At 41.4% G+C, this 141278-nt stretch overlaps 5 protein-coding genes across 6 annotated transcripts; 3 read left to right on the top strand and 2 right to left on the bottom strand.

Moving 5' to 3' along the window:
• Positions 1–32025: 32025 nt before the first annotated feature.
• GAN (gigaxonin) lies at positions 32026–59951 on the bottom strand. Of its 2 annotated transcripts, XM_082769911.1 has the most exons (11): positions 59734–59951; positions 47434–47548; positions 46232–46582; positions 45171–45388; positions 44152–44273; positions 43556–43668; positions 42369–42518; positions 41929–42065; positions 41121–41249; positions 35142–35251; positions 32026–34388 (listed from the first exon to the last, which is right to left on the bottom strand). In XM_082769911.1, the coding sequence occupies exons 1-11, from the start codon at positions 59898–59900 to the stop codon at positions 34207–34209; spliced, it is 1794 nt and encodes a 597-aa protein (XP_082626037.1). In that variant the 5' UTR covers positions 59901–59951; the 3' UTR covers positions 32026–34206. The 2 variants fall into 2 exon arrangements, with proteins under 2 accessions (XP_082626037.1, XP_082626038.1); XM_082769912.1 differs by lacking the exons at positions 32026–34388; positions 35142–35251 and adding an exon at positions 36364–36475.
• A 3895-nt stretch (positions 59952–63846) lies between these two features.
• Positions 63847–124520, bottom strand: BCO1 (beta-carotene oxygenase 1). Its single transcript, XM_082769913.1, has 15 exons — positions 124441–124520; positions 108008–108186; positions 106663–106750; positions 105120–105231; positions 78630–78786; positions 74896–75024; positions 74478–74607; positions 72849–72996; positions 71843–71990; positions 70557–70777; positions 69450–69707; positions 68192–68294; positions 67445–67539; positions 65232–65343; positions 63847–64537 (listed from the first exon to the last, which is right to left on the bottom strand). Exons 5-15 carry the CDS (start codon positions 78691–78693, stop codon positions 64365–64367), a joined length of 1581 nt encoding a protein of 526 aa, XP_082626039.1. The 5' UTR covers positions 78694–78786; positions 105120–105231; positions 106663–106750; positions 108008–108186; positions 124441–124520; the 3' UTR covers positions 63847–64364.
• Positions 87191–125781, top strand: LOC309882801 (polycystin-1-like protein 2; the record flags this gene model as incomplete). The annotated part of the gene is made up of 40 exons (XM_082770210.1): positions 87191–87578; positions 88132–88296; positions 91233–91418; positions 91784–91894; positions 92332–92479; positions 93968–94188; positions 94845–95249; positions 96349–96447; positions 99119–99326; positions 100035–100155; positions 100410–100551; positions 101051–101242; positions 101462–101607; positions 102415–102609; positions 103467–103592; positions 105018–105200; positions 106268–106392; positions 107167–107293; positions 108438–108572; positions 109186–109411; positions 109790–109983; positions 110309–110539; positions 110720–110821; positions 111006–111184; positions 111448–111594; positions 112098–112297; positions 112448–112665; positions 115196–115200; positions 115513–115744; positions 116185–116281; positions 116913–117053; positions 117749–117934; positions 118808–119135; positions 120115–120248; positions 121054–121181; positions 121508–121668; positions 122255–122465; positions 123235–123336; positions 124457–124588; positions 125425–125781. 40 exons carry the CDS (start codon positions 87191–87193, stop codon positions 125533–125535), a joined length of 6888 nt encoding a protein of 2295 aa, XP_082626336.1. The 3' UTR covers positions 125536–125781.
• On the top strand, positions 112656–115076 carry LOC309882643 (polycystin-1-like protein 2). Its single transcript, XM_082769916.1, has 3 exons — positions 112656–112674; positions 113274–113490; positions 114529–115076. Exons 1-3 carry the CDS (start codon positions 112669–112671, stop codon positions 114759–114761), a joined length of 456 nt encoding a protein of 151 aa, XP_082626042.1. The 5' UTR covers positions 112656–112668; the 3' UTR covers positions 114762–115076.
• Positions 125782–126034: 253 nt separating the features above from the next.
• GCSH (glycine cleavage system protein H) lies at positions 126035–133198 on the top strand. Its single transcript, XM_082769748.1, has 5 exons — positions 126035–126191; positions 129411–129490; positions 130735–130798; positions 132361–132492; positions 133069–133198. Exons 1-5 carry the CDS (start codon positions 126077–126079, stop codon positions 133164–133166), a joined length of 489 nt encoding a protein of 162 aa, XP_082625874.1. The 5' UTR covers positions 126035–126076; the 3' UTR covers positions 133167–133198.
• The last annotated feature ends 8080 nt before the right edge of the window (positions 133199–141278 follow it).

The raw sequence follows: 141278 nt of genomic DNA, 5'->3' as shown, positions 1-141278 counted from the left end.
GCGCGCGGGGAGGTCTCTGCCTGTGCGTCTGTGTGTGTGTGAGAGAGGGGTGTGGATGTGTGTGTGTGTGTGTGTGTGTGTGTGTGTGCGGTGTGTGTGTGTCTGTGTGTGCTGGCCCCGCGCGCCGCCGCCGCCGCGGGAGGAGGAGGAGGAGGAGGAGGAGGCGGCGGGAGGCTGCCGGCAGCGCTCGCCCCGCTCGCCGGAGCGGCTCCGGGCTCAGCCCATTGGCTGCGGGGGGGTCACGTGCGGCCCGCGCTGACGTCAATGGCCGCGGAGCCGCCGAGGGCAGCGGCAGCAGCAGCAGCAGCAGGAGCAGAAGCGGCGGTGGCCGCGCGAGGTGCGCGGGAAGCGGCGCGCGCTGCTGCTGCCCCCGCCCCTCCCTGCTTCGCTTCAGAGGGGCCGCGCCGTGGCCGCCGACCCCGATCGGGGACAGGGAGGAGGAGGAGGAGGAGGAGGAGGAGGAGGAGGAAGAGGCCGGGGGGAGCCGCCCGGGAAGGGCGGAGGTGCCTGGCCACACACCTGCGCGCCTCACCGCGGCCGCCCGCCCTCCGCCATGAGGGGAAGCCCCGCGCGGCGCGGGCTGTGAGGAGCGCGTTGGGGAATAAACGCGTTTTCTCTCTTTTTTTCTCTCCCGGTACTCCGTTTGCTCGCAGCCCCCGCGCTGGCAGCAGCCCAGGGACGGGGCCGTGGACCTCAGGGGGGGTCCGGTGGCTTCGCTCCGGGGCGATCACCTCAGAAAAAGGGCGGCAGAGCCCCGCAGCGCCGCTCCCCTCAGGCAGCCCGGCGGGGCCGGGGTCAACGGTGTCCGTAGCAGGCGTTGTCCTCCGGTAACCCGGCATCACAGCAGCGGCATTCCCCCAAAAATAAATAAATGGGGGGAAAAATAACTCCCTTCCTGGACTTCTGAACGGCTTAGCGGCTCGGTGATGCTGTGTGCAACATGGATGCCCTATCAAGAGATATCCTATCACTTACACTCAGTTTTTATCTCCTAGGTACTCACAGAACTCGGATCTTGTTTGCAGTTTCCCAGTTGGAACCGACACATTAGGACCAATAAAAAAACAAATTACGTTTTATGCAATCCATACACATGTTATTAAACTGCGGAACACACTGCGCTGGGTATTGCCGGGGTCACGAATTGGGGAGGAATTTACTGGGCTGTTTTACGCGATGCTAGCAAAACATTTGGAGCAAGTATAAACCTTTGTGCTGAGAGGTTTAAACTCATCCCCAGTGTAGGGAGGTTGGGAAAGGGAAGGAGTGCTGGGTGGCGAGCAGATGATCGCACGGCGTGTACCTGCCGCTGGGCTTCTGGCAGCAGCTCCCAGAGCACTCCTCAAAGGAGAGGTCACGATGCCAAGCGAGGTGCCAGCAGCGGAGCCCGGAGCCCGCCCCAAACTCTTTCATCTGAAACTCACGTTCACACTGCGAGTCACACAAATCGCTGGAGAGGCGAGCTGCAACTGGAAGGGTTTGGAAGCTTTTTGCCATAAAGCCTTTTGTACTGGCTGCTGTCAAAGACGACACCTGACTGGATGGACTGCAATTCCTGCGAGCATCGCACGTGTTGTTATAAAGCTATTGTGTTAAATAGGTTGGCATTTGACAGCAGAACTGCTGGTTAAACACTTTCAGGAGGGAAGAGGGTTGTAATCTATCAATTACTCACAAACTCTAGGGATACTTTTGTTGAACGTTACTATCAAAATTATTTATAAAAAGCTAGGAAGTCGCCAGAGTACTCTTAAGTACCAGTTTATAGAAGGATGCACAGAATTACACAATTTGGCTAAGGTTAGAAGAAAGGCACTCATTTAATGACATGAACGATACAACCAACAGGAAGACAAACATCTCTTTTATAGAGATTCACTTTGTCAGTATCTAAGAGCCCCGGTAATTACCTCCTGCACCAAACACTGCGGGCAGTTCCCACAGAGCTCTGTTTCCATATACCGGGGGGGGGGGGGTCAACGACATGCACTTTTACAATGAAATCAAATCAGACCTACTCATACATGTCAGTATGTGTGGATCTGCAATAATAATTTAAAAAATCTAAATTTTGAAAGGACAGCTTTGCTTAAGTGTAAGCTTTTTACAGCAGGCACTGTCTGTTTCTTGGAGTTCCTTGAATGCCCGGTACAAGGGAGACCTCTTCTTGTTTGACCCGAGGCACTGTTCTGGTACAAACAATAATAGTGTCAACAGCAGGACTATTCGCACACACTCACCTGCACCAACACGTCGATCAGCCAGAACTGCAACCAACGTGGCTATTTTGGTGAAAGTTCATGCAAGCTAGCCACCTGCTCAAACCACTGCTTTAAATCTACCATAGCTGTCGTCTCTGACAGCTGTGTGCCAACGGGAAGATGATATGTAAAGAGTCTGGTGTTTTAAAGTGAATTTCCTGGTAGATTAGAGCAGATGTTTTCAACTTGTGTTCCACAGAAGCTAACAAATAAAGCAAGGGTGGTCGACAGCAGCCAGCCTGGAAGGATCCAAGCCCCCACTGGAGATCCACAGTTCAGAAGTGTTGAAATCCACTGGGGTATTGCAAAAGCACGGCACCACCGCTAGCAAGTCAAGGACAGAGGTCTGAATCCTCAGCAGTGCTGCGCGTTTGCAGCTCGCACTGAATCCACGCTGTCAGGCTGCAGGTGTTCTCTCTGGAGGAAACTCAGCACAGGGCGATAAGATCAAGGTATGAAATCTCACATTGTCTGCCAGAATGGGGCAACCAAAATCCCTGTCTGGACAAGTGAAATCAAAACACGCTGCTCACTGCGCAGCTTGCTGCAACACACGTTAGCCATCCAAGCTGCAGCCAAGGGTTGCGATGAGACCCAAGGCTGAACATGTTAAAACTAACACCACTTCTCATTTCCCTTATAAACTGTATCAAGCCAAAGCTGGATGGATTGTGCTCCAGCTTTGTGCCTTTCCAAATTCCCTCTTCTGGCTCCATGCAGCCCCACAGACATCTCAGGTATACACGTACAGCAGTATTGCAAAGTGAAGTTTGGGGGTCACTGTATTTTTTGTATTTCTCCCAACAATCCATGTTTTATGAGCAAATCCAGTCCGAAGTTTACTGTGAATGTGGGACATCTTTCATTTATGTAATAAACACTGAGCACGTCATTCATAATAGTGTATCAGTAGAAGTGTACCTCTACAGGTGTTTATGGGCATGCTATCAGTTTTGAATAATTCAAAAGTTTGTGAGTTTTTCTTTGAAATACTTGATCTCGGTGCTAATCAGCCTCACTAGCTGTCACACAGTTTAAGGCAGGCAGACTTCTGGATCAGCAACAGAGGAATAGAATTGGACTCTTTTTTTTCCATTCTCAAAATTAATTCAGTTGTGATCTGTACTACTCAGAATTCATCTCCTCAGCTGTACGCTTGTAAAACCAGGAACGCCCGTTTGCAAGTTTCAGCTGTGTCTCCAGTCCTAAAAAAGAACTTTTCATGCATTTCCAGTATTTGGTCTCTTGCCTGTCTCCAGCCCATCAGGTGTTCTGCTGAGGTCCTGTGTGGGTGCCAAAACAGAAGCACTGGCCTGACTTACCTTCTTAAGCTTGGTAACACCTGTCCATACTCATGTGCTAGAACAAAAACTGTGATATTCTGAAGGAAAAGACGACGGGCAATTTGTGAGTACTGCTCAGTGCCAATAAGGCAGGTTGTGCAGCAGTGGGGGGCTTGGAAAACCCACGAGAAAACCACTTGAGGTGCCAGAACATAGGCAGGGAAAAAACTATTGCCCAAAGGGACCTTCTATGAGAGTAAATCCATGCAGTGGCATTGCATGACAAGCTAAATGAGGGGAGTAAAGGAGCAACTGTGGCAAGGGCCAGATATAAATACTGAGATGCTTTAGCAGGGGATGCACTTAAGAGGGGAGAGAGCACTCTCCCCAGAGAGGATTAGCTGGATTTGTAGTATGCTTTCAAAGGGAAAACAAGAAAAAGGAATAAAATAAGCCTGTGCTCCACCTTTGCATTATTCCTAATTTATTTCACAGATTATGGTATTAACAGATGTTTTGGCAAGCTCTTTCCCCAGTCCAACCAAAGAGGGAAGAAGAAAAAATCTGTTTTTATTGTCTCACTGAATTTTTTTGTTAGAGGCTGGAAGGGCCTGCCACATTCATAATTTCTGTTAAAAACAAAAAACACACACAATACATCAATCAAAAAAAAAAAGAAGTTGCTATTGTCTGCTCAACATGTTCCTGAGTGTTGTCTGCACAGAGATGGAAGAGTTTCTCCAAGCAGAGAAGCAAGCACCAGGAATTCCCAACTTGTGTTCAATGTCCATTTAGACTCTTACGCAGTAGCTGTCCCTCTTACATTTGAACCCTTGATGCATATTAGAGATAATGCAGCTTTCTGCCCTTAGTCACAGAGGTGCTGTGTGGATTATGGAATTCTTTAGTCAATGCTTGCAAATTGCCACTGTTGACTCAGAGCAAATTCCTGCTATCAGACTCACTAGTCAGCTCATTTTCATAACAATGCTGTATTGTTAAAAAATACTTTAAAACCATTCTTCAGTGAAACTGGGGAATACAACAAATCCAAGCAAACATATGAAACATAAAAGAGATGCTGTATCAATATCGCTAAAAGTCCTGCATTTGAAGTTTAAGTTAATCACCACAGTGGCATTAGGGAGATACGGGTGAGTCATAAAACTTTGAGAAACAGAATTGTTTCCCAAAAGGATTGATGGACATTTAAAACCTAACTAGATAAAGATTAAAGGAACCCACCCCGCAAGGAGCAGTTCTGCAGTTGCCCCTAAGGGAAGGATGGGCTTGATTAGGATGCCATTGACCACAGATGCATAAAATTAAGATTGCATTTGGAAGCATCTCTTTCTTTTTGCCAAATCTCTCACCACCCACTTCTTCTGAGCCTAACCTTAACATTGGAGGACACTTCTACAGATGAAGTCATAAGAGGACAGTCAGACTCCGGGAATGTGACATCTCTGACGTTCAGATTTTGACTCCTCTCGGGTTCACTCAGTCTCTGTGTCCTTGTTTTCCCAGCTGATAGACATCACACGGTGGGGCTAACCGCATGCCACACAGGCTGATGACAAACACGTCTTTGATTCCTCACTGACACAATGCACACTTTTGAGTGCATGATGCAGAAATCATACTTTTTTTCTGCCTGTCATCATCAGATGCTCTGGTACAAGGGTATGTAGGATGAAGCTGGTGGTATCAATTGCTAGAAGGAGCCTGCCATCTGCTGATCTGAACGGCACTCCAGTCTAGCTTTTACCTGATCTGATATTAGTAGGACAGAGCTCTGAACAAAGCAGGTAAAAAGTCTGAGCAGAACCAGCATTAACAGACTTGCTGTGGTAAAGGAATTTATTTAAGTGGAAAGAGGAAGTCTCGAGTCTATAACCTCATGTCTAAGTCTGAAGCAGACAAACAGAAACAAAGAGGCAACTAAAATAAACAGACGAGTAGATAGGAAGGAAATCAGCAGAAGGTACAAAAAGAGGAGGAAGAGCCTGAAATTTCTTCTCTGCTTTGCTGCACCCGGTCAGAAAATGAGCCAAGATGTCAGCCCTCATTCCCCTGCATTCACCTTTCTAAGTGACAGCGGCCTTACGTGGTAAACTTCTTCCTTTTGAGCTCTTACCTTCTTCCAGGGCCACCCACATGGCCAGGCACGAAAAAGCCCTGGAAAAACAAAAGCTCCCAACAAAATTCACCAGGCTGCTGCCTCTTTTTTCCTTTAAGATGCACGTAAAAAACTTTCATTTGGCATGACCATGGAGAAATCACCATTTCCATTAAACCGTCTGCATTACTGTTACCTGATCTTCCCACCCCCGGCTAATTCTATTTCATCCATAGTTCACATCCTACCAGCCACACCAAGCTGAGTGCTTGTCAGTCCAGAGTGCACTATTAGGTCTCAGCCCTCATAAAACATCACTGTAATAAAAATAAGCATTAAAAGTCAAAGGGAAAAGGGATATGATACAGAGCTGCAAGCTTGTTACAGTAAGGTGAAGTTTCCCCAAAACAGAGGAAGAACAACTAAGAAAGAAAAAGGTAGTCTACAGATTAGGGAAGTGTATCTTCAGTCACGGAACCAACACTCTGGGGAAGTGAAATTAGAAGTGGATGAAGCACTGAAAGACTTGGATGTTTTCAAAAGCCCACTGGAGAGAAGAGAGAAAAAAAAAAAAAAAGGAAAAAAGAAAAAAAAAAAGAAAAAGCAGAATGGGAAAGTGTCAAAAGTATTACCAGGATTAATATCCATAGATTCTCCAGAGAAGAGGTGTCATAAGAGGAAGAATGAGAACGTAAAATAACATCCTTAATTGTTATTTTTCTTATTAAATTCCTGTGTTATGAGTGTTTCAACACAACGTTGCACAAAAGGCAGCTGAGACTCTCCCACTTGTCCTCAGTCCTTTCCTAACATCACATGCCACGTGCAGGGTTCAGCAGCAAAGAATAAACTCCCATCCAACGACAGGGCACATCATCCAGTGCTTGTGGCTTTGAAAATATATCTAAGGCAGTCCTTGGCCTAACAAGTTTGAGAAAACAAATACAAAGGACAGAGGGAAGCAGCAATTTAACACACTCCTGTTTTTCACAGTTTAGAGATTCCCAGGTACAACTAAAGAAATCAGCTGTTTGGGTATGCTTTGGTAATTATACACCTTTTAATTCTTATCAGCAGAGTTTCTTGGAAGTATAATATCCTTGGAGTCTTTGCAGTCTAAGGGGAAAATTAGAAGTCTCAGTGATTTGTCTAGGACAGTCCCCAGCTGACATACAACAGAGCAGAGCAAGATGATGACAAATCCAGAGCATTATATGAAAAGAACAGATGGTCAGTAATGGTGGATTTCACCCACACGGACAGACTGTACTATACACCTAGAAGAAATGCAACAGACATCATGACCAGAAAAAAAAAAAATAGAGCTTAAAAAATATATGTATATAATATAATAATATAATAATGTATATAATATACATTATATAATATAATAATATAATAATGTATATAATATAATAATATAATAATATAATATATAATAATATATGTATAGTTTTGGTAGCGCCCAAGGCTGTATTGACCACAGAAAGCAGGGTTTCTGAGCAACCACACTATTGCAAAAGTGTTTTCTATGATATACCAATTTGATTTCCAGTGTATAAGGCCATTTTTTCGCGATACAGAAAAGATCAGCTACAAGGAACACGTGTTGGTTAAGGTTTTCCTTGATGCTGTGTAAAGCTGTAAGACACAGATGCGCAGCGAGACGCTCAGAAAGGATCCCCTGTCTGGCACCGGCTCCTGAAGCCGTCAGTAGGATGTTGCGAGCACTCTGGCTGGTGCAGCTGTTGGTGGAAAACAACCCGTGGATCGGTTAATTTAACTCCATCAGCAAATTGCAGCGGTGCAGGTATCAATTTACATCAATTAGCACAGCCACGCAGTGGATGGGAGGATCGGGAGGAGCTGCAGGAGTCAGGCCTGTAAGGCGTGCAGCACCGAGCCGGGTCAGCAGCACGAGTGGTACGAAGGCGCTGTGGGTATCAGGTCGTGCTCGTGAGTATGGCCAGCCTGGCTTTGGCCTCATCTGTTCTGCTGCCAGGAGCAAAGATCAGAGCAGTTCTAAGCACTACCCAATTTCTGACAGCGAAACAAGAACTAAAGAAAATGTTGGGTGAAGTCGGCAGGGCTGGTGCTCTGCGTAGAAAGGTGCAAGCAGGGATCACGGGGTTGGCTTAGCACTGAATGATTTGGAGGCATCCTGCTAGCTCACTGATAGCTCGGTGTGAGCATCCAGAGGCAGGTGAACCCTGCGGCTTGAGGATGTCTGGGGAGATTACAGTTGGTTTAGCAGCACTGCTGAATGAAAAACTGCACGTGGGCTAGGAAAGAAAGTCCAGCTAGAGGGTTCCTCCAGGCAGTGTTTCAGTTAACTTCTCCTGTTAAATGGTGGGGTTAACTGAGCACCAGCCCTTAATGAACCTCGGCATTTCCTAATGCCCTGCGCTCTGAGGGCAGCGGGCATTCAGGAGCACGGCGATTTAATGCATTTGGAGCCACGTAGCTGGGTTCTGGGAATAATTCTTCCCGTCATTGTGCACAGGGACTACAGCAACCATTTCCTAAAGCACAAAGGATGCAAGCAGCTGGGAAGGGAGCCATTTTAAGGTCAAAGAATGAGCTTTCTGCTAATGGATCTGAGCACCTGTAAATGAAAATCCAAAGGAGAGTTATGGAAATCATGGCAGGCTGATTGGTTCCCTTTTGTAGTTTTTTTTTTTTTTTTAGAAAGAAAAAAGGAAGACAGAGGCTGCCCAGAGCAATCAGAGGAGGGAATTTAGGGATGCAGTTCCTGGAATCATTCATTGCCTGGGAAGAGGGGAGGATTTCAGGAAAGGCTGCTGCCCTGTTTTCACACCGATGTGGATTACGAAACTGTGTGGGTTCACACTTGCCATGCAGCTGCAGTTGCCTGTCTTAGGCTAAGCCAATTAGTCCGAAAGAGCAAATAAAGAGAGATCACCTTTAATATGCGGCACTGCCACTGCTTCCAAAATACTTTCCTGTGGGCACTGAAGCGATGTTTTCATTCATCCACCAGTAAAAACGCAGCCTTAACCCATCTGCCTGTGCCTCTGTGTATATATCTGGGTAATTTAATAAGTGCTGCTGGGTGTTGATTTACGTCATTGTATCTCTATATAAGCATGTCTCTGTGAGCATGCTGTCGGTTGTCTGTGAGCGCTCATTGTTCCTGGTGTGTGTGTGTATGTCTGTGTGCCTCTCTCTCTGCCTGAATGTGGTTTTGTTTAAAATTTTTCCCTAGAAAAAACAAGGAGTCAGACGTTTCATGAGGTTGTTAGTGAAAACCGAGGAAAGGAAGGAGGAGACTGTAAGGGATAATTTACTGAGAAAAAGGGGTAGATTTGGATACAGTTAATCATCTGCCTCAGCATTCACCAGAGAAGATGGGGGAGTTCATTCCAGACATTAAAACGTCTCAGGGGAGGATCGTATAGATCATGCTAGAAGAGAGATAGAAACAGTAAATTACCTAAAGGCTGACAAAGCAATGGAGCCAGATGTCATCTGATCCCAAAGCAAGAATAAAAGCAGGGAGAGAGAGAAGCTTCCCAAGGTATGCCCAGGATTCCCTTGGAAATTTGGGGTAGAGATTGGGAAAATTACTTCTAACCCCACTGGTGAGGCAGATCTCTGGAATACTGCATTAATTTTGAACCCATAACCTGGTTCCAGCTCTAATTCCGGCTCGCAGAGGAAAGGCATTATTCTGAGTCAGAATGCAGAACAAAAGAACATTAGAATCGAAATAAGCACAGTTTCCCAACATGCCAGTATCCCTTGAAAAATAAGCCTCAATAATGGCCCAGGAACACTTTCATAACATAAGTCTCCTCGAACCGACAGCAGAAGGGCTCCTACAGATTTTCCAGCTCCGGTGCCCAGATCGCGTTGCACATACAGCTTGTTTTCCTGCACTTAAACAATCGTGGGCCTGACTCACCGCCCCTTCGCCGTGGTGCTGGGCCAGCTGGGCTGCAGCGTAAACAACCCACCTCGGTGGCACCTCACCAGGGTAAACACGGGGGAGCAGCCACCGCCGAGCCCTGCACACTGGCGTTCTCCGTCTCAGAGAAGAGAAAGAGGATTCCTGTTTCAGAAGGTGCTACACATCCTAAGACCACAGGAAACTTAAGGATTTTCTGGATGTTCGCTGGATGTGTCCTCATATACCAGGAAAAAAAACAGGAATTTTCAGCAGTGGTGCTCTAAGGACAGCGATCCTGCTCACACCCAACCCGTACTGGCCTCTGTTAACCAGATTTTGTGAACACACAAACGTTTGCAAAGTGCTGGGTATGTTACCCGTGTCCTCCGTGACACTTTGGCTGTGATTCAGTGTAGTACCTGAGGTACCAGGGACATTTTCTACAAATCCTCTGCAGAGGGACCGACTTGCCTGCTCGGTACAACTCTTCCCCGCCGTGCTATTAGACACGAAGAACATCAGCTCTGGCTGTTACATGCATTTCCTAGAAGAGGTAAAAGAAACAGAGGAAATTAGGTCTAATATCCCCGCATACAATTCTTCAGATGAAAGTTGCCTAACAAAAATATTTCCTGCAATAAAACACTACCCTCCTTTGTACAGAGCAAAGAATGGCTCGGATTTTGAGGCAGCTGGATACTTGCTAGCTTCCCTATAAAAATTCACACTGAATCCATAAACATTTGACGATCCTGGCCACACTTGTCCTTTTCAAGAAGTTTTCCCCACTGCCCCAGATAGGTTTTCCCAAATGAATACAAAGTGATTTCTCATTACAGCACACCGTCAGCAGCACCCCTACGTGCTCCTCCAGCCTGCTGCCCATCCCGCTGCTGGTGCTGACCCTGCAGGACGACCACCAGCGGGACCAGGAGCGGCCACGGGACCCGTCTGCCATAAAACCCAGCCGGCCATTCCCCGCTCGGTGCCTTAGGATGGGATGTGTCAGCCAGGGCTATTGTTTTTAACAGGAAGCAAGTTCGGCCGCCTCTGTAATTTAGATTGTGGGCAATAAGCAGGGGTGTGGTGTGCAAAGCAAACAGCACAGGATTAACAGCTCCTTGCGCCAGGGCTGCGGCCCCCTGCATCTTGTCCCTCGGTGGAGAGGGCTTCTCCCAGGGACCACAGCCAGGAGCTGCCACCCGAGCGGCCTCCGGGTTTCCAAGCGGATGGCAAAGATAAGAGCACAGACCCACTCTCTGACAGACCTTTAGAGGCTGCTCATCTTGAAATGAGATTACGAGAGAAAATTAAGAACAGCCTTCTCCTTTCAATAGGTCTTTAAAAACAATAACCAGGCTTTACTGTAAATTCATTTATTTACCCTCAGCATGCCAATTCCCAAGCTGATATCTCCTCTGTGTACCGGGGATATATATAGATCGAAATGTGGCAAGAACACAGAAAGATTTTATTTATTTTGCGTAAGGACAGCAACGTGGGGATTTTTTTTTTTTTCCAGGAAGAAGTCACATCAGAGCGTTTGTTAAAGAAATACTAAGAGGTAAATAAAATTATATTTAGTTCGTAGGAGGTGACAAACACTAGCCAGGTTGACTAGTGCCTGGCTGGAATTCAGTCAGAAACCACTGTCAAACAGAGTACAAAAATACAGGAAGCAGAAGAGAGAGCGTGCATTCAGGTTGGGCCTTGGCCTTGCTGCAGTGGGCAGCATTTAGCTGTTCATTGCCAGCATTTTTCCAAACTAGCTCTGGACGCAAGCAGAGGTATCCACAGTCAAACCCTGGCCTGTGTGCTGTTGATGTTGCCTGAACCACCTGATCTGGATCTCCAGAAGAACAGCCCCACAACCCCTTACTTTGGATGTTTCACACTACACAGAGGGCCGTTAGCGGCAAACACAAAAACCACGTCCCACCCTGCAGGACCACCACCTCCGGGGCTCCACACACATCCTGTACCGCACTGCAGCCAGGCACAGACATCACGCACAGGGCAGGTGGATGGAGCACAGGCTGACAGAGGAAAGGTGGAGGTGAGTTTCCTTGTAAAAAAGCCTGAGATGAAGCCGGCCTGGACATCAACACAGTGACTTCAGCCCTCAAGTCGAGGATGAGGTCGCCACGAGCATCCAGATCCCTGCATCCAGACCTTCTGGGAGATGTCACATGCAGGGCTGAGCTCTGTGCTGATGCCCTAGATCTCTCCAGCAAGCAAACCCATTTTAATTCACTCCTAAGGCAGACGCGCCTCCTCTCACCTCTCTCCCAGTCCTCCTCGCAGCTGGGTCATCCCTCCCCACAGGGCTGTGTGGGGAGCACCAGTCTTCCCTGACACAGCAGCTCATTACCCTGCCAGACTGCAAGGAGAATTGGCTGCTAGGGATGGAGCAAGTGTGTTTGGGGAGATTTTTTAACCTCTTCTTGCCTTGTTGTGTGTATTAAACCCCCCAAACTCACTTAGGCAGACAGCAAAATTGCCTCCTTTGTTCAGCAGGACATCTAACCAGAATGACCGGAACATAACTGGAGTTATTAACATTTGTAAGCATCTGCAGCCACTTCTGTGCTGTCCATCAAATGAACATATAATTACCAAGTGATTCCCCTACTTCTTGGATGTTGAGTTATTAAGTGAAAGCAAAAAATTATACTGCTCACCTGAGATAAAAGAGCCGGGGAAAGCAGCCGGCCTTACATTAGGCTTTGCTATGCTAACAGTGCTGGCTGCAGTCAGAGTTCCTTCTCTAAGCACTTGAGCACTGTAAAGTGCTTGAGGAGACGCCACCTTCGCCTAGAGAGAGATCTGGGGCAAGATTTTGGAAGAAAGGTTTGCATATGAGTAGTGTGATCACTGCTGGAATGCCAGTTTCCTGCTAGACACACTCACCAGTTTCATGATCAGGGGCTCTGTAACAAAAGAAGATTGACCTGCAGAGCCCCAGCGCTTCACACCACAAAGTGGCGGGGCGATGCCACCTCCAGAAGGAAGATGAGTCACCGGGAAAGAAGGATGGAGCTCCAGGGAGCTCCTCCTCAGCACAGGCCTGCAAACACACCAGAATAATTTGCATTCCACAGCTTGCTTTGCAGAATCCACTGATAAAAATCAGGCTTGGCATGGCTGGGATAACCGAGCAGCCGAACAATGGGCCAGCTGGGGAAGCAGGTACTGGGCCAAACACAAGCGGGCGAGTTGCTTCGGGCCAGGTGGTTACTGGGGCACTGCCCGCGGGGAGGTGAGCACCAAGTAAGCTCAGGTTTGACTGCACAGTGTGTAAACGCAAACACAGGCGGTGTCAGCAGCCCGGCTGCTCCCAGAGCCCGGCTGGGTTTGCCCTATGGTCCAGCACGTGGCTGGGCTGGCTGCAGGACAGGACAGGGGCTGTCCTCGCATCCTGCCCCTTCCCCGGGCTCTGGGCCTTCAGCAGCACCGCACGGCCTGGCTGTCTCGACCTTGCAAAGGGACAGAAGGGGAGTGTGTCCCCGCCAGCTTCACACCAAGCTGAGGGCTCTGATGAGACTTCCCTGTCCCTGCAGCCATCAGACACGTGGCCAGGCCTGCTCATACTGAAAGAGCACCGGAGGAAGTGGGATTTGGCTCCGTGTGCGAGCAGCGGGGAGCCGGATGAGCTTGGTCTGCAGTACACGACCAAGGCCGTGCGTGTCTGCAACACCCCGGCCTCCCTGCCCAGGAACCTCTGGCCCTGGCTGCCTCAGCTCTGGCGAGCAGGCTGGGGTTGGGCCAGGACCACCTGCTAACACCAGAAAGGATGGTGCATGGGGCTGCAACACGCTGCCCACCCCCTGCTTTGGGACCGAGGCCACCTCTGCCTGTGACAGTGGCCACACGGGGACTTGTTCCCCACCCAGCAGCTGCTGTGGGTTCCCCTGTGGCCGGGTGAGGCTGGCTCCTCTCTGGACACAGCCACGATGCTGATGGGGCAGAACAGCCCCGCTGCTGTGGGGCAGGGATTGCTGAGGGTTGGTGTGAGAGCTGCAAGGCTTGGGAGCCACCTGGGCTCCTCCATGGTCCCCTGGGCATGCTCCAGGACTGGCACATGGGGACATTGGGGCGCTCCGAGCCCCACAACACAACCCATCGACAAAAATGGCACTCAGGCACGACTTATCATCATGGTAAGAGGAAGTTTACATACGGTTTGCATAATACTTTGGGTGCGAAGTCTCAGAGGAGGTGCTGGTGTCATTTGTCACCAACTAGCCCTGTGAACGCAAATTGAAGTGTGTGAATCTGCTGAAGAGGCTCCTCGAAATTTGTGAGGGAATTGATGTGGCCTTCCTCTAACAGAAGCACGGGGGAATACAGCCGAGGCTCCCCTCCCTGGGGAGTGTTGCACAACATTTCTGCTGAGGAGCACAGGAGGATTAAGATGACTGGAAAAGCAAAGAGAAGGAGCAGGGAGCACTACGGTGCTGGAGCAGTTTCATCTTGTTCATACTTCCTCCTCCCAGCAGCATCACTGTGCACTGGAGCATTAAAGGCGAGATTTCTTTGCATCTTTTTGGGCCCTGTGGCAAAGGGAGATATCTGTCTGCCCCAGCAGCTAGGGGCGAGTTTCTGAGCAGGAGAAGTGCAAGAAATTATGCTTACCTCACTGAAGAAGGAGTCAGCTTCTCAGTCAGCTGGCAGCAAGCTGGTCTGTATGTGAGAAGCTCTGAACAGTCCTTCCAATCATGAGGGCATCGGCTGCCTGTGTGGGCAGCCTTTCCTCCGTTTCCCTGCTCTCCACCCCATGGTGGTGGCTCCGCTCCCCAGGTAACTTCTGGAGTCCCTGAACACGGCTAAGGAGAGCTGAAGGGCTCAACCACGACAGGTCAGCGCCCTGGGCCAGCAGGCTGTGATCCTGCAGTTCGGTTTTCTCCCGTCTAGAAGCAGGGAACAGGACAGACACATCCTCCAAGGCATGAGCTGACTCTGAAGTCAAGAGGACAGGTGATAATCTTCAGCGCCTTCCTGGCTCCTCGAAGGATCTGCCCCTCTCTAGCCTGCAAGTCACTTGGTGACAAGAGCGAGGAGCGGAGCTGAGGCCACCAGTGACATTTGTCTGGCATGGAGGAGATTGAAACTGCCACAGCTTCTAGTTTCTAGCCATTGTCTGTTTGTAGGAAAATAAATGGTCAGGGTTTGAGGCCTACAGTATAAATAGAAACAGATCGTATTTATGGGAAAGAGGATATCATATTTTTAGGTAATATTTGTGATTTTGGTGACATTCATGATTTATTACGACTGCAGTGCAGAAACACTAAATCTGCTTTGTGCTTTGGACAAATCACTTAATCATTCTGATTCATGCCATCCAGAGCTAACGAGAAAAGTCTCTTACGCTAAACTTATCGCACATGCGAGCTTTGTTTTGCCAGCCAGGACCGTGCCAGGAAAAAGCAAATACCAACAGATTATAGGCAATGGTAGCGGGTGTAGCAATAAGGATGATCTTGATAATTACGTACCTCCAAGAGAGAGGAGAAACTTGTTTTGACTTGCAAATGGAATAAACCTGTCATAGCTGTGATAGGAGTCACCCAGGCTGGCAAGAAGCAGGTTCTTTTTTTCAGGTCTCTTTAATAAACGGGTACAGTGGAGGAGTGGTGGAAGAGCCTGTGAGAAACCTTGCTGGTAAGGCACTTCCCTGGTCCTCCAAACGCTCAGACATCCCGACCTGCTGTGCTTTAACTGAGTGCCATTCCAGGTCCACACAACTCTCCCTTGGCCATCAGTCTGCTACACTCACGGGGAGCTCTGCAAGGCAGACCAGGAACTTTGCAAACCCAAAACGTGACCATAGCTCCGTGTATGTGCAGGACTGGGGACTTTGCAATCTTGCTGCCACATACAGACATCAAACCCAAGAGCAACACCTGCGTCAGCACAAGTCGGAAGCAGGATGTGGGTTAGCCAAAGAAATTTTGCAGAAGATTCCTTCCTTCCAGATTTCTCTAGAAAATCACACAATATAGATGCCACAGCTATAACGATGGCTGCTCCTTCTGTTAAACTACATTATTCTGCAGTTCCCCAACTCCAGTAACTGTTGAATTCAGTCACAGAGCTAGAAAGGACATTGCTCTATTTACTTAATCACCAGTCCACAGAACTGAACGGCCCACAGAAGTCCTGCAGGAAGATGCTCTCTGGGCACACTGCAAATAGTGGATGAGATGGAAACACCAAAAATGCCCAGTTCAAGTCACTTCTACATGTAGGAAAGCAGAAGAATATCATACCTTCCCTTTCAAACTCAGAAGGCTGATTGCCTACTCAAAAGTAGGGAGCAGCCGTGCTATGCCTAACCTATTCCCAGCAGCTAGTAAGGCAAGGAAAAGTTCATCTCTCAGACTTTTATAACAATACATTTGTACAGCAAAGCAAATCCAAAGAGTGTCCGCCATCTCAAAGGAAGGTCTGGTGCCTTTGTAGTTACAGCAGCTCCAACGAACAGGTTAGGCTAAGGAAAAAAGAGCCCAGAAAGTTGGAGCGGGCAGTTAATAGTAGGTAAAAAGAAATTGAATAATGTCCTGGAATAATGTCCTACCATGCCAATCACCAGCTCAATACCTGCAGGGTGCAAAGCGCCATCCAGCAGGGCAACAAGAGTTCGGAAATGCTGGGAACACACTGAGTGGTGGTGCGCTTGGTTCTGATACTACGTCTCTGAATGGAGACAAACTGAACGTGCCTGTGTTTAGAGCCACTCGTCTGGCTTACGAAGTTATTTCTGTGCGGGGCTGTAACGAGCACTGCACAGTTCTCTGCACAGGGATTGTTTAACCTTAGCCAACCTCCCATACCCGAAAGGTTCATTTCAGAACGTTCTTCTTCGGCCCTTTCCTTGTGTCATTTCTTAACATGGAGGTTACACAATTATTCAGCTGCAAACCAGCTTTGTTTCCATTTTAGCTTGCACAACCTTCTTGTTCTCTTTAAACAAGAACAAGGTAGTGGCTTTTCTTTTTTTTTTTTTTTTTTTTTTTTCTCTCCCAACTTTCATTGAAATATTAATAATAAGCCGGAAAATTCCAGGGAGCAGTTCTAAAAATGAGCAGGCTGGATTACTGCACATCAAAGGGAGGCAGGATTTGCTAACTCTTTCGCTTTACATGCGTGTGATTCACAGACCGCTTTATGAAAATGGAAGAATGATTTAGGAATCACTCAGGTCCTGACAAAAAATAAACTAATAGTAACAACCTAATTTCCATGAAAATGGGCTGGTCTCCAAAGCATCTGCCGAGACCAGACAGCATTGTGCTTGCAGCTTTTGTTTGCTCTTCAAAGCAGGTAGAGCCGGGAATGTTCCCATGCCTCATGGCAAGCTCTAAGATGTGGTATGAGACTTTCAGAAGAGGGAATTTCACATTTCTGCCTGAATATTTCACACTGCAACAGCAAGGAGAGCAGCACAGCACAGCTGAAATGAGGCGACGGACTGAGAGGCAGCAAATGGATTCTGCAGCATTATTGTGCGAGGTGGGGAACTGAGGGCAACCCAAAGCACTGGGAAAGAAGTTAAGTCTTAACTGCAAACGAGCAAGACTTGCACGAAGAAGAATCTCCCTGTCCAAACCTTTTGCAGAGGTGTATCAGGTCCAAGAGCATCGCCCCTGGCTCCCCGAGCAGCCGATGGACACAGCCAGGCCCACAGCCAGGAGGACAGGCGAGAGCGACCTTCTGCTCTGTGCAGGTGGGATGGGAGAAGCACGATGCACCTCGTAGGGGCTGGCCTCCTGGCTCAGGTGGCTTTTAGCACTTCAAAGCCTTCAGAGCCTTTTCTTTGTGAGTCCTACCCCAAGGGAAACAGTCAAGCAGGGAGTACAGAGAATCAGCAAAACCCCTCCTGCCCAGGCACCCTGAAAGGGATCCTTACTGCCTGCCCTGCCAGCAAATCACGCTGGGTGGCCCTTAAGGGCTTTCCTACTCCCGAGGCAGGATTAGGGAAGGCGAGAGCAGGGCGGGCTGTGGGAAATGTCAGGGCCCCGCTGCCGGGGAGCTGAGCCCTGAGCTCGGCCGCGTCCCTGGGCGCAGGTAGGAAGGGAGCCAAGCGCTGCCACCTGCGGCGAGCTGCCACTTTCCCGGGTGGCAAAGTTCAAACACGCTGGGACAGAGCCCTACAGGACAGGGTGCACCCACGGGAGCGAGGGGAACGCACCCAGCCCCTCTCCCATCAGAGCAACCCAGCCAAAAAGCAGCCGGAGATCGCAGCCGCACAGGCAGCAGGGTGGGGAAGAGGGCTGCGAGGAGGGGAGGCCGCTCTCCTCTCCGGGACAGAAAACATCAAAGATGCCCTGAAAAATTAAAAGCTTCTGGACAGACGCTCTCGGTGTGTTTAAAAAAGCACAGCGGGTCCGTTTCAGAGCTCTCTTTCCAAAGGCCTTTCCTGAACACAAAGGGGAAAACACGCGGTATATGCAATGGAAAAACACTGCACGCCTGGCATTTAATATTTTTCACCTGTGACCCAGGACTGATGTCTTTTTAACTCCCTGATTTAATCCAACAACAAGTCTCAGGAAGAAAAAACCTTTCAGAGTTTGGAAAGGAGTTGGAAAAAACTAAAGTCACGCTCAACACTTCCCCTTCCCTGGAGAGATAGGAGTACTGCTTGCCCTTTCCTGACGATAAGCATATCCTGGTGGTTAAAAATACATTTGCTCTTACCGTAAATTCTCCATTAGCCAACTCCTTCAGCCCAGCCCACGGTGTTGGGGTTCACGATTCCTCTGAGACCACATGTGACAGAGGCAGGCCCGTGTGAGTCCAAATACGCTGGAGAAAAAGCAAAAACAACCGGTCGGATCCTGCGGCCACTGCCTTCACCTGGAGCTGCCATCAAGATCTGCCGAGTGGCAACAACGTTCAGCTGAGTTACCTGCTCCTTCCCCAGGTCCCTGGGGACTTTGCAGTAGTTTTGACTCTGACTTTACAGCAACTTGCAGACAGGAGGTAAAGGGCTATTGAGTTTGGAGCAGCAATTCATTCTTCAGTTAATTCCACTGCTTCCAGTGGTCGCTGTGCCAAAGCACTGAGCTGGCGGCACAAAGAGCGGTGGACGCAGGGCTCGCTGCTCCTTTTGGGATGCTGGGGCCAGCAGCTGCTTACCTGCTCTGCAGAACGCCGTGGCAGCTTCCCCTCCTTCCACACTGCCTTTCTTCTCTTCTTCAACTGGAAACAGCACCTGGTGGAGCCTGCTCAGACCCCTGGGCTCTGCAGAGGCCACAGGTGGCACCTCCTGGCAAGGAGGAACCTCCTGGGAAGAGCCTGGCTCCGCAGGGCTGGGGATGCTCCCCCAGCAGCATCACAGCTCCTAACCCTTGCTAGGGAGAGAGCTGGGGGGACACTGCTCAGGGCAGTAGAAGTCCCTTTGTGCTGCTGTGCTCCCAGCAGTGGGTGACCGAGCTTGCCTGGGGCACAGACATCACAGGGGGCCCAGGGCAGCTTCACTCCCCGGCACTGAGCGCCTCGGCTGAACAGCCCCACTAAATAAACTGCGTCTGGATGTATTTTGAGCCACTTTAGAAAGATAAAAAATAAAATGAAGGGGATAAAGAGGAAGAAATGGAAATTTCAAGTTATACCTCCGCAGTGCGCAAAAGGTAAAGGGAGCCAAGCAGCAATCCTCTGTTAGGATTCCAGGCCGTGGAATAAAGATAAATCCAAGTTCACCCTCGTCTCTTTGTTTCCAAGAAGCAGTAAGACAGAGGAGATATGGCAGAGCCCATCTACGCAGCCATAACCATGGGAACACCAGCAACAAAGGTAAATCAACATTAGATTCCCTATCATCAGCCCGTGTTTACAGTGGAGGCCTCAGGCTCTCTGCACCACACTGGCTGGCGGTTCAGGACCTGTGCTCCGCTTTGGGATGGCTTGTGCACTGAACAGCAAACACCCACCTCTCCCTCCTATTCCCCACTGTCTTTTCTAGTGCTCACAGCACCCGTTTTTGCACTTTCGGAGCCATGGAACTGCCATCCCACCCCGCTCCCCCAGCCAAAGCCACCCCAAACCTTGGCTTTTCTTTGCATCCATCTGGCCGTGCCTCGATGTCTTTTTATTTTAAAAAATGGTACATGGAGCTTGGTGAAATCATGGCTTTTCCTGAAGACCAGAGGTACTGGAGTAGGGCTCCCTCCTCTTAAACAGCCCAAACCCCTTGCTCCAGCTCTGTTGGAGCACAAGCAGAGGCAGTGGCACACACACGCTCGAAGGGAAAAGCCCTACACGAAGGAAGCTGCTTGGCACCTTACAACGCCTGGGTCTCGTCTCTGACCTCAGGAGGTTACACGCACACGCCACAGCATATGAGGGTCGCCAAGTATCTGGCAGCCCTGGAACGAGCTCCAGGTACCTGCCCTTGGGAGCAGTTGTGCTTCAGCTCCTTTGCTCCTGGCTTTAAAGGTCACGTGAAAGCAGCAGTACTTGGGAGGAGTAACGAAGGTGACTGCAGAGGAGAAGAGAGACCTTCAAACAACTCTCCGAGCTTTTCCAGGTGAGCAGAAGCTTCTTCCCACTTGCATTTCCCCTGGCGTGGCCATCACCACGACCCGCAGCCGTGGGCATTTATTGCCTGGACAGAGCCCAGAGGAATGGCTCCCGCCCCCCTCGAGTTCCCTTGCCTTTCCTCCCCCATTGATTTCCTTTGGGTTTTCCCCTTTGATTAAACTTTTGGCATGTAGGTATGTTTAATAATAAGACAGATAACTCATGGGAGATGATATTTATAAAATCCACTGCATTTTTTTTCATTCTTCATAAGACCTTGAGAAAAAAAATCCTGAATTGCGTTTTTCCTTTCCTTTAAAAATAGAAACAACAAAAAACTGATATGAAGCAGTTAACAAGTTTTCAAACCATCAATGTTTTATTTGGTTAGTTTATTAAACACCTTTAAGACAATTAATTTTGGTCTGTACCCTTCTATAAAATAATTCAAGTTCTGAACAAACCTCCAATACATAAAGCAAAGTTACTTTACCATACGCAAATTTCAGATCAAAATACAACACTCTGTTTTCTTACATTTATAAAACCCGGTCAAATACAAACAACATTAAAAAAGATAAAACACTTTCACTGATCCTTGGTACAATATTACAGCACAATTTGCACAGTGGCAACTAAGTCCCCAAAGCACAATTCAAATACTTTAAAAAGGGAACCTCCCTTTAGTCACCCAACGTTATACTGAACACGTAAACAAAGCAAGTGCTACTTAATCCAGGAAAATTCTCACGTCCCTTTTTGTATCATGTGCGAGCCACAAAGCAATTCTGCAAGCAAGGTTACCGGGAAGGAACCCAACCGTTTCTCTGCTTTGCTGTTACAATTTTATGTGCGACTACTCCATGAAAATAAATGGATGGAGGTGGACCAGACTCTGCACTGGGCAACTCATGGCAACTAAAGTAAACCAAGAAACGTGTATTTTTCTAATAACAGATCATAAAGTTCTTAAAAAAAAAAAAAAAAAAATCGATACCAAATTATCTGTGGGTACAATTTGAGTAACTGCCTTTTTCTTCACTTTCAAGACATCTAATACAGACAGAGTGTTTTCAATTGTTGAGAGTTTGTTCCATTGCAAAACCCAGTGTTTCAACAACAGGTCAAAGTGCCATTAAAATTGCACATTTTTCTTCAGTTCTGAGGATACGTGGTAGCATGCAATGTTCATTTGTTACTAGGCCTAAAAGCTTGCACTTAACGCTAACCTATGAGCGACGTGGGGTCTCTTATCAAACTGAAACAACAGCGAAAAATAAAACGCGTACAGAAAAGGATAAAACTGAGGCATCGGTTGACAAACATTCCTTGGAAATTTCTACTCAGCAAGCCTTACGATAACACCTCGAGAACAGAAAGTAAAATCAGAGCAATAATGGAAGGGTCCGATGTATCCAACTCGGGTTATACTTTGCATAGGCAGTCAAGGCAATTGCACAAACGCTGTAGTGCAACTCAGAGGGTAGTTTTGCCCAGTTCTCTAAGCCCCTTCGTTGTCCCCAGCCCTCCCCCCCGCCTTAAAACACTAATTTTACTTACAATTCAATAGAAAGCTCTACTAATTTAGTTTCAGTTAGCGTGAAAATGTGTACACAATTAAATGCAAAAAATAGAATAATGGATCTAGCTTCTCTCTCCTCCCTCCCCCAAACTCACATCGTATCCCGTAGGACACCGTACATGTTCTGAAGCTTTCCCTATCCGTTAATGTTGGTATTAACCCAACAAACGAAGGAGAACTGCATACTGCATAAATAGCACATATTTAATAATGACTGTGTAAACAATATAGGATGGAAAAAAAAATGAAAACAACCTAGTGAGGTACAGCAAGAACTTTATTTGCTAACTTAGTCTTTTAAGTGCAATTGAAACACTGCGCACTGCCCTTCTCAAAAAAGTCTCTCCATAATTAAGCTACGCTACGAGGATTATTCCCGTAAAGCTACATACCCATGTTGTAACTCATCGTATTGACTTAATGCAAATATTTGTGGGGGAAAATTAATTTACAGGGTTAATTAAATCTTTGTAGTATTCAAAAGGAACGATAGTAAAGGGATCCGCCATGGAAAATGTGGTAATATATGTTTTAAAAATATTTCCAATAATTTAAACACAAAACAGTAAGTATATTTTGAAAAATGCATAGAAACCCTGTCAATATAAAAATCCCCACTAAAATTACACAACTAAGCAATTTTAATCTAAATATTTTATGTGCTTTTCCTATAAAGGCCACTTTGACATACAAATACAAAAAAATTTACATTTCTCCCCAAAATAAATAATTTGCTTCTCAATTAAAAATACTGAGTATGGAAGCATAACAAACTTCTTGCAGGCCAACTGCTTATCTGCAGTGGCTACTTCTGAAGAAGAAAATCTCCAAATATTGTCAATTACCAAAAGAAATAAAAAAACACCTTCAGACTTTGTTCTGCCTAGCTCTAAGAAAAGCCTGGGGTTAGGGATGGCGAAGTCTGAATCCCTCACACTGTATGTGCCAGGGAGGGAATAGACACAGACATCTGAAGAGAAATTTGCTATTTCTCTCCTGTGCATACACAGAAATCTTTTGAAATCAGGGAAATAAATAAAGGTTAACCTGAATTAAAAGAAAGACAAACTAGGACGTGGAGTTAGGAAGGAGAAGCAGTATGAGGTACATCGTGGGTTAAATTAAGTGACAAATATAAGTAAACTACTCAGAAGAAGGCATTATAAATGTGAGAAGACAAGATAAACGGGTAGAGGAGAGCAACTCACAGGACGTAGACCTGGGGGGAAAAAGTGTATTGATGTTAATAGTATCTAGTAGGGGCACGAAGAGGAACACAAGGAACAAACTTCACTGGAAAAATGACACAACGGGGGAACAATGAATCTTCAACAACTGTCCTGACCACATGGGCATTTATCCCTGAATTGCAATGGAAGCAGCAAAATCAAGCACGTGTACACACGCACAAGCAGTGGAAATGAAAACTTAGACTGAATTTGAGACATCACAGTTATGCATCCCTGTAAGCACCAGACCCACAACTGATCATGGGGACATAAGCAAGACCTAGACCTACCTGGAGGGGCACAGCCCACCCCAAATGCCTAAAGCACTCTAGAGCAAAGAGATGCAAACGCTGTGAAGTGGCCCCTGACTTACCCTAGTGGGTAAACTGCACTGGTGGATTTACAAGACAAGTTCCAACCAGCAACAACATGGCACTGACAGGGGGGATACACTTTGACACCACTTAGTTCAGACAAAACACCTAACAAGCTGGACAGAGAAGGCAGGGGAAGGAGGAGTAAAACCAGTGAACAAGAGCTGCATACAAGATTCCTGGGCAGCCATTTAGTACAAGTTCTCCTAACCTTGGATCAAGGACTGGATTAGGAAGGACACAAGAGTGGTGTACCCTCTGTACCATAAGGAATCCAGCTCTGGAGCTCTATATTGCATAGTTTGATTGAAGACAGAGTGCTTGCTTCTTAGTTTTCACTCTAAGAAAAGACATAGGACAGAGTGTTCCAAGGCCTGGCCCTCAGTGAAGAAAAAAAAAAAGCAAAGACTCAATTCCCACACAGAAAGACACACAGAAAACGTATGCATATAAAAAGCCTGGAACAGTAAGCACATCTGTAATGCAGAATTCGAAGCATGACAGCTGGATGATGGGAGTAAACCGAGCTGTCAAGCTGCATAGAGTGATGGTAAACATGACCAGGTGAGTGTTTCTACCGTATCACTGACTTATTTGTGTAGAAAAGGCGACGATATATTCTGACAATATGCTGATAATCATCAGTACCTTACATTTGACAGAAGGCTGAACCTTCATGAGAGCGGTAGCAATATGCTCAGGAAAAGCCTGACATCCCTCCTGCTGCTTGGCTCACGGAATACTGGTTTCATGACTTTGTTAATCAAGGCAGTTGTTATTTTGTTTTCCTATGCTAAAAGAGAAGATTGGTATAGTACAAATTTATACTAAGTAAGTTAGCCATCATTCACAAATGGATTTTAATTCTTTAGTCCAACCCTGCAAGATTCATGGTACTCAATAAACAAGGTTTATAGAGAGAAAACTCTGAAGGTAGAGCATCTAATTTGAATAAATTTTACTTAAATTTTGCCTTCAAAAGAAAGATCTCAAATTATCAGGCTCCAACTTCAGATTCCTAAACATTAAGTAAGGAAACTGGGAGGCAACTACACATTTCTGTTTACTACAGAAAAATAAAAGGGAGGGTGGAAAACCAGGCAGCCAGGAGCTCCCTGGATAGTTGGGCCTACACTTGTCCTATCCCGCAGAAAAGGCTCCAGAGCCTCCAACACTTCGATTTAAATCCAATGTGTTGGTCTAGTGTACTTAAGTACAATAAAACACCACATTGGGTCTCTGATAGCAGTCAGCCCACAAACTTTACGGGTAGCAGGGACATCTCCTCAGCCCTGCTGCTGCGGAGCAGCCGCAAGGCTCAGGCTGCACGCAGGCTGCGTGCAGACCTGGGAATGGTGCTCCTCGTCAGCCTTCCCTAAAATAAGGGGATCAGGGGTGTGGAGGCTCAGTAGGGCTCCCTGTGTCTCTTGTTTTCTGGCTGTTTCCCTGCGTGCTGCAGGGAACGCAGCAGCTCCTCACGAAGGCCACCAGCCTGTGGCTCCTGGACAAGGCCAGCCCGGGCAAGCTGGGGTTGCCTGGAGCACAGCACCCAACTGAGGCTGTCTCTCGACTTTTCAGGAGTTAAAAGGCTTTTAGATTAACAACTGAGGAATGTTACACCCATGGGACTGTGAAGCCTCTGCAAAGACAAGGAACTTGACGCTGAAGATAGGCCAGGTTCACAGAGATCTCCCCTGATTCTTCCTGCTGCTTCTGACCTCCACAGAACCAAAATCTTTCAGCGATGTGAAGGTATCAAATCACAAAGCTGAGCTGATGATAGGGATTCAACAAAAATACAGAGACCACTACAAGGGCAACAACAAGGTTCCTACCCAGGACTAAAATTCAGCTCTTTCCTCCACGGCTCACATCTACAAGAGCCTCCTCAGACCACCAGACTGGGGCCGCTCGATGGCCACCCCACAGCAGCATTTGGTGACTCCTCTTCTACCTCCCAACCGTGGTTGAGCCTTCTGGGGTGACGAGGACATTGCCAGCCATTTGCATGCCTCAAACGAGGGCTGAGCACATCAAATTTGAGGCAAAAATCCTACCTCAGGCCTGGCCCAACAACATCCAGATGCTCCAACAGCCGCATAGGTCAGCGTGTCCCAAAGTGGGAACAACACAGCCAGGTCCTGGGATCTAGCCCAAGAAGATTAATATTTACTGAATAGCCACCATGATGCCAATAGAAGGCTCTGGAATTAGTAGCTAATTGGTACGGCCTGCAGGGACATGAATAGCTCCTTGTTTTATCCCTACTATTTGTGCGTGGCCAGTACAATATTTGCTACATTCAATTCAAAGTTAGTATGAGCTGCTACTTAACATTTTAGAGGAAGATTTCCTTGTGAAGCATTTCTTTTTGTTGTTGTTGTTGCCTTTATAAAGGCAGAAAAAAGGCAGCATTTTTCCCAATTACATTTTTTTATTATTAAGGCTATTAGGAAGCTGTCTATGAAAAGGGATTTTTTTTTTTTGAAGGACTGAATACTCAAAACAAAAACCAGAACAAACACGAGCTGATTATCAGCTCACATTGGTACTTTAATAAGTCAAGCACAGTGTAAGGAATTCAAAAATATGTCAAAATAGCACCTTTAGAATCAGAAAAAAAAGCATATATATATATTTTTAATTCTTTAAACTGATGAAAAACCTGCATACTTGAAGGTCCCAAAGAAAATGACCAAAATATAATCTCAGGTGCAGAAAATGTGTTTATTTGGACACTTTCTCATTTATTTATACAGTAAATGGGGAATTGCATGTAAGGAAGCCCAAATTTGACCTTACAGATAAGTCAGTGAATCTCTCTATTGAGAAAATGGATCAAGTTCACAGGCAAAACAGTGCAGAGTAGAAGCAGAGAAAAAAAAACATCTAATCTGTCTTTAAAAAGTAGACCTCTACATTTTAGTTTTTTTCCTATTTAAAAATCACCAGGACAGTCTTTCAATTGCTAGCTCATTTACAAGTATAACAGTTACTTTCAAGTAATATAATTTTTTATTTACTTTTACAGCAGCTGCAGGTCAACCTTGGTCTTTTTGTACAGAAACATGCATTTAAAATGAAATTAAAGTAAACTGTCCTTGGACAATGGCATCATTCTGCCCTGCTTCTTGTCTGGTTTTATTTTTTATTGAAGGACAAAATGTAATTTAAAAAAAATGATTTGACAAAGTGCAAAAAAAATGAGGTAGCTGGGAATAGGGGCTTCCCCCCATGCATGGACCAAAAGGCAGACTTCCAGCCACAAATAACATACACGGGAGTGTGCTACACGTGTTCTACGTACAGGATTACTTACAGCTGCTCAGGTGATCTTTAACCTGCAGACACCTCAGTTTTACAAGCTTGATGAAATGTCATTTCATCATCTATTAAGCACTCTCCCCACATGCACTGAGTGGCGTTAAAGGATGCTAAGATGTACAAGAAGCCAGTGCACAGGAAGATCAAGTTTGCATGGACTTCCTCCGACCTACAGCAGTGAAAGCATTGGATTCAGAAGTAAATTTGGGGCAAGAGTGAAATCTAAGTCCTGCAGGTAAGAGCAAATGACAAAAAAAAAATGAGGCCAGAAAGCAGTATTATGCAGCAAGGTACGCCCAGCATCTTTTGGTTTAACAGGGCTTCAGGTGAGCAAATTCTCATCCTTGAGACTTTCCTGACTTGAGACTTCACCTGAAGACAGGCAACATCCCAGCCATGCTTCCGCACCCCAAAGGCAGCAAGGGGCAGCAATTATACCAGCTCTGTGCCAAAAACGGCCTCTTGCCCCATGGGATGCAAACAGCAAGGCCATGCACAGTAAAAGGAGAGTCTTGCCACTGTACAAGTAATTTTCCTCCCCAGATACACTGTGATATTAAAGACACCTCCTTGAAGTCTACCAGAACACAGCTTGTTGTTTAAGTAAGTTAAATTAAGGTATTGACATATAACCATAAATTGCAAAATATAGTCTCAGACCCCTAAATACAAAAAGCAATTACAAGAAGTAAATCATTAGGTTTGGGAAGTTAGTGAGGACAAAAACAAAAAAGCCTAGAATTGACTTAACAGCTGTTTCCCCAACTAAACAACAGCTAGAACAATCTCAGTCGCTGCAGGCGATCCAGAAGAGTCCTTTGGACTAGTTTAAGACCAGTTCTGAAAGATTATGAGAAAACATTTCTTAAGAGGCTACCCCTTGGTTTCCTATCAGCACAAAACTTTAACAAGATCTTCAGCTGCTCTGTTCAACATGAGCACCTTGCCAGATACTCCCAGTGTATTTTTTTCACTTATTCCAATAATTAAATACACTTTGCTTTTTCTGAAATAGTGAAAAACATGACAAGAACGATAATGCTTTCCTACTATTACCTGTAAATTCACAGAACAGAGCTGCCTAGCTGAAACTTTAGCACATGAGATCATTAAGTTGAGAAATTCAGTAACAGCCAGTGATGTCTGTTTAGCTAATTTCCTATCACATAAAGAAATTTATACTTTCCAAAATGGCTCTTGCTCTTTATCAAGTGCAATATTGTTCCACATTTTTGTTCCTATTCTGAAATTCATGCAGGTGACAGCAGATTTCAGAAAAACAAAAATTATACTCATAAAAGCAGCCCACTGTACAGCCTGCTTAAATGAGCCTCTTCAGGCTCTGATTGGGTTTAAAAATACAAACGACAGAAACTTGTCCTTGACAAAACCAGAGGATGTCTTCGCATTGACTGAAAAGGAAAGGAGGAAAGGCAAAGAAAAATCAAGGGCATTAGATGGTGATTCAGAAGCACCTAGCATTAAAAAATTACATGTTCAGGTTTTAATCAATAAAATAATAGATGTTACTTACATTGGGGATGCTTCTTTCTATCCTATTACTGTAATCAAATCCATCAGCTTTTACAAGGGCTCAGTACTGTCTCATTTCATTATGAAAATTCAAGGGCATAGGTAGGCAATGGCATTGAGCATGTTCATTTACTGATGTGCTCTGGCAGGTGTGTATCATTTACACAAAACCCTGCAGAAATACCGGGCAACAAGCTTTAACCTTTTACATTGAAAAGTTCCAGTCTTACAGCTCATTTTTCAAGACATTCAATAGATTATTTCAACTAACCTTCAAGTATTATTCCTAAACAATCTGACTCTGTGTTATGATTATTTTTGTAACTCGTAAGCAGCTATCCTGAACAAGCTATTTTAAAAACTATCTTTTCAGATTTTGTATTATTGACAAACTTACAACATAATCACCTGTTGGTAGCAATTTATAGTTTAATGTTCCTATTACCGTTAGTACATTTTAGCAAGTGTTTATCTGATTAGGCACTTAGAATGGTTTTAATGTATTCTTTCAGATCACTTGTTAATCAAGAATTGAGACAACTGATTACCAGAGTGTACAGCAACACGCAGGTTACCAAGAGTCACACAGGACACAGCTGATCAAAGATATTACCTTAAAGCTTCATTGCAATCCTTCCTATGGTAATAAATTTCTCGGGAAGAAAAAAAAAGGATGCTTGAGAGCAGATATTCAACCTATCAAACTTCAGAGTACAGATGTGATCTCTAAAGAAAGTGAGCAGCGCTTCACCCAAATCTTACTGTTTTTACAGTGGTATCTCCCAGTCAGCTTCTGCTAGCTCAGCTTCCCAATGTGAAGTGATGACACAGACCTCCCTACTTTTCTTTCCAAAGCAGTGTGCCACGGAAGTGCAGAACCCACCAATCCAGCTCTCGACTCCAGTAACAAACAAGGAAGGGCAATAGAAAATGGCAAATGCCTGAAGGCTACAGTACTAGTGACCGCAACGCAGGCCTTAACTCATCCCTCAGCAGTAAGAGAAAATACTCCAAGTTAACATGGAATCAGTAGCCTCTACCTGAAAAACAAGCATGTACATATTTAACACAGCCCCTGGAAAAGCTGTTTAATTACTCCAAAAATGAGAACACAACCCCCAAAACCTTAGGGGCAGGAAGGATCCATACTCTACAGCAAATAAACTCTTGGGAAGTATCACTCTGAGTGGCACAAAAACATCCCTTCAGTAAAATCTTCAGTACGCCTGCGTCCCTGGTTATATTCACATTTTCTGGGACACAACTTTCCTTCTGCAGATAAGATTAATTCAAACGAATTGTACTTTATCTAAATATGTATAATTTTATATACTAAAACCTATTGTCAGCTGCCATTCATTATATACTTGCATGGCACTAGTGCTCCAATAAAGAGCAGCGTGTCCATATGCATCACATGGAGTGATGGCACAAGGCAGCTGTGAAGAGTAACACAAATCTGCAGAACAGTATTACACAAAAATTAAAAGATTTACAGTGTTTTAAGTAACATTCGTTAAAACAAAAAAAAAAAGTAGTGATTCTTTTTTTTTTTTTTTAACACAGTGAATTTTAAGCATTCTGTGTTTTAACAGAAGAGTTGAATTACTGTTATATACAGAGGAAACCACAAGTTTGACACTTGGAACAACTTGTGTTTGTTATTGCATCCTGCACTTTGCATGGCAAATGCGCATTACCCAAAACCAAGCAGGCTGTACAGACACTGTATTTATCGAGCTGACCAGAGGAACTGCAGTCAAAGCAGGGAAAACATTCCCTAAACCCCTCAATTTTTATACTTTTGCATTTACCAAGTCATGCAGGCACAAGAAATACTGGAGGGAAAAAAAAAAAAAAAAAAGAAAGAAATTAAGCTGCCTGATGCTTTCTGGAAGGAGAGTTGATAAAAAACAAAGCCAGGCACTTTGGTAGCTTTAATGAAAACATGTATTTTTCAAACATATTTTGAGCAAGAATTCTGAATCAGAAGGCAGAGTAAGACTTGCAAGTCTTGTGCTGTCAAAATCAAAAGGGCTATGACCTGCCTGCAGTTATTAGTGAGCTGGCTCGTAAATTTGCCTTTATTTTCAGATTCACTACTGTCCTTTTGTTTAATTACATATTAATTTGGGTTCAATTCACAGATGATGTACTTCAAAGCTACTGAAAAATCAAGTGACCAGGATCAGCTGAGTCAATACAGCATTTTCAAAAATCTAAAACTCTAGGGATTGCTGACAAACTATTTAAAGACAGACAGACCGACCCTGCTGTACTACAACAGAAGATTTCAGGATGTCCCTTTCTCAGGTTAGAAGGAGAAGGAGAGTTTGGAATCCAGTGCTGACTACTTAGGAGCACGAATGGCTCGACAGAGGCCAGGTGAGGAAGAGAAAGCCTGCCTGCTGCATACCTCCCTCACCTCTGTAGGCTGAAGCCTCGTGTTTATGGCGTTCTTTCTTTTTTCCACTTGTGCAGTCCAACTGTTGTGCTTTACCCTTAGGTCAGCAGTTCTAGAGCCTTTCCAAAACCAACCTGTTGTACACGGAGAAAAGGAGGAAAAAATCTTTTGGGGGAAATTGTGGTGGGAGTTGGAGTGATGGGAAGAAAACCACTGCTATTCCCATCTTCTGCGACCTCCATCCCATAATTGAGAAACTGGGAAAAAGGGTGCCTACAAACCTGATCCCCAGAAGCCAGCCAGCAGCACAGGCTGCTGGTTAAGAAAAACATTCAAGAAGTAATCTGTGAAGGAACTGGCTGGACTGAAGAATGCTGATTTGTGAGCTGGAAGGAATTAAGTTGGAGCAGCTATTGAGGCTACCATGCCAAGCAAGGACTACCTAAGCAAGTTGCTAAGCTGCCAAAACATCTGCAACCACCTGGATTGCAAATTGAGAAAGTTCAGGAGTTGCTTCACGCATGGTTCAGCCATCACATGCAGGGTACATAGCTGCCAGGAAAGCAGAGATGGCTGAGCAGCAGTGTCAAACCCAGACCAACACCCTGCACACTCGGCACCTCTGGAATCAAATCCTCTACCAAAGCAAACCACCTTCCACCTCACACCGAGACCAGCCACCCAGCTCAGACACCACCACCTGCACAACAGAGCTCTCCTGGGGAAAAGCAGAGCCTGGGCTTTGAAGCCCAGCTCCAGACCAGGCAGGGATCTCACATCCCAAGAGAGGCACTCATCACCGAGCTCGCCGATTAGAGCTGGAAAGACCCTGAAAGATGAAGGGGTCTTGCCAAAGGGGTGGCTTCTCCTTGCTGCCCTTCTCCTTCACCCCACCCTCCTCTGCGCCGAGCCCCATGCGCCACCAGCTCTCAGCTCACCAATGCAACACAAAAATCTCGTTCATCCTGCTTGAAGCAAGGCCAAGGAAGCCAGGTCGGAGATCTGAGGAGTGCCCGAATCTTTGACTTGTGCCTGCACATGAAGCTCAAGGTGACAGCATCTCTAGAGGCTTGGTCCCTGACCTCCAACCACAGAGAAAGCAATGTGCTAAGAAATTAAGTTTGTAACTGTTTCAGGTGAGGAGACTTGAGCTTCTTGGTCAAATCTAGCTGAGTAAGGGAGAACATTTGCAACGCATTCTGGTTACCAGCAGAATTGCTTGCTTTATTTACACTAAAAAAAAAAAAAAAAAAAAAGAACAAATACCTACTGTAATCCTACTGTAAGTGTAAACATCTTGTTCATAACTTTAACCGCAAAACACTGCTAATGTATATATGATTTGGATTTATTTTGTGCATTAGTCACATGGTCTGAACTTTTGGGTAGACCTGTGCGGTGTCAAGAGTTGGACTTGATGATCCTTAAGGGTCCCTTCCAACTCAGGATATTCTATGATTCTATGATTCTATGATTTATTACTTAGGTTTTCTGGACACTAAATGCCCACTAGTGTACTAGGGAGCTAGGGACTCAAGAGATAGCAGCCAGCACTAGTCTAAATAACATTTCTGAGAGTTTTCCAAGCCACTTAGAAAAACTAAGTTCAAAAGTGAAACAGATGCTTAGAAACATTCAATCTCATCACTTCTGGATATAGGATCTCGGCACTTTGTCTAAGGAAAAATTAACGTAAAATTTTTGGAAAAGGGAAGTTTTACAGATAAGCTAACAGCACTTGATTCATTTCACAAGACAGCTGACGATGGAAATAGTGGTTCACATTTCTGTAGTAAAGCATTTATATAAATTTAAAATCTAAAGACATATATATATACACACACCAAGTTTACTGCAATGCATAAATATATAAACGTTTTAATACGCCAACTAATATAGGTCAGAAAACTGATGTATGTAATTCAAGTTTTGCAGCACTTCAGCACTGTAAAAAATAAAAAAAATAAATAATTGTCAAGGGATTGACTGCTGCCCTCTCTTGTTGATTTATTTTCACCCCTTCTCTCAGAATCAGAGTAATTCCAGCTACACATCAGCACTGTGGAAGGACTGAGCAGGAGTAAGTTTCAGAATGTCTCTTCAAGGAACATTTAGTTAAATACAGCTATTGTACTAGTCTGGGGTTGTTCTTCAGCAGACCTAAGATGATTCAGTTAAAATGACACAGGTTTACACTAACAACTGAGGGCAGAGATTGGCTTGTCTAAGGTCCACAAAATTGCAGAGTGGAAAGTATTTTATGTAGTTATAATACTGGTTATACAAAAACTCTTTTTCTGAAGGGCAGGAAGCCTCATTTCTATTTCCACCTCTCTCGCTTTATTCCTTTTAAATAAATATAGATTGCATCCCACCCATCACAAACAACAGTGACATTAAAAAGTGAGGTAAAGTGTTCTACCAGCCGATTTTTACTATGAACAAAAGTCAGTTAAGTATCACTACCGATGTGAACAAGACTTGCTAAGAAATAAAATGCAAGATACTAAATTCTTCACTATAACCACACCATAAAACCCAGCTTTCAAAGTCAAACAGCAGGAAATGAGACTCTGCACCCTAGCATGGAAATTATTAGTAAACCAACTTTTGATCCCAATTTAAAATAGCTGTACTGATTTTCCTTAACTGATAGTCCAAAAAAAAAAAAAAAAATTCCTTGTCATATTTTACCTTTGTTCCAACAGAGATAAAATGCATCTTCCTATAATCCTCAATCTTAAAAAACATTTTCCTAGTTTTCACGTGATCTGAAGTAAAAAGGAACATAACCTATTTTCTTTAATTTCTCAAGTTTTGTTGTCTTTTACCAAGAGCAGCAATTGTCATGAACTGTTCCAAACGCCACTTCCCTTTACTTCAAGAAAACAGCCTCTAAAATCCATGCAGGAACACATGCCGCCCATCTGTACACCAGTTCACCAGGCTATTCAAATGACAGCATAGAAAAAAGTTTACTTCTCTACAGTATACTGTATCCATTTTAGATTAGTCCATTTTAAATATATTAAAAATATTTTTAGGAATGAAAACATTGCAAATGAATGAAAAACGTATGTACACACCTCCACCATTTTTAGGCACAGACCTTAACTTTTGAGGAAGGACTAGAAGTAAAAGGTGCAACAACCAACGTCTCCGGCGGCATTACAGTCAAACAACAGTCCTTGCAGTATACCAGGGAGGTTGGTTTTCATATAGCTTCTGCGTATTATAGCTATCCAGTCCAAGATAGCACATTTATTCTTATCAGTTCCCCTCAGGGGAAACGCACCTTAGATCTTTTTTTTTGCTTTTCAATAACCTTTGCCAAAGGAATACCAATTCCCACCAGTTCCAGACACAGCAAACCTCCTTCAATAACACGCTTTAGAGTCCAAACGGTTACGACTGAAGGTGTTTCCTTGATTCCCGTTTTTTCCCCCCTCTTCTTTTTAATGTATACGTAAGTTATTTGTCCCCGAAACAAGAACTGAGACTCAAGCTTTTTAAGCATTTAAAACAAAAACAGTTACCATACCAAAGCACAGCATACAGTGTAAGTTTCAGTTGTAATTTCTCAGCTTTTCCTTTATATAGAGCTATATTATGGTGGACTGCGCAGAATTCTTCCAGTCTCCTCCACTGGCAGCATACAGATCACGGAGAAGGTACACGAATGCGGAATAATCCCTGCTGAAGCTGCAGTCGGAAGAGCTTGCAGTTTGCGATCCGCAAAGCTGCACAGCCAGTACGGCGAAGGTCCGATGGAAATAGTGGCTTAGTGCGCTGCCAGGTTCCCGTGCTTCTTTTAAATTCTCTAACATAGTCATAATTTGTACCTAGATCCACACACACAAAAATAAAATGCTTAAAACATACAGTACCCACCAGCACACTTCACCTCTAAGGCAAACACAAGAGCATGCACAGGACTACAAATCAGGTTCTAGATATGTGCCTCAAATTGTTCTCAAAAGCAAAAGGTGACATTTCTTATCTAATTAAACCCACCGCACCAGGAATTTTGCTGTTTCATGTTTCTGTAGAAAGCCCTGTTTTACACACAGGCATGAAAACATGCAGTCTCCCAAATGTCTTTCCCAGTATGCGGCCAGATACTGAAAGCTGTGAGGAGGAGCACTGAATATGCTCATTAACACACCTGTGTATCTATCACCTCGTGTAGCCACTATCCCATGCAGGTGAACCACAGGATGAGGTCCCAAAACACAAAACCACCTGCCTACCACCGCAAAGGGAGGATAAACAGCCCCAGGCACTAACATTTTTGCTTCTGTTTAGATGAAGTAACATACTCTTGATCTCTTCTGATCTTCAGACAGATAACCAACCAAATTATAATGCCAAATTTGTTTTTGAGGTCCAATGTACAAAACAAACCTGTGCAGTTCTGTACAACTAGCAGAACTTCCCTGAAGACAAGGATAACTTAACAGGACGTAATCTAAAATTACAGAGGACTGAAGTGAACTCCTACGTTTTCATTCTAAAAAAAATCAGTCTTATTAGCGCCAAGTATTTAAAAGACTGGAAGAAGACAAGCAACACAAGTTATGAGTTCTAGTTCTGACCTGTATCAAGATCCCCAATCACGTAAATGCTGGCTCCAATGGGCACAGCTCCATACACGAAAGAAGAACTAGTTGGGATACATAGGTTCTGGTCATTTAGATAAATCCACCTGTAAGAAAATAAAAATAAACTGGTATGTGATTTTTATCCAACACACAAAAAAAAATCCAGGTTCATTTTCCAACTGCCATCTTTGAATCAAAACCAGAGTGTACAAGTTAATTATTTTTATGTAAAAATTGATGTAAAATTGTCTAGTTCAAGACAGACCTGGTTCTTCCTAGCTAGGAAAACCAATTGGTACTACTATTTAGGTAATTTTGGATACTTTATCTTGAATTTACTGTATTTCAGAATTACTTCACTCATCTGTGTAATCTAATCCAAAATAAATTCTTCTTGCAGATGTCCAGTGTGAAAGAAAAGCAGGCATGTAAGACCCTTTTTTCCACCAACAGCTACAACAGTCAATTTTCCCTACAAAGAAAATTCTAGTTAATTTTGTCTTCAAACCAGCAAAATCATAAAAACTTGTAAATCTTAACAGTCTATAGCAGGGGAAATACCATGTTGCCACAGTGAGTCCTCGTTACAAAGGAATGCCTTCCCCCATACAATTCCCTAACTTCTTTAACTGCACTTTATCAGCAACGTGAAATTCCCTGGCCAGGAGGAAGAACATAGCACTCGACAATGCTTCATTTTAAACAAGGCATAAGAGATTGGAACTCAAACTGGTAAGGGAATTGGGGAATGAAATGTTCATTTCTTGGAAGTGAAAGAGAACTTCCCAATCACATATCAGGCTCTTTTCAAGCACTTCCTAGCTCGTTCTGTAATCCTACAGCTCCCCTGTGTTCACATTAAGAACACCCTCATTTCAACACATCAGCCTGAACTTCCTGCCACATGAAGAGCAGGTTTCTAAGTTGAAGCCTCTGGAAGCCAGGTATGTACCCCGTCACCCCTGAGAGACACGGGTTTATAAAGGTGTCCCATTTCTCTAGAGTTGTCAGCACCCTCTCCATGGTTTTGAAATCAATTTCTACAGATGCTGCTGCACTTTTGCAGACGCTGTCATAGTTATGATTGTTAGATCCTGAAGACACACAAATCAATGTTATTTTAGGTGACTGCTCCCGGATCTTTTATTAAGTAATTTACAGAAAACAGGAGAGTTTGAAAAGCCTTTGACAGCAGTACCATCCATTTGCAATGCCACACCTGGTTAATTTGAGGGAAAAGTCAGGAAATATTCTCATGGATATTGCTGGCCTTGGAAAATTCTGTCTCATCCTCACTCATGATTCAGAAGCAAGCCTCTTTCCTGGCACTGAAAGGGAAGCTGCTACATATTAATTGTCTTGGAAGGATCGATTTTAAAGGCCAAATTAAAGGATGAGCTGCCCATTATTATTTTATTGTCTATGCTATACACTGAACACTACAATGCTGCAGAAAGGAATGGAGACGTTTGTAGCTGTCACAGAGGAACACAAATGAGCAATGAAGAGAGGAAATCTTTTGCAGTGACTCAAGAACTCTGTTACACAGCAAAACGCTTTTTAGCATATTTCACTAGCTTTCTTTCTTGACTATGGGAAGAGGACATGTTCAATATTTTTATTTTTAGTAGCAAGGTACCTAGAATTATGAAAACTGAATTAAGCAGTAGAGAAATGGAAGAGGAAGATTATTATTTTTTTAGTTGCAAATAGAATACTACGTCAAGGAAGGAAAAGTACAACACTAGATGGGTTAGGCTAGCTACTCATCAAGTGTGGAAATCACGTGAACTTTGGGGATTTGGCTGCACCAGACAATCAAAGCTCTGGAGTTTAAAAAGCGCAGGACCCAACTGTTTTACTACCGCACATCAAGGAAAGAAATATTAAAGTATCTGCAGTTGCTTGTGAAAATTCCTTCTCAGCCTTTCTTAACACACACACACTTTAAAAACAGCCCCAACTTTTCAGGAATGCTTACAGCAGTTTTAGCAGTTAAAACTAGGAAGGAACAAAGACAGGAAGGGCAAGGGGTCACGTTTCATCAGAGCTTGACTACGCTCCAGCTCCATGTGGGCTGTGCCTACTGTTGGAACAGTATGGAAAAAACACCATACAAGAAATTCACAGTCTTCAGGAATTCGAAAACACTCCTCGGAACACAGCTCTTACGTACTTCTCCAGGACGGCTCTGCTCAAACGGAATCCGAGAGCGGCAGAGGCGCGTAACCATGGGCAAAAACAATTACTGCGAAACTGAAATATGCTTCCACAGAAATTAAAAAAAAAAGGGTGGGGGGAGGAATCCTGATTTCTTCCAGTCTTAAAGGGATACAACCAAAAAAATTAATTTAACTGCTGTATGTGCTAAGCGGGGTGGTAACTTATTTCCAAATGAGAAGTAAATAGAGGCACAATACAGACCCAGTGCATTCGCACACGTCACCTTCAGCTCCTAGCAGCAGTGAAAGGAAGCCTACAAATGAATGAAAACCTCTTCTGTGCTCTGCTTATCTGACAGCACTATCAGTCAGACAGTTTTCTCATGACATTTGCATAAGCATTTCCTTCTAATGAGATTCCTGCATACCATATGGACCAACCTCCCTAATACTACAGGTTTGTTTGGTTTACTATTTACATACCGCTGAAAGCATTTTCTTATTTCTATGATGTTCCAGAAGCAAAAGGAATTCATTTTTTTAGCCAACTACTGCTACAGAACAAGCATCTCACTTTTATTCCCCTAGATATCTGCAAATTTTGATAATTCTTTTGAACTAGGAGCTAGTAAGAATTAAAAATAATAATAATTTCAAAACAAAACAAACAAAACCCACTAAACTACCCCACTCACAGAGAACCAGTGGCTACACTCAAGGACAGGGCTCCACCAGCACCTCTGACATACATGTTGCTCATCTCTCACATTTTTTTAAAATCAATTCTTATCCTGAGCTGTATTTTTAAAATAAGTATGCAATGTACACAAAGCTCAGTTCATAACCCTTAAAAAAAAAAAAAGTCTACATCCTCAAAAAACCCTGCGGCCCAATTGTATATATTTCCTATCCACAGTTTACTTAAATTCACTCATGCACAAGGCTGACAAAACATTTATTAACTGAAAAACTTCAGTTACAGAAGTACTTCAAATATTATGAGAATTACTTCATTACCCACTCCACATTTCATGTATGCTAGTATTCCATCTCACTTCATTTATTTTATTGCTTGTTTATACAGTATAGTTTAACAGGATTTTTAATGTTGGTGGGTTTTTTTTTGTTTTGTTTTGTTTTTGGCTCATGTGAAGATCTCGGCATATTTCAGTCTTTAGAGAAGTGTGTGTCATGGGGAAGAATAACAATTCTGAAAGACTGCACACAATGAATTATTCTGGACTAAGTTACTGTCCAAGTAAGCAATATCAAACAAGTTAAGCCTCAGTCCTTTAATCCAATTGAAAACAGATTTATACCAGTTTATATACTGATATAAGTGCAAATGCTTACCTAAAACCCATAACTCAGATCCCCATGGACTCAGGATGCCTAGGATAACTCTGTATCCTTTCCTCTTAGGTACTGAGGGCTGTGTCACACATATGAAAAAATGATGCAAATCATGCACGTGTGCATTGCTGCACAGAACTGAACCAGCAGTACCTGATGGCTGAACTCAGTGCAAAAAGCTCTTTCCACTCAAAAAGGGACCAAACATGACAGAGTTTTGAAGTTACTTAAACACAGCTGGAAAAGCCTGTAGTTCATTAGGAAATATGCAATACCAGTATGCAGCTATTCAAAAAGCTGCTCTGAATTTGGTTTTGAGAGCTTTCTGGATATACACTGTTAGAATTCATACGCTGAGCTTTTGGCCCACTGTTACTAAATAATCTTCCAAACACATTCCTCTTTTCCACAGACTTTTGTCAATCATATACACACACAGTCTGTGGTGGTATTTCAGGTTTGATCAGACAGCTCCAGTATTATTTCTTCATTGTAACTAGAAGAGGAATACACTATTTGGAGTTTCAAGGTGCTTCATCCTGACTTCTTGAAGCTGCTGATTTGAAGGCTAATTACTACTATTTGTTTCAGAAACTATCACAGAAGAAATAAATGCACTTTGCAATAATAAATTAATCATCTTATAAGACACGCATAAGATTAAGATAAAGAATCAGTCTTTGCATACGTCACGTTAACTATACACTATGGAACTGGGACGAAGACATCGTCCACCTTTGGTAAAACGTATAGCATCACTTCTGCTTTATTCGGAGTAATGATGCACAGCATAGCACATGATACCCTGTGCAAGTGGAACTGTTTAACTGATCAAACACACACCCCAGTATTTAGCATATGGTTTTCACAGATGTCAGAGAAGCACATAATTTAAGCTTTCATGCTTCCCTCCAAATAAAGTGATTTAGATTTGTTTTCTGCGCTTACTGAATCAGCTGAGGAAACACCCTCATGTTTTCCAGAGAGTCAACTTGCCTTCATTTGGTATTCATTTCATATTTGCAAAACACTATTATAATGAAATTATTATAATATTCCAGATTCAATCTTACTTCAAAGGCCAGTGCCAGACAATAGTGTATTCTGTCTTGGCATTTGGCAGGCAGAACAATTTGCTAACTTCACTTTGAAGCAAAGTCCCTTTACGACTATTTTCTCTCTTCCCCAGGCAAGCACAGCTCAGGCTTCTCAGGCACTGCCATGGCTTCAGCGAGTGGCACTCATCCTGCCCAGCACTCAGGCAGTGTCTGAAATTAAGGATAAGTGCTAGTCCCTGCTAGCTAATGCTATAAAACAGCGTGGTAACACAGCACCCTCTCCTGGTTAAGTGCCATCACTTCTCACTCCGGGGGATGAAAACGGGCTCTTCCAAAACCAGAGGACAGAAGCAGATTGCTGCGGAGCAGCACAGGGAGCTGGCACCCAGCTGGTAACCAGCCTGGTCTCCCAAGCAGTGCTTGGAGCTCATGCACAAGTTTATGCCAGGTTGAACTTTTAAGATTGAATTCTGTGTGTTGGCAAGGCAGAAAGACAAAGCAAAGCAGCCCTCAACATGTGCCTCTGCAAGCAGCAAAGCAGTCACATTACCTGCTGCTACCTCACCTCCCTCTGTGCCAGCACAGCCCTCGTGGCACTCACAGGACAGATGAGGTCCTAGATCAAGAGCTGAAGTGGCTGGATTTGTATTACAGCGATACATGAAGCCTGTAACACCTCTGGGATGCCACACCAAGCAAACCCAGAGAAATGCACTATTAGAAATGCTGCCTTACAGATACCTGCAGACAGCAGGTGGCACCACCAACTCACCTGTACTGGACCAGAAACTGCAAACTTTTTCAAGCTACACTTTACCTGTGAGCTTAGACTGCACCAACCAGAGCACTGGTAAGAAATCATGAACTATATATCACCTTCTGAACTATATACCACCTCTTGCCCAAAAGCTTATTAGCCTTTAGCATTTCCCCACACCAAGGGAACAGAAAACACTAGGGAGCATCAGCAGCATTAACTTCTCTTATCTGTCTGCTTCCTATAACCACCTTGAAGAGCATTTCTTCTCCAGCTTCTTTTGATTATAGCTAGTTTGGACATCATTTAAAATAACACAGAAGACCCTTTCAAACAAAAAATTAAAACCTCTTTACACTCACACCTTAGAATAAAATTATATAATAAACTTCCAACTACTATTTCATTTTTGTGTGCTTTTATACAGGTGACAGACATAAAAAAGCCTTTATCTTGTAATACAGACTTAGTAATCTCCACAGTCAACATCTTTGAGATTTCTGACAGTAAAGTCTTACTGCAATTCAGCAGAATAAAAAAGCAAAGTTGTCCAATTTACTGTTACATGCAAGAAGAAAACACTGGAAGTACCAAAGCTTGTCAATTATGACCGAAGCATATGCATACAGCTATAATTAGTTACCTTTTAAACTCGTCATGATAAAATTCAGATTTGCATGTCACCATCTCGCTGGCTTGACTGTCATCACGACTCCTGACCCCACCAAATACATAAAGCTCAGAGGCAACTCCGCAGGCCACTGCCCCAAATCTGCAAATCCAAATAAGAAAGGAGGAAAAAAAAAAAAAAAACCACAACCAAAAGATATATCAAAACCATTTAATCCATCTGAATTTTCTCATTTTTTTTACATACATGTATATAGCTAAAAACATATTTTTATCAAAATATTATATATTCGACAAAGTTGGATGAGTCATTAATATAAAATTATGAGCACCTACTTCAGACCATGTAAATGAACAAAACAACAAGTACAATTCTGAAGCTCCAACTGAACTACAATTTCTACTTTGTTTTGCATCAGGATAGTGTTGCTTGTAACACGAGAAGCGTATTCCTACAGAATCCATATCTATTGCTTGGATACTTATCTTTACTCAGCCACATCTTGGCATTACAATCACAGGCCACCATGATCAGAAAGACAGTGTGAAATTCACAGGGCTTTCTAACAGCAATATTTAGGGATTTGTCAAAGGAGTAAAGGTAAGTACTTCTAATCAGAGCATCAGCACTTTGGCGTTAAAAAGTCTGTACATGATATGAAGCATAAACTGATATAACACTGATGACATGAACTGTCAACTCTTCCTTTATTTAAATTAGTAAATAACCAAATGCTTTTGTGACTGTTCTGGAGGTTTCTGACTGAATATACTCTTGCAATCTAGTTCTCCCCCTCCTCCTGCCCTCCGTTTTTACCCACCTTCTCTCCTTCAGAGGACAGATTGCTGTCCACTGCTGAGTCCTAGGATCATAACACTCAACAGATTCAAAGAGCTTTCCATAGGAGCCTCCACCCATTGCATAGATTTTCTTCTTCATAGCTGCATAGCAGCCAATCTTGAAGATAAAAAAGAAAAAAGTACACCTAAGATTACATGCAAACACACAATGTCAAGAGCTCAAAGTGAACTATATACACACGCAAACACACACACACGTATTTGGGTTACCTGTACTGCACGTCAAACAATGCTGTACATAGAAGTTTTCAGCCACAGTTTTAATATATAAATAAAGTTGCTCATTTCATTTTGAGGATTATTTGTTACCTTTTCTACTTGAAACAAAGGGTTAAAATACATAGGTTGGTTTAAACTGTTTAACAGCAAGTGATGCGATAGCATTCAATGTAGTTCTTACCTTTCTAACCATAGTCAAGTCTGGCTGCTTGGTCCAGGTACGGCTATAAATATCATAGCTCTCCATAGAGATTAGCTCCCTTTCACCATCCTCACCTCCCAGAATATACAGAATTCCATCAATCTCTACCACACCAAAATTATGTCGTGCCTAAGGAATAAAGTCATCACTGTAACTGCTGTTGTAAATAAATCAATACAATTTTTTTTCCTCATATCTGTCAGCAAAGTGATACTGGCATTATTTGTGTTTTAATTTATTTACTAAAAGTTAAGGCTCAATCTCACGACAAACATTATTAAACTCTCCAATTAAACAACACAAAGGGTAGTCAAACAGCAGCAAAGGCAGAAGGGACTCTGCAGAAATCTAAGAACAGAGCTTGGCCATATTTCAGTTTGCATAGTAGCAGCCTCCAAGATGAAGCTACTGCTTTCAAGTCTCTACAGTAGCAAAATCTGGACCCACGATCTGTGAGAAGGCAGCCCTTCTGTTTTGTAAACAGCACAGCTACCTTCGCTGTCTTACTCATAGTAAACAAGAAACATAATGCATCACAACTACAAACGTGGATTTCCTTTGAGCACAACTACAGGTCCTCGCCAATAAGAGACTTTAATAAGGAAAATCCTGTGGCAAACAACAATTTTGTAACAAACAACCTGTGCTGATTTAAGGAAATAAAATATGCAGGCACATTAAAAATAACAAATGCAAATAATAAACTGTTCCTTTTTGATGGGATGCAAATATGAAGAAGGAAATATTAACTCAAAACTTAAATACAACTGTGCAAGCCAACTTCTGCATGTTGACCTGCCCTCTGTCTCTTCTGCACAGCCCAATCCCTTTACCCCTGTAAGAGTTCTCTTGCATACAAGGGAAACTTATGCATATTCATAGAAGGTCAGTCTACACAGAGCATTAAGCATACTGCTTCAGTGTGGAATTCCTGAGGTTCAGCTTTACAGCTAGCTGTTCACCAGGTTTTCCAGACCCTGCCGTCATTATCGAATCACAAGAAACCACAAGATATAAGTAGAAAGCAATCTGTAGCATGGCTTTGAATGCATAAAATGCAAATGACAGGAGACTCAGAATAAAATTTTGCAAAGCAACAGGACATTTTGCCAAAGTAAAAAAAAAAAAAATTAAATTAAATTCCAACAGTTAAGTAAGGAGCTTGCCTCATTCATCGGTGGCAAGGAACTCCATGAATTGGTATCTGGATCATATTTCTCTCCAGAGCTTAGTGTTCCTTTGTTTTCATCTTGACCACCAAGTACAAATAAAAATCCTTCTGTAAAACAAAATATGATGTGATGTTAAAAACAGGATTCACACCTGCACACTGAGCAAGACAACATGACTGGTGAGCTGTATCCTAGACTTTGCTAAGAGGTTCAGACCAGTCACAGGTCAAACTCTGGACTGGAGAAGGTAAAAACACTTATTTATACTTGTACTTAAGTCTACTACTGCAGATACTATTCAATATATTCAGTGATGCAACAACTAGAATCTACTTGAAACATGAAATACTCCTGGAGAGACAGATGAATAGGTTCCCACAAAATATTGTGCGAATGGTCATTTTAAGACACTCAGATGACAGAAAGTTTCACAGAATAAAGTCATGTTTTGGCCAGACAAAGGGGAAGCATGAAATAAACCCAGTGCAACCAATCTTAAAATAAAAGAATTATTATAAACGGTATCTTGCATTTTGAGGCAGGGTAAGTTTTCATAACATTGGCTTGACAAACACAAAGTTCCCCTTTACCTGCTGACAATACTCCATGATTGATCCTTGGAATACTCATAGGAGCAAGTTCAATCCAGAGCTGTCTATTGGGGTCATAAAGAGGACACATGCACCGCATCACTGAGGTTGGTTTCCGTGATCTGAACACAAGGTGAGGAACAAACAAACAAAACTGAGACACGGTTTTATAAGTTCACTGTTAACCACTGTGTCTGAAACTTTTCTGTTCAGAGCAATGTACATTCATAAAGTATGGCATTTACCTGGTAAGCAGAAAATCCCCAAACCAAATGCAAGTTTTACTTTTGTACAAACTGATGACATAAAAAGCAGGAGCACCTCATTCATATTACATCTGCACATACTTTTATGAAGAACTTTGCTTGAACTGAGAAGAACTGATGGGGATTTTCAGTAATGTCTCCGAAAAGTGAGAGTGCAACCTGATATGCAAAACCTTAAATATCTGAGTGCTTTATTTCACTTCTATAAAGAGCTAACTTTTAGAGTGCTAAACTTTAACTGGACAAAACCATCTCCTGCACTGCATGGGTAAAGAAAAAGCAAAGAAAGGGATTGCGTGGAAAACAAATTTTCACCTGGCATCTCCGATACATTGATAATGTTCTTTGGAACCACAGCTACTATAAGCAAAACAGTTAAAGCACACATTCATTGTTATTCAGGTTTACTATAGATGCTTTTCACATCATTAGAAAAGAGTTTCTCCAATGTTGTGTGCTTATTTTGAGTAAAATCTATTCAGTTAAAAAAATAGCCAATGTTTCCTAAACATACATGACCTACTCTAAGTCTACCCCATGTAGAATTTCAGAAAATTATCACAAAATATTTATTGCTGAATCATTCACGAAGGTATTTTAGGTGTGGCTGACCAACTCAAGACCAAGCTCAAATGAAATACTAATAAGCACATTAGGTGTATAGAAAACATGCTGTGTTTTCAGATGCCCCGTGGATGCTGGATGGTTGGATTTGGCCATTTGTGACAACCTGCAATGCCTCTTAGTACTTACACTCTTTCCTCTCCACCGACAGTGACGATACACTCTGAGTAGCCCCGGGGCTTGAAGGAGGCCAGCATTGCCTCTCCCTGCTGCGGTGGCGTGAGTGGAATATTGTTGCATTCTTTGACAATCTCCCGTACCAGCGGTTCGCTCATCATCTGCTCCCGTAAGTACGCTGCATCCAGGCCTGACACCCACACTGCTGACATGACATCCTTCATGTGAACCTGCAGAAAGAGGCAAATGCAACGATATTCCCCAGACTTTACAGAACAGCACCAAGGCACCTGTACATACAGGTACTTCTGTACCTATCAAAAGCTCTAAGGAGTATTTTTCATATTGGGAAGTAGTAGCAAAATCTACAGCAATGCTATTAAGTCTTTGAAGTTTCACTACAAATGGGCCGCTTGTTCTCTGTCTCTCTGAGATCAAGATTATGTTATTAAATGCCAAAAGTGTCTTTCTTCTTAGTGTCTATGAAATAATAAAGACAGCAGATAATACATCATCAACACAGCTTTCACCTTTTACAACCATGCTGTCTGCATTTTTGGCAAAATTCAACTCTAATTCAAGAACTACATTATCCATGAAAGAAAACAAGGTTTAGAAGGAGCTGCTGAGAGAACCAGGACTGTTTAGGATTGAGAAGAGGCTGAGGAGAGACATCATTGCTTTCTACAGCTACCTGAAAGGAGGCTGCAGTGAGAAGGGTGTCAGTCTCTTTTCTCAGGTGACAAGCGATAGGATGCAAGCCAACATTCTCAAGTTGTGCTGGGGAGCTTTAGATTGGACATTAGGAAGAATAATTTCCGCATGGCAAGGGTGCTTCAGCATTGGAACAGTCTGCCCAGGGAAGTGGCAGAGTCACCATCACTGGAGGTATATACGAGATGTGGTGCTTAGGGACATGGTTTAGTGAAGGGCTTGGCAGTGCTTGGTTAATGGTCTTGATGATCTTATGGGTCATTTCCAACCTAAACAATTCTATTTTAAGCTCCCACCAATTAGAGTAAGCAAAGTGATTTGAATTACATTTGAAAAAATAAACCTTTTGATTTCCTGACCTTTCTTGATTCTGAATCATGAGAAATCCACCTAATAACCGCTTCAAAGACGTATTTTTCGTTTCCAACATTGAGCTTTTCCATTGACAGTACTTCTTTCAGCTTTTGAGGAGTCAGTTCCAAGAATTCCTCCGTGCTGCTGACATCTCGAAAATGAGTTTCCAGATACTCTGAGGCAAGGTAGTGAACATGATGCAAACAATAGTGCAGTGCAAAGTCCCGAATACCAATACAGTTCTCAGCAGCTATGCAGCCTTCTAAAAACTCACAGCAGAGAGTTTTTAAGTCTGTAAGCAACAGGAGATCAGCTGCCTGTACCACATCTTGGATTGTTTCTTCATTTAGCCTGATCTGCAAGAATTAATTTAGAAGTTATCGCTATCACTCATTTGCTTCATGACATGTCTGCATTCATTACACTCATTCTCAGTGGCTGGAAAATGGGAGTATTAAAGGGTATAAAAATTATGAGAAATCACTACGACTACTGCATGTTTATAAACCAACAAAAAAATGGAAAGGCATTAGCTTGACTGAAGGTGTCAAGCAGAACTTTGCACCTCAGGGAACTACAAAATTGCTAATCTAATCTGAGAACCTAAAATGAATTTTGTTGCAATAAACGAATAACTTTTACAAATGCATATCCAGAAAAGAATTCCAAGCTATATTGGCCTTTTTGGTTTATGCTGAAACTTAAAACTAGTTCAGCAATCACTGTCTGGTTCTGAAAAAACTGGACACACCAACTTTAATTCCTGCTAAGGTGACTGGAACAAAGATCTGAATGGGTACACAGCCAGCAAGAGGCCAGAGAACTGGGCATGAGGATGCCTGCTGTACTGTAATACCGGTCAGTGATGGGGTCTCAGCCTCCATTGCTATCACTCCAGTTTTCTTTTACAGTAGTAAAAGACTGTGCGCTTTAAAGCTGGTTACTGAAGTTAGCCACCCTTTTAATACCAGCACTTAACACTGAATCTTCTAGTCCTTTCCCCCATAGCACGGGAGAACTGCAGATTTCAGTCTTTATTTCACATACAGAGCCCATGTGTGGGCTTCTTCTGCCTTGCAGAAGTTGTTTCAGTATTAAACTTTATAGTGAGATTTCCGATTGCTATTCTGACAGATAAGCCTATTTTAAAACTTAGGTTATTTTTCCAAACAATTCAATTTTCATCTAGCACATTTTAATATCGTACCTGGCCACTGAAGATGTAGTCTAGTATCTCTTTCATGATATCAACAGATATCCCTTCAAGTTCAATCTTATACGTTGAGCCATCGTCCTTAGGAGGATTGTAATTCAACTTCGTTCTAAGAGGAGAGGAGAAAATGAATCAATAAATAAAAAGCACTCGTGACCTGGGCATAGTATTTATTTCTACAGAAATCAACAGTAAACAAGCTATAGATCACTTCAGATGAAACAGGAATGTTAAAACCTTACCATATAATTTGAAAACTGCCTCTCTTGAATTAGCATGAAAAAGCTATAAGCACAGTTTCTAATATTGCTCATCACATTTCCAAACAGAACAAATATGTTAGCCTTGCAAACTATTCATGCATCAGAGAGCCAAAGTAATTTTCCCATGGCTCATTCATGGCAAACATTCATAAACATCACTTAGAACTTCAAAAAGAATGGCAGTTCTGCTGAGAGGTGAAGCAAGAATTTGCTTTGGTAAAGGTTGAAGGAAAAAAAAAAACAAAACACAACAACAAACTTGAACAAAACAAACAAACAACCATTGGAATGAGCATACGTGATCAGAATTTACACTGGCAGCACAAATATTTTGACTGCATTACCTTTTTGTGTAGTTTATGATGTTATCAGCCTAATGCTATGCCTGGCTCTAACTGAACTGTGTGCTCACAGTTCTAGGAAGCAGCCCGTGTTCTGCTCTGCCAGGCTTTAAATATTCATCGACACCACTGGACACTGTACTCAGGAGCAATTTCTTTAAAAATACCAGGAACAGTTCGATGTGCTTTTGAACAGAACGGAGAAGTGGGGCAGGAAGGAGGAGGAAATAACAGCAACGCAGCCAAGTTTGCTTTCCATCAGTTGTAAGTACAAGCACTTCTTCCAGGAAAGACAACTAGGAGTTCAAAAGGGAACCAGTCTAGTAAACACAGTCCCAAGAGCTGAAAGCTCATTTTGAACTTTATTTTCACACTTTAGGCAACCAAGAATACATTATAAAGACCAGAAAAGTTGTTTCACTGCCTGTATATATATACCCACACGTTTACATAAACCCTTTAAAAGCATTTCTATTTTCATTTGAATATTTTCTTATATACAGTATGTTTCTTAATGTGAAAAGCTGTGGCTTTACTAAGCTGAAGACATCTTAATTTGTCACCATCCTCCACTATCCACACTCATACTACATAAATACTTAAATAGGACTTAGCTAAGGGCCAGATTCTGCTTCACTTACTCACACTCGGGATAAATTAGTTTCTCACAAGATACAACTCACATCGAATAAAATCCTAGTCTATAAGGAGCTATTTTTAAGTGTGAATAAGGGCGGTAATTTTAGCCCTTGAGTTAATCATATTTGTGGTCTTGTTCTCACAGAGCTCCGTCACGAGTCACGCTGCTCCCATTCACACGGTCGGCTGCAAGAGGGCTGAAGCTGAGCCGCTTCGTTCCGTGTTTGTGCAGCACCTAGCACGAGGTGGAATACAAATAACAGGACAACACCAGGATTTGGATTAGTGAATTGCTGATTTCCTAACACTTGGAATGTGATGAGGAGAACCAGACTGGTTCTGGGGTTCTGTGAGGCCCCAGGTGACTTCTGACACGGCATGCGGTGTGAAAGCAGGCGCTGGTTTGTGAGCTGCCAGCTGAAGTCCTGCAGAGCAAAACCAGGCTGGAGCACCGCTGTGCAGCTCATGCCCCCACCTGGAATCGGCTTTTGTCATCCCCACGAGCTCCAGGTGATAAAACAGCACACACACACACAGAACCGAGGTGTCCTTACACAGATTTTCAGGTCTACCCAGAGTACCTCCATTTTACCTATGCCAATTACACTCGAGTTGGGGGTTTCTGCCACACAGAACGTGGGCCAGCCACACATCATGGGTTTTGAACCAAGCACAAGGTGTATAATAAACACATTGCATGCCAGGGCTAATGGGGAGATTAGGGAAAGGACTGGTGCTATTTATCACTAACTTTCATCTCTGCATCACCTGCACACACCCAAGCTAAATCACCTCATTGCATGGACTTTACACGGACGCCTCCTAGTAACAAGAGAGCGTTGCTAAGAGTTTTTGGGTCTTATCAGGCTGGATGTTCTAATTACCGTGTACCTTCCAGGCCACAGCTGTTATTAACCTGAGAAGAAACAAACCAATCACCGACGCTTGCCCAAAATAAACTCAAAGCAGAAAAAATAAACTTGTGAGCACATCGATTGATTCCAAAGTTACAGGTACTTGTATGTAGGCAAATATTCACTGTATGCAAATGCATCCCACTCACTTTCGGGTAAGCTTTCTTCCTATCACGTGTCCTGAGAAGCGGTAGTTATCCGTCTGTCTCATAGCCCTCATTTGCTAGCTACCAAACTACTGGGTTATCTATTTTGGTGCAGAGATGTCTGAGCTGTGACATAAGAACCACTCCCAAAGAGCAGCTGGAGGTGCTCCTTGTTCCTTGTGTCGGTGCTGCGAGACAGCTGCTGCCTGATGGGGAGAGTGGAGGGGAGAAAAAGATAAATATAAAAAAATTAAAGGATGGATTGTAACCAGGCTTGGGCTGGAAAAGGCTAAGATGGAAAAGAGTCTAGTGTGGAAGTGTGGTAAGAAAGCTGAAGGAGGAGAACGAAGGAGGGGGTATGTAAGAGGAAGGAATGGAGACAGACGTGCCTCCTCTTGCATCACGCAGCATCGGCTGTCACCTGCACTCACTTCCACACCTCAGCAGCAGAAGCAGTGTGGGTATCCCTGGCATAGCCTATGCAACCACCGGAATGAGAAAAGTTTCCAAACATGTTTGTTCCCAGTTCAGGTGCAGAGTGGACAGCAGGTTGTGAAACGCTTAACCCTGCTTCTCTATCAAATTCCGCTCTAGAAGAAAAAAAGTTCCACACCATGCTCGAACAGAGGTTTCCAGCCCGTCAGTACATCAGGCAGAGGGACCTTTTCTTTCCCTGTTGTGCTCTTTTCCACAGTGATTCACTCAGCCCAGGACTTGTGCAGCTGAAACCTGGAAATGGTATTCAGCAAATGAAGGTGCAGCGATGTGTCCGGCCAGATGTGGCTGCTTCTAATACATGTGTGAGAGCTTCCTACTAAGGACAGCATTTCTAATTACTCTAAAAGCATTCTAATTTGCCAAACCACAGCAGAAAAGACTGCCTCAGTCTTCCTCAACTCAGATGAAAGACCAGAACATCAAGGTTTAGAAGGAAATAAAAGCCCACAGCCAAGCAGAAAACCCATTATGCAGGAGCAGAGCACACCTGAGATGCATACCGAGCTGGGGGAAAACAAGGCCAGGCAACTTCTTAGTCCTATTTTCTTAAGTAATTTCATTTTGAGCAGCTCGACTCCATACATGTTTTAAAACCGTGTGTGTCCATGTCCCTCATCATCGTAAGTTGAAATTGCTCCTGGTAATGTAAACAAGGAGTTCAACAAATCCACAACATCCACCCCAACCTCTTGTACCTGTAGGAGAACTGCTTGGCATGTACCATACCTCGAGCAGGTGGCACCCAAACAACTGGTTTTATGCTGTGTGTCTGCCTTAGACAAATTTAGAATCTGTTCTTCCACATCACTTAAGGAATACAATCCTAATGAGTCATCTCAAATGTCACTGCATAACGCAGAATAAGGAGAAAAATTCCAATACCTCTTCTGTATACGTAAGCAACAACATAAGCAAGGTAAATCGTTAAAATGAAAACAAGGTCTTAAGAACGAGTTTTGGTATCGCTAGGAATTACAGCTCACATCTAAGAGCATAAAACAGATTTAAAACATTAAAATAAAACCAGGTAAATTGAAAACTGTCCACAGTTCTCAGTAAAATTAAGACAGATCTTCCAACATAACTCTCATAAAAACAAACACACACACACAAAGGAAACCACAGCCATACTTTGAACCTTACAGCCAAGCCTCTATAACAGCACTGCTGTGGGACGCTTAACATAAATGAGAAGAACATTTAAGAGGGGACCTTGTTTTTCTGACCTTTTACCAATGACCTGAGGGGGTGGAGGGGAATAGCAATACTAACAAAAGGTAATAATAGAAATAAACCAACAAACAACATGAAAAACAAAACAAAGGATTCAGCCACCACCACCAAAGCTTGCTTTCTGGAGCCAGTCACCATTCTGTAGGAGTATTTTACCGTTAAAACCTCTGCCTTATCTGTGAACTGTTATGAAAAGATAACAGATATATTTCTACAACCGTGACAAATTATATAGAGACCAGCTGTACTCTTGGAACACTTTCATGCTTTGCATGCGGGTATACAGGTACCTAAACATAACAAAACTTCTGCAGACTGAGCCCTCCAAAGAGCATGCTGTAGATCACATTCACCTCAAGTAGGCTAAAGACATTTATGGTGAAGAACAATTGGAAAATTTGGGAAACAAAGCCGGTTGCTTTGCTTTTGATGCTTCACAATGAGAAAAGACCAGAAGTTAAAACAAAACCTCTGCCTGCTTTGACATCATTGCACTGCTAACAACGCAGTTCCATTGACCTGCTTACAAAGCTATCAGAAACAAAATTTCAGGAGGCAAGAGGGAAATGCTCTTCTTTTTGAAAGCAGCTGTCTTTCCAAATTAATGATTTTGCTCCAGATTAGCCATAAGGACTAGTCTACACTACACAAGCTCTGCCAATATTTTTATACTAATGTATTTTGGTATTAAAGTGGCAAAACTATCATTCTAGACCAAAGGGTAATAAAATCAGTTTTTGCTGATGTATCCTTTATCTGCAGCAGTGTTTTGACCTTCTCCAGACAGCATTTTAAAACAAAGCTATATTTCTAACAACAGTTTCTGGCAAAGACACACACCAAACTTAGAACACGCTCACAGCTATGACTCAGTCCCGAGTCAGAGCAGGATCGCTACCAGACACCAGAAAACACCAAAAATGTCAAGCTAGTACTTTAAGGTTTTGCATCAGTAAGGAGAAAATTTTAAAATTCTGGTTTCAATGCTAACATAAGGTCAATTCAGCCTCCTCCTGATCCAGGTTTCCTTATGCGGGTTGAGTCTTCAGACTACGAGCTTACCACGTTAAATCTGAGTCCCACCTAAACTTCACCAATACAGCGGCCAATTCCATTTTATTTCTCTGCCTTTATATCTGCAACATTTTCCACCCACTGAGGCTGATTTTTCTGCATGAAAAATATATTAATAATTATGCTATTAAATAGGTCAGACAAAAACATGATGCAGCAGTTCACTCCACCCACCGCCATCCTCCAATACGGTATTTTACAACCAAATCAGAAGGTTCTCTTTGAGGTTGCACCCTGGCCTTTAGCAGTGCACATAAAAGACTGTCTTCACCACACCCTGCAGAGAGTGCCAGCTCTCAGGCTGTTTTGGCTGTGCCTGCCGTATGTCTCTCTTTTTAAGATTATCTGTAACTGCAACTTCTGGTCTCAAGGTGAAGTAGTCCACCCAACAGCTCAGCATAATAATCTGCAGAAGTTGCTTCAGAAGCTGCTTCCCTTGGCTCAAGCATAACGACAGCTAGAAATAACTTAAACTTTTTATAGATGGAAAGATTAGGTCAAGAATTTAAAGCTTTTTTTTTTTTTTAATGGGGGGAGGAAAAAGGAATAAAGCAATTCCTTCGACAGCAGCACACAAGACGTGTTCAAGGCTCATGGGCTTCCCTCAATGAAGAGCGTGTTTACTCTAAAACCTGGAGTTATTCCGACTACACTGAGCTCATCCAGCGCTAGGCTGTAATCTCCGCTGGAGATCTCCCCTCAACCAGCATTTCTTGCCTAAACACGCAAGCCAGGCCTAAGTAGACAGAACACACACTTGACTAACAGTCTCCAAGAAGGGCCTCTTGGAGCTTCTCAGCCACAAGAAGTACGGGACACTTTCCGTCTGTTGGGTTTTCCAGCCAACACTTGGTGTTTGGGACACAAACCAGCCAGCTGAGCTCACAAAGAAGTCGAGCACAACGCGGCGGAGCTGGCCGCGGGCACCGAGGCCTCGCGCCATGCAGGCAGCATGAGGCAAAACCAGGCCTCAGTGGTGTGCGCAGCCCGCACAGCTCCCCAGCCCTCACCTGGCCCATCGTGTACCTTCCTGCAGCAGCGATACCTTTAACAATGTGGGATTTCTGTGCCAAGGGGTTTAGGAAGGTCATCTGTTTGTTATTAAGATGTAGAAAGAGATATTTAGCCCCCATTCCTCAGCCGGCAGCAGGCTAGCTCAGTGCAGTACTCATCAAGGCTCCTCCTCAGTGAATGACATCAGTTCCATATTTCTGCCATTTTTGTGCTCCACACAGTGCTTGAGCTCACTCACTAACAGGTGATTCATGAGATTCCATTCCACACCAGCTGAAACGAAGAGCTAGCTCCCCAAACAGCAGTGGTGTATCTGCCAGGCCACAGCTTGGAGCTAGGACCGACTTGCTTGAAGAGCAAAGGAAGACATTTCTGGGATATTGTTTTAAACCAAGAACTCAACTATACCTTACTTCAAGATGTTTGCTTTCAAATTTGCACTGCTTTTAAGCTTGTTAAAAATGCCTTTTTTTTTTCTTTTGAAGGACCAAGTAAAATACCTTACCCACACCATTAAAATTATCATTAAATATCTAAGACACATAACACTGTGTAGTATGCCTCTAGTAAAATAAACACTCCTGTGGCTTCCTGAAATCTTATTTGCAGGATACCAATGAACCTGCTGAGAAAATTTGATTTATTCAGGTGTTCATACCTCACTTATCCTGAGAGCACATGGGAGAAAAAGTAAGTACAAAGTAGAATGGACAAAGTTCGAAGCACACAAGTAATACTGCAGGACAGCCAGAAGCTGCGAGGAGCACTGCCCATCTCTGAGAATCCACCTGAGGAAAGCAGCAGCACTCCAAGCACGCCAGAAGCTGGAAAACTGAGGTCTGCAAGGCTGTAATGAAAAGCAACAACACGATCAAGAGAGAAAAGGAAACAGAAGCATGGATTTCACCAGCACAGAAGGAAGAGCCAAGAGTCTAAAATTCAAAGGACTAGATGTGTCCACAAACAAGCTAACAATGCTTGTAGCAGACAGCTTAAAGTCACTCAGGAGTTGTAAAACCAACATGCCTGAGGACATAAACCAGCCACTAACTACATGGTATTAAGAAGTTATTTCCTTGATAGGCAACAGGTAGTTTCAGAGCTGGCCATAACAGCTATTTTTGTTTGCTTGTTTTCTTGGAAATATTAAGCAGTGGCAAAGATGTAACAGGGGAAGATAGATAGGGGAGACTCCAGCATGACAGTGCATAGGTGGCACTACGCTCAGCAGCATGACGGAGGGGGAAAGCTTTGTACTATACCTGAAATAAAAGGTCTAGACAGAGCAAAGCAACAAACTCCTTAAGACCGTCAGTTACTTTTCACATGTCAGTCCACACAAAGAAAACGTTCCTTCAGTAGTTGTAGCTGAGACCAATGCAAACAGAACACAAAGGAAGATGCGTCCAGACTCAACTCCAGATTTTCCTTCCTGCACAGGAAGAGCTTCAGAACACCCTGTCCCAACCACAGAGTATGTTTTAAAGGACACCAGAAAAACGGTTAATAAAAAAGCCCTTTTAACAGCAAAATTGCTTTGTTTGGCAAAAGTTCAAAAGCTAACACGGGCACAAAAGCAACCTGCCCCACCTCCTTCAACTCGCCCCTCAAACTGTGCATGTATAGGAACAGTGCGTCTCCAAACACGAAGACCAAGAAGCGTCCTCTCAAGGCTCCTTAGTAAACAGCGTGCTCCGATTTCCTGCTCTCCCTCTGCCTGACGTGCAGCAGCAGCCCAGCTGTATTGTCTGCCTGTTTTCAGCTGGGAAGAGCCTTACTGTTTCCTCCCTCTAGGCCATCTTTAGGGGCTTGTTGGAGCAGGAAGGTAATTAACAACTCCCCACTCAAGCCTGGCATAGCACTTTTCAAAATCCTTTTTACAGCATAATCTCCTCACATACCTTTATCACTGTTGCCCCCAACTACCTGTCCAAACATAATGCATATTTCGGTGCTTTTTTCGTTGTGCCAGACAGGAAGTTTCTGGACATGGTTGTGATTTTGATTTATTGCTTCTCAGAGTTTGAGACTTACAACTCGGGTATCACTAAAGCATCACAGGGGATGTTTTAGTGTCACTTGGAAAGAAATGTAGCCTGATCTGAAAAACAGCTTTAAAAGTTTGGGAGGAAAACCTGGCACAATTTGTTCCTACCTTCCTGTAAGAGTTCAAACTGTCAGGGCAGCCTCTGAAGTCCCCAGGAAAGTGACAGAAACCAACCTCTTGTAAGAAGGCTTGACTACAGCATGGCTTTACGCCGCTGCTTGTAGCACCATGCTGACAGAAGGGGCAGGCGGACAGCTGAAAACTTAGAACAAGCACAGAGCAATTCAGCTGAACCAGCGCTGGAGAGAACGGGCTCCTGATCACCAAACACCTCCCAGCCTCAGAAGTCATTTATTTTAGCTCCAAACTGGAAGAGTTTTAAAGGACTATGAAAGGTCCCCACGAATGTCCACTAAAACCAAACAGGTAGCAGGCAAGGCACAACAGGAGCAACTGGCACACGTCGGCCTCCACCTCACACGGCTCTGCGACGCCGGTACCAAAAGCTGCCACCTCAGCCTCTCCTGCGCAGACACGCCTGTGCACGAAGCAGCCCGAGCAGGCTGCCTGCCCGCAGACCTCGCTACTCCCAGCACGAGCAGCGCAGGCGCTGGGTGACGGAGGACAGGTCGCGGCACCGCTCCGCTGGAAGCTGTCTCAGCGCTGGCAGGTTACGGCTTGGGGTCGGAGAAGGGTCTTGCAAGGTCTGCTTCAGCGGGTTGAGCAGCGCAGGTAAGAAGATGGAACTGCTGTCATGTAATTTCTGGTCAATATCAATCCACAGAAAGCATTTATAAGCAAATGGAATGTAACGTGTACTTGATCTTACATCTTTATTTTGGTCCGGCTATATTATGCTCATCTGGAAAAAGATGAGAATACAGTTACTGCTCCGTTATTAAGTCAGAAAAGCCTCGAGGAACAGCACAGCGTGCGTGCACCCATCCGCAATCTGTTCACACAGATGTGTGAAAGCCAAAGATGAAACTTGCTGAGATAACTACAGCAACAAAAAAGTAATTTTAAATACAGCACTTAATTGAGACAGCGGAACCACCGCTGCGTGACAGAGCAAAGCCTACCCAGGAACTTGGGTCCCGATACCCTCTGCTAACGCAGCTCTCACTGCACCCCGATGCACAGGCAAACAGACGGCAAGCCAGCAAAATACTGAGAGCTGCAAGTTTCAGCTGGCCATGAACCGCTCATGCCAGACAGTGACAGAGCTGCTCGGATGAGAACATCTGCTGCTACCGCTGAGGATACCAGGAATACTTGGACCAGACCTATCCTATAAAAGGTTTGTGGATATATGCTACAACTTACGCCACGCTTACTGGTGTGAGCATAGTTTATTCTGTCAAAAGCACTCTGATGCCAGTGTAATTTACACTAGGGTCACAAACTAAACAAATTAAACCAAAGAAAAGCGTCTTGCGCAATACAACTGTAGCTATGTTACAGCTCCTGCCAGGACAAAAACTGTTAAAAAAAAAAAACAGTAAAGTGCAGAGCTGTTGCTGGGTAGTTGCAGCAGAGAAAATCAAGAGCTAACCTGGCTCGAATTTAACTTCTCTGGGATGCAGAGCAGTCTCTCTGAGCCAAACCACGCTTTGTCCTATGGCAGTCTCTTCATCAGGAATCCTCATTTTCTCAGGCTCAGGAACATACCACAAGATGTTCAAGATACGCAGGAAGACTTTTTTTTTCTTTAGTTATTTTCTTTAATAAATGCCAGAATTTGCTCCAGGAGCACACTAAAGGATGAAGCAAACCTGTACATACAAGGCAATTCTGTAGGAATTCACAAAACCACCCGAGACCTCGCTGCCCCTAGGAGAGCTACAAGCAACTGGGCATTCAGCAGCTGAGGCAAGACCTTAAGCTACCACAGGAATTAGAAGCCTTACTGGTCCCAGGCACTGAAAACTCATTCATGAGGCTGGCACTTTTTCCCTGCACTCTCAGAAGCTAGGGTATGGACAAGAAGGACAAGACCAGGAAAACATCTGTGCATCTTCCTTCCTCTTCCCACTGCAGCTGCCACCGCTGAGCCACATGGACAGCCCAGTTGCCAAACACCTGGAGGGACGCCACACCACCACAAATTATAAGTGCCCCACTCGTAACGCTCTGCCAAACAACTTCCATGCAAAACCCAAACCAAGCAATGCTCCTCTCTCCGTGGCTACACAAATCCTTCAGCATACACAGGCTCCGCTCACACCCAGCCACCCCCTCACAACGTCCATGCCTACTTATTTTCCTGCTCACGCCCTAAACGAAGCGTTCATGCAAACCATACACAACTTCGGAACCTGCCCACCAACTTGCCCACAGCCACAACACTTAATGACATAGCCAGATACAGAAAATGCAGCACCAACTAATAATTACAGGGCTTTGCTGCTAAGTTCGACATATCCATTCGTTTTTCTTCCAAATTTTACTTCTGAAATGAGTTGCTGGATTTTCTGAGCTTTATATTGATTTGAGTTGCTTGAGAAATTCCAATCGACATTTGGAGACTTTGACACACTCTGGTACCAGAGCGTGCTTTGGAATCATCTCACCTTTCAATACCAGGACATAAAATTCCTGAGTCTCTTTATATAGAAATGTAAATCAATCATTTTATTAAAAAAAAATAATAATATATGGGACTTGCAGAAAGTAGGTACCGTAGAGACACATTTTATCTCTAGAGCGACTGAAACATTAATTTTAGCTGAAACCACAATGCTCCAACACTGGCAACCTACCCGACCGATTCCAGCCAATGCGAAGACCAGCTGGAACATGAAAGAGATGCTGGAGTGATGAAAAGAGGCAGCACAGGTGGAAATTAGGCTCTGCAAAGGTAGGTAAGCCAAACACTTCTCTTTATGTGCTGCAGAAGAATTAGGCACATGTATTTTTGGTTCTTTGTATCTTGCAAGCCCAAGGACAAGAGATGAGTAAGCTTAAAAAAAGATAAAAACCACCACAAAATCATACTTAAGTATTAATGCATGTAACCTACTTTCACACATAGTTAATGAGTTCCTTCATGGGATTTGAATCTGAACAATTTTGAGTTATATATATAAAAAAAAAAAAAGCCGCAACTCTAATGACTACAAGTTTTGTTGTTGTTGTTAATGCAGTTAGGTCTGACTCTGACTCCTCACACACACCTCACTTGTGTTTCCCAGCACGTTTTTCAGAGATGAATAACAAAATGCAATACATGATGAAAATCTGTTAAAAGTACTTTCCCATCAAATGGCATCTTTTAACTGCACAGTCTTTTTTGCAGTAAAAAAAAAAGAAACAGCAGTACAGATATACATGAAACATGCAGTTGCAGTAGAACAATTTTTCCAACAACGCAGCCTCTTTCCATCTAAAGCAAGCCTCCCAAGCCTTAATTTTGGCTAGGGCATTGGGTCATCTCAAACGTGATGAACAACAGCCTAAAAAAGATCCAGGCATTCGATGAGTACTGAGTCAACTGCTCATCCTTATGTCATGCCTTTGATTTGCCTCTCAACACAGCCTTCCACAATTGCTTCTCAAGAGCAGCGCTGGAAAAAAAACAATTATGAGTATGCAAACTCCTCGGTGTGTTTCTTGGAAATCTTCCTTCTCTGAGCATTGGATGCTGTTTGATTTCTGAGCCCTGCCAGCTCCTTGCTGTAGGTGGGAAGCGCTGCTCCTTCAGCTCTGTCCAGGCTCGACATCCTTTATAGAAGTTAACCACCAACTTCACCTGCCATTTATTTATAGTTTATCCCCGAGAACACCGAGGCCCTGTTATAATTGCCATCGCATTGCCTAAAAGCACACAAAACCACGGAATCCGAGGTGTGCAGCCGCTCAGCCTCCCAGCCCCAGCACACGCAGGTGCTGTGAGGACTCGGCAGGCTGCAGGAAGCGCTCCTGCAGGCTGGTGCTAACGCAGCTCCCTATTCCTGGCCATATTAAACACCTCGGCCGCCCGCAGGACACACACAGGAGCCCTACAGTTACCCCCGCTGCTCCTTCGGGCTGCGCCCGGCTGCTTTTTGGGGCGTTTTGCGCTGTCTCAGCGCCCTGCCCGGAGCCCCCCGGCGGCAGCGGGGCTCCCACGGAGCCGAGCCGTACCTGATGTAGGGGCTGGCGGCCGCCAGGATGTTCTTCTGCACCGGGATCTCCTCGCCCTCCAGCACCAGGTGCGCGTCGCAGAAGCGGCTCTCCTCGCGGAACGAGCTGAGGGCCCGCAGTAACCGAGCGGGGTGCTGGGGATCCGACACGGCGCTCGGCCCCGACATGGTGCCGTGCCGTGCCGGGTCGAGCCGAGCCGGGCCGGGCCGTGCCGCCTCCCTCAGCGCCCGGGCACCATGGCGGCCCGCCCGCCCTGACATCATCTCCCCGCGCCGCCCTGACGGGGCGGGGGCTGCCGCGGCCCGGCCCCGGCCCTCAGCGCCTCACGGGTCCCCCCTCAGCGCCTGGGGGGGGGGTTTGTTCCCCCGAGCCCACCGCCGGTTCTGTACAAGTTACTCTCTCCGAGTTCAAACGTGGTTAAAATCACTTAAAAAAAAAAAATCACTTTTTTTTTTTTTTTTTTTTTTTTTTTTCTTCACGGGTTGGAGGTGAAAATGAGGCGTGTTAGCATAAGGAGAAGTAAGAAAATGGGAATGAAATGAGGTGAGATTCGCTCGCAGAGTGCCGCTGCAGCTGGCAACGGGCCCTCTTCGGGCGAAGATTTTCGTCAGAAGGATTCTTCACGAGGTTTTAGGCCGGGTATTTAACGGGCTTAATTGCACATTAGGAGATAACTTGATTCCGTCTGCTTTTTTTTTTTTTTTTTTTTTTGTCTTTAACAGCATCCAAAATTTAAGTAGTGAAACTCGATTTGCAGCGAGCGAATGTGCTGTAAAAGCGGTGATGTTCTGGATCAGTCAGTGCTGCCAGGCGGGGGCAAGCAGAAGTTCGCTGCAGCCCCCTGCTCTGACGGGTAAATAAAATTCGGGTTTCTCACTGTGAAGCACCCCACTGCAACCACTCCTGGGGCTCCACTTTGGGGGAGAAATGTGTGGGCCTGACTTGGTATAGCTGGGGTGGGCTGCATGCTTTTTACTACTTGCATTACTTTAAGTCAGTTTCTTTGATGTCAATCACGGTATTTAAAAATACATGTTTTTGAAATGGGGACAACTTAACATTTTATTTTATAGTTCATTCTAAATCAGCTCAATCCCATCTCCAAGTCATTTCAATGCTGGAAAAAGTAGAGTAAAGGTATCTGGAAATGTCCCTGTAGGAAAGAGACATGAATGGCTCTACAAAGGCACCATTGTCCTCCCAGAGCTAGACACAGTGCTATTTTGTTCTCCAGATGGAGATTTCAGCCAGGACATCTGCACATGTAGACCCCAGTAAGTCAGAACTCTGCACCAAGCACTTCCTTGTGAAGACTGTGAACCTTTGAGCCAGTGTCTGCCGTTCAGCCCTTGCCAAAGTGCTTTCTGACTGGAGAGGGGTCCCAGAGAAGAATACCATGCTCTAGCGTTGTTGGGCAGCTTTCAACAGGAATCTTAGAAGCAGCAGAAAATGCATTTCACATCCTGTGTGATGGCATTAAAAAATCTATGAGAAACGCCAGCACCTTTGCATCACTTAGTTTTTAATACTACATACCTATCTTAAAGTATTAGAAGGCCACTTCTTCTGGCTTGGGTATAATTATCCAGACTGTCAAATGTCCTTATTCTGAGTAAGTACAGTGTAATGCAGAAATGTGGAAGCGATGCAGAGGAAGGCACATCCCCGGATCTCTTGGAGAGTATTGAAAACAGCGAGCACTGCATCCTGTGCTGCTGGTGAAAGATGTGTTTTGCTTGTTGTTATTAATACTTTGGTAATTGCATACCCAAGGGAGCAGTGGTTTAAATTATTGTGAAAGCTGCCATTGAGTGGCTTGGTTATTTAAAAAGAAAAACACTGGTTTGTGTCTGTGCCTCCTGCACAGACTATTATGTAGGAAAACATAGTTGTATTTCTGGTTTTTAACTTGTCCTAGTAAACAGTGCTTCTGCTTCCTCCTGCTGTGTATGTGGGGCAATGGGCAAGGTGTAACAGATAATATCCACTTTCAGAGAACAAATTAATTATTATGTTTTGTTATTTGTTCCATTTAATGAAGCTCACTGATAAAAAAAAAAAAAGCAACAACAACAACAAACCACTCCTACCAACTAGAGGGCCATTTGTAACATCTTTCAAGTAACTATGTGTGTATACTGATGGCCTGATTCTTTTGCTCAACTGTTTTTTTCCTTTAAAGGAGCGATCTATCCATACTATTTTTATATGAAATCACTGTGTGTAGGTTCTTTTTATGCCATTACAATAACTCCACTAATTTTACTGGGCTGATTTTTGACTTAATTGGTACAAAAGAAGAATCAAATCTTTCTGTTCCTCAAGACTTCATTCACAGTAAAGGATGTCAGGGGAGCAAACCAAATGACAGACTCATTACCATGTGCCACGTTACCACAACAAAAAAACCACAAGCCATGCAGCCGCTTGGCAAAGCACGTATGCATTCCCCCTTGCTAGTGTCAGCCCAGAAATGATACTGTGTATTACTGTACACATGCTAAATGTTTCATTACTATTCCAACTCCTAAAAACAGTCTCAAAGAAATTTGTGATTAGCTATATGGTCTGATCCATATTGCCTGGATCCATACGTAGGAGGATCTGGATCAAACACTGAGACCGGCAAATCCAAATTTACATCACTCTTTTTGTCTTCAGGTTGACTACAAACCTGACAAATCCTGTGCAATGTAGACCAAGTGAGTATGGCACACTTTAAAAAATCACATCCAAGACAAATTTGTACAGTTTATTTTCTACCGTACTTCTACATGAATATAAATAAAACGTGCTTTCTTACACTATAGATAACCTGTCTGATTTGGTTTTATGATAAATATCCCCTATCATATCTTCTCTGCTAGTATGAATTAGCTCCCTAGAAATCAAGTAACTCCTGTATTCAGGAGAACTCACGATCATCTGAAAGCTTAACTCTATGAATTCTCAGATGAAATTCTGGAGACAGGCAAAGGAGTTGTCTAATAATGGTTAGACTTTTTATTTATGGTCACCTTTTAATTCCAGAAATATTTGTGGAGACTTGTGAAATATGAACATATACAGAATAAAAGAAACAGCATCACCCTTAACTGGTATTTTCCCAACATCCAAAGTCAGTCTGCCATTTCAATACTGCTTCTGTGTTATTTACAAAAATGGAATTCAATTTCTTATTTAGATTATAAAATTTATTAAATAGTAGGGGCAATATGCCTAGTAAACACTGAAGGTGACTATTTTTTGCAGACACATCTCACTGAGCTGTTTATTTCCATTTTCTGGAATTTGTAAACCTTTGAATAGCCCAAAGTGCTTACGTACACTCTACATCTGACCACAGTGATGTTTTTCACATTAAGATTAGGCTGTATATTCTATATGTACTGTAAACACATAGGCAAAGGGAGTTGGTACAGAGCAAGCAAGAACTGCAGGTGATGTTAGTTCAATTGCTGCTCTGCTGTAAATATCTTACGTAATCATGAACAAGTCACCAAAGCCCAGGTGCTCATGTGATGGGGAGACAGAAAATAACAATGATTTCATTCTGCTTCCTACCTGTCAAACACAGTGAGTAGCAGGGACACTGAGAATAGGTACACAAAAGAAAGAGATACCCAAGTAGTTTGGTGACATGTACAGACCAGATGCACACCTAAAACAGGTGGAGGTATACCTAGTTTTCTCCATCAGTAAAGATACACTTTTAATCAGTAAATACACTTTTACCTAAACAAATTAGTGAATGTGTATATCTGAGTTCTGCTAGAAATACACTGCTCTTATCCATACACATACTATTAGTAACAGATTATTAGCAATATTAATAAATATTACATTTCTGTTTATCTTTTAGACAATGTAGTCATCTAATTACATGAAATGTCACGTCAGATATTCTCAAGGAAACAGGATTTGAAAACAAACTGCTTATAACATTAAGATTGAATAACACTGAAGTATAAATGAATGCTACATAAAATATTCAAGTTACTTGGTTTCATCATCATAAAAAGGAAAAATACACCAAGGAATTATTAGCAAAGCAGTTTTTTTTTTTTTAGGTTCTAAATTAGGAAGTTGTAGCACCTGAATGTAATACTTAACTTTGGTTACAGCGGAGTTTAAGAAATCAAGCACCAAGAAAATGCATTGCTATGAATTAATATAATAGTATCATAGCAGATAGTTTAATGTGAGGTTTTCTAGCAGAAGACAACTTTCATCATGAACTACAGTCTTGAAACAATCCATGAAAATTTCATGAGCTGTAGATATATGTTATTTATCCCCTATATCACATTAAAAATACTGTACTTCATTTGCTCAGAAAGCTGTATTCCACTTAAATAAAACTACCTTTGTCTCCTATTCCTTCCCCCACAACAGTAGCACTTTTTAAAGACTGATCGTTCTTCTTTTGGAATAGTTATATGCCAGTTGTGCATATCATTATTTGTAATAAAAGTCATTGCTATCTCTTAAAAGGGATTATATATAGTTATTTAAGATAATGTATATAGTCATTTCTTGCCATAATATAGTTGCTCCTGAATGACAAAAGGGGTATTATTCCACATTCAGTAGAGGGTTGTCTCAGTCTGTGTAATAGGATAAATAGCGTTTTACTCAGTCTCAGTCTTCAAAGCTTTCTCTGGTATAAACATTCCATGCAGGTCCAGATGCATTTCCACGTTTACTCTGGCTCGGCCCAGTTCTGTGAATGTTTTAGCATCCAAGATGAGTAGGAAGGGTGCCTCCTTTGGATCAGATGTCACAACACAGGTCAAAACAACACCTGTGACATACAAATGGAGAATTAGAAGCACATACTAATTACACCTAGCAGAAAAGATAACACTATCAGGAAATTAGTGTTGTTTCTCAAGAATCTGAGAACACAAACTGAAGGTGCTTATGACACGAAGAAGTCTGACTGAGAGAGCTAAAGGACTAATGAATGGTTCTCCTCTGTGCTTTTTCCTAGTCTGCCTGCAGTTCATTAGGACGAAAACAAACAAACACCGAATTATGTCCTTGACAATCTTGTTGGGCAGCTGAGCAGTGAAACTTGGGACACATCCTTTCAGCTATTTATCATTTGCCTTTGCACGAAATTGCCTCAGAACACAACTGGATCGAGATTACAGGGATACTTGCAGTGCCACTTCATGTTCTCATCTGGTAACAATGACTTCCGACTGCTTCAGCTTCTCCTAATGATAAAGCCAGTTCCAGTTGGCTCTCTGGACAGTCCTAAGCATTAATTTCATTGTTTATGGGCAGATTGGGACTTCATGCAAGCTGATTTTGCTCTATTGTTTGTTTTTCATTTTCTTTTATCTGCAGGAGCAAAATGGGTGGTACCAATTTTAATCTGTCTGTGGAAGCATCAGCCCAGCTTTCTTGTCATGACTGACAACAATGAAACTTTTAAGATTTAATACAAAACTTGTGTAAATCCAAATTTCAGAATGTTGTTACAATTTTACCATCATCCTCTTCTCTTGCATCGGGGCTGGGAACAAAAATGGGCTCAGATGGCCAGCAGTGGTCAGCTCTCCAGTGCAGCATTTCCTTTGTTTGGACATTCAGTTTTGCAATCTGAATCATTGTGGACAGAAAAGAAAAATGTCAGTGACCCAGACAATGGTTTATTCCAAAGGTACATCATGAACAGACTGCAGGCGTGGGGGAGCAACGCTAAGAGTTGAGGAGCAATGAGGGATGTGGCATCACAGAAAGGAAATACTTGGAAAATGTTAAACTTTGGAGTTGTGTTTAGTGGCTGCATAAGCATAAAATGATCTTTTAATTTTATAAAGACTATTTTACTTCAGCAGTGTTAAAAGAGACACAGATACCATTTCATTAGATTACAATTGCATAAGGGCTTTAAGTGTTTTACAAACACAAATAGGTCATAAGATCTATTTACTCTGCATCATGGGTAAATATTACTCTCACTATACAGACGAAGAGTGCATGGCACCGAACATGTAAGTGACTTTCCCAAAATTACTGCAGTTCTGTTGTAAAGCAGGAAACAGGATTTAAACCTTCCAATTTCTAATCCTGTGAATTATTTTCCTTTTGTTGTGACCTCAATATTTATCAAGGCCTTCTATTGTTAACTAGGGTATATATGCCAGAACAAAGGCTATTAGTAGTGATGTAAAGGTTAAACCAATGGGCAAGAATGCCACACAGATACTGGTACTAACTGAAGGAACAGCGTGCAGATTTTATCACGTTAATGGGTCAAGTGCCTGACCAAACCAGCTTCCAGCGCGGACACATGACATTTTCACCTCAGTTCTATTAAGGGCTTTTCTCTACCCATCCAGATACAGTTTTCTTCTTTTCTCTTTTGATGTTTAGTCAGAAAAATAACTTCACACAAAAATGAAATATTCAGGCACTGGAGGAAGAATCTTCTATCCAAGGTGACAGCAGTTTTGCTTACAGACTTTACAGAAGGATCATACGTGGTTGTTGCTGTGACTACATTCATTAAAGACTAACTGATGTGAAAAAAATCTAACATCTTCTATATTGCTATTTATATTTGACAAGCAGGGATTATCTGCACTGGAAATCACAAACTTGCATATTTGCGTGAGCTACTGTCAGATGTGCTGCAATAAATTTTCTTGCATCATGCAGAAATCCAGCTTTATTTTGTAATCATTTGTGGTAATTATATAGAAGAACCCACAGCGATCTCAATTTGCTCTCAGAACAGTAATTATAAAGAGTGAGTTGACTGTACAATACTCTTACCTTCAGCTAGTAGTACTTTGCATCTTAATCTATTTGTTTTCTAGGCTGTCTCCTGAAAGGCTGGCATCATGTGTACACAAAGAATGCATTTACTATCCTCTAACGCTCAACTAGTTCTCTAGCAAAAGGTAAAGCTTTCTGAAAAAATTGATATTGCTACAACTTCTTTTTTGTTTGTTTGTTTGATTGATTTTTTTTTGTTAGTATTCTTAAGGGGAAAAAATATTTATTACACATGTGTGTCTGCCTAGTACTCTTCTTCCTTTCCCTTACTGTCTTTGGAGCTTTTGGTACATTACCGAAGTTCAACCTAATTTAGCAGAAAAATGAGGGCCTCAGTAACTATAGTGTTCAGAAGACTTGGTGGAAATAAAAAGCTGGATGAGGAAGCCTGAGTTTATTAATACTTCATAAGGGGAACAGTACTACATGAGCTTACCCGTAGGAGAATTTAGGCGTTCCATATTTCTCCGCATGTGAATGACTCACCAATGGGAAAGGTTTTGACGGAAACCAATTCACTGTTGAATGCAATCTCAAGTCATACCCATAAGAAAGTGTTTGTTTGTTCTTTATTGTTCCCACAGTTTGGCCCAGGGAGGCTGTTTTAATCATACAAGTAAGCTAACGATGTCCAGCTTTTCATCTCCCTGCTTTCAGGTGTTGAAGTTTACAAACATAGTACACAACTGCAGTGTTGTTGCTTAGAAGTTTTAACTTGAGGTTGAAAAAAGGTTTTGCTGTCTGGAAAACCAAGGTTTAACAGTTTCAGTCCTGGCCTCAGAACCATACACTTGCATGTATGAATGCAGATGAGGCTATATTTTGGGCCAGACTAATAAACCATGGTTTACTAATAACCGTTTAAATTTGATTTGTGTTACATAAATGCATTTCCTGACTTTGTACATGTTAATGATACCTTTGTAGGAACTGGACTCCACTGGACTTCCGTTGCATAGACGTACGTGTATTTTTTGCCATTATATCCATAGTTGATGTGAGGCAGTTCTATCCCTAGGTATAACAAAGGTCAAGACTTAGGAACAAAAGAAGAAATATATTTCAAATGTACATTTACATGTGCCAATTTTCAGGAAATGTTACTCTATGAAAAATTTTGACAGGATTTTAAACAGGTGTTGCATATATTTTGTATGTCTGAACTTTTAAAAAGCCAAAGATGTATATTAACAGAGCACAATTAAGCCAGGGTTGTTGGTTCAAGAATGACAATTTTTCATTCTTAGGGATTCATTATATTGGATTTTTTTTTCATAAATACATCAATCAGAAGTGAACATTTGAGATATAATCAGACACTGCCATTCAAAGAAATGACTTTCACTTTAAGTAAATGTATACATATACATTTTACATATTCCTGTTAACACACATACACATACACATACACACACACACTCAAGTTTAAAAATCCACTTTCAAAGGTATACTTCATTAAAATACATAACTAAAGTTACTGCTTATAACAGACCAATTTTACTCCTTATAACAGGTAGATTTGCGAGCCATATTAGTCACTGTAAGATCAGACTTGGGACCCTAAAATAACTGTTAGACTTTATTAAAATGAGCTGTTAAGCATTATTAGAATGCACCTATGTGTATGTGTGTAAGAGAAAGTATTTGTGTAATGGATATGCCTCACCTTCACATAATATTTCAGGTTGGCAATAGATGCTGCCATCTTTCTCTTTTACAGCAGTTGCGGAAGTTGGAAGTGTGACTAAATTAGAACCTACTTCTGCATCCTGAAAGAGACATATGCTGAAAATGTAATGTGCTTCTATGAATATGCTTCTAATTTAGACCTTTCATCAGGTTTGATATTAATACAGACAACTAGGGGGTTAAACAAGTATTACAGCTACAATAAGTTCCTTCATAATGGCATTTATTCTGTAACATTAGATACTGACCTTTTCATTAAAAATCTTAATATATCATCGTGTAACCATTTTGGATTACACTGAGCATTTAGAAAGCTTTAGATACACATGGTTATGTTCCAGAAACACAATAAATAGATTATGTAGATTGCAAATTTAATTAATGAAGATGGGTTTTAAAGAATTAGGTAGGAAATTCCCACTAAAAGTCACCAAAGGTTAGTTTTTTTGCATCTGCTATTAATCAAATGCAAAAATAAGTGTGATCCATTCATGTTTTTAATGCTACTGCTGAATTTTTAAGATTGCAGGGTAGGTAGGATAGCTGGCGTGATCCAGCACATCCTTTGCTATTGCTACATGACTGTTTTTGAGACAAGAAATAAAGCAAGATTCTAAGATGTAGATGGAAAAAGTATTATCCATTCTAAATGTATCAAGCAGAAACTTGCCCAAGTTGCTGGGCAGTATAAAATCTTCCCTGCAAGCAGTGATGTAAAATTATGTTTTAAATTAAACTGAAAGATAAGATCATTCTTCTTTCTGGTAAACTCAAACTTAAATTAAATCTTCTAATTTTAATAAAACTATTGCAACAGTGGAGAATGTGAATATATTGTATATAGGCTTCCAGTAAAGTGGAAGAAACAGATTGTGCAAAACCTTATGCATGCCTTTCTAGCCAACAGTTAGGTTGGTATACCTGCTTATATTTGATAGCATGTTACAAGTAGTTGCACAGGTATGGAAATTATATATGCTCAAAAGCCTTTTTCTCCATAAAGAAAGACATCAGGACCTAGATCCACATAACTGTATGTCCAACTGCTCCTTGCCATTTCTCACAGTATATAAACAAAACAAAACAAAACTCCTGCACACTTTGTGAATATGTTATTTTTAAAGAATCAGAATTTTGCACAAAAGGGCTGGCAACTAATAATTCACCAATTTTTCTAGTTGATAAATTTTAAATTATTGATCAAAGAACAAGTTAAAAAATCATTTTCTTCCTACCTTGTCATACTGCAGAGGAACAACAAATCGCTTGCAGGTTGGGATGGAGGTAAGCTTGTTGTTCTCTTCAAAGTCTTTACTCAGTTTTTTTAAGTAAAACATGTCATATAAGCTATTGTCTGTGTAGGCAATAATATCAAAAATAATGTGGCCATCCTCTTCATAAGCATTTACATGGTGATAAAGCACCAGAGCATCCGTATAAAACTTGGTGGATACATCTTTTTTAGTCTTCCTGTCTACGAAGTGAAACCATGTCTGAAAGGCAGCAAACATTATTTAAAACCATTACTGAATGATCAACAAACAGTTATTTAGGAAAATGTTTTCCAACAGGTAGCCATCTACATTCTAAAGCACTGTCTGTCTCTACTGAAGCATATTAAGAATTCCAGATTTGCTGCTAGGAGGCAAGAACTTCCAACCTAAAGACCAAAAAAATTCAGGAGTAAAATAAGTGTACAAGTGCTCTAAACTCATTTCAGTGTTGCAAATTACTGTTTGGACTAGGCTGAGGATAGAAGTTTTCCAGTAAACCTGAAAAATCCCCTGGCCCGTTTTTAATTTAAATAACTTTGTCTTAGTTCAGAGTTTGTACTATTCTTTGCTGGTCCACTTGACCCTGGCATGCTCCACTTGTTCAGGGACACAAAATGTGGAAATAAGATCCTCAGAACACACTTTCTTTCCCCCCTCAGTTGCCACAATGAATTCAGGTTTCTCCACCAATCTGGCTCTCATACGTTATGCAATGGATCTAGAGCAGACTTCACCCACACTATACAGCGTTCTTTTTGGAGCAGGAGCAATTCTGTGTTGGGGATGATAGTGCATTTTTAATTTTCTCTCCTGGCACACATTATTTCTAACAATGCCCAACTATCCTCTTTCTCAAGCACTTCAGCATCAGTATTTATTTGTGAAACTTTGGAGATGGGAGAAAATATTAAAAAATGCGACTTCTAATAAAAAATGTGAAACATGAAAATCAGTTGTTGAAGAAAAAAAAAGGTTATTACTTAAATTAATGAACCAGATGAAAGACAGAACAATGTGGAAGAGATTGCTGGCCTGGCTGACTCCATTGCTCAGCATTAGAAAAAATACCTTATCATCCTTATGGAAGGCAAGGCAGGAAGCCCAGTTCACACCTCGGATGTAAGCAGTTGCCATTTTGACAATATCCAGTTTCAATGGCTGCTCTATGAACACAATATAGTTTTCTGTGATTCCAAAGCTATGGTAGTAGCTTGGGTGGAGCAGCGAGCGAGAAGGGATGGAGCATACCACTTCCATGTGTTTAAAACAAGATTTATTCTTTTCTGTTTCTGAACATAAATGATAAAAAATAAGATTACATTTACAATAAATTCCAATTCAATCTTGTGCTTGGATTTTTCCCACATAAGGAGTAGGTAAGTATAGGTTCCTCTCAGTTTTATTTGCATTTTCCTGTTTAGAAAATGGCTTGTTTCCTTCTGCAGAATTAACATAGAAGGTTGCATTTGAGTGAAGCAGCACAGTACCACAATGCCAGATCCATTCAGACAGAGACCTCTTGTCTCAGTATTTGACTCCACTGATAAACATTTTCAGAAGTTCCTGAAGGAGAAAGCTGTTCAATTAAATCAGCAGCTTTACATGGGGTTTCAAAGGCCCCCATGGTTTTGAACTTATTTTTATAGAGATGTTCCTGTTCAATCTATAGTGACTTTGTTTGAGCCCCAGCTAGGAATAACAAACATCTTTCAACTATGGAAAGTCTCTTGGTTGTTCACACATGAGGACAGACATCACATTAGCAGCTGGTTTTAAACCATGCATTGCCTTGAAGGAAAAAGAGCAAGTGATTTGCACTGTGAACAATGGATAATATTTCAGCAAGCCCTAATGTAGGCCAGGTTAGAGAGGAAATAACTTCATATTAGGTACTATTTGGTTTTATGCTTCCCTATAATCACTGTATAAGTATTTTAAGTATTCATTTATCAAGAAAAATGAATTTTACTACTTCAAACTGTAGAATACTACCTGACAGACAAAATTTTTTTCTGTTCACACTCCCTCTACACAAGGTATAGAAATTCTTGTAGAAGAATTAGTTCACTGTAGTGAATATCTAGTGATAATCAAAGTAGAATTCTTTTAAAAGCAAACTCTAAAAGCAACGATCTTCAGACTGAAACATCCTGTTTATATAGTATTCAAGATGAACCTTTGTAATAACATATATTCAGACAGGCTAAGCAGTTAACACTAAGTTCACACTACATTAAAATTAAAAAAATAAGCATTGTATGTTTCTGGAAGAGCTGTATTGTCTCCTTTTGACCTCACAAGAAAAGAATCTGCCAACATGTTTCTAAAAAATACTGACAAAAGACAGATCTTACCTGGCACAGAGGAAGGAATCTTAAATAAAAGGTATTTTGTTTTCCCTTTGTCAACAATTGAAGTACCCATGTTGAGAATATTTCCAGCACTGTCGTAGTGTGGATGAGAAGTTGCCACATTTACAGCTATATATTTGTTGTAGTCAACCTGGAAAATGATACAATAGGAGATTTTAGAGATGCATAGGGGTATTTAAATTAATCATAGCTAACACCCCCAATCCACCAGCCTTTCAACACTGGTAGCCTTCCACTGATGCCACCCAAATGCCTTGAAATTTCAACACTTCAGTCAAATGAGTTATGCAAGTACTCAAATGATTTCCTAATTCAAGGCTAAAACAAGGTACAAAATCTGAATTACATTCAGATCTTCCTTGTAGCCACATAAGACAACAGGAGGATTGGCTAAAGAAGCTACTCCACAGATGCCCATTTCTTCCTGAAAGCAGTTTATTTAATAGCACTATGAGACTAGCAGTTTCTGGAGTAAAAAGATTTGTATTCAATTTAGAGCTTGGGAATTGTACTTAAACTTTAATGCATGATAGGAAAACTCAATGCATATTTCAATATGTCAAGATTTGCTTTTAATAATATCTTGCATGAGGTGTTGAAAAGTCATCATATATAAATGACCTACTGAATTATTAATTATGTAAATCACTTGATAACTACAGATACATAATAATGGGAATCATCCAAAATAATCACATCATAAGCACAATATATGGTATTTTGTCTGCAATTGCGTACAATTATGAAATTGCCCAAAGCCCAGCTTTTCCCTAAACTGCCTGTGATTTATTTTTGAACTCCTGAGTTCTCAAATGAACTGGTATCTTCACCATTTCACTTTACCATGATTTCAAAAAAGTATTCTGTGCTAGTAAGGAAATAGTAGAAGGAGAAATGTATCTTTCCAACTTCGTGTACTGATTCTTACAAATCAGCCTGAAACCGAATTTGTTAGAAGGAACCAGAGTGACACACAGCCATTTAATACCTTCTCTAGAGTCTCCAGAGTCTGTGGATTAATTTTTCTGATGAAGTTAGTCTCACTGGTAGCATAATAATCATCCCCAGATTTCATAATGTTGATCAGGCAGTTGTCTGTGAACTCAGGAATGGTGTGAGACAAGTATGAGAATGCCCTGCAGAGAGGAAAGTTTCATATTGGTTCATTAGACAAGCTGCAGCTGTACTTGCTTTTACCCCATACGAAGCAGAAGTCACCCTGTGCAGTGCAGGCTGTGCACAGTAGCAGGTTAATGGAGCTGGGTCTGTCTCTCCCCTGCTGTGTCCTCTTCTGGCAGCTTTTCCACTGCCTCAGTGGACAGCGTGAAAGGTAGAGGAGATGAAGTTCTGCAACACCATTAGCCTGGGGGAGGATTAAGGACATGTATGTATGAAACTGTTTTTCCATGCACAAATGGACATTCAGGTCCAGTCCTGCCGACAGCTGTGAGATAGCCACTGCTTTATCAAGATGGGCTGATTACACGCTCTCCTGTGCATACCTCATGAGAATTTGGCCTAACAGTTTCTACCTAAAAGCTATTAGGTTTTTCAGGGTGTGCCCTCATAAAATAACTTGATTTATGTACTCGCTGATGGTATATTTTTGTTGCCAGCATTATCCCTTATCACAATTGTGATTTCAAAGTAGATCTGATTTCACATATAGGCTTCTGTGACAGTTCTCCTTACTAGTGTAGGATTTTATCATAGTCATTTGAAACCATGACAAAGTTGCTCCTATCCCTTATAGACTTAAAATGCCAGTGTTATCCTATTACTGTAGAAAGAAGAAAAAAAGCATCTTCTGTCAGAGTAACAACTCACAATGTATCAAAGTTATAGTTATTTTGCAATAACTATCCATGTTTATGGTCTTACCAAGCATGTAATTTGAGGTCATTAGATGTAGTTCAGCCAGGAATAAAAGATGGATGAACTACTTGCATTTGCCATATAAAGGCAATTTTACAGGCTCATAAATAGCCTGTCATCCTTTCTAGCACTATGAAAGTAGCTATTGCAATGACCCCGAGCGGTTGTGATTTTGAACATAAGGTTAGCTCAGGTCTTTGGGTGCAGTACTTCAAAGCACTGCCTGTGACTCAAGAAACAATTGAAAATTTTCTTCACTTTCTTTTTGGGAGCTGGGAGTGTAGAAATGGCCTTTAATACAGCAGGTTTTTATTTATTTATTTATTTCAGTCATGGACGATTTTCATCTTTCTGCAGAATAAATTTTGAATTAATACTTTCCCCATCTCTTCATCTTTTCCTTTCTTTCTTGCTGCTTCTCCCCTTACAGAATATCAATTTAATAAAATTCCATGAAACACATGGAAAATATTTGTTTTTTCAAAATTACAATGAAATCTACTTGCACTAGTGAATAAAACAGACAATATTACTGATGAAGTGGATTTAGAATATTTGCCTTAGACTAACCCATAGAGTGTATGTTTCTGGCTGTATCCTCCTGGCCTTGTCAGTAGCTGGTAATTGTAAATTTACAAAACAGATTTCATGTTTGTATATATGCGTCAAGGGTAAACAGAAAGACATCTGTGCTGGAGAGAGAGGTAGATAGCAGAATCTTGTTGGAAAAAGCATTGCTTACTTGGCAAATATGTTTTTGCATGGATCTGGATAAGCCATAGTTCCAAATTCAGACACCACGATTCGGTTTGCTTCTATATTGCAGTTGTATGAGTCACTTCGGAGATACTTACTTCTGTAGTAGACTTCACCTGACAAAGGTCAGACAGGTTTCAATCATTTCATACTGAGCTCTTTTGAAAATTACCACAGACAAAGCCAGAGAAAGAACCTGTCAAGCAAATATCCTTTAGCAAAGAAAAGCTCGCTGTGGCAGACTCACCAGCCACATAACACCTACGTGTACTATTTTTTTTGCAGGGTTATAGCCAGACACCTGGAACATTTTAATGATAATCAAACTTAAAAGAGAATTAGCAATGTAAAACACCGAGATTTGGCTTGTTGAGCTTTTTGTAAACTGACATGCCATAACTTACCATTTTTAAATGTAAAGCTATGCAGCAGAGCCAAGCCATCAAACCAGTGGTTATATTTAGTGTCCCCTATTGTGTGCATCCCTGGGCCATTTCGGAGAAGTATCCCTTGCAACCAAGTGGGCAACTGACCTGCAAACAAAAATGACATTTCAGTATTCATTCATTTAGGGAAGGGGCATGCTACAGGACAGTTTTCCTAAGGGCATAGGCTTCAAATAGGCAGATGGACTATAGGGCTAAGTCCAGATTTGTAATAGCATATAATTACGTTTGAGTTTTGGCTAACTAAAATATGACCTGATCAATAGTGTGGCACTAGTAATATTCTGCATAAATACCAATATATGAGATTACCACATGAACAAGAGATTGCTGGAATGTAATTTGCTAAAAAACAGGAAGTAAATAAAGTTGGACCTTTCTTCCTTGCACTCAGATATTAAAGTGATGTGTATAAACCCTTTTATTCATGCCAGGAAAAGCTAGAGCTTATCAGAAATAAACATATTTTATAGGATATATGACTTGTACTGCCCTTCAGTATATCAATTTAAGCTTTAGGCTAAATGAATTCCAGTAAAAAGTTCTTTAATTAAATTACATAGCATATTGTAGTGTCATTTTGGGAGTGCATTTGTGACATTAGTCATAATGTTGGGGTTTTGAACACAAAGAGTGGGTAGAAATATTATACTGAAAATGTGTAAGTATTATTAAGGTTTGAATACAAAACGTTCCTCATCAAATCCCTGCGGGAAATACATTAGCTATCATTTGACATAGAGAATAACAACAATTAAAGAATGTCTTTAGGGTTAAAGAGCTGAGCAGAAGCATATCAGATATGAAATTAAAACCTTCACTTGCTTCTTTGTGTGTATGTCTCCTGAGGGAATATTTATGATCACATACTATACTCCTTTTCCACACAATCTCTGCAGTGAACACTGTCTCTACATAAAGAAGCTGCTCAGAAATTTAATTCTCCTTACAGTCCAATTTGTGACCCCATGTCAAATATGTCTTTAATAATTCTACCTTTAATAATTCTACCTTTGCAACAGATAGAAATGTCCACCCATTAAAATATTCAATTTTGTCAAAGTTGATGCAATTGTGGAGAAGTAGTGATGGTTTTGTTGTAAGGCTTTCTGAGATCCTAAAGGGGCTTTGACCACTTTCCAAGAGAACAATTCCTGAATTTTGACCATTGTAGGTAAGGGAGGCAAGGACGTTTGCCATTTCTTCAAATAAATGACATTAAGCATAAACCATCCAAATGCAAGGAAGGATATACAGTAAAAGCCAGCTTTGCATAAATACATTGTCAGTCAGGATAGCTGACTAATATTGTGTGCCACAATACTCACACAACTTCATTACAGTTACAGATCTGGAATACATTAAGAAGAGAAAAAATGTTGACACAATGGATTTGCATTTTATCATTATTATTGCATTTTGCAAGAGTTTTGAAAACCAAACACTGGGTAAATGTTTGTGACTAGCAAATGAAAAGACTGCTTCGGAGGAAACTGATTTAGAAAGAAACTAAATATTCAAGGTAGATACATATTTTTTGCTTGGCTGATTACTAAGCATTAATTACTAAACAAATTTAGTCTATTTATATGCCTCAAATGCAAGTGTTTCTCTTGTTGTCACTTCCCTTTCTAGTTTTCTGTTGTTTGCAAATAGAAGGTTGTAGATTCTGCATTTTCTCCAGAACTACTGACAACTGCAGTATGGTGAGTGTAGTCTTATGTGCTCCTACCCTCTTACCAATGTCATTTAAGACTGGAAATCTATACAGTAAGCCTGAACTGCTGGTCATGCACCAGCAAACCTTTTGGTAACACTGAGTTGAGGCTAACTGCATGTGTTTTGCTGCAACCAGTCTTTCCTTCCCTCCAGCAAAAATATAATACTTCTGCTGCATTTCAGGTCTTGTGGGATCACTTCTGTTTCGGGGCCCATCATTCAGGAAAAGCAGATATTTCTGTAATTCACTGAACGTCTTGCAGCTTCTAGGGCTAAAAAATTTGTTTAGTTATTATTCCTGTCTATCAGAATAAAGATGCCCAAGAAGTTGCAGGACAAGCCAACAAAATAATTTCCCTTCAATAGGTAATCAGGGAAAAAAGTGATCTTCTGTTTAAAGCACTACAAAACTGATGCAAATTCTCTAACTCTTGGCATAATTCAGTGTAATTTCTGGCATACTTCCAGTACAAAAAGCAGGGAGCAAATTGGCATCTACTGAGGTTTTCAGATCAAAATTTATCTTAGTGGGACTTAAATATAACAGTGGGTACTGATCAGCATCCTAAAGTGCCTAAGTAGCTTTAAAAATGTGTGCCTTGTATCTTTTTTGCCTCATGCTTTTACCTAAAGCGGCAATAATGATACTTTTCTGTACTGTGTGAGGACATGAACTAACACAGTAAAATCTCCAAATATTTGGAAGATTATTAAGAATCAGAGCAATCAAGCCTTGTGTGATCACATGGCTGCACAGTCTTTAGGACAGTAAGAGCTAAATTATTTCTGACGTCAGTAATACGGGGTCATATTTACAATGTACTTATTGAGTAACAAGGAGCCAAAACGTAGGCAGAGCTCAGGGCTAGCTAAATATTTGAAGAGGTCTGGGTTCTCTTTAATTTTCATTAGTGGTAAATACTGATTCATCATTACCAATGAAGTAATATTTTGTATACTTAATTTTATTTACTGAACTGTTCAGTCTTTGTTTAAATAAACCATTCCATAGTGTAGATCAGGTATGGTCAATAGTTTTGTTTGCAAACAACTTGAAATGTTTTCAATAGAAAGATTTTATTCCGAGTGACAAAAATTAGAAAGGCATAAAATCACCTCAAATTAAAACAATGCACTTTGACTTGAAACACAATCTTTTTCAGTTCAGCCATCAAAATGAACAACAGCAACATCATGCAAGTTGTAATTGCCTACTTTTATATAGCCTACCTGGGAACTGACTTTAAAATTGGCATTAGATGCCTGCTATTTCTTAGACTATATGCTACAAAAGACACAGCATACATCTATTGAATTGGGGTTCTCAGCAACAAACATCTCCTACAGCTGTAGGAAAAAACTCTTTGCCTCCCTCTTCTGTAGTGTAAAACAAGGAGTAAAAATGTTAAGTTGATCAAGCATTCATCCCTAGAAAGCCACTTTAAGCTATCTTGCTGGAGGACACTGCATTTTTTACTGGAGTGCCTTCTGAACCATCTTTTTAACAGCACACAGTGGCATGTGTTACTGCTGCTTATCTATTTAGAATTACTATTGCTAAAGTGTCCCAGTTTTAGCAATCCTCTCCAGGATGCAAGGAACGGCTGAAAGAACAGCGAGAGGGTAGCGAAGGGTTATGGCGAAGAGAAAATGAAAGTCTAAACAGAGCCATGGGGGAGGGGGTGTCACCAGATTAAATTCTGAGTCTTGTCCCTCACTGCCGACTTCAGTGAACCCTGTTCAAACAGACTTTCTGGAAAAATACACAGAAATACCCATAAAGGAAGAAAAATCCCCCAGTCAGGGGCACAAATAAGATCTGAGTTCAGTCCTTTAAACAAAGTTCGCTGACATTTCTCCCTTTCTCGGTTTCCTCCTTCCGTGCTGTTTCGGGTGAACAAGTGTTTCAATGTTTACAAATTTGAAAACACCAAAATAACCACGTGTATTTGAAGAGATTTGCATTCACTTACCTTGCACCTCGGCTTTTATGGGCTCTGGATGTTCTTCTTTGTTTTTACTAAATATCGTTTCCATCTCTCATGTAATCAAACGGTTTCTGTGTCCTCTACCCAGCTGTTCCTGCAGGCGTAGCAGTCCCCTCCTGTCTGGGCTAAGAAAAGCTCTTTCCTGTTACATAGAAGGATAAGGTCAAAGTGTAACTCGAGCTAGTGGCTAGTGGCTTATAGATCGATTTATAATAGTTGATCTTTAATCCTTAACACATACACTATAATACTTGCACGTTCTCCTTAACTCTTTCACTAATTCAACGGAAGAAAAATGTAACCTGCCTTTTTGCTCTCTGTGAACCTACCTCAAGCAGCCACACACACCAGAGGAGTCAGGTAAAATGAATCTGAAGCATCACCTTCAACACTGCAGAGAAAGTTTTAGATATTTTATAGGGTGTTTGCCCCAGCTGGCAGGAGCAGAGACAAAAATAGAAGAAATGTCTACCCACCATTCTGAATATGGCTTTTTGGAACTGACAAACATGTGGGGTGTCATCATTTTCTTTCCATGCTGTGAAATTTAAACTGGGCTATTCTATTAATTAACAAAATACCATCACTGAATGGCCATGTGCTTTTTTCATTATATACAAGCTGAGTGTGATCTGAGTGGCACACCTTTGAATTAAACATCTTTTTACAAATAAATATTGTAACATATTGTCCCATATGTGACCTGATTCCACCTCGTTATTGGCTTCTTGGAGTCTCTGTGAAAGTATGGCAGGAATAATTAAAAAGAAGGGGGATTTTTAACTTCATGCATTTGTTTCGAGATAAGGTACTTAACTGAGTTCAACGTTGCTAATTTTAAAATCCTCTAGGAAAAGAATTATTTCAATATAAAGCATGTGATTGCAGAACAAGTCACAGGCTCCATTGAACATGAAGGATAAAAAGATTCTTTGCACAATCATATGTTATGCAATTTCATATGGGGTTACCCTAAAATCCGATTTTTTCGGCTAAATCACTGTTGTTCCCAAAATGTTTTAACATCCATTAAGTCTCATGGATCATTCATAAATATCCATATTCATTTTACTGAAAACACAATTTGCGCTGTGGTGACTGCTGTGACTCACTTGTTATACGCATATATTGCTCCTCTCATCCTTACCACCGTTTTTGATGACTTATCTTGGGAAATCATCAAGACAGCATGCCTTTGTCTCCATTTGGACAGCACTAACAGAAACGGGTGACTCCAAAAATAAGAAGCCAGATAAAAAAGAAAATAGGAGGGTTGGATTTGTTGGAGTCAGTAGTATCTTGAGGTCTCTTCCAACCTTGTGATTCTGTGATTCTGTGATTCTGTGATTAATAAAGAAACAGCGTGTTTGAAACAGGAGGCTGTAGGAGACAGAAGTGTCAAAGTCCCCACACGTACACACATGCTGACATACATACATAAATATCTACATGTATATAGACACACATGCATTTGTGTGCTTTTATAGAGAGATGTAGACTTACTTGTATATGAAAAGCCAGCTAAGGGATTTTTTCAGCAATGCTGGAGGGTGAAGAGGATCTGGCAAGAAAGCAAAGCTAATTCTGCTTCCCCTAAGCCACAGGGACATTTTGCCTGTCCTTGGTATTATGCTCTTGTTTAGTATGTTCTCTTCAGCACATCTTCCACAGCTCTTAATGCTCTGGTTTTAATTGTTTGACCTGTGCCTCATAGAAACAGACGTTGTGTGAGTCGTCTGATCTGCAGCAGTGCTATTTACGTACAGCAAGCAAGCAATAAAAGGATTACTGCAAAACATTTTTGCCCTTCTTTACCCTGCTTATGTAGTTTAAGATTCAGCTAACATAAGATAACTGGAAACCTCGTTAAAAGTTACTTTAAGGGAAGAACAAGGAGGTATTGAACACCCTTTGAAATCATCCTGAGTGTTTTCAGTTAGCTAATTTCAGGTGTCTGCCTGTAAGTTTTGTCTGACATTTTGTACAACTTAATAGAGAGGCCTTGCAAAGTTCTTTTTTTCCTGCTTGTCTGTGAAAAATATTTATTCATCAGAGAACACACACTATTTTTTTTTTGTCTCAGCCATGCTAATAATAGATGACCAGTTCAGTAAGATATGCAGAAATTAATTTTCTTGCTAACTGTGCAATTTTTCCCTTTTTACCTTGAAATGGATTAATATCAAAGTATTTATTTAAAATTATAATTGTCTGAGGAAGTAGATGTGGAGTGGGTGACTCCTCTGATTTTATTATTTCACAAAGTTTCTTTCTCCTTTGTAGAAACATGCTTGATGGGAAAGCATAGAGGAGGTTACAAAATTCCATGTTCCAGAGAACACGAAGAGACATCTTTTCTACTCCTCCTTATTATTCTCATTTATTTTGGTATTCCATGAGAAAGAAGTTCAGTTTTACCAGCAGGACCTTCCCTAAGAGCTGTAGTTCTTTGTCAGCACAAAACTGTGTATCTTTATGATGAATCTGAGGCTCTTCCCTATTAATGTTTTCATGTCTGCTTTCTGGCTTTGGCTCAAACTTCCTATACAGAACAAAATAAAGAAGAGGTTAGAAAAGGGAGCTGCTGCCTTTCCCAGGCCTACAGGAAATACAGACTTTTCTGGCTTTAGAAGAGACTACCAGAATCTCTCTGATCTTGGGTTTACCAGACACATTATAACTCATACATATAATGTTTACCAGAAGGGTATAAATTCAGGGAGATTGTGCTGTCTGTATGAAGAACAGACAGTTTTCTGTAGTGTTAGATTTTTGCCATGTTATTGAAGCCATTTAATTGGATAGTTTGCAATGAAGAAGTGAGAGCAGAGTTGTTCACAACTTAGAGAGGAAGGAAAAGAGCTGTAATATAAAATCATGAGTGTAGTCTAAAGGCATCTATCAGTCTGACTGTAAGAAGCGGTCACATTAGAACAGTATCTACAGTGCCTCAGCACCTTCAAACACTCCATGTTCAAGGGAAACAAAGTTTTCCACAGCAGAATAGCATTGTAAGTCTTGTTGCCTTCTTGTAAATTTGCAACCGTGCTTACTTTCTGTGTGTATAAATAACTACGCATTGAGCACAGCTCAAACTGCTAGTTAATTAAGCTTCTGGTATAACAGTAATGTAACAGCCAGGTGTCTACCTTTGTACTTCTGGTTTCCTTACACAAGTAGATCATTGCCTCATAAATCAGAGAGACACCAATATTATTCCTTATCTCCATACTGAAATATAAGTACTTACTTAATTTACTTTTATCTCAACCTTTCCATTATAAAATTCAGGTTATAATTAAAACCCATTAACAGAGGTCAAATTACCTGAATATGTCTTTAGGCGGCACTAAGAACTTCCAGCTATCAACTGTTATCCATTATTACTGAATAAAGATTTCAACAGTAAAACTGATAGGAACCTGGAGTTGTTCTTGCTGAACTCATACTGACTGCTATCTCACCGTACCAGGAGATGTAAGCTCCAACAGTTATCTTTATTAAATACTGTCTTATTGACATGATCTCATTTCAGAAGAAATATGGAAAATTCCTCAGCACCACTGAGGAATAATTCTCTTGCACTGTCCAAGTACAATTACCAAAACAAACCATTAATATGACTTGTTGACATTTAAATAACAATAGTTTCTGTATATTATTATGAACAGGTTTTGTTTGGATCAAACCTGCTTTGATCAAATACTGTTTTGATCAGTATCATTTGGTTCAAAGTAATTATTTATGTGGTTTTGGTGAATTTTGGGGGGGTGAGATTTCAGTAAATAACCCTTCCTTGATTAACATTCTTACGTGGCACACGTTTCCTCTTCTTGCCTGTAGTCACACTTCTGCTGTGGGCAGCAATAAAGCACAGGAGCCAGCTGGGAGAGGGGGTGGTGTTTGGGCATCAACTCTCTGGCAAGGGAGAAAAGTCAAACTACAAGCCCAAAGGCAGACTCTTCTAAAGGGACACTTCCTAGGCAAGACCCTCAGTAACTTACCCAGACATCTACTGTGCCAGAAGGTAACCATACACATCCCATAAACAGAAATTATGTCCAACCCAGCAACTCCTGAATGCAGTCCTACTAATCCGTATCCTGACCCTATCATTCCAGATATGGATTTCTACATTAATCATTGCTCCCTATAAAGATAAGAATTGTTTTCTCTGTTTTTCTAAACAAGATAACATCACAATTGCAACTCGGCAGGACTCACTGGTAAGTTCACTGTGTTGCCACATGGACAATTAGGCATTAGAACAGCAACAAAACCAAACCCCTTGTATTCAGCAAACAACTGGGTCTCACTAAAAGGACAAGCAGCCCAGGACAGCAGCAAGGAAGGAAGCCTGACAGTGACCCCCCTGCCTTAAACCAGTTGACAGATGGTCTTTTCTAAAGCAGTCTTTAGAGACAGAAGATGTATGTGTACCTAGGGGCTTTTCCCCATCCCTTTCCAGGCAGTCTGCTCTGTACTCAGGACTTCCTATTTGGGTAATAATGAAGCAGATCTTCTCAAGAAGCAGTTTTGCACACAGTGGATACGCATGGGACACATCGAAATGGGAACTCACAACCTTGGCTCAAGTTAGCGATACCTGAAAATCATCTTTCTTCTAGCTCAAAGCTAGAGCAATGTAAAACAAATTTCCATGTATATGATTGTGCACTTCACAGAACAGAGATACAGTTCTATTCCTGATAAAATCTATACATTACATTCGGTAATATTCAGGAATGTGAAGATGGAAATATCCTATAGAGAGTAAATTTACTTGCTCTTCCTCAAGGCAAATGAACAAGAGCCAAAATGAACAGGGGTGTGATTTATTCCTTCCTATTGGCAACTCTTCAATTCTTTAACTCTTTAAATCAAAGATTATGAGTACTTTGAGATTTGGCTACCAAACCTGAGACAGTCTTCAAGGGTTCAATTCTTAGGAGTAGTGAAGACCACCTAGAAGATTTCCTTACAGAATCTCAATGCAAGCCATTTTTTTTTATTATTATTAACATCTATTTGTGTGTGTTTGTGTCATTAATAAAATATGCTTCTGTTTTCTTTTACCTCAACAGCTTCTACTTCCAACAGCAACAACAACAAATTAATAAACCTTAAAGCGTCCTTTGAAAACTAGGAATAAATCATTCATCATTGCCTTTTGTGATGTTTTATGTAGCGCAATGCTTTGCCAAAGAAACTTTCTCTTTATGGCCACCATCTGGTGTAACTCATAAGGGCAAGTTAGGACTCTGAGAAATCTGCAGGGCCCCCTGTAACATTTCTGGGAAAAACGAAAGACTTATTCCAACAGGCGCACCAGAGTTCACAAACAAAGGACTTATTCATAGCTTTATCACAGCTTGGAGTGAGGGTGTGAAAATATTGAGAAACCTTTGTCACTAATTTCTAGTCAAAGCTTGCAAAGCACAATTGCTTTGCAAAGCACAATTGCCTTGCAAGCCCTATTTCTGCGGGTGAATATGTTTTAGTTTAAGTCACTGGTACATAACACGTGCTTTAAGGGTGGTTGCTACATCAGCTGTTCAGGCAGCCAGCTATAGCTGAACAGAAATGAACTAGTCTTGGATATATGTGAGGGGCTCAAAGTTCCTTAAAAACAAAACAAAACAAAGCAAAACAAAGCAAAACACTTTAAGTAACATCTTAAACTATTTAAACTCTTTAAATTCTTAAATTTAATAGCCAGTTACACAAAGGCAAGCAGCAAAAAATAATGATAATAAATAAACCATTATCGGGTGAAGCTCCCATGTGGACTTCTGGCATAAGAAAACTAATTAAAAATGTGCTTCTGTTGAAGAAGAATAAAAAAAAAAAAGAAAAAAGTTTCCTACAAAATGGTAAATTCAAGCAGCACTATTTGAAATCGAGCCATTTTTCAGTTCTGAGTGAAAAGGGCTTTCAGGAATTTTCTCTCTTCCTGAGGACCATGGTTGCTAATTTTGATGGTTTAAAAGCAGTATTTTCTTTTCTGTAAATGCTTTTCTTTTCCTTGTGGTAAACAGAATAAACTGACAGCCTGCTTTAGTGACACTAAAAGGTATGAAGTCAACAAACTGAAAGAGGAAAACTATTTCATACCCCATCTGCTGCAGGCAGTTGAAGAGTTACATGGAGCAACTGTAGATTAGGAAAAAAGAAATCACAGTGCTCTAGAAATTGCTAACTGTAGGCTCACTTGGAGAGCTTGGCTTCATTTGTAGACATTTCCAAACATTTGTTGTCCTTCTGGGGGCCTGTTTCAAAATCCATCAAAGCCAGAGACAAGGCTTCCATTAACTTCAACGGCTTTGGAGCAGATCCACAGAGGACAGCCTGTGGCACCTCCAGCTCTGGCACTTTTAGCAGTATGTTCATGGATTCAGATTTCCAGCTGAAGAGAGAGAACTGGATAATGTTACAGAATCAATCCATCACACAAGTCAATGGCACTTACTGGAAATACTCAGTATCACTGAGTCAGATACTTTTATGTACAGTCTCCTTCTTCATACCTATGCTTTCAGAAACAGGCTGTGTTTCTCATATATAAGAAGCCAAAACAGAAGGGCTTTCTGCTGGCTTCTCCAAAGCCAGGCAAGTCAGCATGGCCCAAGAAGAAGCAAGCAATCTGAAGGAAACATCATGAAAATATGCAGTGGTAAACTCTGACCAGCAGCTGTCCTCAACTCTGACTTTTGCAATACTGTGGGAGGTCCCAGAATGACACCTCTGAGGTTCTGTATGCAGCCCGAAAGGGATTGTTAATCTGTGGGCAAAATCCACAACATGTTATCAACTGTTTCAGCAGAACCAGCTGATAACCATAGTAACAGGGTCTCTTCCAGGAAAGGGAGGGGTGCCTGGGCACTGCCTGGGCCAGATCCATCAGATAATCAGAGTACGGACCGGCCATCCTCAGAGGTGGCAAATCCAGGCTGAATGTTCATATCTCAGCTGCTGCATCAGCCCTCGCTATTAATCAGACAGAAATTGCTGTGGAATCTGGTCCAAGGGTTCCATAGCTGAGATAAGTCTATTATCAAGTTCAGTGGGAGGGGGGACATCTAGCACAGTTACTGTCCTTCCATCACAGGGCATTTTCTTCCCCTTTCCTCTACTCCTCTGCAATTGTCCTGCCCATTAAATAATTACCCATGAATTTTTTTCTTGAACATGTGATCATAATTCTGCTTTATCCAGCTGAGCAAGGTGACTGACTATGAAGTGGAGGTCAAGAAAGGCTTGGGACTGAAGACAATTCTTAAATGTTTACTGGATGGAGTGCACATACTTTACCCTGTCAGAAAGCTTTAGATAGTTAGAGCTGGGCTGGCATACTCTGAGCTAAGTGCATTACCTTCAGGTCAATAGTGCAATGCTGCTGGCATTTCTGCAGTGCGGGAATTCAAGCAAGGATCACTGCATCTCTGTGATGCAGCTCCTGGCTCACTGAGCCACGTCCAAATATAAATGCATGTTCATTCAGTGTCAAGTTGTGGTGATGTAAATTAATAATAGTTGCATCAAATTCAGTGGAGGTAATGCCAAGGGCATGAGGATCACAACAGCTACAGATCCTTATTTGTACTGTGCTTCTGCTAATCCAGTGGCCTTGTAAGCCTGGCAGGTATCTTCTGTAAGAAAGTTCAGAAGTACTTAGGGATTTCAGCTCCAAAATGCTGCTGGACTGGCTTCACAAAGTCCATCAGCAGAACTTTGCAATGTCCGCATATGGCTTCCAACTAGCTCTGATGATGAAGGCAGTACTTCCACCATTTCCAAATCACTGTATTAACTTCTAGCTTTGTCTTCTACCTCCAAGCAGGAATAAGTGAAATAGCTCTGTAGAGTTAAGCAGCTTAGCTCTTAAGGGAAGATGGGAGCATTTCACATGGGGTGGGTAATTCTAAACAGACACAACACTTCAAAATACATCCTCCTTGGAACAGCTGAGATTAACCTCAGGATGTGTAAACAGGTGGCCAGGATGAATGATACAATAATTACAGGCATCACATTGAGAAGCACCTCAAATAATCACACTGAAACAATAATAATTATTAGAAACAAAGTAATCCAAAACAATTAAATGTATCTAGAGGAACACCATGTGTTTTCCCATATCATGATTCCTTGTGTTTCTGATTTCCCTCATCCTTCTCTCATTCTTACTGTTGTATCATTTTGTTGTTGTAAAGACATCCAGCCTTAATGCTCACACAATGACTCCTTTGATGGAGGAGCTTTATCTCACTTTCGCATGTGTCCAGTAACAGCATACATCAACCTTATCTTCTCTGCTCACAAGGAAAGCAATCCCATAATGGCTTCCCTTCAACCTGACTTCATGTGGAGTGACACCTTTATACAATGGGCCTCACAATGGCCATTGCAGTGACTTAGCATCAACACCGGCTGTGTGCATCCTCAGACGCAATCACCATTATGTATTAGAAGCAATCTGTTCCACGTCCTATTGCTGCTTTTGCAAACAGTAAAGAGGAAGGAGGAATACTGATGACATGACAAGGATGACAACTCACGCTTTTGAAGAAGGCAGCAAAAAGAGTGGTGATGTGATAAGCAACACCAGTGCCATGCAGGGCACTGAGCTGAAAATGTGGCTTGGGATCACAGTTCTAATTTTTCTTGCTGTATGTTTGGCTGTGGAGGAGACACCAGCTGAGGAAGGAATCCCTTGCTCAAAGTATCAGCTAGCTTTCAACCACTCATGCTATGAGTTTGTGAGACTCCAGCGATCCTTCAGAAGTGCCCAGAGATGGTGTGAGAGAGGAGGGGGGCACCTTGTCTTTATTGAAAACGAGGAAACTCAAGAGTTCTTGCAGAAGCATATTGTCGAGGATCAGGAATGGTGGATAGGACTGATCTCAAACTCCTTGCTGAATGAAACTACTGACGGTAGGTGATTTTGAAATCATGTCTTCTTTGAAACTGTACCAGCCTGTGATGCTTACCTACCATGACAGCAAGTGCAGTCAATCCCTTTATAGAAAGCTGCAGAAAAAACGACGTCTTTTGTAGCTGTAATTTAGTTTTCTATTATGATGTTCTAGCTGTGTGCTTCACTTCTCAGTTGCATGTTGTCATCCTTTCCATTGGATCTTGTGCTTGTGCAAACACATGGTGAATTAGATCAGTTAACCCAGTTAAAAAGATATGTTGGGTTGGTTCTCCAGTGGACAAGCCAGCTGAGCTAACTCATCACGCTAGGAGATGCTGCGAGATCTGATGCAAGGGAATGGTGGAATTTGGAGGCTGGGAGCAGGGGGAAGCAGTGGTGTCTTTTTTAGTGGCTGTATCAGATTACATGTAAAATGAAACTGAAGACTTCTATTCAGACAAAACCATCTTTGCTTGAGTAGGAGCAGGGATACAGTCTCGCTCTGTAGGCTCTGACTCCTTAGTTGTGTTACTGTGGAAAATAAACAGGAAATGATTACTTTGTTCACAGGGTCAATGATTTGGCTGGACACCTCAGATATAAGCTACAGTAACTGGTACGAGGATCAGCCATCTTCTTTCTCATCCACATGTGGGTACATCCTAAAGAATGCCAAGTATCGGTGGGGTGTGACTGAAAATTGCAGCCAGGAGTTTGACTTCATTTGTGAGTTTGGTAAGATACACAACAGCTGGATCTAAGACGTGAGCATACTGTATTCACAACTGTGCATAAGTTGTCTTGTTTCTTTCAAAGCGGCTGTGCAATAACCTAAAGCTTATTAAAAATGAACAAGCAAAAAAAAACAGTAAACCCCATCAGGGGCTCTTTTTCTACCTGAGCGAGGTGGAACCAGTATGACTGCCCTGTATCTAAACTCGTAATCATAAACATGGGCCAAGGCAAGACCATCAAAATAATTTGTCACGGAAGCAAAAATACAGCCAGGCTTCCAGAGATAACTTTTCTAGCAGCCTGGAGCAAGCAAAAGTGAGAGCAAGTTTTTCTTGCTCAGACCCTCCTATCAGGTTTGAGGGCTTCCCCAGGACAAGGAAGCAGACAGGAGCTTGTCCCTCCTGGTGGCATTTTAGTGTTCAGACAGAAAAAGGTACAGACATCATGTCCCTGGAACTGCAGCTTGGAACAGTCCTGGGAAGGAATGCTGGCAGCATGATCCTATCCGACACATAGATATGAGGGGAATTTGTGTTCCTTGCACTTTGCACGTAAACCAGGCATTTTAAACTGGAACTAAGGTCACAAGCACCTGAAGGCAGGTGTGGCTGTAGGCTCACTAACATAAATAGTCTGCAAATCCAGTATGCAAATCCAGGTTATCACAAGCCATAGCGGTGCTACTGCCCTGGTCCAGTCCGGCACTACCTCTGACATAATTAACAAATCATTCCACGATCAGCAAAACTAACAATGACTTGATTCCTGTCCTGATCTCCTGCTCCACATCCCCTCCTTATCCTCCTCCTCAGCTCTCCCCATTCACTCCCATATGCCCAGCAGTTTCTGCCTCTCAAAATACTTTTCCCTCTGTCCCCACAGTTCTGCAGCAGCTTCAGAGCTCCAGCTGTACCTGCTGGCAGCTGAATCCCGTCATGGAACAGACAACTGTTGGGTTATGATCTCTACTCCTAGTAGGGGCACTGATACAGCTCCTTCTCTTCCACTTCCCTATTGATTTTCATGAAATTTTAGGGTGTTTTGAGGTTTATGTCTATATATCAAATTTGGCTGAAGATGATAAACCTTAAAAATGATTGGGGGAGAGGAAACTGGCAGACAGCATGATGCCTTAAGCTTATTTTCCATGCAAAACCAGACTAACATTATTTTGCCATTACAACATGGTAGACAACTGTCTGCAAGAAAGCTACCATCTGTTACCATAGGATCTGACATAAAGCCCATTAAATTCAAAGAAGTCTGCATTATTGAACAATGCCTGACCATCATTCCATTACCCAGGAAACTGTGAACAGATTAAAGCAATTACAGCCTTGGTTTCCTTATCTACAGCCCATATTCATTAACACACATGCATATTTCAATAATAGACTCCTCTTTTACTAGCTTTGCATGTAAGGAATTTGATCTAATATCTGAAAGAAACAGGGACATTCTTTTCATTCATTCCTCTGGGTGCTGAATGGTTGGAGGTTTGTGCAGCCTGACAGTGCTTCAGTTTGTTTCTGTAAAATGGGCACGGTGGTGTTTGACTCCCTCACACTCAGCTACTGCAAGGCTTGGTTCACAGTGATACCGACTTCAAAACCTCACCTGAAATGTACAGGTAGCTCCGAATGGGATCACTAGTTGAAGTGAACCTCTCTGATTCCTGATAACCTCGTTTACTTGATCACCTGAGATGTTTATGTGTGCAAAAACAACCAAACAACTAAGCAGACAGACAGCATTCTGCCTTCATCCCTTCTTTGTCTCTCTGTCCTAGAATCATGTTTCTCTACTCAAGTGAAAACTTTCCTTAGTTCAGTTCACTCTTCTTACTACTTCTATCCTAGCATTTGGTGCTCCGTAATTTAGGAATTTGATGCAGCAAAAATATACAGGTTGACCAGGGACTGTCCATAAGAACACAAACCCAGTTCTGGACAGTTTTACAGGTAAAAGTTGCTGAGACAGCAAATACTACAGGAACGCTTTATGTAGTGTAAAGAACAGATAAATGCATGAGATAATAGCCCGTATTAGAATATAACAGCAAGTTATTTTTCAAGCTTATTTAGAGAGCTCTAACGTATAAACTGATCATGTTGCTATAGCTACAGCCAGGCTTAGATTTAGCTTTAAATAACAATAGCACACAATTACTGCAGTGTGCACACATTGGCTCTGTTAATCAACGTGCTTAAGGGGAATGATCAAAACAGCCATTGGAGGACAATGTAGTTAAAGCTGAGACAGCTGAAACAGAAACATTCTTTTGCAACACTCCCCTATGAGAACAGCCTTTTGCATACACTTCTTTGGGATATTATGTATCCTGATTACTACAGGATACCAAGAATTCTGTAAGATAATTAACTGTCCCAGATTAATCAAGGAATAAGGTGTATGCTTTTAGAGATATGACCTTACTCATTTTAACAGTCCTGCTAAATGAAGTCAGTCGAATATTGCACAGGAACAAAGGTCTCTCTGTAGCAGCAATGGGATCAGGTCCTGTACTTAATATGCACGATCTTCTCCAGCGCCATTATCTGAGAATCATGCAAATCTCACACTGCCACAAGGGTTTCTGAAGTAGAAAGTAACTTTAAACCTTCCAGTACTACAGGTCAAATAAATGCTAAGTGTTTCCCACAAAATATGTTTATTTTTTTATTTAAAATGTTTTCTTTTACTAAAAATGTTCTCAAATTTTTGCTTAAGATGGTAAAGAACATAAATCTATTTTTTTGGATTTCCAAAATGGAAAAATATTTGATGCTTTGTTCATTTTTTCATTTTCAGTATTGTTTAGCTTAAAAGGAAGAAAAATAAAACAAAAATAGTAATAACAGAAAGAAGGATATGGAGAACTGTAGCAGGACTTTTCAGAAATTCAAAAAGTTAATTCTGATTTTTTCCCCCAATAGAATCTGGCCAAAGCATTGCTTGTGATAGTTCCAATGCCACTGTACAGTGTGGGTCAGGAGAAGTTATCCAAATTGGAGAGACCTTCTATGGACGGAAGACCCCTCACTACTGTGTATTGGAAACCCCTCTCCAATATGATACAGATGAAGACTGTAGCTGGATCAGTGTCAAAGATGAAGTAGCAGGTAATATCTTATGGCATTGTTTGTCAGAGTCATATAGTTCCTGGTCCCTAAAGTATTTTGTCTTGTACTTGAGTAGCTTTAGTGAATGGAACAGTATATTATTCCTAAAATGAAAAGGATCACAAAGAACTTCTGAGATGGAGGAGGGTCCCACAGGAGGCTAAATGGGAAGGAGGGAACAGTGTTAAGTACCAGGCAATAAGAAACACACTAAAGTCAAAGTGCTGTAGGAGTTTTTTGTCTAGAGATCAGTGACAAAATATTGCTCCCCTCGCTGGTGTTCTCGTTTCAGTAATCACCTCTCACCTGAGCTGTTATGACAGTCAAAGACAAAAACCACAAATTCATGTAAAACTTCTTTCCAGGACAGTGTCACGGTCTTCAGGCCTGCCAGGTGGCAGCAGATGGAGCTTTCTTTGGAGACCCTTGCCCAGCTTCAGGAAGCTATTTGTCTGTTCAGTACCACTGCAAGGAAGGTGAGTGGGAGAGGGCTGTCAGCACCAAAAGCCTGTTCTGCACTTTGCTGTAACATTGTGAGCATACGATTTATCTTGAAATCCCTGTTCCATCCTCAAAGAAGAATCTGGAAGAGTGGAGACCACTCCCAAGTATTGAAGGAACCAAAATGTATCTTTCCTCTTAACTGACAGCTCCAGAGGGTTTTTGATAGGACACAAAGCCAGGAAATTCAGACACATAAAACAAACAAATAAAATTATGTTCCAACATGAATCTTGACCAGTAGATACGGAGAAGAATCAGCTCCCGGTCATGCCACTAATGCACTCAAATTGGCAGCAGTATCAGCTCTGCTTTGGAGAAGTCCTGCTCTCAACAATACATGAAAAACAATTGAGTTATGTAAGAACCACAGACAAACAAAGGCACTGAATGCTGTCATTATGTTTTACAGGTCTGCAGCTGGTTGTAACAGATAGATGCTTTATCTTTGAAAACATCACAGTCACTTTGAACTGGCTGCTCTCCCCATACACTGGCAACCTTTCCTGTGTCATCAGCACTGGAGATGGCCACACGGTTGATCCTTACTACCCTCTAACGTAAGATGAGTCCTTTACACATCATCAGACAAAGAGCAAATTTCACTGCTTGCATTTCATTGAATGCTTCAAGATGAGATGTCAAAAATTAATCAGACTGGTAACAGACCACACATGCAAGATACTTGGATTCTGCAGAAACTTGTTTTGAAATAAATACAAAATATTATGTCAAGCTGCCAACCACAATCTTTCTTCTGCTTATTATGACAAGTGATTCCTATTTCTTACTAATGGAATTGAATACAGATCTCTAGCACACAAAATAACTGAAAAAAATGTCATTAATTGCCGAAGAAATAGGCAAGTGTTATTTTTTAAGAGTATTTTTAAATAGTATTTTTGATAACATTTAAAAAGAATGCAGTGGAATTCTGGAATTTTTCTTTTATTTTAATTGCAAAAAAATGTGTCTTTGAAAGATCAAACACTTTTCTACTTGATTTAAAAGTCAGATTTTGTATTGTCCTAGTGCTAGGAATGACATAATATGAATCTAGAAATTTATTTCTCTACTGATAGAATCCCACTTGAGCCAACTAGAAAAATAAGAGTAGAAAGAATGAAAACCAAAAAGTCATAATATACTAGAAATAGAAAACATTCCTTCAGAGGTACAGACACAAGCCTATAGCTGTAAAGAACATGAAAAAAAATCTTTAGTAGAGAGCCTTTAGGTGAAATATACTTGCTAGCTTTAAGCAGAGGCTTGCTGGTGTTATGGGAGGCCCTTTTACTTCACCTATGGCCAGCAGTCATGCTTATCTGTTTTCTGCATGCAGTTTGATACCCACTCTTGCAGGGACTGCTTTTTCTGTTCCTGTCTTGTCATTGCCATGTTTCTGAAACCCAGTTAGAAAGAAACATTTTACTTCATTTAAACAGAGAATGAAAAATATGCATTGTCAGTGATGATGTCTGGATTTTCTTTTTTTTTTTTTTCATTTACTAGGTGTCACAGTGATAGTTCAGAGAGAATAGTGTTGGGAGTAATACCTCTTTGCTTTCCGTGGTGCGTGTCACTCAGGAAGGGTATCCTTAGGTTCTTTTTACCATCTCCCAATGCTTATTAGCAGTAATAGCAGCTACTGCAGACTTCCTTGTATCCATTCATCTCCTGCTGCTACCACTACTGGAGCTGCATCAGTCCCAGGAAATGAAGAGACATTTTTCCAGCATGGCAGTCGCACATACATAGAGCAAAATAAAAGAGCAAGGTTTGAGATCTGACAAAACGCTGAGCAGCCTCAGCTTCCACTGATGTATCCTAGAGTAGGTAAATCAGGAGTGAAATAAGAAAAGAGAAATCGAGGGCACTGCTACATACTCTTGTGTGAACAGTCATGTTCATTTCCAATCTCCTGAGTATAGCAGAGGTGATCAGGTCAGAAATTTGTGAACTGTGACCACCGTTAGCAGGTAAGACTCAAGACTTTCCAGGACAGTTTTCCACAGGCAGCTGTTCTCCTTCTGTTCTAGACTGGTCAGCAATGTCACATACAGATATTCATCTCCTGGGGAGTTCACAGTTTTCGTGGAGTGCACTACCAGCGAGTGGCATGTGACAGCACAGAGGCGGGTGACTGTTCAAGACAAGCTGGATGAACTAAGCCTTACCGGGTGCTACAGCCAGTACGAATCTGGGAACGGCTCTCCCTGCCGAACACTCTATGGGGAGGTGTTATGGATCCAAGTTGAACTCAACGGAGGTGAGCTTCATTACTCTGCATGCTTTAAATTGTAGGCTAAATCTGATCCTACCCATGGGACAGAAGCAGGATTTTCATTACACAAAACAATCCTTCTTTTTAGTGAATGATTTTCGTCTAATCATTGCATTTCTGCAACTGAATGCTCTCGGCTCCATTGGAGGGGTTCTTTCTCAGGGGTATTTTGAACATGAACACAAACCTTTTTTCCCCCTTCACAAATCTGACGAAGCATGACCACAGCTTCAGTCATGTGAATCCACACGAAGCCAGTAGCAGTATTTATGTATTTGAAGTTAGGAATGCACAGAAATGCCTCTCTAGCAGAGGGTAAGAGGATTCCCCACTGAGCAAGTCGTATTTGCTACTGTGTACTTTGTGCTCACTTCAAGCTCCTGGGATCCACATGCTTAAAAAGTGAAATTCAGAAGCATGGGTTTGAACTCTCTTGACTGCCTTAGCACTCCCTGCAGAAACGAGTCAGGTTTCCATAGGGAGCCAAATGGGCACAAAGGCACCAAAAGGGACTTTATTCAAACTGCCTTGCTGCAGTACACTTATGGCTCCTTTATAAGCACCTGAATGCTGCACAAAGCAGCTAGAAGTGGATTGCCTATTACATAGGCTGTGAGAAATTTTGATCTGTCTTTCTGCAGGTAACGGAGTGACCTACGTTGTACTAGCAGGTAACGTGACGCTTGCTGAATCCAGTGCAAAGGAAGGAATTGTCCCGCACAATCTGACACTTGACAGTGCTGCTCAGGAGCTGCTGGGCCCTGGGATGCATCGGCTGGAAATCCGAGCATCCAGCAACACCACTGCATCAGAGATCTCTGGGAGCATTGCCGTTCACTTAATTGAGCCAGTCTCTGGTCTTCAGGCTGTGTTAGCTTCTCATGCTGTGCAGCTGGGGGAGAATCTGGAGATAAACGTCTCTGTTCCTCATGGTGCCCCAGATAAGCTGAAGTTTGAGGTGGTTGGATCTAACGAAACTCACTCTCATGAGGAAAACAGCCCTGCAGGGGAACCTCGAACATACTTCATTCCCATGCACTCTGAAGGTACAGCACGTTGACATCTCTGCTTCTGAGACACTCACAACTGAGTGGGGGAGTTCACATAAACAGGCACAGCAACTGGGCTAGGGGACAGTAACTTACTTTTTGATACTTTTTGAGTTTGATAACTTTTCTAACCATTTAAACTTGTCCTGCAGAAGTGTATGAACAGCACTGGCCTTTAAGTGAGCTAAAAAAACAGAACTGGCAAATGGGTATCCATAAGGAGACGGAAAGCGAGGTTTCACCCGAATTTTGCAATTAAAAAGACGTAGTGAACTAGTCATTTTTTCATGACTGTACCTGATTCAAGTATAAATTAAGACATTTTCCTGACTCACAACGCATTTTCCTCCAGCTTGTCCATACGTATAACTTTTTCAACTTTATACTCCTTTTCACACTATGGTAATAAAAAAACAAAAACAAAACAAAACAAAACAAAAGTTCTCAGTATGGATGACGAAGAAAAAAGGGAGCTCCATCCGCATCTGCACATCAGTCTCCAACATGTAGCTTTTGTTGGGACTCATGAATAAGCTTTTTAGATTTTTTTTTCTTTTCATTATTAAGAATTCAAAGCCTTTAAAATATGGGATTAGGGAGACTGTCCTTAAGAGTTAATTTAGTTTCAGAAGATAAAAAAGTTTTCTCCTCTAATGAACTATTCAAATCCCATGTCAAAGCTGGAACACCAGAAGCTAATTATGATTTCATTTTATGTTTTAAGAATATTCAATATTAGAAATTGTAATGGGCCTCCCTATGCCCATTTGAACATCCCTTCCCTTCAAGCAAAACAAGACAGCTGCTCTCTCAAGATGTCTAAACTCATTTGGACTCCAATACTAGTACATCTCTAGATTTCTTTGTTGTAGTATCAAAGCCAGCTGACAAAGAACAGCATTGCAAGTGCTAGAACAAGGGCAGCTGAGTAGCTAAAACTTGAGATAAACAGGAAAACCATTCCCTCAAACTCATAAAAACAAACAAACAAAACCAACCAAGAGAAAAGAATAGGATTTTCTTAATGTATTGGATTTTATGTCACAAACATGGACTGGTCTGCTGCTATTCTAAATTGGTCTTTTGTCTTCTCTAGGTACTTTCCTAGTGAAAGTGGTGGCCACGAATGCCTTCTCAAACATGAGTCTGGATATCGGGCTCATCAATGTGCTGGCAAACACTTCCCATAAAGAAGGTAATTGCATTTATCTGGCAGTGCTGGTTTTTACCATATAAATGTCTTTTTGCAATCAGAGCATTTTATGGCGTGTTTATGGTTTGCATCTAGTAATTGCTTTCTTTCCAGCAATAGTGCTGAAAACTTTTGTGGAAGCTTCTTCCTGATGAAGGCAGATTCTCTGGCTTTGAAGTGGTCATAAATTAGCATCTCTCTCTATATTACATATTGCACATTTGCTGCTTGTCCTCAAAATTAAGTAGTGAAGTTTATGTCCTGGGATGTAGCTCTAAAACTAGGAAATATCTGCATCACAGCAATCATATAAAATGCTGTCAGTAAACACTTCTAGATGGCACTTGCTTACATTTACAAAAGCAGATTTTACCATGAATAAACTGACTTTAGTATTGAGACTTTTCCAGTACTTTCCCTCATTTTTTCTGTGTACATCAACTGAACTTCTTAACTTCTGTGAACTGATTTTGATTTACACCATTATGTTTGAAGAATTACAATGATCTTATTTATAGTGACAGTTTGTTACTGTTTTACCTCCTGAAAATACATTGTTTATCACAATTCAGGAGTCTGAGTCTTACAGCCCTATCTTTCAGAGTGCCTGTAGTCAAATATTTAAGGTAAATTCACTGAGGACTGTCTGAAAGCTTTATAGGTAGCAATGAAATATTCTTTTTTTTTTTTCTTTTTTCTTTGTTTTGTTCTGTATTGAACAGATTCTGCTAAGGAAAAAGGCAGCTCCAAAACAAATACCCAAAAGACAAACGTAAGTACTATTTAAAGATCTTTCTTTAAAATTGACATGCTTAGAAATTCCTCTCGCTAGTAAAAGTGCTGCAGAAGATATTAAAAAGAGGTATTAGCAACATATTAGATTATGGACTAGATTTTCTGTGCCCCAAATAGTTTAACATAGAATCTACACCAAGCGTCTCCAAGACAAATGTGTTCGCAGGCATTCAACCTACAGCTCGTAAAAGCCTGCAAATAACAATTCCAATATTAGAGAAAATGAACTTTTCTCCGTGATCCAGTTTGGGAAGTTGAAATGTGATTAGATACATTTTAAAATTAGATAAATTTTAAAATTATCTATGTGACTAATGTGAACTTTCCTTTGAGGGGCTATCTTGCAAGCAGAGTTTAATACCTTTTTATATTATTTCCAAGTGCTTTCTGCTTCTGTATTGGGATGTTTAAGTTACTTTGTGAAAAAGAAATTTCCAGCTCATGGCAAGCTGAGAAACTAATGAAACACTAATTGCCAGCAGCTGCACAAAGTTAAATCGAGAATTGCTAGATATAACATTTTGTTATCATCTCAAAGATAGAGTTTTTAACTATAACCCTAGCAGACAGACGTCTGCTATGGGAGACACTGCTTCACAAGGAGGCATCACGCTTTACAAATCAGCTGTAAGAATATATTGCACCAGAGGAATATTAAACTAATTTAAAAGTAAGTTTATCACAGTTCGTTGCACAGAAAGACAAATTCAGCTACTTTCTTCTTCTCTTTATCTACAGCTGTAATGTATCCATTTCTGATAGAAAAGAGATGTACCAGAAAACACACTAGAAGACAAATGATTGTCCAAGACTTAAAAGTCTTGGTCCAAAAAAGGAAAAGTAATGGAAATTAGTTTCCTAAGTACTTGGATTAATTTTTAAAATAGGAGCTGGGCTCCTAAACAGGTGTGAGTTTGGGAATATCTTGCCACGCATCATTTCTCTGTGTTATGTGTTTCTATTCCCGTAGCTTCTACTCCCATACAAACACTGCTTAGGGAAAGATCGTCTAAACTACAGATCTGCATCTGGGGTCTAACCTTACACACATTTTTAATTTCTATATGAAACAAGATGCGTGTGTGTTTATACATGCTACTCTTCTAACTGGTACATTTCCTTATTATTTAGGATCACAAAAGAAAAAACAAAATATATATTAAACCAAGTCGCCATGTGGATCCTTTCACAACCGTTACTCTTGGCTGGCCAGATAACAGCACTAATTCTAGTTTCCTCTGGTCCTGCGGTATGTGCATTTCCTGAAGCTTTTCCACCAATTTCTATTTCATCAGCGTCAAACTCATTGTCATGTTAGACCAAGCTGTGAAAATCTGACTAGGGGACGGTTTAGTCCCCTGCCTGGCTTTATAAAAGTTTGCCACTCACTGTATACGAAGAACATCCCTCTGCCTTATTCTGGTTTTAACACCCACCTAACCACGGTCTGTAATAATGCACAGTACACAGTTCTGTCTTTTCCCAAAGGCAGCTCCTAGGTTTTAGTTTTCAAGATCTGTCCATCCTAAGCCTTCACCCCGCCCCAGTGAAGACCTAATTGCAAGTGACTTACATAGTTAGGCATTTGAAAGGTATGTGTCAATAAAATTGCAATAATTAGCATCAAACCTAATGCAAGAATATTTATGGCTGAAAACAGGACTGAGATTCAGAACATCTGTGTCCTGTCCTCATGTTTATCCCTGACCTCATATATTATTTTGAAGAAATCAGTTTGAACTCTGGTTACCCACTCTGTAAATTGGGTTAAGGAAACTCGTTTACTTTATAAAGCTCTTTGGAGCTGCTGCCAGGCAAGCCCTTTATGAGGGACATGGGATGCTACAATTACTCTAATTATAAAAGAAATTTCATGCAGGAGCTTGCTGGCCTGAGTGGAATGAATGCATGCAGCACCAGATAATCTTAACCAACCAACGAGAGGTGCAGATCCCACCTTCCTGCCTTCCTCCTCCGAAGTCAGCAGTGACTGTGAAGGTTACAGTGCAAAACCGTGGGAATGAAGAGAAACAGGATGAGCAATGTCTCTATGTGACTGCAAAACAAGAACTACAGCTAGAAATCAGGTCTGTTTTCAAACCTTGATGTTCACTATTTAATATTACTACTACACAAATCTAGGGCAAGGCCACAATTATCATTAATAATAACAGTAGTAATAGTTTACTAATTGTTGTAAATCCATTTATTTATTACCATCAAAGGAATTAAAGACAATGGGTCTTGCAGCATTTTCCAGTTCACATTTCTGAACATAATCCTTTTATAAATTGCATAATATTTCTCCCAAACCACTTAGGCATTTTGACTCCCACTACCTCCTTTCAGTGCTGGAGATTTCCATATGCAAACCTCATTGAAATGACAGGAATAAAAGTTGTAAGATATGTCTGAAATTCCTACTAGACACCCAGATACACATTACTGCTTTAAAAATCTGGTTCTTGGAAAGCTGGAACATCACCGGCATTTCGATGGTCTGTTAATATAATAATTTTAGGAGATTAGGTAGGCTTCACTTGAGAGCCTGAATGAGTTTTTGAACATAAATAGTGTCTGGATTCTGCGCCTTAGTCATTGTTGAAAATGGAGATGAAGGTTCCTAAACCTCTTGCTTTAAAATGGAGTATTTCACTATTTGTGAGTCACGTCACCTGGACATATATCACAGGACTTTTGCAGATTTTCATTAAACAAGATTAAAACAACCAACATCAAGGACTATGACATCTCACAGAGTTACTGCCTGTAACCACTGTCTTACTTCCTTACAGGTGTGAGGCAAACTGCAAGCCAGTGAACGCTAGCGAGGAAGTTGTTTTGAGTGTCTCTGGACAGAAGGACTCCCAGGCCATTTCGTATAACTGGTACTTGGATAACACATTCCAAGACAAGGTGAGAGCATCAGATTTGTCAGAAATACTGCACACACAAAAAATAAACATCTATCGTGAGGGAAAGCCATGTGGTCTCAGAGGGGGCACGTGGGGGGCTTTGCAAACAGCTTGAGGATTGAGGTACGGGGGAGCTACGTTTGACAGTGGTTATAATGGAGGGCACCAAATTGCCACTCTGCTCCTGATAAATTGCAACAGAAATCACAGCAAAGAGCGTCTACTGTCATGTTTTCTTTTCTGTCTGATTTCCAGTCTGCGCCCCTCCCTCCAGCCTGTAGCCTGACTGGTTTCCGGCAGGACTCTTTGAATTTGCTTCAAAGCAACGCATCCATGTTGATAATGAACAGCTCCTTCTTGCAGACACACGGAGAAGCTTTTCAGATTAAAGTAACAGGTAGGGGCAAGCAGGGTTTTTTAGACTCCTTTGAGATAGCCTCTGCCATCCTGACATCATACTGACATTACATGCACAGAGCCTCGCTGACAAGCAAGAAGTTAAATTATTCCACAAGTTGAGAGCTGTTACTTTACATATGTGTTCTTTGAAATAATTAAGAACTATCTTTGTTCTGGGCTGTTGCACAACAGGACAAATTCAGTTATCTGACTCCAAGCTGTTAATGACTTTGTTAAGGCTCATTTGGCAATGATGTTATATTAAATACCCGATTAAATGACCCAGCTTTGCTTTACAATGCAAACACTACCACATTTTTAATACTTCTTTTCCTCTTATGGCTTAATCAGTAGTGGGATTTCCCTTCTGATTAGGTACACAGTGATGCTTCTGGTGCCTGAACAAACCACATCACTGCTAGAATAGGTTAGAGTAATGTCTGCAGCTCACTGCTGCCATGGCATGATCGCTGACGTTCTGCTCCCTCCACTCCCAGCAGTGACTCAGCGTGGCTACGGGGAGGACACCTACCTCGTGAGCACAGTGCCTCCGCCCCAGGTCCCCAGCTGCACTGTGTCTCCCAGGGAGGGATCCGTGCTCACTGCTTTCACAGTCTCCTGCAGCCCTCCATGCTCAGTGGATTCATGCCAATCCCAGCAGCTCACATACTGCTTCTACCTGAACTCAAGTAAGTCCCGAGATGGATGGTTTGGCTGCTTCCCCATGTTTCTGACAAGCACTTTTACTGATGCCACCAAGAGCAAAGGCACAGCCTGCTTCTGCTCCTCAGAGAGTCTAAACATGAGTCAATCAGGCCTGCACAGAGCAAGCCTACAGCCCTCTCTTCTCAGAGAACAGGAGGTGTCTGTGTGATGTCTGGTAGGTAATCCCATCTTTCCTATTTCAGATTCTCTCTTGCACTGTGGCCCAGATCCTGAGCTCTTCCCAGTTTATCTTCCACTCGGAGAAGAGGAAAATAATTTCATTTTACACGTGACAATTACCATTAGCAACAACTTTGGCGATACAGTTCAAACTAATGCTTCAGTGAAGGTACACAATACAAGTTCTCTCAAGTTGATATTTAATCTGTGATTCACTTTTGGAACTTCTTCCCATTTTGTACTTACTACATGCCTGTGACTGTGCAATGATCATTTCTGTATCTAACAGAGACTAATCTCTGTGGACTCAAAATAGTCAGAAGGCACTTCTCCTGTTTTTGTTCTAGGACAGGATTTTAAAAGATGACCTAGGTGGACATTGGGTAGTGAGTCTGGAGTTACTCTCTGTAGGGCCCTGAAAACTCCTGCTTTTGTGCCAGTAGAGATCCTTATCAGGCCACTAAAACTCCATGTGTTTCTCCATGCCTCACACTCAGCAGATGTTCGTGTCAGTGTGCTTTTTTGTGCAATGCACAGGGTGAGGCTTGGAAAACTTGGGGTTGAATTAGAGTCTGCTTCTGCTTCTGCACAAATTTCTCAGCCAAGCGGGTGTCAGATGTCTTAAAAAGAAAGTAGTTTTTCACAGATTGAGATGGAATTGGGCTCTTTTCTTACATTTGGGCATTTCTAAAGATGGCCCATAGGATCTTAGAGAGCAAACATCATTCTAAAGGGTGGTAACAGCAGCACGAGTCTGTTCCAGCTGTACAAGTCAATGACTCCAGTACTTAGTCAGGAGACCCAAGAGGATGGCAGAACTGCCTGGAGAATTTAATTGAAAATAAAACATGAAAAAATGGTAACAGAGTTTTCTGTCTACTCCAGCTAGGTTGCCAATGAGATAGCTGTGGGAACTGTTCAAAGATAACTATAACAGTGTTAGCAAAGTTAAGAGCATTTCTGATTTCTTTAACAGGTTGGACACACAGATATGATCGATGGGAACCTGACCCTACAGGCCATTGTATCTGAGAAGGCAAACAGCATCCTAAAAGATGGGAACAACAGCATGAGTCTTTTCCAGCTGTTTAAGTCAGTAACCTCAGTCCTTAATCACGAGACCCAAGAGGAAAACTTTAACATATCTTTACAGACGGACACACGAAAAGAGGTCAGCCAGACACTTGTTTTCTTGCAGTACAATGCGATATAATTGACTCTTTGTATTCTTTGGCAGCTCTTAAGTAATAAAAAGCTCATATATCACCTCCTCAAATCAATGGAGATTTCAAGTTTCTGGTATCCGCCTCTGCGTTTGGCACAGGTTTCAGCTATTTTGTACTACTTGCCCAAGCAAAAAATAAATAAATAAAAAATATCATCCATAAGGAAAATAATTAATTCTCAATTGTTAATGCAATAATTTAAACTAATTTGGATGGTCATTTTAAGCTTAGAGGTAACCCGATTTTGCACAAAATTTAAATGTTAATAAAATTGCCTCTCCTGCAGGAGAAATATCCTATGACAATTTCCTTAAGAGTAGTAGATGGCAGGTAATTTTAGTTTGTTTCTTTCAGCTACAAGCTAGTTTCACTTTTAAGTTGATATTTGTATGGTGCTTTGCATGCCTCAGATGTAAAGATCTAGAGAAATGCCATATAATCCTTCAATTGTGATTCATTATTTGACTAACATCAATTATACATGGCTCTGCTCTCTCTGGAAGTGACATTTACATAATAATTCGCAGACTTTAGTACAAAGTCTAAGAAGTAACTCCCCTTGCTATTAATGGATGTTAAGTGTATAAATTCTCTGTGTCGGGAGGTAACAAAACTCATGTGATTACACACTTATTAAGGCAAGTGGCATCTTGTCAGGAGACCTAATATCAGTTCAAATCCTTGTTGTGGAGCTTTATTCTACCACAGTTTCCAGCAAGCCTGGCTGTCAATATAAAGCACTACTTGCTTAGTCTTCATTAGCATCTTATTCCTTTGCCTAATTATCCCTTTCCATCCCAAGCTCCGAGGGCTGATGCTGACAACTCTCTCTGCTGTTAATGTAACATCAGTGCAGACTGCTCTTCAGATGTCAGAAGTGTTGAAAGAAATCACTCACAGGAGTGAGGAGCTGTCTGCCTCTGCGCAGGTAAGCAGCATCTCACCTTCTGTCTCCTTACACCAACAGTACAGACACTGTTGCACCCCACTAACCTTGGAAGAGTTTTGGTGCCTTACAGGTACCTGTTCTTTGCTCATTTTTTTTGACTGTACCAGCATGTATGCCTCGACCAGAAGGAATGCATTTTGCTGTTTTGAGTAAACAAATGTGGACCCACAGGGGTTGTCTCAACAGCCGCCACAATCCAGGGGATAAGCGGCTGGCTAGTTACATTCTGTGATACATCTTTAGGGTGAAAACCTTAACTTTTAGCAGAAGACATGCTAGGATGTATATTTTGTCTTGTAAAGCATTCTTAGAACCCTGAAGAAGAAGAAGAACCTGGGAGGTTTTTGTTTGTTTGTTTTGTTTTTTTCCTAAAAATTTGCTGAGATCCTTTGGTTCCTGATCCATGCAGTGTCACAAAATGCACATAAACCAGCTGCCAGTGAGGCAGGAACAAAACGGTACCTAAAGGAATCAGGCACAAATGTTCAGATTGCCCTTGCAGAAGTATTTATTGAATCTTATCTGGCAATATGACACCGTTAGTAGATGATGCTATTTATGTGTAAGGAGTGAGCACATGGGAGGACAGAACAAACTGTCACTGGGGAAGATTCACAAATACACTGGCAACAAGAAGAGCTGTCGTGAATTCTGATGTATTGTACAGTTGCAGCCAGCCAATGGCTTGGGAGCATGTCAGCAGTATGTGGTTAACTTTGGTGAGACAAGAGCATAGCTCAGTTTCAGCACTCACTCCACGCGAGGCTGCTAAGCACTTGCAGACTGTGGGAATGGACATGTCCAAGCTTGCAGTGATTGCATTTGGCTTCCTCACCCTGGGCTAAGTGCTGGCCAGTGCTTTCACAACCAATCGTCAGTCAGGGGCTGTGTTTTGGCACAAAATAAATACTGTAAGACTCATTCTTTGACATTTCACACAGCACAAGGCCAAAGGTGTCACTTGCTGGTAATCCAATAGGTTTTATGGAAGCTAAGATTGAAATGTACGTGCAGTTGACAATAGGGCTGGATCTTTGGAGTCACCACATGAAAGCACAACCTGATTTACTGTGTCATTGTGCATCTAAACTCTTCCCTGTCCCTGTGTTTGAAAGACATATTTTCTTCAGATGTTATCCATCTTTTCTACGGATTGAATCTGTGGAAGCGTGCTGCATTTTTCACGTTAGCTGTGTTACATGTTAGTATGCCATCTAGTACATCATCATTATTGGTGTTTCAGGTATTACCCCAGCACAAATTATTACAGCAGAACAGGTATAGCCACAAACAGTCCCACGGGATTACTTACATTGCAATACTCAGTAAAAGCCTCAATGACACGTCACTTCTGTCATCTGTAGCACCAAAACATTGAAACTTCTCCCTTTATTTCCCCTGCAGGTGGAAGCTAGCAACACACTAAAAGATGTAAGTGCTTCCTTGCTCACTGTAAACACAGAGGACAGCAGAGATGATCAGAAGCTAAAGGATGCAGCCACCTACCTATTTAATGCAGTGAGCAATGTCCTACAAGCTTCCGTACACACCAGAGCTGTGAACACTTCAGTGCCAGAGGCAGAACAGGTAATTTTGGTTTGGTCCAGTTTGTAGGGTCCTGTAGCAGAATATTTACTTGCTTTAGAAGGTTTTTAAGAGTTTTGCTGCTTCATATTTTTCAGTTGGTATTGGGTAGGGTTTATTACAACGACATGGTGGACTTGAATATCAAAGTAATCTTCTGCCCAGTTGGGCCTGTTAGAACAGTCTGCTAATGGGAATGATAGGAGCCTCTTAAGCTTTGTTACATTTAAAGCTGAACAGGACAGAGCGCTGGAGAACACAGGATCAGTGTAAGACCTCTAACAGAGGACAAGCAGACTGACTGCAGTAAGATTTTTTTTTCTAGATTTGATTCTTTTCCCTCCTTTTGCCCCACAATTCAAGGAAGCCACAGCTATTCTGTATTTGTGATTGGCTCCACTACTTCAAAGCTGGAATCAGCTCTGGTTGCTGCTTACACTTCTTCAGAAAGTCCACTCTGATTTTCTATTCAGAATTATGCAACGTGTTTATTTTGTCCTAGCCCTTCCTATTTATATGTAAACTGCCACAGTTGCCTTTGTGTGCTTCCTGGACTGCATATACTTCAGGTTTCATCACTGCAAGAGAGGAGGGCATGATATAAATCTAACCTGAGTGAAAAGGTTATGAACTGTTCAAACTCCCCCAGCATAACACACTAATAACACCTAACTAATAGGTAATTAGGGCTTGTTTTTCAAGTGACTAAACACTAAAATGTGCGGTGAAAGAGCATTAATGTACACAAGTGCACAAACATCTTGCATGAAATTGATGCAATTTTTGTAGTCCTTCAAACTTCAATTTGTAGAAATTCTAAATATTAGAATTCCATTTACTGTAAGATATTTGTTTGCTGTATGCAGTGTTTTCTTGAGAATTACAGAAGTTGAATTGCTGACAAGAATAATTGTATCTGAGATTAAGAAGCTCATCATCAAGTTTGCCAGCTTTATAAGACACAGTAAACCCGGTATTTCCTCATAAAAAGAAGTAAGGGCAAATAACATCCAAGTTGCTGATTCTGAGCAGCGGTGTTACAAGTCCCCTCTCCTCTAATCCTTTTCCAGAGTTCAGTGTCACACCAGCTCCTGAACACAGTTGAAAATCTACAGAGTGCCCTTCTGTTTGGGAAGGAACCAGACGATGAACCCATGGTCCTTACCACTCATTCTGCCACCATGTATATAAACAGGTAACTGTAACAACGCCTCCTAAATCCTGATAGTTACCCAAATTTTCCCCGAATATCCATTACATTATCCTTCAATGAAACCACCTAAAAAAGTATTATAGCATAATGACAGCTTCAACAGTGTGATGAGGCTGCCATTGCTGACTGATAGGAAGAACAGCTTGGACCCCAATTAACTTCAGTAAACCAGCTTAGAAATTCTCATGCTGTGCCTTCTCTGACCAAGGGACAAACTACTGCTACCTCCTGCGTCAGGCAGTAGCTGCTTACCTTTGAAAGTCTGTGGAAATCTCAGTTAAGTTCTTTTCTTCTTTTCCATGTTGCCAATAATGACATGTTATACAGAACTGTAACCAGCCTGGCAGGAACAAATACAATCATGAGGAGCCTGATAAGCATTCTCCATTGCCTATAATTATCCCCAAATTGTTCCTTGAGAGCCTGTTTTTCGTCCACATTTAACTCTGCATAAAAATCAAGAACATGTTCACACAAAGACCAGGTGTATCTTTTGCATAAGTACACCTAAGTGTGTACACCTCCGCATCCAGATATGCCAATTCCACCCCTTTTTGGGATGATATATGGTAGTGTTACATGGAGTACAACATCAGGGAAAATGCACTAAGTAGTTACTGGCTGAGTTAGAAACAGTTTTCCAGGTATGTTATACTAATGAAGTGAGAAAAGTTTTTTCTAGATATGAAATCCATACATGATTTTTTTTTCTTTCATTCTGTTCTGCTTGTGTTCAACCCTAACTGGACTGGACAGATTACAGACAGAAAGCCTGGATGGTACAGCCATTAATATCTCCAATTCCAGCTCTGCCAGCTTTGTTCTTCCAACAGCTTCCTCTCTCAGTGTTTCAGGAATTGATGATGAAACAGTGGATATAAGGGCAAGTAAACAGCTTTTATCTGACTCAATCTGATCTACAACTTACTTTCTTGGTCTAGTGGTTTTAGACTCCTTTTGCAGTGAGCATACAAGTACTCAAATCATCCCTCCAGTCATAACAAGAAAATTATTTGAAATATTTTTCTTGTCAAAGAAGCCTTCTCTTATCTTAATTGCATGAAGTTGGTTGAGCAAGCTGAGGAGGATTGAAAGCTTAAACTCCCTGTCCCATTATCCCCTCACATACACTCCTGATTCCTACCTGGATGCTTAGAAAAGGTGATAGAATCAATGCTGCATACTTATGTGCTCTCTTTGTTTACAACCAGTGCTCTGAGGAGGATGCAACAGCTCAGAGTCAATATCGCCATTAAAACCAACAGGCAGCTATCCTCTTTCATCCCAGGTAGAAACAAACGAGTCTGAGGCACTCAGACCCTGCAGGAGACGAGGTCTGTGCATGTCCTGACGATAGCACATCCCTGATCTGAATTAGGAGACTTTTTTTTTTTTTTTTTTTCCCCCAGAACAAGGGATTGCATATTATTGTGATGTTTTTCTAATAGATTTTCTAAAGGCCTCTGATTGATTTGACACTCTGAGGACACTCCTACAATACCTGTAAAACATACACTTTTCTCATTCTGTCTTTTGCAGCTCTGTTTAAACATGTCCAGAACCCCCTTATATCAGTGGAATACTGAAAGTGTCTTACCTGAGCATTAGGAGAGGCTCCTGAATCCTCTCATTGTGATGATGACTCTGACACACTCTTTTGTGCATTGCTGTCACAGGAGAAATAGATTTCTTGTTCCTAATGCCAAGAGGAGTGCCACAGCTCTCACAGAGTCACTTTCAAAGAGGCTTATGCAATTGCATTTTGATATCTGGTATCTAAAAGACAAGATGGTCACAGTGAATGGAAACCCATAAATATTTTTGTACACATTTCAGAATCCAAATCACTTTCAAGGTTTGTGTCTGGCCTCTCACAGAGCTAAGGCAGGTATTTAAATCCGGATGCAGGCTTCTTTTGACTACTGTTTGGGTCTGATTTCAAGGCACCTTTTCTCAGCAATTTAGACTTTGAATATAATGAAATATTACCAATAGCTCAAAGCTGATTCTTAATGTCTTGCTAATAGATGGTGAGCTTTGCCGTGAATCCCTTTTTCTCCAGCGACTCCAGTTTTGACATCAGTGGAACAGTGGGAGGTTTAAGCCTTACTGGTCTGGATGGCTTGATCATACCAGTCAGCAATCTCAAAGAAAACATTGAGGTAAACCCACTGGTTTCTATCCCTATTCCTCTTTTCTCTTTTTCCATTTACAGTCATTTGTACTACCATCCTCTGTAAGGTGACTATAAACTGTGACACTGTGTTTGCTACAACATATCATGGGATCATGGGTGCCTGCATTTGCGATGGAGGGATTTGTGTGATTTAAAGAATAAAATAAAAAAAAGGGTCAGGAAAAATTACTCCAGACTACAGTCATCCCAAAACACAATGTCATGGATGTCAACATCCAACAAGGCAGTGCACACATATTACTCCTGTTTGGGCTTCCTAGCCCATGTACAAGCTGACATTTAAATAGTTGAGATATGCAATTCATGTAGCCAGCATTTCAGTTGTAACCTCAGCTCTCACTTACAAAATGCACCAAGGATCACAGATCTTGAGACGATCCTATGTGGATTTGAAAGGGACTTTTTCAGAGGTTAGCTGACAGTATCAAGACAATCACTTTGAAGACAGTATTTCTGTTGGCCATACTTTCCTCATGTTATTAAAAAAGATTTTCTAGTGTGTGGCTGTATTGTTCTTATAGATAAAAATAAAACATGCTTTGCTGTATTTGAAGCTATGTCTTTCTGTTTAAAACCAGATCATGTTACCAAGGCATTCAGCAACTCAGGAAGATAGGATTCTGTTGAATCTGGGCAATTTTAGCACTTTCCAAGTCAACGTCACCTCAGAAAACACATCTGTAGTGATTTACCTGGAATGTGAAGAAGACGTTCCATTAATACTTTACTCAGGGTATGGTTATCGCCCTAATGAAACTAATTATGACCTGAAAAATCATCTGTTCTGTAAGAAAACTACTGGAGGTAAGACAACTTGCTAGTGACCCATAGCTTGGGTATTATGGGCTTGTGTAACCAAGACAGAGCTCTGTGCGTGGTCACTACCCACGGCAAGAGCACCCGGCATGGACAACGTGGAGAGCTCATCCACAGCTTTACAGTGTCAGCACATCTATAGAATTGCAGAATGAGCCCCAGCCATAAGTTCAGACATCTATCTTGAAAGAAAGGTCTCAAAGGAGTTCCAATCTCATGCTACGGGAACAAAGAGTGGGATGCTTTGAACAGTGAAATGCTAGGGATTATTTGATACCTGTTTCTTTCATTTTGTTCTGTTTGTTTATTATATGCAACACAGCTGTATTCTGAATTAACATTGAAACTAAAATATTTATGTTCAAGGTGAGACAAACACCTGGGTTCTTAGCCCAGCAGAACTCATTTTTGGAGAGGGAACTTACTACTTCACGGTTTTACAAGATATGGGAGTGGATTCCACAGCCCATGACAAGTTAACGATAGCTGTTACTTGCTTCGCATCCCGCTGTGTGTTTTGGGATGAGCACCAGGGGAACTGGAACAGCTATGGATGTCAGGTAAGCAGAGAGAAACACAGCAATGCTTATATTATATTTACTTCAAAGCCAAACCTTATAACCCTCATCTTAGAGTAAAATGATGGCATTGAACTCACACCATAAAATAACATCATTTTGAGACGTTTTAATAAAATCAAGAAGTGAAGGTTAGTCCAGGATGGCTAAATTTTAAATGACATTTTCATTCAACTTCTTGGGATGTGTCCCTTATTAATGTGTCCTTAATAACTTACCCGTCTCAGCACTGTCTTTTCATTTGCTTGGTTAGTTTTCTTATACTTTGAAGCCAAATGTTTTATCTATATTTTTTTCTGGTTTTTAGGTAGGACCAAAAACAAGTCCTAGAAGCACACAGTGCCTCTGCAACCATCTGACCTTCTTTGGGAGCTCCTTCTTTGTCATACCCAATGCCATTGATGTTAGCAAAACCGCACAGCTATTTGGTACCTTTGTGGACAACCCTGTGGTGGTGACCACTGTAGGATGCATCTTTCTGATATATGTGTTTGTAGTTGTTTGGGCTCGAAGGAAAGACATCCAGGATGATGCCAAAGTAAGTCTTCAGCTAATAACGATTCCCAAATCCCGCTTTGCCCAGTCTATTTTAACAGAATTTTTCAACCAGCCCTACTCCCTTCCCTTTGCATAGCTCACAAGATAACCAATTCCTATCCCCAGCTTTAATGCAGCCATACTCATCAAACTGCTAACGCTGTATTGTGTCACTCTGCAGGTGAAAATCACAGTACTGGAAGACAATGACCCCTTTGCTCAGTACCGTTATCTTGTGACAGTTTTCACAGGACACCGCCGTGGGGCAGCCACAACCTCCAAGGTACCAATGGCACTGTGCAGGGAGAGCTCGTGCACTCATTTAGAGAACTGGAGACATAAAGGAGCACCCAAATGCAGTTTCTAAGCCAGAAAGTCCTTAGAAAGCAGGGGGAGTATGTCAGAGGAATAATCATACACAGGATTCTGAGATGCGCAAGTCTTCATTTTGCCATCTTACTCTCCAGGTGACTCTCACCCTCTATGGACTCGAAGGAGAGAGTGAGCCACACCATCTGACTGATCCTGATACACCAGTCTTTGAACGTGGAGGAGTGGATGTTTTCCTGCTCTGTACCCTTTTCCCTCTTGGGGAATTGCAGAGTATTCGACTGTGGCATGATAATTCAGGGGACAATCCATCCTGGTAAGTGGATGCAGAGAAATAATAAAGACTTGAAAATATTTTTATAATGACAGCAGTTTTCCTTTCCTAGTGCTTATAGATTATCCTTTCTACAAAGGAAGTGTTAGTTTCTTTTTTTGCACAGTGCTGTGTGCTCTGTGCCGTACAGCTTACACACAGCCTAACAAGTCAAAGGCCAGAGGTTGTCCTCCATGGTCCTGTTGAGTCCTGAATTTCAGAGCACTCAGTTACACGTGAATGTGACCTGCATGTTTTCCCTACAGGTATGTGAATCGAGTAGTGGTTCAGGACCTTGCATGGGACCAGAAGTGGTACTTCCTCTGTAACTCCTGGCTAGCCATTGATATCGGAGACTGCGTCCTAGATAAAGTGTTCCCAGTAGCTACAGAACAGGACATGAAGCAGTTCAGGTAACTGCTGTTTTATGGCCTTTTTCTCTCAATCAGTCTAGAAAAACAAGTATGCAAAGATAAGCCTCTAGACAAAAATGAAATCAGGGAGAGCTTTCCATTGCTCTCAAAGGGCTCTGAACAAGACGAGGAACACACTGGTTAACACAGCCTGACTGTTACTCTAGCAGTTACAGCACACTGGAAATGCTGATATTAAAGGATAGCCTGATGGACATATGGAAACCCAAGCATCTTATCTTAAGTGTAATTTGCCTAGAAATATATTACAGAAGCCAACGAGCTTCATGACTAGCTTTAACCACCATGGTATGGGCAGGAGGAAAGGCCATAAAGTAGCTATGAGCACTCCACCTAAATCAAGCCGTGATATTTGATAATTTCTCATAGTTAGCATTTCTTCTGACAGTGCCTACAGACATGAACAGGTCAGGATCCTGAACTACGGCTTTATTTTTCCCTGTCCTTTCTAAGCACTCTTGATTTTCCCTTTGTCTTCCCAGCAATCTGTTTTTCATGAAGACCTCCAAAGGTTTCCAGGATGGGCACATCTGGTACTCAGTTTTCAGCCGCTCCCCACGAAGCTCCTTCACACGAGCCCAGCGTGTGTCGTGCTGCTTCTCGCTGCTGCTCTGCACCATGCTGACCAGCATCATGTTCTGGGGGGTGCCAAAGGATCCAGCCGAGCAGAAAATGGATCTGGGTAACAACCATTACCATTGCTTGGGCAGGAAAATAAAGAGACAGCAAAATCTAGAAGCAGGGCAGTTGAACAAATGGGCTTTTTCACAAGATGCAGATCTGATGGTTCTTGAGGTTATTTTCACTCTTTCCTTGTGTTTGATCTTGACAGGGAAGATTGAGTTCACGTGGCAGGAGGTGATGATTGGCTTTGAGAGCTCCCTCCTCATGTTCCCCATCAACCTGCTCATCGTGCAGATCTTCAGGAACGTACGATCCCGGCCAGCCACGCCGGGCAGAGAGAAGAAGCCGGGAAAGAACGGCCGGGTGTCTCCCAGCCTTCCTCCCACCCCACAGCTCACCCAGGCCGTCTCGCTCACTCCAGAGGCTGTGATGAAGGTAAGTCCCTGTGGCTGCTCCCCACCGAGTCCTGCACTGCCCTCTGCTGCCACGCACGACTCCACATCTCCAGCTGAACAGCAGAAATCTTCCCTGTCAGATGACTTTCAAATTGCCTGAGGTGACAAGCCAAACATGCTTTGGTGCAAAGCACTCAGTTACTCATCTACACAGCCATGGGTGAGCACAGGAGACATCCACCTTCAGAGTGTATTCCATGTGTAGGGAATCCTCATCTTCAGCAAGATCTGCCTCCGTACATCCCCGACTCTTGCACAATTAAGATGTGTGTTCAAAATCACTGTGTTCAGGGGTCAACAGCAAACATCAAGCAAGGCAGTGAAGATAAAGCATACCACAGACCCAGTCTTCCTCAGTGTAGGTCCTCAGGCAGGTAAGCTGCATTTCTGACTCCTGAAAACTGTCTTGCTGAATTCGTTGAAATCTGCCTGCCACTTCCAGCCCTGCAGATGTGCCATCCTTACCCATTCTGGGGATTTTAGCAACTGATGCAGCTCCCAGCCAGTGGTGCCTTCTGAAAACGTCAGCTTAAGTCTCTGCAGCCTGAGTCACTGCCGTGTTGCTGCTCTCTTTTCTAGGACATAAGAAGAATTGCCAACTCACTCTTTAAAGCCCTGAAGACTCCATCACTCACTTCAGTATCAGATCTTGGAAAATCAACTAATATCAACACACTTTTGGCATTGGTTGAGGACATCATCTGCCACCAGAACAGAGCTGGCCAAGAGTTTTACGATGAGAGCAAAAAGAAGGATGACCCCATCATTGTCACACTAGGTGCTATGGATATACCAGGTAAACAACACAAGGTGACACATCTGCTGAAACCTTTGTAGTGAAATTGATGGTGACACTGGATGTGAGGACCCAAGCTTTTATGTTCTGACTCAAAGGCAATTACACAATTGTAGAACAGCTGAGGCTGGAAGGGACCTCTGCAGGTCCTCTAGTCCACCACGCTGCTCAGAGCACAGCTGGAGCAGGTTGCCCAAGATCATGTCCAGCTGGATGTCAAGTATCTCCCAGGATGGAAACTCCACAACTTCTCTGAGCAACCTGTCCCAGCGTTCAACTGCCTGTGCGATAAAAAAGCTTTTCTTAGGTTTAGATGGAATCTCCTGTGTTTTAATTCGTGCCCATTGTCTCATCCTTTCACTGTGCACCATTTACCACCCAGCTGACTGAAGACACTGAAATCTTTTTCTTTTGCTGTAGAATGAAATCTAGCTATCAGCCTGGCTTCAGAGATGGATCAGTATCTAGTAGCATCAAGACTCACAAATACAAGTTGTTTCACAGTCATTTTGTCCTGCCTGTTTTTTCTATTATTGGCTTCGTGCTGTTGCTCCTTTCAGTCTGACTCTTAACTTAGGCATTGATTTATTTGCAATTAAACAATAATATAAATAAGATGTGAACAATATAATAAATAATATATGAACAGTGAACAGTCCCACTGATTTCACAAAGACATATATTTAGCTTTTCCAATGAGTATTTGAAGCTACCAAATGCAAAGGTAAATTATGAACAAATTAACACTTGATCTTATCTGACTTTGCTACTGAGGTTTTAGGACTTCTGTTTTGTGAAGTTGCCTACTGGCAACAGTTCCAGCCCATTCCAGCAGAAGAATGCTAAGGCTTTAGTAACAAAGCTGCATTACATGTCCTTTTAAATGTTGCTTTGTCACATTTATAATCTTGGGCTCTAATTTTTCTAGCCTTTGTACCGAACAGTATTTTAATCTAGGGATAGCCATGCTGATTTTCTCTCTCTCTCTCTTTTTTTTTTTTTTTTTTTTTTTTTTTTTTTAAAACTCTTTACCTATAGAAAAGGCAAGAAGCCCGACTCCAGAGAAGGGAACGTGTGAACGACTGAAACACAATGATTACAACCGTTGCTTGTACATGCAACTCCAGCATGTAGAGATGGAGTTGGAATTACTGGGGCCCCACAAATTTCAGATGCCTCAGAGTTATACACAAGCTGTTCGTCAGGTTCAGCACATGAAGAACCTCCTGGAGAACCAGATTTGCCCATCAGTGTCCATCAGTGAGAGGTAACCTAATACTCTTCACATTTTCAGTACAAGTAAATTCAGGTCATGAATTCAAAACTGTCCAGGATGACAGAGACGAAAATAAGTACTGCTTAACAAGTGCCAGATAACTGTTACAACAGCTGTAGAAACGTGTCATACTATTATACTACCGTAGGAGCAACAAAGAAATCTCAATGCATAACTGCACATAAAAGGAATAATGACAGATCATTACTCTCTGTCAATTTTGCCTCCCAAACTGAACGTTACAGCACAGTGCCACATGACTGTACGGCGCTGAACATAATCACTGAGCTCCAAAGTCTCATTGGTCTCTAAAAATGAAGAAAAATGAATAAGTGGACAAAAATATTGCAGGAAAAGCTGATAATTAAGTTGGAAGTATTGAAAACAATACCACTAATTATCTCTCTGGTGTTTCTGGTGATCTCACAGGAGAGGTATCCAGCAGCTAAAATGCACTCATGTTTATTTTTTTCATCAACATTTCTACTGGAGGTTCAATAATGCATAGACTGAGGAGCAAATAAACACATCGTATTTGTTTTGATTTCAGCTGGTGGCAGCACATTTTCTTGTATTTTTGCTATCAATATATCTATATAACTGCATTAGTTAAAAAAAATAAAATATATATTTTGGTAGAGATTTTAAATCATAAGATGTTGCCAAACCCCAATGAACCTGAAGACTGTGATTTTGGCTTCTATTCCAGTGCTGAATGATTTTTTCTCTTCTGGTTGACTCTAAAGGTGGTCTCTTACTCCAAGCTCCTCTGGTGATGGAAAGAAAAGTTCCTCTTCCAAAGGGCTGCCCTGGTGGTTTGTGTTCATTGCCTGGTTCCTTGTGGCAGCCACTAGTGGCGTGTCTGGGTTCTTTACCATGCTCTATGGGCTGCATTATGGGAAGGAGAACTCCATCAAGTGGCTGATCTCCATGGCTATCTCCTTCTTTGAAAGTCTTTTCATCACACAGCCTTTAAAGGTGAGATCCTCAGAAGTACAACCACCGGCCAACATGAACTCATTCTGCTGTCTTTCCAGGAAAAGGGGAAGATATGTTTTAAAGAACCACAGGATTTAACATATAAAAGTTAGTCTTTCCCTTTAAAACTAGAGCTAACACATAGACCACAGATTTCTGTTGTCACTTGTTGGCACTAACTGCATTAGTTTCATCTCCCCTGTTCTGTCAGAGTTTAATAGGTGATAAGGCTTCTGACCAAAGAAAATGGGCCATACGGCAAAAACAGTTTAGTTAGACAATCTCTAGGTATTGTCAACTATTCTCATGTTTATAAGACTTCCACAAAGCCAAAGCACAGTTATTCTTCTGCAGTACCTGGATCCAAAGGAGGCCAGGTCAAAGTCTGAGCTTTTTTATATGAAATGGGCATGTAGTGAGTCTGTAGCTAATTCTTGCAGGTGCTGGGATTTGCTGCCTTCTTTGCTCTGGTTCTGAAGAAGGTGGAACACGAGGATGAAGAAAACATGGCCATTGATGGGCCTTTGTCTGCACCAGGTAACTGTCTGTAAAGTAAGAAATTATTTCAAAAAGTGAAGTGCTCTCCAAGACTTTTGAATGGTTTTTGCACCAATATGTGATTCACAGTGGGGACTTTGCTGGTTATTTTTATACACCTGAATCTCAGCTGAGAAAGTTAGCAGAAGTCAGTAGAATGCAAAGGTGCTGTGCCTACATGCCCAGCCATTAGCACTCACAAGATCAAGCTAGAGGTGGGGACAAAGCTTAGTAACAGATTTTGTGTCAGCCACAGAAAATACAAAGACTGCTATATGATAGGCAGATACATTTTGAATAACACCTAATGAAAGAGTCCACAAGGTCAAAAATATTGAAGTTCTATGATGTGAAAGCCCTCAGTTTACATTGTTTTCCACACCCACCATGTGTCCTTGTTACCAAAGAGTACCTTCTGCAATCACAATCCCATCTAGAAAAAGCCAACAGCAGCAGACAGGAGTCCTAGGGCACAGCAAAGAATACTGTTCAACAGCTTTCTTCCTCACTTAGTCACTCTGAGCACATCATCCTTTAAATATAAATATTTCCTTGTAATATTCACAGAAGTGAAAAGCAGGACACAGATAACTTGTTGACTGATGCCAGGTTTTACTGCTCTCACCCACAGGTGACTCAAATCCTCTCCTCGGAGCCCGCCGGGACAGCAGAAGCAATATTTATCGGCCACCTCCTGCAGCTGATGTTGAGAAAATGAAAATCAGCTGCATGAAGGAGCAGAAAGCATTTGCCCTCATCAGAGAAATCCTGGGTATTTCCCATATGAAGATTACCTCATTTTATTCAGTAGTACTTTTACATCAGTGAAAATATTGTTCTCTTGGGTGAAAACATTTCACTGTGTCTTTAGCTTTCTGGCAGCCACTACAGCATACAGACCGGCTGCTTAGGAGCAGCTCGAGATTAAAGTGTGGCTAAGGTTGGATTTTATGCTAAAGAGACACATTACAGACACAAAAGCTAAACAAAAGTTAGGAAGGGTGGAAGTAGGTCAACAGTTAAATGCAGCTGGAATCAAAAGCAAATGAGGGACATCTTTGCTGGCCACTTTTCTAAGAGGTATATCTAGCATTATGATAGCATTATGTTTTAGTGCCTCTGAAAACAATAGCAAATATTACCTCGATATTACTTGGAATGAAGTTAAAACTACTCATTCCCTTAAAAGCTGTCATCACTGTGTGTGTTCAGCCAGCCTTCCCACTTATTTTCTTGACTACTACTCAGATTCCTACTCGTATTCCAAATGTGATATGCTTAAACTGCAGCACTTTGACGTAGCTGGTGTAAATTCATTAGCACTGGTCAGCCAGATTCTTGCAAAGCATCTCCTTAACCTAATAAGCAATGGCAGCACTAATCAGTCCTGCAATCTATTTTGAACAGCAGTGTTCATTCTGAGCTCACCTGCTGTCTCTCTTTTTTTTTTTTTTTTTTTTTTTCCAGCCTATGTGGGGTTTTTATGGATGCTCTTACTGGTTGCCTATGGGCAGAGAGATCCCAACTCCTACTACCTAAACAAGCACATCGAGAGCAGCTTTACAGATGGATTCCACGATGTCTACAGTTACCAGGATTTTTTCACATGGGCAAAAACCACCTTACTCAAAAATCTTTATGGATCATATACAGGTGCAGAGACTGCTTTGGTAACACCTCACTTCAGCTTGACAGATGCTGAAACATTATCTTTTATACATATCCCCAACTTGTACACGCATATTTGACTGGAGGAGGAGACTATGAGTGCAAAAAACTAGGATTCATAATCTAAATACTCGTGGATAACAAAAGCCCCACAGCCTGACCCCAAGTTCCATGTGGCCTGAAGTTTTCATTATCTTTAACATAATCCACAAGTTTTGCACTGCAATTTTCCATTTTTCATATTTTGCATTACTCATCTCAGGTACTCAGAGATATGCCTCACAGCTTTGCACAAGCTTCTTCCCACAATTAAAAAACCACAACAGAACGACAGATAGATGGCACTAGCAAGCTTTTCCTCGGGAGCGCTGTGTCTGCATGATGGCTCAGGTCAATGGGAAGGACAATGAGGTGCTATCAGCACGTTTCTATCTAGCCTTATCTAGCAACAGATGAGAGCCATGTTCCAGCTCCCATCTCAGAGTAACTATGAAAATACATTGGCAGAGCTGCTGCCTGGACAGGATGGGCAGCAGCCAAGTGTGGGCAAGGAGCAGTGCACACAGCTACTTTGCTGTGTGCCTCCAGGCAGGCTGCTCTTCTGCTGGCCTCTCTTTCCTTCTCTATAAAATGTAGACAGCTAATGATGCTAAACTCTGTTATCCGTGGATGTTATCTAAGGATTGAGTTAAAATCAACACAAGGACTTAATTTTCAGGACTGTTTCGCTTACAGTGTTTTTTGAAAAGGAATCTGTAGCAAAATATTAATGTATCAGTGACTCATAAATTAAATGAAGCGGTATTATCAGTGCTTCTGTCATATTGCCAGCGCTGCTCTTTTCCCTCTCCCGTTCAGGATTCATCACAGACGGCAACTCCAAGCTGGTGGGTAGTGCTCGAATCCGCCAAGTACGAGTGAAAGGAGACACCTGCCCTCTTTCTCCCAAACTCCAGAGTGTGATTTGGGAATGCCACGCTCCGTACTCCCTACAGACAGAAGACACATCGGACTACGGGGAGCACTGGAACACTTCGGTCTCTGCTAACTCCTCTGATTTGAGCTCAGCATGGCAGTACCAGAGTCAGTCCGAGCTGAGAGGTCAGCCTGTCTGGGGCAAACTTGCTGTCTACAGGGGAGGGGGATACGTGATTCACCTGGGAACCGATCCTGATAATGCCTCCAGGTACCACCTGCTAAATTATTACTGAATCCTCTGTTTAGGATTCATCTCAGATTCCATCCTGAAGTTTGCTGGTGTGGATTATGCTGAATAGTGTAGGTTTGACTGTGCTGCCTTCAGTGTAATTTATATTCTTGTCATATTTCTCCATGTTAGGTAACAACCAGGATCACAAATTATAATCTGTTTATCCTAACTTACACACACAGATTCCAGATTTACATAGCTGTGGAAATACATGATGTTGAAAAACTAGAAAAACAATCCCATCAATGTAGTGCTAATCCATCATTGCATCTAGGCTGGCCTTTAACTTCTTAAATACTGCATTTTCTAAGGGTATGTCAAAGATTGTGAGAAAATAATTTAGCCTAAATCTTTTTATGTTAGTGTTCTGTTATCTCGTTATAAGCCTCTGCTTGTTTTCCTATCACCGTAAGATCTGTGAAGCTCCTTCATCTCTCTGGTGTTTACACTCTCCTGATCCTTACAGACAATTGAATTTTTACCTAGAGGGGGGAGAATTAGTGCAACGTGTGTGAATATGAATAGGAACAGGGAATATTTTTAAAAGTGAAATAATGGGAAATGAGGCCTTTAAATACAGGCCTTGGCAGAATTTGGCAGACAGGAGACATGAGATAAATAAGCAGGAAGTTGTACCCGCAGGGGTGGAGTTCCAAACATCTTATCTCTTACAAGTTATCAGAGATACCTGTGTTTGTACAGGAACTCCTGTGAGGTAAGGGACCTGAGGCATCTCAGGTTTAGCACTGGCCAGCTTCTGGTACCTGATTCTCCAGAGGAGCCAAAAAGAAACTTATCACCTGGAGTAAAGATCCCCTATCTCCAGACTCAACAGGACAGATTTCCTCCCAGACATCTTAGCTCTGGTTTGCTCTTTCTCTATGAAAATGAGAAAACTCCTGTTCTCCATGTGATACCGTGTGCGTTAGATCACTGTCTATAAATTTTTTGGCAGAATTCTCCAGTACCTTTTCAACAATGTCTGGCTGGACACCTTCACAAGAGCAGTGTTTGTTGAATTTACAGTCTACAATGCCAATGTGAACCTGTTCTGCATTATAAGCCTGATGTTTGAAACCAATGCTTTAGGTGAGAACCTTTTAAGTTACCTAGCTCTCAAGACAGCAAGCAATATATCTACAGACTGCATATTTATGTACTGACAGTGCTTACTTAGTTCTTGATTTAGTCAAGTAAACAGAAGATTTCAATAAATCTCCTCATAGCAAAATCAATGCAAAGAATTACAAACCATTTAGGAATAAATGTAAGTGTAGTACTTGCTGAGCACCACAGTCATACAGACCATAATGGCATGTATCATCTTTGCTCATGCTTGTTCATCTGCTGATGAAGAAAACACACTACTGGCACTTAGTCTAGAATTAAACAACAGGAACAAGAAAAAATATGTTTCCGAATCATTTAAGTTGATCAATACAATACTAAGACAAAAAGTGCAAATAACAGAATCTCTATTATGCTGTTACAGAAGACATAAAATACAGCCATGTAATCATAATGCTTAAACTGGATACAACAGTGAAACTAGATTCTGGTCTGAATACCGTACAAAAACATTTGATCTGAGCAGTAGCCTCCCTCAGGTTTGTCCCAGCACTGGAAAACGCCCAAGTCAAACCACAAAACTGAGTTCATTTTCTTTTTAGAATAAGATTTAGATTTATATCTCCATGCCCTTCTGTTACATTTTTCAAATGTAGTCTAATCCAAACCACATGTAGTCAAGTCTAAATCTCAGTTTGATAGTTGGATTCAGACTCACATTGACATGAATGTGAGTATGGAGGTCTTTTTAGTGAACTTAATTGTTTGAATGAAATCAGAAAACTGTAATTACTATAGCACTGAGGTGAGCATTGTTATTTTTTAGGGGCCTTCTTCACAAGTGCAGAGCTGCAAAGTGTCCGTCTCTACCCATACACCAACAGCCTCCACATCTTTGTTGTTGCAGCAGAAGTCATTTATTTCCTCTTTATTGTGTACTACATGATAGTACAGGTGAGATGCAATGGAAAATTCTCTTGACAGCATCACCTGGCATTGATTTCATTTGCAAAGACTTTAGGACTGTACTTGACTTCAGTAGTGCTGCTGCTGGCTTGCACCAATGGAAGACTGAATCGGATACTCTATTAAATAATGGGAATGTGACATTTTATTTGGCTGGAATGCTTCTTTTGAGAAGACAGTGTGAAATTAGTGCAAGATGTAGTTTCACTGATGTGCACTAGCCTGCTTTATTGTGGAGGGCACAGCCCTAACCTTTAGAAGTGTATTAGATGATATAGAGTCAGGCTGAAACAGTCAAACTCCTGTTTCCACAGGGAAAATTGATGAAGACTCTGAAATGGAGATACTTCCACAGCAAGTGGAATCTCCTGGAGATGGCCATTATATTGATTAGCTGGAGTGCCCTGTCAGTGTTTGTGAAGCGGACAATCCTTGGGACCCGAGACATCAGCTACTACCAGGAGCACAAAGAGGAGTAAGCACTAATGGTAGCAGCTACTAAGCTAGCTCCTAGCTCCCTACCTGCAGCGCCCTCTTCTGAATCAACAAACCCTGCTGCTACAGGACATCCAGCCAGCTAGTGCATAGGTTATCTGCTGTGAAGAAGCATTGGGTAGAGGACAGTAATGGCTTATTTTATACAGAATGGAAAATAATAACATTTGCTAAAAACTGGTCTAGCATAGCACCAGTAACCCCATCCCCTTCAACATTCACATGCTCCTTTCTGAGCCAGAAATTTGATAGCAAGTTTGTACCAGCTACCTTTAACCTATGACTTCCTAAAAATGAGCAGTTTGTGGGTTACAGCCTGGAGCCTCTATCAGTTTTAGCTAATGCTCTTAAAAATAATAATAATAAAAAATAAATAAAAAACATACTATCCTATGCAACTGATCCTTTTGTGTGCACGCAGCAGGAAGCTCAGACAGGAACTCAAGCAAAAACTCAGCTTAGTTCTCCACTGAAAATTAGTTCAGAGTGAGTGGCTTTTCCTGATTTTACGTATTTAAAGGCTCCTGTGTGCATGGTCTAATACTTCTTTTCTTTATTTCTAACAGCTGCGTAAGCTTTAATGAAACAGCAAGAGCTGATGCAGTTCTTGGCTACCTGATTGCTTTCCTAGTGCTCCTCTCCACAGTGAAACTGTGGCATCTGCTGCGGCTCAACCCTAAACTAAACATGATCACTTCGACTCTACGGAGGGCTTGGGGTGACATCTCTGGATTCATCACTGTTATCGCAATCATGTTCCTCGCCTATTCCATCGCTGTGAGTGTGACTGTGGGTTCTGTTGTCCCCAGTCTGCATCTAGGTATTGCCAGGTTAAATCAATTATTTCTGAATGGTGACAGTGACGCGGCTTTGAAATGTAAAACTGAATAAAGCTGCCTATCTAAATCTTAGGGTAGAAGCCTGGAGCCTGATTCTTTGCATAAGTGAAAGAAGTGACAATATCCACTTGCCTGTTTCTTTGCAAACTGAATTTTAGTACAAAAATGGAACACTGGAACAAAAAAAAAAAATAAAAAAAATTCTCTGTGTGCAAGGGGAGTAACAGAGCAAAGTACAGGAAAAATCATTTTCTGGATAAAGCTCAAACTGGGGAGGGTACACAGAGTGCCATTTGCTGTTTGTCTGCTCTTTAGGTGGGAAATAATTATTTTTCTGATTATTTTCCTTTATTTGAGGAATAATCATTATTATGCAAACAAAATGTTCTTTTAATTCTAATGAGATCAGCGAATTATTGGACCACAATTATGTATGTGCATTTACTGTTTTATTTGAAATGTTTTGTGTAAAATTTCTGGCAGAGGGCCATGGGAAATTTGGCATACCTCAATTGCTAAACCACTGAAAAGCTTAAGTGAAAACCATCTGGGCCAAAGGAAAAATGTAATGTGAAAGGCAGTCCTGTAACAAACAGGACCTGAGGCAGCTTCATCCTGCCCAATTTCTCATCATCATAGCATTCATTAGCTGATCTTGCAGCATGCGCTCTGATTGTAATGTAAGATGTGCCTTGTTTCCTCTGCAGACAAACCTGATATTTGGCTGGAAGCTCTACTCTTACAAAACTCTCTTTGATTCAGCAGAGACCATGGTCAGTCTTCAGCTGGGAATCTTCAACTATGAGGAGGTACCCCCTCTGATTTGGAGAAGTTTATTGCTGTGCAATTAGCGTCTCAGCTATCAAACGTGCTTTGAACCAGCAAACAGAAGGATTTTCAGCTAGTGCTAGACATGAATCTAATTTTGCAAGCGCCACAGCCTCCTAAAGCAGCCACATTTACTCATTAAATTAAGAGTGAAATACATCTTACATCCCATTCTGAATGTCAGTAGATTCATAGTGAACATTTCATTGAGCAAGCTGCTTACATTTTAACTAGATATGTTACTTATTGACTACAGGAAAACTTTTGAGATAGTTTTCTTAGAAAGCTACAGAAGGAAATGTCAGCGATGCCCTTGCATTTGTTCTGAACACATACCTACCAGCTTCTCAAGAAAGGCAAAGCCTACCACAAGCAAACTTTGTTGCATATATTTTTATTATTCCTGACTTTCTCATTAAGTTCTTTCAAATATTACAGTATCCTCAGAATGACTCTGTGGGTTAAGCTCAGACATCTGACTGTGAGGTCCATGGTGGATGTTTTTAGACCATGAATCCAAGAGGGTATGGGTAGCTTTGAAGATCAGTAACTGGGCATAATGTTTTCAGCTCTACATCTCACCCAAGTTGTTAATCACACAAAATATATTCCTATGTTATAGCTTACATCAAAATGAGGTTTTTGAATTTCTATACAACCCTTATTTGATATATGTTCATGACAGTCTGACTGGGCTTCTGTGTAAAGATGCTGCTAAATAAAAACACAGAGAAACACACATAGTTTATCTATGCTTTGCTAGCTAGGTCATGATGGAGCTTCAGCTGTTATTTGGATAAACAAATCTCCACACTTGTCAAGTTTCAAATCACATGAAACTTTCATACCATTACAATCAAATGCAAACTTAAAAAATTAAACAAATAAATTCCCATATTCACATATAATGTATATAAAATATCCCATTATCTTTGTACTATATTGTATCAAAGTACAAAAGTGACTAAAGGAGAAAATGTATTTTTTTATATATAACGTATATACAATGATTTTCAAAGAGATAAACCGCTGCGTTAACTGCTTATATGTATTCTCTTTTTAAAAACCAAAATGTGATGTCTCACCTTATTAATACTACAGATCTTGGACTACAATCCAATTTTAGGCTCCTTCTTGATCGGATCCTGCATCATTTTCATGACGTTTGTGGTGCTGAATCTCTTCATTTCAGTGATTCTGGTTGCTTTCAGTGAGGAGCAGAAGCACTACCAGGTGTGTTCATCAAGCTCTTCTGCTGTTATTTAACATTTATCGTGTAGTGCTTACTCACAATTTAGGTATTCCACCACCTGATACCCATGTAAACTCAGTCCTACATTTAAGAAGTCAACATTTACTCATAAAGTACGCTTCAGATTTTCCAGAATTACACCATCCATTCCTGTTCAGGCGAGTCTCTGTTCAGATTTAGTATAAGATCCGTAGCCTTCTGTTCACATATTAAACCCAGTAATGAAGTTTTAGACTTCTGTCCCAGCTCCACTGAAATCAGTACCAAAACAGCTACTGACCTGACCAAGACTTTACAGAGCCCATTAGCAATGTCACTGAGTGCCTGATCTTTTGAGATTTTTTGGTAGCATGGTGTGAAATCCAGGCGAGTACTACAGTACTGTCCAAAATTCCTCTATATTGTATATAAATTCAGTGGAGAAGAAAAAAGTGTGGTTAACAGAAACAAGATCTATTTAGTTTTTCTCATTTACTTCATCTAGAAATAGTGGGTGGCCAGACACGCATACCAGTAGCTGCGTGGTAGCCAGGTACTGAACTCCAGGCTCCAGTAAGCAAGATCTCCATCGGCTTTGACAGAGCCAAAGTTCCTTCTGTAATGCAGACACCCTCAGGCTACCTGGGATGTTTGTCTTTGATAAAATATGTTTGCACGATGCTTTGCTTCGGCAGTTATTTGTGCTCTGTTTAAAGTGAGAATTGAGTTATTTGGCATCAAGTAGTTTTTCTCTTGCAGTTTTCTCTAGCTTTAGCAGAGGCTGTATTTGATTCTAGTCTGCCCATCCTAGTAACTTTATTTCTTGTCATTATTTCAGGCTTCAGAAGAGGAGGAGATCGTGGATCTAATGGTAACGAAACTTTTCAGTTTCTTCGGGATTAAATGCAAGAAGGAGGAAAAGCCTGCCAGCAATGATCAACTGAAGTAATCTGTCAGCAATTCACCGATAACCATAATGAAGAGCTGCTTTGTTTGTGGGCAAGCGGTTTTACTTTTTAACTATCAGCTGCAGCGGCTAGACGTAGGTCATCGCGCTTCTGACTGGAACGCCGTAGCCTCCAACACAAACTGTTGTCGACTGATATTGTAACAAAGTGTTAGAAGTTGTGTGAAACGTAAGATAAAGCATCCTATGCGTACTCACAGCGGGCCTGGCACCTGTATTTAATAAACACCGACTGTTTGTTGCACCGCTGCCTCAAACCGCTCACTTTTTGTCAAGCGCGCAGCCCCGGCAGATGGCGACCAGGTCACCCCCTACTTCCCCAGGGAGGCAGCGGCCACTGGGGCTTTACCGCACATCCCTGGAGCTTCCCTGCCTCCCTCCCTCAGCTAAGATCCCGAGGCAGCCCCGTTGCCCACCCCAAGCGCTGAGCCGTGAGGGAGCCGTGAGGAAATGGCGGCCCCGCCCGCCGCCGTGAGGCGGGAGCTCGGCGCGGCACCGCCCCGCCTGAGGGCGCCGCGCAAAGATGGCGTGGCTGGCGGTGCGGCGGCTCGGGCCGGCCCTGGCGCCCCGCTGCCCTCGCCTCACGCTGCGGCCGCCCGCGGCGCGGAGCCTGGCCACCAGCTCGCTGGCGCTGTCCGGTGAGTGGCGAGAGGGAGCTGGCGGTAGAGGCCGTCGGGCTGGGCGGGCGGCTCCGGGGGGTTTTTAGGGCCGCCCGCTGCCCCTTGTCCCTTCCCCCGGGGCTGCGGAGCGGGGGCGCCGCCGGTGTGGGGCTGCCCCGGGGGTCCCGGTGCGGGTGGGACGTGCCGGGGGCTGCTCGCTCGCTGCACCTGCTTGAGGCGGGGGCTGAGGGCTGGGGGAAGCCGTCTGCCCCGGGCATGGTGTGGGGCATACATGGTAGCCTGCTGCTGGCTCTGCTGCTGTGCCCCGCAAGATGGCTGGAGCCCACAGGGGCTGGGGGCAGCTGCGGGTGTGTGACAGCAAAAGGTTTCTGGTGCTGCTCTGGTTCCTTGCCCTGCAAGGGGTTAGGGGACAGCTGCTGCTCTGCCTGGGTTCTTGAAGCACAGGTTTCTGGTGCTGCTCCAATTCCTTGCCCCACAGGGAGCAGGTTTGGTGCCCTTAGCTGGCAGGGAGCCGGGCGAGCTCCTCGCCGTGCCGCAGTCCTGCAGTGGCTTCATCCCCTCCTGGCCCAGCTGGGGGCTTTGCGGAGCGGGCAGCAGGCCTGGCGAAGGCGCTCCTTGATGTGGCACACTGGAGCATCCAAACGGCACCAGCAGCAAAAGGAAGAAGGGGCAAAAAAGGCATGGGCAGGGAGGACAGGGCTGCAGCAGCCCTGCGGTTAGACCAGTGCGGGCCGTCGGGAAATCTGAGCCAAATTTCAGGGCCTGGGGCCTGTGCATGCTGAAGAATTGGGATTGGCCTCACCAGTGCCCACACAGTGCGGCTGCGGGAGCATCACGGGGGGCTGTTGCCTGCTGCCCTTTTGCACATGGATTTACCTCATTGCTCCTGTCGAAACTGCCTTTGAATGGAAGTTTGCCACAGAAGTCTGAGCACAGACTGTGGGACTCTGGCAACAGAAGTGCAGAACCAGTAGGAGAACAGGAGAATAGGCTGCAGAAGCAATGACTGCCACTAAGAACGGGCCATAATTTCTCTTCTATATAGCCTTATAACCTAGCTGTTTAACTGCTGCCTACTCTAAGTGAAAGAAATAGCATTTATTAGTCATTATTTGCAAAGTAGACGAGACGAGCTAAGCTTTTTTCACTATTCCAGCTGTTTAATATACCTATTGCTTTCTATAGATATAACCTGAAGAAATAACATAAATTATGCTTTTGTTTTAGGCAGAGAGGAAAAATTTTGTATGCCTGTTTGTGGAGGTGTGAGTTTTCCTTCACTCTTCAGGTATATATTTATGAAATATTTAATAGAGGCAGGATAATCGAAACGAAGGCCTGAACTTAGAATGTGCTAGTTAAGCTGAAACTGAAGTCATGTTGAAATGAATGAAGCTAGAGTAAATTTAGCTCCTCTTCCGAAAAAGAATACTCACAGAAGAGATTTGGCATGCTTTTGACATCTCTTGTCCGTTATTTTGATTTATTTAATGTGCTGATGGCATAAGCTCAAAGTTCAGTTTTTGAGATTACTTATTAACTCTTTCTAATTTGACCTGGACTTTATTTGCAGGGGCTTTTGCTACGTGATTAGAATTTTTCATTTTTCTTTTTTTTTTTTTTTTAATGTCCTATGAGAAACATATGTGTTCTTCTAGCTGTTGAAAACATTTTACTGCTTTGTTTCAAATTGATCATGGGTGTCTGCTTTTTTTTTTTTTTTTCTTTAATCTTGCCTTGTACACAAATCTTATACAGTATTTTTGTCCTATATAGAAGGATCCTGGCTGGTTTCTTCATGTCATTTATAACATTTCATGTTCAGCTTGTGCTTGAGGTTCTGCATTTTTCTCTGTTCTCATGGTTCATTGCTCATTTCCAATGAAATCCCTATTACCCATGGGTAAATGTATTGACCTAAATTGATTTGAAAGACATTTAGTTTCTTTCATTCATTAGAACATGTCCTGAGACATTAATGCAGATACAAATAATGCTAGCTGAAATTGTAGCTTTTTTTTTTTTTTTTTTTTTTAGTGGTATTGAATGGAAAAATCCTTATCTTTGCTTATCTTTTTACTCAAAGAACTTTGTTTGCTGTACTTACAAAAAAGCACGTTGTGCCACCACCGTCAATATAAACGCATATCAATCTTGAGCCATCCTAAAAAACAAACCATTTTCTCACTACAAGTGAAACAGCTTGAAACATTACTGACTTAGATTAAGGATTTTATCAGATCTAAATAAAACTGCTTTCCTTCATGTGCAGGCTTAGAAAAGAAACGAGGCTTTGTGGAAGCTGAATTTCTTTAGGGGTTACAAGGAGGTCAAGCTAGAAGAAAGGCCCAAGAAGAGAATTTTGGACTCAGAGGGCAGGTCCAGCTGCACCGCTCAGGCACTAATCTAACAGGAGCTCTGTTTAAGAAGTTATCTTCTTCAACTTCTGGAACATCCCCTGTGCGATTGGACAGGTGCTATAAGTGGACATTAAAGAGAAAGGAAAGAAAAAATATCTGGGGAAAGTCTGAGGAAAAGGATGATGCAGGCTGAAAGCATTCTCAGAATAAGAACTATTAGGAAGAAAAATAACTTTCAATTACTACTTTTGAAGATTTTCCATATGTCTTTATAAAAAGAACTGGCTCTAGCAAAAGTTATTATGAGCAGCCCTTAATCTAACAGATCTAAAATATATCCAGAATTGTAAGATTGCTGTGAGGAGATTTAACAGGGTCTTAAACATGCATATTTAAAACTATTCAGAATAACTTCTGTGTTGTTCTAATAGTAAAAACAGCAAATTCTCTGAAGTAACAGTTATCTGTTTGAATGGCTGTATTAATTTGACCTGTACTAATTGTACTTAATGTTCCCACAGATCTGTGTGAAATTACATAGGAGAAATAGACTGGAGAGGAAGGGAATCAGCCACTTAAACTTTGCAAGGTTAAAATGTAAAGGTTAAACTTAAAGGTTGCAACTTCATTTCAGCTGGCGGCTCTAAGCACATTGAGTGAGATGCTGTAATGCTGACACTGTTTCTACCATGTCTTTTACACTGGCCTTTTCAGGAGTAATAAAGTTGTTGGCAGAAATAAGCACTAACTATGCTTGAGAAGACCCTAAGCTATCATAGAATAGCGTAAGTGTGAGCAAAGTACACGTATATGCTATATGTATTTAAGCAAGCAGCGTGCCACTTATTTCTGAAATATCAAGTTTGTTTCATTTTAGCCCGCAAATTCACAGACAAGCACGAATGGATATCAGTTGAAAATGGCATTGGAACAGTAGGAATCAGCAATTTTGCACAGGTATCGATCACCCCCCTTTCTTTTCCTACCCAAGTGTGTAATATTTACTTACATACCTGCTCTTGCCCTTGCTCTTTGGATAGTTACTGTTTTTTTTATTGTTGTAATTGCATATGCTATACCCACAGAACGAGATTTTTGGACTTGGAGCTGTCACATTATTTGAAAAGTGAATGCTGCTTCAGCATTCTGATAAATTCTTAATCGCTGTAGATCAAGCCTATAGAGAGCTGAATGTGAGGAGAAACTTACTGGTTCAGCTGAATTTAAAAGCTCTTTTATTACTTCAGTTCTTAGGCCTTAGAAGTAAGCGACTCTGTTAAGAGGCTACCATGGACTTTTTAGGTCAAACTCCACTTGAACATGAATGTGGTGCAATTCTTTTGGCTAAAGAACAATTGTGAATTGAAGTATAACATGGCATATATTTCTCATTTTAAAATAGTGGGGATGGGAGGGATCCCTTTGGATTTTTTTTTTTGTTTTGCTTTGGTGCAAGTACTTGATTTGGAATAGTCACAGGCAAATTCAGGACAGAGATTTACTGTATGTGAAACTTCAAAAAATCTAGCATGAGAAGCTATCAGTGAATTGGAATTGGTGATTTTTAGGACAAACAGCATTTCCGGTCATGTTTTCTGCAAATAAGACCACTGCTCTGTAAGGTCCCTAGGCTTTTGTGAGGCAGGGCACATTGCTCGCTGTAGAGGCACAAGCCTGTTCCGGTTGAGCTGATTCTTATGGTGATAAGGCTCCTTATTCACTTGGTAAGGACAAACTGTATGCTTCCAGCTGTCTAGCTGTCCCTTTTCCTGGGGAGAAATCACTGCTTTTGCTTTCAAATTACACTGGAAGAAAATTCTTTGTGCTTTCTGCCAAAAGCCTAATTCCCTAAAATCACTGGCAACTTCATCCTTTAGAACTGTTGTTGTGCTAGCTGGCGTTGGGAAGATAAGCAGATGTTCTTTCTCGTTCTGCATGATGAAATCTGTATATAAGCCTTGTAACTCAACCTGAGGGCTTTTAACACTGTAATAGATAATTAATTAGGCATTTGGGTCACCTAACATTTTTTCAAGTGAAATGTTTAAAAAGACAAAGTGACAAATACACAATACTTAAATGATATCTGTGCTTAGAGAGAGAGATGACCTGTTTGCATTGGTTCTAGAGTTACTGTATCAGATCTCTGCTACCTGTAGTTTCCTTATCCTGTGCCTTGATGCATTTGTTTTTCTTTTAAGGAAGCACTAGGAGACGTTGTTTACTGTAGTCTTCCAGAAATTGGGACAAAATTGAGTAAAGATGGTAAGTTTTAGCTCTAGTTTCTAATAATATAATTATTCTACTCATCCCACTTTTCCTTTCCAAAGTCAAAATTTATCAAGTAATCTTTACATTCGTTAATATCATTACACATCTTCTGGATGCAAAATAAATTCAGGTATTTCTATGACTAGAGACAACAGTTTTCAGATGCTCATTGGCATACCACATGTGATAGTAGAAAGTATTTATTTTTAAAACTGTGAAGACCTTTACTTAAAAATCAACTATTTTAGCTATATTTTTTGTAATAATTCTGTCTATACTCTGCTTTTAAAACACAGGCTTTGATTTGGACTTGCTTGTGTTCAGGCTGGCTTATTTGTGATTTTGCAGTTGTGCATTTCATGAGTTACTTGTGAAACACTCAGATTTAACTGATAGCAAGCTCTAATTTTTCTGTGAATATACACAATAATTTATGCTTATCAGTAGTGTCACTAGCAACTTGCAAATTGTTACATTCTTAATCATTCAGTTTTCCAGGTTTCAGTGTTAAAGAGTGTTTCAGTGTTAAGAGCGAGCATTAACAGGTAGAAAGGAGAAGCCCATCCCTGCAGTGCACAGAGCACTGCCTCGCTAGTGTATGAAAAGGTTGTTGTTAACTACAGCGTTGAAGAAAAGTGTGAATTTACCAAGCTGAAGTAGCAGGCATTTATTTTGCCATCCTTCTTGTGTAACAGGTCAGTATCAAGCTGTTCAGGCCAAATCTGTTACATCACATTGAATGGTGAATGTTTGACAGAAGCTCTTTCTGTTTAGGGTTTTAATTAACAAACTTGTAGTTTTGATTTATCTGAAGGTATTTCATTTCCATTTACTTCTCTTTTTTGCCCATTCTGGCGTTATTCTAACTCCAAGTTTTCCCAGAACATGCTGTTCTCTTAGTCCCTGTGCTGATGCCTATCTGCTTTTCGGACAGCTCCATGTTCCTCTGGCCTCAGCCTTATTTGTTTATGGTTTAGAGCTACTCTGGCTAATGTTGCTCCAGGCACCGTTTCCATATGAAACAGAAAAAAAGGGAAGAGCAGCTGGGTGGTTCCAGTGTGGCACTTCTGAATACTAATGAGTGCTTTCCAGTGAGTGCAAGTGTACCATTTGATGTGGTTTCTGAAGAACAAGGCAAGCTCCTGAAATTGTGGCTATTGTGTAACCAAGCTATGCATAAAAAGGTCTAAATTGTAGATAGGCAGTTTATTTAGACATCTTGCAGCAATAGTGGGATGTAGTTCCTTCTAACTCTGCGTCATATCATGCTGTAGGGCTTTAGCCAGAGGATTAGCCAAACATAAGAAATTTCCACTCCTTTTGTAACAGCCAGCTAGCCAGTGTTACGCAAGTCCCCCACAATAACTGAGCAGCATAAACATCGAATTTAGTACTGCTGATCACTGTCGTGATGTTGGTGACTTCAACTTCTTTGATAGTTTTCCTTGCTCAACATAAAGGCCCTTTACTGCTAGGCCATCACTAGAATGTCTGAGTGAAACAAAATTGCTTTGTGTATTCCCATTAAAAGCATTAAATCGTGTTCTGTGTTTCAGATGAGTTTGGAGCTCTGGAAAGTGTGAAAGCTGCTAGTGAACTCTACTCTCCTCTCACAGGAGAAGTGACTGACATTAATGCTGCCCTTGCTGATAATCCAGGGCTCGTCAATAAATCTTGTTATCAAGATGGTAAGATGTCATGGTTTTTATCTTTCAATAAAGAATACCACCTGGATCCTGGCAGTGTTGATTGCTATCACAGATAGGTCTGTGGTTCCTAGTTCTTCCAGCTTAATGGTATGGAGGCTTAAAATGGAATATATTGAATGTAGTTTAAGCACAATAAAATTTATAGCATAAAAATTACTATTGTGGTCTTGTCTTGTGGGTAATTTGTTTGCAAGGTGTTCTTTTCAGACAGACTGGTTTCATTTAAATGTCTTTCCCTTGATTGCATTTCTTTCTTTTTGATCCTGACTTGTGATACTGGGTGGTCAGACTCTTTTACTCTTCCTAGACAGCCTCTCTTTAGCACCAGTGTCAGAGACAGTACCAAATTAGATAACTGATTTGACTTAAAAGGCCACTTCAGGCTGTTTGTTTTTAAAAGTATTGAAACACTGTTTTGCTGCACAGGAAGTCCTGTTGATTCTGTTACAGAGCTCTAATGCCTTGTAGGAGTATCTTTCTAAGGAAGTAACATGAATGAATCTTTCATTATAGGATATTAGCAACTGTTTTTTCTTTTAAATTTCCTAACTACAGGTTGGCTTATCAAGATGACTGTGGAAAACCCTGCTGAACTTGATGAACTGATGAATGAAGATGCCTATGAGAAATACATAAAATCCATCGAGGACTGAGCTGGAATAATCAAATAAACCCATACAAAATATTTCAACGTAGTTTGTCATCAATTAATGAAGTAGAGAATATCCAGTTTTGGCAGTCTGAGAAATACCACTTATGTTCACAGATGCAGACCATAAATAACGGCAGTGATAAAATGTTTAACATGTGCATACCTGCGAGGGATTTTTATTCTAGATTGTCTGATTTATGTAACTTCAGGATGTAAAAAAAACACAACAGTGCCTCTCTAACCTTCTAGTATTTTGTACTAATTATAGCTGCAGAGATGATACCAAAAGAGAAGCTATATCAACTACCTCTTTGCATGATTTTTGTTTACTTCTTTGAGTAGTGAAATAAAGAAGGAAAACACAAAGGATTAATAAATTCTGTAATCAAGTAGTTCTGCCTTTCCAAAGGTGTAGTCCTTGTTTTCTGATTTACTGTGCTTTCTTACAATGCAGAACTCATGCACTGACCATTTAGCAAGGTTCTTGAGTGGATTGTTTAGAGGTTTTTTTTTGTTTTTTTTTTGGCCGGACTAAGTAAGCACTACATATGTCACAAGCAATTAAGGCATTCTACATCCTGTGCCTAACACCTGTGGTGATTTCACAAGAATAAATACTTTTTGAAAATGGTGTTATAGTAGTAGTTTGACATGTAATGTATATCGTGAGGATCAAGTAGGCATGCTGATGCAATGAGGATGTAAAAGGAATGAGACTCAAGCTTTCCTTTTGCAAACCAGTAAACTAAAGCAGCTGATTGCATTAGACTTAATATTCAATGAATCCGCAACTGTGCATTCAAAGTTGATGTGACATCTGAAGGTAGGTTTGAGTTATACAGACCTGTATCTTAGGAAAGTATAATTGTACAGCAGAGGTTTGGACTACAACTGTTTCCTACAATTTTAAAATGGTTGTCAGAAGCTAAGCACAAAATGGGAGAGAAAACCAAGTACCTTTAAGTCAATCTAACAGGAAGTAGGTAGATGTTTAATCCATCTAAGGTGACAAAGGTAGAATTCCTATCCCTTTGGAAGTTACTTTCAAAAGCACAGCCCTTCTAAATGACTGAAACAGACAGTAAGTTATACAAAAAACTCTTTGTCAAAATTCCTAGTGCATAAAGTTATAGGGCTTTCTTTTAAGATCTAAAAAGACTAAAAAACTTATCAATTTTTCACAGTATCATGCAGTATTCATGGCAGTCACACAGTCAGGGCCATAGGGCTAAGAGCTTGACCCTTGCCTGTAGTAGACTCCCTGATGTCAGGTTAGGGCTGCAACCTCCCTGTATGCTTTCTGGAGGGAAGGTTTATTTCAAATTGGAGTGCAGACAAACAAAGGTAGGAATGCATGGAACTTCCAATTTGATAACGTTTCTTCTCCCAGCTCCTCTAAAGAGATGAGCAATGACACCTAGGCACTTTTCTTGGGTGGTTTAATACTGAGTGTTTAGGTATTCTGCAGCTATTTAGGCTAAGCAAATCCACTGAAGCAAATAATTTTGTATCTTTCTATAATCCACTCAACTACCTGAATTATAGTGCCAAAGTGATGTGTTGTCTCTTGTTTGATGCGTACTACACAAGCAGTACTCCCAGTTTTCAAATAATCCTACAACCTTGCTACATTCATCATCAGGAGGAACCTTCAGCCAGACCAGCGTGCCTGGGTTGGAGCCAGACTGCAACGCCATAAATGCGAGTTTGCAACCTCAACCTGTAATGAATGCCTTTCATCAAAATAAAATGAAGGAAAACGAGTGTTTTAGTTTTGAACTATGACACAATTCTAAATGCTGTATAAACTAGGAAAAGAATAAACATGCTTCCCAGTGTGTTCCTATGTAAAATGAATAAAGGAGATGATTTTTTTTTTTTTTTTTTTTTTTACAAAATAACCACTTCATCTGTGCCCTCTTAAATCTTGATCCTGAGCTTGAGGACATAATGCTAATAATGACTGGATGCTAAATGTTACAGACTCAGTAGAGAGATTACTTCTAGGGTAATCATAATTTCTACACTTCTCCCACAATCAATAATCTTGACTCTGTATAACATCGAGGTTAATAATATCAACACTTTTCCACTTGCCAGCACGTCATTTCTGTTTCACAGACACCAACCCCTTTATCTCTCAGATTATCTAACTGAATAATACAAGCTTTTCTTCAATCCGTGTTTAGTTTTGAAGATTTTTGTCAACAGCAGTCCTAAAAAGACTGCTTACCTAAAACTTTGCCTTTTTGGAACTGCAAATTGCTGCCTCTCCCAGTGAATCATGACCTATCATGAATGTAAATGCAAATCATGTAATTGTTATTCTGATCAGAGGGGAAAAGCGAATCAATGGTATCAAGCTGAAAGAACAAAACCACGTTAATCATAACACTTGGTGTTTTGAAGTGGTGCCATCCCACTACTGCTATGGCTGTGTAGGTTGTACATGAATTCAGGCAACATTACACAGATGTATCAAACTACCATTGTACACAGCTAGTGAGCCATCAGCTAATTTTAGTAATAAAGATGTTACATCAAATAGGTTAGTATCATATCTAGCACAGTAAGCATTGGAAATATGTTTCTATGAAAATATTATTCTAATTCGTCAGGAGACTGTCATGAACATAAAATAAGGACAATGTCAACTTCACTGTCATTAAATTAGCTGTAAGACAATTACCTAAGCAGCCCTGATGATTAGATTAGGAGTGTGGCAGATCTGTTTCTAATGCTCCCTTTAACTGGTGTCTCCAGGGAGCGGACAGGTACCTCTTTGCTTTTTCTTTGTACTGACAGATTGGGAATTTGTGTGCTGTAGGTAATGGCTCCCATCACAGAATTTTAATATGCCAAGTGGACATTTAAAGGACATACCATCTATCTTCTTGTCACACTGGTCATATGAACAAACAGAGCTGCACCAATAAATCAATCCAGAATGACACTCAGGTCTTCAACTGAGTGTGAGGTTTTTCTGTTGTGGTGCTGGGAGACATCACACAGCAAGGGACAACGGAAGTTTCACCACATGCACGGCTTATTTTGGAAAAGAGAAGGAAAAAGAATAGTGCCTAATTCACTAATAACAAAAGTTCACCAGTGGGCAGAACGTTCCAGGCTGTCAAACGATGAGGTGCAGATTTACATCATTTGAAGTTAAAAAAAGAAGTAATTGTACAATTTCACCACACGGTGGCACTCAAAATGTTAGAGATGGTACCGTGGAAAGGTAAGGACATGGAAGTGAGGTCAGCCTGTTTTTCTAGCTCAGCTGCTTGTCTGAGAGACAGCAGTGACTCAGCTTTAGTGCCATTTAATTCCCTAGGTCAACTTCGTGATCAGAAAGAATACTAATATCGAAAATCTTCATAAACCACTCCTCACAGAACTGTACATAACAAGAATTCACTCGGACCCCATTATATCGTATCCCTCATCTTACCACCTTCCGTCTCCCACAGTTCCTCATTCCAGCAGCATCTCGTCAGGCTGTTAAGATGAGGCATTTGGCCAGAGAGAAGGCTGTGCACAGTCTAAAATGTTACTGAGTTCTAAGTATGATGCCATCCACTAAGTCATTGGGAGCCTTTCAAATAACCTAGCAAAGTCTGACTGGTAGCTTTGGCAAAGAATAATGTTCTTCCATCAACGCCACAGGCAAAACAGCTTTTAACATTAATGAAGCTGTATCAGTCTTAGAGAGAATGCAAAATTCACCTACACAATACATAATACATGCCCCTTGTACAGAGAAGAGACGTGGTTTTATGTGGTGAAAAGAAACTGGGCTGATGGAAAACTGAACACCTTTGGGAAAGCTATTCCTGGGGAATTTGACCTTATGGATGTAAGGCAACATGGAAAGAGTATTGAGCAGGCAGTGCCAATTAGTGTAAATTACTAGCAAGATATGCTCTAGTTGGCATGAGCCTGAGACAAACCATGAGAGCAGCCTAGGAGCATCCTCAGTGTAATTCTTCACTTTCCCCTAACTGTTCGAGACACAGTCCTAGAAGGACAGCCCTTGGCAGAGGAACATAGTCTGTGCTGTCTGTATTGGATAGTTACCCTTACAATATTGATACCCCTCTCTTCCTGACAAAGCATAATTCAAACACATCAGACCTGATCTATTTTAATGCAGTACAAGTGTCGTACATCCTCTGCTATTAGGCTGTTTTATTTGTCATTTGTTTATACTGATTAATTATTTATGCTATTGAATGTGTTTTGCTCAGAGATGTATTTTAATGGAGGTGCAGTACTTCTACCTTTCTCTAACCATGAAAGTCAATCCACGAGATAGGAGGATGAGTCTGCATCTTTACTTCTGTTCTTCAGCCATCACCCCCTCCCTTCTTCATTGCAGGGGTCTGGATCAAGAGAAAATGACAGAGAATTAAGTCTTGTTGGCAGCTCCTGCCTGTTCTGACCTCCCCCAGTTGTGCCACAGCTGGTAAGTGAAATCAGCTCAGCTACAACTGAAACATTTTTGTCAACTCTCTATTAGACTGAGAGGCATTTCTTCAACCAGTTTGCCTGGTAAATACGTTAGCCAACAAAGAGAATTCAGATGTTCAAAACCTTGGAAGGATTTGTCTACTTCCCATGTCTTCCATATGTTTAAAGAGGTAACTGAAGGACAAATTTGGATGAGTCCTTGAGATTCATTTAGCTCATACCTGGATAGTCTCAACTCTGCATCACCACTGAAGGAAAAAGTATGTGCCCATTAAAGAAACAGCTCTATTACAGCTAGTGCTCAGCATATATGGGGCCTAGAAACCTTCCTCCTAGACCAAGTGGTCCTTCTGCAGTGGAAAATCAAAACTGTTATTTAAAAAAATAAATCACAATTCTATTAATATATCTCATACCTTCCCTCTATGGGAGCCACTCTCTCCTCATCTGAAATACTGCTGTTTCTGCACCACCTACTACCTAGCACAGACTTTTGGCAGCTGAATACTGAATTGCACAGACTGGTCCAATTGTTGCTGGTGAGCATGGCAATGCAGAACTGGGAAGGATTAAAGCCACAAGCAACTGAAGTACAGGCATCCCCATCTGAACTACAGACTGCTACACTGGCTATCTTTGAAACTGTGCCGAGACATCAGACTATAAAGATAGCTACCGACGTTTATGCCAACTGATTAATCCCATCTTATCTTTCTGAGAGCTGATTGTACTTTACGAGACCAGACTTCCAACCCAACTCAGCATACAGATATTCTCAACAGAGACTGCTTGAAGACATGCAGGCTTGAAAACTGGCCTGAAATGCTGAATATTTGTCTTTGGATGTGCAGGCACATCACCCAAAGCATTCCTCTGTGCACTATGGATGAATCAGAACATAACTGTTTGTCGGTTAAAAAAGAGGTTTATATATGCTCACAATTTGTATCATTAATCTTTAATGACAGCAAGAAGCTACAGGTTTATAAATATATATTTTTTCATAATTGTGATAACCAGTGACTAGATGCAGTTTTGGTGGAAAATAATCCGAAATACTGTAAGGCTAGGTAAGTTACAAGGCATTATTAGAAAACGTCGATTTTGAACTTTTGGTGATATCACAGTATTGTTACAAATATTAGAAACAAACATTACTTAGTGAAATACAAACATTGCAGAAGAAACTGCAACCAAAAGTAACTTACTCGTAAAGTTTACAGTTAAGAAACAAATTCTTATTTTTTTTTTTCCAACAAAGTCAAGGTAAATTGAAGAAACAACAACAAAAGCTTGCACTTAAGGAGCCCACTCTTGAACAGACAGCATCTCCATTACCAAGAGAAATAATTTACCACTGTGTGGGAGGAGTTAGGTTTGTTTAAACCTCTTCAAGATCCTTAATTTTTTTGTCACAGCAGTTAGCTTTCCTGCACTGCAACATGGATCCCAGTCCTGATCAACTTTAAAAACATATATATATTAGCTTTCTGAGTTTAAAAGTATAATACAATTTGGTTTATTTCTAAGATACAGGAATATAAAATTTTAAAACTCACAACACTAACACAGTGTTTTCTCCTGGAAGGTGACTAGAGAAAAGTATAACGCACGAGACTTGCATAATTGTATGAAATATTGTCTTGCTACTGTTACTCAGAGAATGCTTACGATTTAGTGAAGTCAGATTGCACAAAAAAGAGCCTAAAAATATAACACCACTTAAGACATAGTTTCCTTAATGACACTTTAACAGAATATTCTACACACAACACAATGATACAGCAACCACAGCAATCAAGTCAATCCCTAAAAAAAAACAGGTGCACCATAATATTGCATAGAAAGAAATCCCTGGTATAAATACACTTGCACGGGAGACTAGGACTTTTTTTCCTGCCTTACTAAATCAATGGACATAAGTTTTTAAAAAGCACATCTCACATTTGACATTTTTCTTCCTATATTCTTTGGAATTACTAGTGCATATGTTATTTCAAGCACAGTTTTATTCTGCATGCTATTGTTTAATATTAAAAACAAATACAAACAAAACCGAAAGGAAAGCTGTTTGCTTACCTCCCCCTAAAAATGAAATGTAAAATGTAAAATTATTGTCTAATGTTGCATAACAATACAATCAGACCTTTCTCAAAAACAGAAAGCTCAAACAAAACTCAGTAACTGAATGAAGAGAATATCCACACAAGATAGGAAACTCCTGGGTTAAAAAACCTCTCTGTAAAATAATTTAAAAGCAGTATTCAAAAGCTGGATACAGACAGAGTAGAACCTCAGGAATAACCAGTAGTTTAATTCACTTTGATTATGGAAGACCTACATTCAAGTCCATACACTGATTAAAGAAGTACTCTTACCACCTACCTATTTTAGGACAATCCTCTCATATAAGCTGAACCTGAGAAATCCTTCCTATTGAAACACATACGTTTCCCTGAACATGGTCCATTTTGAAAAATGTCACCATCTTTCATTAAGAAATCCTGATCCGCTCTACATAAGGCTTTTTTTTTTCCACTTTACAGCAAAATTGACTAAGTTTACTTCCTATGTTAAACTACATATGCTCGTAAAATGTTAATTTCAGTGTTGAAAAAGTTTTTAATTTCAGTAGGTAATCCTTCCGTATATTCAGAACATGTACACATGAAGTGCATACAGGAAACAGAATTACAGATGACTTGCCAAAAGGCCATGCAGTATATAATTGGAAGGTAGATGTCATTCTCTGTAGATATTCTCTATAGTGAACACTTTAATCCCATGATACAAACTGTGCAGCGAGATTGAGTCCATCTATAAGTTTCAGCTATATGCATTATGCAGCATCAGGTAAATAACAGTAAAGCTGTAAAGACGATCATGACTACACAAATAAATTTAATAAAAAACTAGAACTTCTGGTTTCAGATAGAATATATATTTAGAATATCTGTGTAAGTGGTGAATATATACAATAAATATATTCTGTTATATTAACTATAGTCACAGTTTTTTTTACCTAGCTAAATAATTTCAGAGGTGTACCAGGAAGACGCGGTTCTGACAGTAACTCCTTTCACTGTAGTATGGGAAAATATGATCAAATTCTTCTGGCTGTTAGAGGTGCAGAATTTCTGGCACAGTTGAAAGAGTGTCAGGTATCAGAACTGATTATTAGGTTTTTAGTATAAATTTCATTTTAATGAGAAAGCCATTGCCGGACTTTTGGTGGGAGCGTGAAGGAACAAATGAGATTTCTTCCTAGGAAATGTTGAAAGGCACATAAAGATTTCAATATATATTTAATAATATGTTAAAAAGCAGATTCTGAGGATTTCCGTCGGTTACTTTATGTTTAAAATATAGAATTAGCAGATGGTTTGCCTGTTGGCGCTTCGGAAAAACATTCCATGCGTCTGTAGAGATCACACACGTGCATGAACAGACAGCTGTTCGTTCAAGTGATGCATCTTCCCCTCACACATGCTGCAGTAACAAAAAGTGTGCACTTGCTCTGCTATTTAATACGATACCGAGGCACACACATTCACAACAAAAAGTTATTTGCAAATGGTAAAAGGAGAAAATAATTAATTAACCTGAAGTAATGTACATTTATTGGAAATGAGTATAACATTTC

Source organism: Aythya marila (genome assembly GCF_965140915.1).
Source record: "Aythya marila genome assembly, chromosome: 12".
In the NCBI taxonomy this organism is placed as follows: domain Eukaryota; kingdom Metazoa; phylum Chordata; class Aves; order Anseriformes; family Anatidae; genus Aythya; species Aythya marila.
Note: the sequence above shows the minus strand (reverse complement) of the source record. Positions and strands in the feature narration are given on the sequence as shown.

Excerpts from the sequence above, each read along its gene's own strand:
- GAN (XM_082769911.1), bottom strand. The coding sequence starts at position 59,900 with ATGTCGGGGCCGAGCGCCGTGTCGGATCCCCAGCACCCCGCTCGGTTA. Across the intron at positions 35,252-41,120 it reads TATCATGACGAGTTTAAAAG|GTGGATTTATCTAAATGACC; the intron begins GTAACTAATTAT and ends ATTTTCTTACAG. Across the intron at positions 34,389-35,141 it reads GATTGGGGATCTTGATACAG|GTACAAATTATGACTATGTT; the intron begins GTCAGAACTAGA and ends GTGTGGATCTAG.
- LOC309882643 (XM_082769916.1), top strand. Across the intron at positions 113,491-114,528 it reads AGGTGCTATGGATATACCAG|AAAAGGCAAGAAGCCCGACT; the intron begins GTAAACAACACA and ends CTTTACCTATAG.
- BCO1 (XM_082769913.1), bottom strand. The coding sequence starts at position 78,693 with ATGGAAACGATATTTAGTAAAAACAAAGAAGAACATCCAGAGCCCATA. Across the intron at positions 75,025-78,629 it reads CATAAAAGCCGAGGTGCAAG|GTCAGTTGCCCACTTGGTTG; the intron begins GTAAGTGAATGC and ends TTTTGTTTGCAG. Across the intron at positions 74,608-74,895 it reads TAGCTTTACATTTAAAAATG|GTGAAGTCTACTACAGAAGT; the intron begins GTAAGTTATGGC and ends GACCTTTGTCAG.
- GCSH (XM_082769748.1), top strand. The coding sequence starts at position 126,077 with ATGGCGTGGCTGGCGGTGCGGCGGCTCGGGCCGGCCCTGGCGCCCCGC. Across the intron at positions 129,491-130,734 it reads GAATCAGCAATTTTGCACAG|GAAGCACTAGGAGACGTTGT; the intron begins GTATCGATCACC and ends TTTTCTTTTAAG. Across the intron at positions 132,493-133,068 it reads TAAATCTTGTTATCAAGATG|GTTGGCTTATCAAGATGACT; the intron begins GTAAGATGTCAT and ends TCCTAACTACAG.